This window comes from Coregonus clupeaformis, chromosome 18, assembly GCF_020615455.1.
Source record: "Coregonus clupeaformis isolate EN_2021a chromosome 18, ASM2061545v1, whole genome shotgun sequence".
Classification (NCBI taxonomy): Eukaryota; Metazoa; Chordata; class Actinopteri; order Salmoniformes; family Salmonidae; genus Coregonus; species Coregonus clupeaformis.
The window spans coordinates 53,823,048-53,942,782 of record NC_059209.1 but is presented as its reverse complement, the minus strand read 5'-3'; the positions used below and the strand labels follow the sequence as shown (position 1 = coordinate 53,942,782).

Below are 119,735 nucleotides of genomic sequence, written 5' to 3'. Positions count from 1 at the left end.
TCTAAAGAGAAAATGTGCCAAATGTGCCAATAGCTGTTCTCATAAGAAAATGATAGGCTGCTACATGAAACGAGGGTCATGGCTAGAAGGAATCCAGCTTTTGTCAAATTAACGTCAAAAGTTGAAATGTTTTGCATTTAAACCTTTTCCTAACCTTAACGTAATTATCATAACCTGCTACGTTAATTCTCCTAACCTGCTATGAAAATTCAAATCTGAAGTTAATTTGACAAAAGCTGGATCCCTTCTAGCCATGACTCTACATGAGGTCTGCTCACTCTAGCAGAGCATGGTTGCGCCTCAAACTGAGAAATTATAAAAAGTATGTGGACACCTCTTCAAATTAGTGGATTCAGCTATTTCAGCCACACCCGTTGCTGACAAACACTGGCAGTAGAATGGCCTTACTGAAGAGCTCAGTCACTTTCAACGTGGCACCGTCATAGGATGCCACCTTTCCAAAAAGTCAGTTAGTCAAATTTCTGCCCTGCTAGACCTGCCCCGGTCAACTGTAAGTGCTGTTATTGTGAAGTGGAAACATCTAGGAGTTACAACGGCTCAGCCGTGAAGTGGTAGGCCACACAAGCTCACAGAAAGGGACCACCGAGTGCTGGAAAAAAAATATTGTCTGTCCTCGGTTGCAACACTCACTACCAAGTTTCAAACTGTCCCTGGAAGCAACGTCAGCACAATAACTGTTTGTCGGGAGCTTCATGGAATGGGTTACCATGGCCGAGCAGCCGCACACAAGCCTAAGATCGCCATGCGCAATGCCAAGCATTGGCTGGAGTGGTGTAAAGGAGGAATAATGGTCTGGGGCTGTTTTTCATGGTTCAGGCTAGGCCCCTTAATTCCAGTGAAGGGAAATCTTAACGCTACAGCATACAATGGCAATCTAGACGATTCTGTGCTTCCAACTTTGTGGCAACAGTTTGGGCAAGGCCCTTTCCTGTTTCAGCATGACAATGCCCCCGTGCACAAAGGTAAGGTCCATACAGAAATGGTTTGTCGAGATCGGTGTGGAAGAACTTGACTGGCCTGCATAGAGCCCTGACCTCAACCCCATCGAACACCTTTAGCATGAATTGGAACGCCGACTGCGAGCCAGGCCTAATCGCCCAATATCAGTGCCTGACCTCACTAATGCTCTTGTGGCTGAATGGAAGCAAGTCCCCGCAGCAATGTTCCAACATCTAGTGGAAAGCCTTCCCAGAAGAGGGGAGGCTGTTATTGCAGCAAAGGGGGGACCAACACCATATTAATGCCCATGATTTTGGAATGAGATGTTCGATGGTGTCCACATACCTTTGGTCATGTAGTGTATTTAAAAAAAAAGATTACTAGTATTTTTTAAATGTTGTATTATGCCCAGCTCATGAGGCCCCTTGATGATGTGAGGCCTGAGGCAATTGCCCCGTCTGCCTAATGGTAAGTCTGCCACTGGTCACCGTAAAGAAACGCAACATTCAACATTTTCAAAGATTTTACTGAGTTACAGTTCATATAAGGAAATCAGTTAATTGAAATAAATAAATTAGGCCCTAATCTATGGATTTCACATGACTGGGAATACAGATATTGTCCTCCTCCTTGCTCGGGCAGGCTTCAGCGTTCGTCGTCCCCGGAGTACTAGCTGCTGCCGATCGATGTTTCGGTGTTTGTCTTGTTTGGTCTTTATTGTTTACACCTGTTTCCCATTATGTTGTATTGTATTCCCTATATTTACCCCTGTCTCTCATTGGTTATTGTGTGTGATTGTTCTTTGTCATTCCGGCAGTTGCTTTGGTGTTCGGGTTATTGTGTTTTCCTCCCTGTTTGGAGGTTTGTTGTTTTTGTATATTATTTTACTGTGTTCAGTAAAAGTACGTTGCCAGCCGCTCTGTGTCCTGCGTTTGACTTCGCTGACCGCATACACGTCGCGTGACAGAATCACACACCTAGACATGGAGTCAGCAGGAGCGGCGGTGCCAGCTGGATCAATGGAGGAGCGCGTAGCACAACAAGCGACCATGATCCAGGCTCTCGGCACCACCATGGAACGGGTGGTGAACACCATGGAGCGATGGGAAAGAGGAGGTTTGCCCACACCTCCTCCTCCGATACCACCACCATCAGCTATACCCATCGCTTCACCTCCGGGGTCCAGTGGGATTCGGCTCTCGCTCCCGAGGGCTTATGATGGCACAGCGGCCAGGTGTCAGGGTTTCCTGCTCCAAGTGGAACTCTACCTGGCAACCATCCACCCGGTGCCCTCGGGATACGAGAGCGTGTCTGTCCGGCAAGGCGCTGGAGTGGGCCAACGCCGAGTGGGGGGGAATAGACGCCGCTACAGTCAACTATGCAGAGTTCACCCGCCGCTTCAGGGCGGTGTTCGATAATCCCCCAGAGGGGAAGGCGGCGGGTGAGCGTCTGTTCCACCTCAGACAGGGGAAGAGGAGCGCGCAGGAGTTCGCACTGGACTTTCCGGACTCTGGCTGCCGACGCGGGGTGGAATGAGAGGGCCTTCATCGACCACTACAGGTGTAGCCTGAGGGAGGACGTGCGTCGGGAATTGGCCTGCAGGGACACCAACCTAAGCTTCGATCAGCTGGTGGACATGTCGATTCGCCTAGATACCCTGTTGGCTACCCGCGGACGTCCGGAGTCGGGGCCGTCCATTCCATCCCCCAGCACTTCCGAGCCGAACCCTATGGAGCTCGGGGGTGCTGGTGCTAGGGAGACCAGGAGAGAGACCAGGAGAGAGGCCGTCCCCTGCACCAACTGTGGCCGCAGAGGACACACTGCAGGTCGGTGCTGGGGAGGGTCTCCTAGGAATCGAGGCAGCAGGCAGCGCACTGATGAGTCATTCCAGGTGAGTAAGCACCCAACTCACCCAGAGCTCTCTGTTGCGCATATGTGTATTAAAGTTGTGTTTCCTAGGTTTCTCCTCACTCCCAGCATAAGGCGCTAGTAGATTCAGGCGCAGCTGGGAATTTTATCGATCACCGGTTCACGTATAAGTTAGGGATTCCTATTGTACCAGTTGATGTGCCCTTCCCCATCCATGCCCTAGATAGCCACCCTTTGGGGTCGGGATTGATTAGGGAGGTCACAGCGCCACTTAAGATGAAGACGCAGGAGGGCCATGAGGAGATTATACGGTTATATTTGATTGATTCTCCTGCGTTGCCCGTGGTGTTGGGGCTTCCCTGGTTAACATCTCATGACCCCAACATTTCATGGCAACAGAGGGCTCTCAAGGGATGGTCTGATCAGTGTGTGGGGCGGTGTGTAGGTGTTTCCGTAGGGGAAACGACGGTGGAAAGCCCGAACCAAGTTCCCACCATGCACATTCCTCCTGAGTATGCCGATTTGGCACTCGCCTTCTGTAAAAAGAAGGCGACTCAATTACCACCTCATCGACAGGGGGATTGTGCGATAGACCTCCAGGTAGGCGCTGCGCTTCCTCGTAGTCATGTGTATCCTCTGTCTCAGGAGGAGACGGCGGCTATGGAGACATACGTCACCGAATCTCTGAGACAGGGATACATACGCTCGTCCACTTCCCCTGCGTCCTCAAGTTTATTTTTTGTGAAGAAGAAGGATGGGGGTTTACGTCCGTGTATTGATTACCGTGGTCTCAATCAGATTACAATCAAATACAGCTATCCTCTCACTCTGATTGCTAGTATGACGGAGTCATTACACGGGGCGCGATTCTTCACAAAATTGGATCTCAGGAGCGCGTACAACCTGGTGCGCATTAGGGAGGGAGATGAGTGGAAGACAGCATTCAGTACCACCTCGGGTCACTATGAGTACCTCGTCATGCCATACGGTTTAATGAATGCTCCTTCAGTCTTCCAATCGTTTGTGGACGAGATTTTCCGGGATTTGCATGGACAGGGTGTAGTGGTGTATATTGATGACATTCTAATATACTCCGCTACCCGAGCTGAGCATGTGTCCCTGGTGCGTCGGGTGCTTGGTAGACTGTTGGAGCATGACCTGTATGGGAAGGCAGAGAAATGTCTGTTCTTCCAGGAGTCCATCTCCTTCCTGGGACATCGGTTGTCCGCGTCAGGGGTGGAGATGGAGATTGACCGCGTTTCAGCCGTGCGTAATTGGCAGACTCCCACCACGGTGAAGGAGGTGCAGCGTTTCTTGGGTTTTGCCAATTACTACCGGAGGTTTATCCGGGGCTTTGGACAGGTAGCAGCTCCCATCACCTCCCTGCTAAAGGGGGGCCCGGTGCGTCTGCAGTGGTCGGCTGAGGCGGACAGGGCGTTTAGACATCTGAAGGACCTGTTCACCTCGGCTCCGGTGCTGGCACATCCGGATCCCTCTTTGGCGTTCCAAGTTGAGGTAGATGCGTCCGAGGCGGGGATCGGTGCTATCCTGTCTCAGCGCTCGGGTACGCCACCAGAACTCCGCCCCTGTGCTTTCTATTCTAAGAAGCTCAGTCCGGCGGAGCGCAATTATGACGTGGGGGACAGGGAGCTGCTAGCGGTGGTTCAAGCCCTGAAGGTGTGGAGGCATTGGCTTGAGGGGGCTAACCCCCCTTTCCTCATTCTGACTGACCATCGTAACCTGGAGTACATCCGGGCAGTGAGGAGACTGAACCCTCGCCAGGCTAGGTGGGCCATGTTTCTTACCCGATTTGAATTTAAGCTCACCTATAGACCAGGGTCACAAAACGCTAAGGCAGACGCCCTGTCCCGACGATATGACACAGAGGAGAGGTCCATTGAGCCCACTCCCATACTTCCGGAGTCTTGTCTGGTGGCACCGGTGGTGTGGGAGGTCGATGCGGACATCGAGCGGGCGTAACGTGCTGACCCTACTCCCCCACAGTGTCCAGAGGGACGGAAGGACGTGCCGCTCGAGGTTCGTGATCGACTGATATATTGGGCTCACACGTCACCCTCCTCTGGTCATCCTGGTATTGGTCGGACAGTGCACTGCCTTAGTGAGAAGTACTGGTGGCCCACTTTAGCTAGGGACGTGAGGGTTTACGTTTCCTCTTGCTCAGTGTGCGCCCAGTGTAAGGCGCCTAGACACCTGCCCAGAGGGAAGTTACAACCCCTACCCGTTCCACAACGGCCGTGGTCTCACCTATCGGTAGATTTTGTCACGGACCTTCCCCCCTCCCAGGGGAACACTACGATCTTGGTCGTTGTGGATCGGTTTTCAAAGGCCTGCCGTCTCATTCCTATGCCAGGTCTCCCTACAGCCCTACAAACTGCCGACGCCCTGTTTACTCACGTCTTCCGGCACTACGGGGTGCCTGAGGATATAGTGTCTGATCGGGGTCCCCAGTTCACCTCTAGAGTCTGGAGGGCGTTTATGGAACGTCTGGGGGTCTCGATTAGCCTTACCTCAGGTTTTCACCCTGAGAGTAATGGGCAGGTGGAGAGAGTAAATCAGGATGTGGGTAGGTTTCTGAGGTCCTATTGCCAGGACCGGCAGGAGGAGTGGTCGGGGTATATCCCCTGGGCAGAGATAGCCCAAAACTCACTCCGCCACTCCTCCACTAATCTTACGCCTTTTCAGTGTGTGCTGGGTTATCAGCCGGTCCTGGCACCCTGGCATCAGAGCCAGATCGAAGCCCCTGCAGTGGATGAGTGGTTTCGGCGCTCGGAGGAAACATGGAACGCTGCGCATGTCCATCTGCAGCGGGCTATCAGGCGGCAAAAGGCGAGCACCGATCGCCACCGCAGTGAGGCTCCGGTGTATGCACCGGGAGATCGGGTCTGGCTCTCGACCCGAAGCCTGCCCCTTCGCCTGCCCTGCCGGAAGCTGGGTCGGCGGTTTGTGGGGCCATTTAAAGTCCTGAGGAGATTGAACAAGGTATGTTATAGGTTACAACTGCCCATTAATTACCACATTAACCCCTCGTTCCATGTGTCTCTCCTCAGGCCGGTGGTAGCTGGTCCACTCCAGGAGAATGAGGTACGGGAGGCCCCTCCGCCCCCACTAGACATCGAGGGGGCTCCGGCGTACTCAGTCCGTTCCATCTTGGATTCGAGGCGTCGGATGGGGGGTCTGCAGGATCTCGTGGAGTGGGAGGGTACGGTCCAGAGGAACGGTGCTGGGTCCCTAGGAGGGACATCCTAGATCCCTCCCTATTGAGGGATTTCCACCGGAGTCATCCGACTCGCCCTGCTCTGCGTCCTCCTGGCCGTCCCCGAGGCCGGGGTCGGCGCACGGCTTGTGCCGCGCGTCAAGGGGGGGGGTACTGTCACGGATTCAGCCGAGGCTGCTCCTCCTCCTTGCTCGGGCAGGCTTCGGCGTTCGTCATCCCCGGAGTACTAGCTGCTGCCGATCGATGTTTCGGTGTTTGTCTTGTTTGGTCTTTATTGTTTACACCTGTTTCCCATTATGTTGTATTGTATTTCCCTATATTTACCCCTGTCTCTCAATGGTTATTGTGTGTGATTGTTCTTTGTCATTCCGGCAGTTGCTTTGGTGTTCGGGTTATTGTGTTTTCCTCCCTGTCTGGAGGTTTGTTGTTTTTGTATATTATTTTACTGTGTTCAGTAAAAGTGCGTTGCCAGCCGCTCTGTGTCCTGCGTTTGACTTCGCTGACCGCATACACGTCGCGTGACAGATATGCATCAGTTGGTCACAGACACCTTTAAAAAAGGTAGGGGCGTGGATCAGAAAACTTGTCAGTATCTGGTATGCAGCACGACATCTCCTTCGCATAGAGTTGATCAGGCTGTTGATTGTGGCCTGTGGAATGTTGTCCCACCCCTCTTCAATGGCTGTGCTAAGTTGTTGGATATTGGCGGGAACTGGAACACACTGTTGTACACGTCGATCCAGAGCATCCCAAGCGTGCTCAATGGGTGACATGTCTGGTGAGTATGCAGGCCATGGAAGAACTGGGACATTTTCAGCTTCCAGGAATTGTGTACAGATCCTTGCGACATGGGGCCTTGCATTATCATGCTGAAACATGAAGTGATTGCTGCGGATTAATGGCACGACAATGGGCCTCAGGATCTCGTCACGGTATCTCTGTGCATTCAAATTTCCATTGATAAAATGCAATTGTGTTCGTTGTCCATAGCTTATGCCTGCCCATACCATAACCTCACCATGGGGCACTCTGTTCATCACAACATTGACATCAGCAAACCGTTCACCCACACAACGCCATACACACTGTTTGCCATCTGCCCGGTACAGTTGAAACCAGGATTAATCCGTGAAGAGCACACTTCTCCAGCGTGCCAGTGGCCATCGAAGGTGAGCATTTTGCCCACTAAAGTCGGTTACGACGCCAAACTGCAGTCAGGTCAAGACCCTGGTGAGGACGACAAGCATGCAGATTAGCTTCCCTGAGACGGTTTCTGACAGTTTGTGCAGAAATTATTTGGTTGTGCAGACCTACAGTTTCATCAGCTGTCCGGGTGGCTGGTCTCAGACGATTCTGCAGGTGAAGAAGCCCGATGTGGAGGTCCTGGGCTGGCGTGGTTACACGTGGTCTGCGGTTGTGAGGCCGGTTGGACATACTGCCAAATTCTCTAAAATGATGTTGGAGGTGGCTTATGGTAAAGAAATTACATTCAATTCTCTGGCAACAACTCTGGTGGACATTCCTGCAGTCAGCATGCCAATTGCATGCTCCCTCAAAACCTGAGACATCCGTGGCATTGTGTTGTGTGACAAAACTGCACATTTTAGAGTGGCCTTTTATTGTCCCCAGCACAAGATACACCCGTGTAATGATCTTGCTGTTTAATCAGCTTATTGATATGCCACACCTGTCAGGTGGATGGATTATCTTGGCAAATGAGAAATGCTCACTAACAGGGATATAAAAAAATTTGTGAACAACATTTGAGAGAAATAAGCTTTTTGTGCGTCTGGAAAATTTATAGGATGTATGTTGAGTCAGGGTGTGGAACTCTATGTGATGTATATCTATGTTTAGGATCTAGGTTGTGTTTCTATGTTTGGCCGGGTGTATATCCCAATCAGAGACAGCTGTCACTCGTTGTCTCTGATTGGGGATCATACTTAAGTAGCCTGTTTGCCTACCTTAGTTGTGGGATCTTGTTCTGTGTTAGGCTTGTACGTGTATAGCCTGAGGACTTCACGTTACGTTGTTTCTTGTTTTGTTTATTGAGTAAATAAACATGTTCGCATACCACGCTGCACCTTGGTCTGACCCATCTCTCAACGATCGTGACAGATCTTTTATTTCAGCTCATGAAACATTGGACCAACACTTTACATGTTGCGTTTATATTGTCTGGTTTAGTTCTCACCTAAATGTGTTATCACTGCGCTTCAACCATTTAAAAGCACAGCAAAGTTGAAATGGGAATGCAATGTTGGATATTTTGTTTATTTATACAACTTAATGTGTTATCAAACTTTAAATAAAAGTTTGATTTGATTTAATCCTATTCTTACATTTTTGGTTGAGATGGAGATATGAACCAAAGCTTGAAACTCTAGGCCTATATGTATGTCTATTTTTAGTTGAATCTTGTGTTGAATTGAAACAATAGCTGTTGATGACTTTGCATATGCTATATAGGCCCAAATAGTATCATGGATGATACAGTTGAAGTCGGAAGTTTACATACACTTAGGTTGGAGTCATTAAAACTTGTTTTTCAACCACTCCACACATTTCTTGTTAACAAACTATAGTTTTGGCAAGTCGGTTAGGACATCTACTTTGTGCATGACACAAGTAATTTTTCCAAAAATTGTTTACAGAAAGATTATTTCACTTATAATTAAATTTCAAGGCCTACCTTCAAACTCAGTGCCTCTTTGCATGACATCATGGGAAAATGAAAAATCAGCCAAGACCTCAGACAAAAAATTGTAGACCTCCACAAGTCTGGTTCATCCTTGGGAGCAATTTCCAAACGCCTGAAGATACCACGTTCATCTGTACAAACAATAGTACACAAGTATAAACACCATGGGACCACGCAGCTGTCATACCGCCCAGGAAGGAAACGCGTTCTGTCTCCTAGAGATGAACATACTTTGGTGCGAAAAGTGCAAATCAATCCCAGAACAACAGCAAAGGACCTTGTGAAGATGCTGGAGGAAACAGGTACAAAAGTATCTATATCCACAGTAAAAACTAGTCCTATATCGACATAACTTGAAAGGCCGCCCAGCAAGGAAGAAGCCACTGCTCCAAAACCGCCATAAAAAAGTCAGACTACGGTTTGCAACTGCACATGGGGACAAAGATCATACTTTTTGGAGAAATGTCCTCTGGTCTGATGAAACAAAAATAGAACTGTTTGGCCATAATGACCATCGTTTTGTTTGGAGGAAAAAAGGGGGAGACTTGCAAGCCGAAGAACACCATCCCTACCGTGAAGCACAGGGGTGGCAGCATCATGCTGTGGGGGTGCTTTGCTGCAGGAGGGACTGGTGCACTTCACAAAATAGATGGCATCATGAGGAAGGAAACTATGTGGATATATTGAATCAACATCTCAAGACATTAGTCAGGAAGTTAAAGCTTGGTCGCAAATGGGTCTTCCAAATTGACAATGACCCTAAGCATACTTCCAAAGTTCTGGCAAAATGGCTTAAGGACAACAAAGTCAAGGTATTGGAGTGGTCATCACAAAGCCCTGACCTCAATCCTATAGAAAATATGTGGGCAGAACTGAAAAAGTGTGTGCGAGCAAGGAGGCCTACAAACCTGACTCAGTTACACCATCTCTGTCAGGAGGAATGGGCCAGAATTCACCCAACTTATTGTGGGAAGCTTGTTGAAGGCTACCCGAAACATTTGACCCAAGTTAAACAATTTAAAGGCAATGCTACCAAATACTAATTGAGTGTATGTAAACTTCTGACCCACTGGGAATGTGATGAAAGAAATAAAAGCTGAAATAAATCATTTTCTCTACTATTATTCTGACATTTCACATTCTTAAAATAAAGTGGTGATCCTAACTGACCTAAGACAGGGAATTTTTATTAAGATTAAATGTCAGGAATTGTGAAAATCTGAATTTAAATGTATTTGGCTAAGGTGTATGTAAACTTCCGACTTCAACTCTATATGATTCATAAAGTGTAGTTACATTTCATTTGCTCTGTTACCTACTCTTTTAAATGACTTCGATAGCAACAGTTAATCTATTGAATTTTGAAGTGGAGGATTCTCAATAATCATTCTCACGATAGCACATTTGTAGAAGTCAGTGACAAATATCAAAGCTAAGCAGGGATGGGCTTGGTTAAAACCATGAATGGAAGACTAACGGGTAGCTGTTGATTGATCACTTCTCCAGTAGGAGGTGCTGCCCAGCCTTTAGTTTTTTTTCTTCTGAAAGTGGATAAAACATTGAAGATCTTACGTTCTTTCAAAGGTACAAATTAAACATATTTTATACAAGGTTTGTCTATGTTGAAAATTGGTTACCAAGTTGACATAATCCTGGGGTTGAAATTTGATGACTTTTTGCAAACCAAATGTATTTCAAACAGATTCCATATCACAATACGTTGACAAATTAAGTTGAAACAACATTGATTCAACCAGTTTGTGCCCAGTGGGAAGGCTTGTATGGAATGGGGTGTTCATCTGGGTAAACATATAGTCCAAAAAAGAAAAAGGTGATTGTATCTCCCATAAAGACTGCAACAACAAGTCTTTACAATACATGGTGCTCTTATTTTGCTTCGAAAAAACGGGTTGTTACGGTCTTTATGGAGGATACCACCATGTAAGGCCTTTGCACTGCTTGCAGCCAATACGATGTGCAAGTGATGTCGTCCTACGGCATATATCATACTTCCGGGTCCTGTCCCCTAATCTTTTGAATGGGCTTGTCGATTATATCATCAAATTCGTGAAAACGCGGTCATTTAAGATATACAGTATCAGTCAAAAGTTTGGACACACCTACTCATTCAAGGGTTTTTCTTTATTTTTACTATTTTCTACTTTGTAGAATAATAGTGAAGACATCAAAACTATGAAATAACACATATGGAATCATGTAGTAACCAAAAAAGTGTTAAACAAATCAAAACATATTTTATATTTGAGATTCTTCAAAGTAGCCACCCTTTGCCTTGATGACAGCTTTGCACACTCTTGGCATCTCTCAACCAGCTTCTCAACCTGTCACGCCCTGACCTTGAGAGGCCTGTTGTCTTTAGTTGGTTTGGTCAGGGCGTGAGATTCTATGCTAGAAATTCTGTTTTTGTTCTAGGTTTTGTATTTCTATGTCTTGGGAGGAGATATTTGCGGGTAAAGGACCCTGGGCGAAGGAGGAATCCCAGGCAGGAGAGGAGAAATGGCGACCCAAAAGGACTCGGCTGAGGAGGAAGCCCGAGAGGCAGCCCCAAGAAAAAAAAATTGGGGGGCTAAATGGGTGGTCGGGGAGCGAGAGAGAAGAGCCCTGACCACTGCACCCGGTGGGTTTCCAGTTTGAGTCCCTACGGCCATGGGAACAGGAATGGGAACAGTTTTATACTGAGGAGTCGGAGGATGACGATGACGATGAGTTTCTGTTCCCTAACTCGTGGGGGCTCCCGGAGGAGTCCTCACTGGAGGAGGATTGGACGCGGAGAGTAAAGGACTGGTACAGTCGTAGACCTCCAGCGCCGAGTCCCAGTCCGGAACTCCTCGTGCCTGCTTCTCGCACCAAACCAGTGGTGCGTGCTCCCAGTCCGGTAAGATCCATGCCTGCTCCTCGCACCAAGCCAGTGGTGCATGTCCCCAGTCCGGCTCAGCCCGTTCCTGCTCCTCGCACCAGACCTGTGGTGCGTGTCCCCAGTCCGGTATGGCCCGTCTCTGCTCCTCGCACCAAACCAGTGGTGCGTGTCCCCAGTCCGGTACGCCCCGTACCTGCTCCCCGCACCAAGCCAGTGGTGCGTGTTCCCAATCCAGTACGGCCCGTCCCTGCTCCTCGCACCAAACCAGTGGTGGGTGTCCCCAGTCCGGCTCGGCCCATTCCTGCTCCTCGCACCAGACCTGTGGTGCGTGTCCCCAGTCCGGTACGGCCCGTCCCTGCTCCTCGCACCAAACCAGTGGTGCGTGTCGCCAGCCCGGTACGCCCCGTACCTGCTCCCCGCACCAAGCCAGTGGTGCGTGTTCCCAGTCCAGTACGGCCGGTGCCTGTTCCTCGCACCAGACCTGTGGTGCGTGTCCCCAGTCCGGCCCGGCCTGCTCCACCGGTGCGTGATCCGGCTCCGGTCGGTTGCTCTACTCCGGAGCCAGAGCAGTCCGCTCCACCGGGGTCCAGTCCAGCTCCGGTTAGCGGCTCCACTCCGGAGTCAGATTAGTCCGCTCCACCGGGGTCTAGTTCAGCTCCGGTCAGCGGCTCCACTCCGGAGCCAGAGCAGTCCCTCCACCGGTGCCCAGTCCAGCTCCGGTCAGCGGATCCATTCCGGAGAAAGAGTAGTCCGCTCCACCGGTTTCCAGTCCAGCTCCGGTCAGCGGTTCCGCTCCGGAGCCAGAGCAGGCCGCTCCACCGGGGTCCAGTTCAGCTCCGGTCAGCGACTCCACTTCAGACCCAGATACTGTCACGCCCTGACCTTGAGAGGCCTGTTGTCTTTAGTTGGTTTGGTCAGGGTGTGAGATTCTATGCTAGAAATTCTAGGTTTTTGTTCTAGGTTTTGTATTTCTATGTTTGGCCGGGTGTGATTCCCAATCAGAGACAGCTGTCGCTCGTTGTCTCTGATTGGGGATCATACTTAAGTAGCCTGTTTGCCTACCTTAGTTGTGGGATCTTGTTCCGTGTTAGGCTTGTATGTGTTTAGCCTGAGGACTTCACGTTACGTTGTTTCTTGTTTTGTTTAATGTTTATTTGATTTAATAAACATGTTCGCATACCACGCTGCACCTTGGTCTGACCCGTCTCTCAACGGTCGTGACACAACCTGCTCTCAACCTGCTCCACTACAGCCCCGTCAATGAGAATGCGGGCGTGCTCGGTCCTCTTCTTTTTCCTGTAGTCCACAATCATCTCCTTTGTCTTGATGATATTGCTGCACTGTCAGAACTAGAAGCACAAGCATTTCGCTACACTCGCAATAACATCTGCTAACCATGTGTATGTGACCAATACATTTGATTTGATGAGGAATGTTTTCCCAACAGTCTTAAGGGAGTTCCCACATATGCTGAGCACTTGTTGGCTGCTTTTCCTTCACTCTGCGGTCCAACTCATCCCAAATCATCTCAATTGGGTTGAGGTCGGGTAATTGTGGAGGCCAGGTCATCTGATGCAGCAATCCATCACTCTCCTTCTTGGTCAAATAGCCCTTACACAGCCTGGAGGTGTGTTTTGGGTCATTGTCCTGTTGAAAAACAAATGATAGTCCCACTAAGCGCAAACCAGATGGGATGGCGTATCGCTGCAGAATGCTGTGGTAGCCATGCTGGTTAAGTGTGCCTTGAATTCTAAATAAATCACAGACAGTGTCACCAGCAAAGCACCCCCACACCATCACACCTCCTCCTCCATGCTTCATGGTGGGAACCACACATGCGGAGATCATCCGTTCACCTACTCTGCGTCTCACAAAGACACGGCGGTTGGAACAAAAAATCTCAAATTTTGACTCATCAGACCAAAGGACAGATTTCCACCAGTCTAATGTCCATTGCTCGTGTTTCTTGGCCCAAGCAAGTCTCTTCTTCTTATTGGTGTCCTTTAGTTGTGGTTTCTTTGCAGCAATTCAACCATGAAGGCCTGCTTCACGTAGTCTCCTCTGAACAGTTGATGTTGAGATGTGTCTGTTACTTGAACTCTGTGAAGCATTTATTTGGGCTGCAATCTGAGGTGCAGTTAACTCTAATAAACTTATCCTCTGCAGCAGAGGTAACTGTGGGTCTTCCTTTCCTGTGGCGGTCCTCATGAGAGCCAGTTTCATCATAGCGCTTGATGGTTTTTGCGACTGCACTTGAAGAAACTTTCAAAGTTCTTGAAATTTCCGGATTGACTGACCTTCAAGTCTTAAAGTAATGATGGACTGTCGTTTCTCTTTGCTTATGGACTTCGTCTTTTACCAAATAGGGCTATCTTCTGTATACCACCCCTACCTTGTCACAACACAACTGATTCGCTCAAATGCATGAAGAAGGAAATAAATTTTAAAAATTTACTTTTAACAAGGCACACCTGTTAATTAACACCTGTTAATTCCAGATGACTACCTCATGAAGCTGGTTGAGAGAATGCCAAGAGTGTGCAAAGCTGTCATCAAGGCAAAGGGTGGCTACTTTGAAGAATCTCAAATCTCAAATATAATATACTTTTTTGGTTACTACATGATTCCATATGTGTTATTTAATAGTTTTGATGTCTTCACTATTATACTACAATGTAGAAAATAGTAAAAATAAAGAAAAACCCTTGAATGTGTAGGTATGTCCAAACTTTTGACTGGTACTGTATATATACAATTATATTAGTGTTTGTGGATTAATTTACTTCTGCCTGATGCCTTTTATGACGTTTTTGCCCATTGAAAACCATTCAAAAAGCCTACAAAAGTCAAAAAACAACAAGGCTACTTCCTGAGAAAATGACACGTCACTTTCATACGTATACCCAGCTAACAAGGAACATAACTGAGACATTTGTAACATTCCCCTTAAGTCTTCCAGAGGTACTGAATGTCATAGCACGTTTGGGACATTATAGGCACATTCATAACGTTTCTAATAAGTATTATAGAGGTTATAAATATCAGGTCGCTATACAGACATCATGGGAACATTAAAAACATTCCTTGGTAGTCCATGAAAGGTTCTGAATATCATGTTATTTTTTAGATATCCTAGGAACATTTCATAATGTTACATTTAGAGCTATGGTTTGTCTTCATATAACGTTACAATTGGAATGATAGAAATACATTTTGGAACATCGTCTGTAAGTTTTACAATAACGTTATCATGACTTATGTGGGGACTAAAATAACTTTGTGGTCACGTCCTCTAACGTAATTTTGTTAGCTGGGTAGTGATCTAAGGCCTACGTAAGTAGTGTCATAATAATGAAACATTACGGTACAATATCTACTTGGAAAATACCCTATCGTATTCAGAGTGTTCAAGCTATGCAACGACATTGCCTTAATTGCCACCTGATGTAAGACAATGACGCAATCAATGACTGTTCAGCAGATTCTCGACACTCAAAACCTCAGCTTTTGAAGAATAGTGTCATCAAACAGAATTCCCCTTGTTTGTAAAGAAAACATTATTACATTTCCACATCAACAAAAACATGAAACATCCTCCCCACATCCGGCTGATTTGCACCATCACTTTGGTTCATACCCATACTGTATACATGCTTTTATGTATGTGCAAAAACTCCACGCGTATGGCGTAGATATTTTTTTTACACTTGTAATGTGTGATTTGTAGGTGCATAGACCCCCTCACTGAGTAGCCTATGTTTTGAGAAACTATTTCCTGTTTACGTTGACTGAATATGGTGTTGTTTCCTAGGCTAGTGCTGTTGGCTTAATATGGTGTTTTGTAAAAAGGCCTAGCAGCCTCACAATTACAATACAGGTGCCTTTGGCCTTAGTTAACTACACAAAACACTTGCATCGCATTGCATTGGTATTGCAGTCATGGCAATGCATTAATTAGGAATAATTATTTTGTTGACATGACTTGGTGTCATAATTGTATCCTTATTCATCACGTATTACACAACCGCCTCGTGACACCATGAGTGACAAACGTGTGTGTGCACTGTGTGTGTGTGTACTGTAAGTGTGTGTGTATGTGTGAGTGAGTGAGTGTACTGTAAGTGTGTGTGTACTGTAAATATGTGGTGTCCTCATTAAACCCTGGTGACTCCATACTAATCTAACACAGATGGAGTTGTAAACAAGGCAACAGAGTGTTAGTCCAGAGCTAAATAATTTCCTCTCCCAAAAGTGGAATAAAAGTTGAACAACTTCAGCCATATTCTCCTCAACAGCACATAAGGACTAATAACATTGTATTTATTTCTATAAAAGCATACAATGACACATTTTGAAGTCTTTGACTTGTCGCAGCCCTCTGATATGGAGTTGCAATGAAGAAGATATGACATTAGAATGACTGTTCAAATTCCATGGAATGATTGCCATTCTGGTGACTGAGTGATGGACAAACTTTCTGTATGAGGACAGGATGGGTAGTCAGTCAGGGGATTGTGGGATGTTGGAGAACCACAATGGAGTCACTGTGGGTCAGCCCTGCTGGTAGCGGATTCACCACTAACTGGATTTCCATTGGTACTGAACCCACCCGGTCACCCACAGTCTTTACCCTGGCCTGGTCAGGAGCCATGGGGAGGCCAATTCCAAACAGCTACACACATGCACACACACACACACACACACACACACACACACACACACACACACACACACACAGACAGACAGACAGACATGTACACACACACATACTGTCATAGCTTTGCCCATGCAGAGTATAAACTCAGGTTGCAAAGAATTACATCAATAATAACATCAGATTTGCAGCCAAGGTCAACTGAAGTCTGTACAAGGCAAATATTTACTTTATTAGAATATGATATATTTTTCTTAATCAGCCCTTCAATGTTGATCCAAAGTCAGCTTCAGGTTCAGTTTTGTTTGTGTGTGTGTGTGTGTTGTGCACAGGCCTGAATGCCTTTGATTGAGTCTCACTTTCACAGAAAATTGTAATATGTAAAAATTGTAAAGTAATTCAGTAATTTTCAACCTAGGTGATTCAACATACCATGGGGCAATAAATCACGTAATGGATATTGATTACCTCATTGACGCTGACCTCATAGCCTACTCCAACTATTATAGACTACACTATATCCGTTATCATGTTTCTTACATGCTCTGATCCGGAGCCAACCCAGATACTCCCTGTGGGACAGTCCCGAACCCGCCCAAACAGCATCATCATCCGGCAAACCCGCCTCACTGCCTCCCTGAGGTCGATCATTTCCAAACATCCTCCCTCTTCCGCGAAAATAGCCGATAAAAACCAAGAGATGCACACAAGTGATCACACTTCATCGTAAATATCCGCTCTGGACCCCCGATGACAATTGTTTCTAGAGGGATATTCAGAACTAGCAACATACCATACACAAGGACAAGGTAAGGATATTCATATTAATATGTAACCACACATTGTTTTCCAGATTTTAATTGTTGTTTACTGGCATTGCTAAAAGTCATAGTGATTGCATTAGGCTACAACATTTGCTGATTGTTTTCTGTGAAGCATGCAGGGTCAAATTTGGAATGCCAAAGGATTTCAGTAATATTCTAATAAAATGTGAAATACATTTCAGTAAACAATGTGACATTTTAAATACTTTTTGCATATCTAATTTTCCCAAGCATTTGTGCATAGTTCTATAAGCTGAATGAATGCATGTAGGCTATTATATGATTAGGCTATATTATTATGAGCGCAATCTCACATACAGACAGTAGGCTGTGGTTTTGTACGCTTGTGGGTGCTTATATATTCTCTAGATGGGATTACATAGCTTATTCTAGACTTTATTGTTTCCCTTAAATTATTTACCAGGAATATGGACCAATTCAATCCCTTCTAGATATGGTTTAGGCTATAACATATGTCCTATGGGGCAGTGGTGTAGTGGGGGGGTATACGGAGGTATGCACAATATCAATTAATAAGGCTGATGGAACAGATCAGAATGGTTATCTTAAAATGTTGATCAACTATTATTTATTCACATGTTAAGCGCAGCAAGGTGCACACGGTGGTGGTAGGCCTACGCGCAAATGTTCCAAAATGCAATTGGCAGGAAAACACCGTTCTAAAATGCGCACCGCATATGCGAGTGTTTTACTGTGGTCAACCTATCTTGCAAACGAAAATCTGGATATAATGCACATTATGGTATCACACGGAATATGCTTGACAGGGAGAGATGCTCCGATCTCTGAACCTCTGCTAAACCGACTTAGTTTCGCCATTCGCCAGTGAATTGTGTGATGATGATGTGATATCTTTATACCCAGTAACCTAACTAAATAAAAAAGGATGGCAAATTGTAGGCTATTGACTTTATTTTTTATTTTCGATTTGGTAGCAACAATTTACACGCGTCATAGGCATCCCAGGCGGTAGTTTGGTTACACCCTCTTCAGTGATTGAGATTCCACATAACTATGCGTTCGTAGTCACTCTGGCTATCTACTCCGATTTCAGAGCACTCTCGTCTGTGTGCCAGCACCCGTTGAATGGTGTCAGTAAACCTCGGCAAAAAAACGTTATGAAATTGTTGCCAGTAGCACAGTTACAGTCACCAACGCTCTAGATAACATGAAAACAGCCTACCTAACCTGCTCTTCTAGGGCGAGTAAAATGGTCAGAGTGAGGTGGTCTCTCATTTGTAACTGGAAGTAGCTAGCAATCTAGCCAACTTTAACCAGTTAGCTTGGGTGCTTGACTGCGGTTGTGAGGTCAGAACGATCCGAAACATTTCCTACTCCTTGGTCAGAGCGTCAGTGTGCGCTCTGAACGCTCCAAGATCGAAACGCTCTGAATTTATGAACGGACAATCTGACAACGCTATGAATTTACGAACACCAAGCGCAATCTGAGCGCCCTCCAAAGTGAATTTACGAACACACCGCATGATTGCGTTTGGATGTCATGAAATATGTCAGAAATACAGTCTTGCAGCAAATAGACATCTAAGTACTTTATAATGGCACAGATCTGATAAAAAATATATTCTGATTAATAAATCTATGATTTAATTTTTATAATGATCATAACCTATTGTATTTTATGATCATGTATAAGATTTGAATGGTGAGCTAATTCAAATAGAGTGCCAATACAAGTATTTACTGGGTTTGTTTAATCTCATATTCCATAATTTATATATCCCATATTGGAGACTTAATGAAAGTTTAACATATGTACCAATTTGAAAATACACATACATCGCATACTTAATAATACCATTTATTCCACATTGGAGTCTCAATTAAAGGACCGTTTCAAATATGGAGTCAGCAAACTCAATGTATTTATGTAATACAAATGCTCAATCGATTAAATCAAATCAAATCAAATTGTATTTGCCACAAGCGCCGAATACAACAGGTGTAGACATTACAGTGAAATGCTTACTTACGAGCCCTTAACCAACAATGCAGTTTTTAAGAAAAAAAGAAAGAAAAAAAAGTGTTAAGTAAAAAATAGATAAGTAGATAAGTAAAAAAAATAAAAATAAAAAAAATATTAAAGAGCAGCAGAAAAATAAGATAACAGTAGGGAGGCTATATACAGGGGGTACCGGTACAGAGTCAATGTGCGGGGGCACCAGTTAGTCGAGGTAATTGAGGTAATATGTACATGTGGGTAGAGTTAAAGTGACTATGTATAAATAATAAACAGAGTAGCAGCAAAAGAGGGGGATGGGGTGAGGTGGGGTGGGGGGGCAGTGCAAATAGTCCGGGTAGCCATGATTAGCTGTTCAGGAGTCTTATAGCTTGGGGGTAGAAGCTGTGAAGAAGCCTTTTGGACCTAGACTTGGCGCTCCGGTACCGCTTGCCGTGTGGGAGCAGAGAGAACAGTCTATGACTAGGGTGGCTGGAGTCTTTGATAATTTTTAGGGACAATCAAATGTATTTTATAAAGCCCTTTTTACATCAGCAGTTATCACAAAGTGCTTATACAGATACCCAGTTTAAAAGCCCAAAGAACAAGCAATGCAGATGTAGAAGCACATTGGCTAGGAAAAACTCCCCAGTAAAGCAGGAACCTAGGAAGAAACCTAGAGAGGAATGAGGATCAGGGGGGTGGCCAGTCCTCTTCTGGCTGTGCCGGGTGGAGATTATAAGAGTACATGTCCGTTAAGGCCAGATCGTTCTTCACGATGTTCAAACATTCATAGATGACCAGCAGGGTCAAATAATAATCACAGTGGTTATAGAGGGTGCAACAGGTCAGCACCTCAGGAGTACATGTCACTTTTTGCTTTTTATAGCCAAGCATTCAGAGGTCGAGAGAGCGCGAGGGTCAAAACAGCAGGTCCGGCACAAGGTAGCACATCTGGTCAGGGTCAGGGTTCCAACTACTCCACTATCTATTTTATGGATTAGAACCATTTTCACTGTACCATTTTTAAAATGCAACCCTCCAAACCTATTTACATCACATAATGGCATTTATCCTACACTACCGGTCAAAAGTTTTAGAACACCTACTCATTCAAGGGTTTTTCTTTATTTTTACTATTTTCTACATTGTAGAATAATAGTGAAGACATAAACTATGAAATAACACATATGGAATCATGTAGTAACCAAAGAAGTGTTAAACATATATTATATTATATTTGAGATTCTTCAAATAGCCACCCTTTGCCTTGATGACAGTTTTGCACACTCTTGACATTCTCTCAACCAGCTTCATGAGGTGGTCACCTGGAATGCATTTAAATTAACAGGTGTGCCTTCTAAAAAGTTAATTTGAGGAATTTCTTTCCTTCTTAATGCGTTTGAGCCAATCAGTTGTGTTGTGATGAGGTAGGGTGGGTATACAGAAGATAGCCCTATTTGGTAAAAGACCAAGTCCATATTATGGCAAGAACAGCTCAAATAAGCAAAGAAAAACGACAGTCCATCATTAATTTAAGACATAAAGGTCAGTCAATACGGAACATTTCAAGAACTTTGAACGTTTCTTCAAGTGCAGTCGCAAAAACCATCAAGCACTATGATGAAACTGGCTCTCATGAGGACTGCCACAGGAATGGAAGACCCAGAGTCACCTCTGCTGCAGAGGATAACTTCATTAGAGTTACCAGCCTCAGAATTTGTTTTTCAACAGGACAATGACCCAACACACCTCCAGGCTGTGTAAGGGCTATTTTACCAAGGAGAGTGATGGAGTGCTGCATCAGATGACCTGGCCTCCATAATCCCCCCACCTCAACCAAATTGAGATGGTTTGGGATGAGTCGGACCGCAGAGTGAAGGAAAAGCAGCCAACAAGTGCTCAGCATATGTGGGAACTCCTTCAAGACTGTTGGAAAAGGATATATTTTTATTTGTTTAACACTTTTTTGGTTACTACATGATTCCATATGTGTTATTTCATAGTTTTGATGTCTTCAATATTATTCTACAATGTAGAAAATAGTACAAATAAAGAAAACCCTTGAATGAGTAGGTGTTCTAAAACTTTTGACCGGTAGTGTATATTGGAGACTCAATTAAAGGACCGTTTCAAATATGTAGTGAGCAAACTCAATGGATTAAGGGCGTAAATGGAAAGTGTATATTTACACTCTTGGTTGCTATTGTGTAGGCTAGTTATACTCCGTTACTTGCAGAGTATGTAGCTCTCATGCATTTCATGTCTGTGCCATTTTCTTCTCACCTGATGGTGGATGTCTCCACACCTTGGCACATGTGCACTCTTAGAAAAAAAATGGTGCTATCTAGAACCTAAAAAGTTTATTCGGCTTTCCCCATAGGATAACCCTTTGAAGAACCCCTTTTGGTTCCAGATAGAACCCTTTTGGTTCCAGGTATAACCCTTTTGGATTTCATGTAAAACCCTTTCCACAGAGGGTTCTACATGGAACCCAAAAGGGTTCTTATACAGGCGAAAGAAATGCACACCTATTTAGGCGAGGTGCTGGCTAACGGAGTAGAACACTTGAAAAAGAAAAGGAGAGCCGCACACTCTAGGAGCTCAGATGCAATAATTTAATAACCTAATAACCAACGTTTCGACAGACAAGCTGTCTTCAAAAGGGTTCTACCTGGAACCAAAAAGGGTTCTCCTATGGGGATAGCTGAATAATCCTTTTGGAACCCTCTCTCTCCCCTTCTATCCCAAATCTTTCACACCCACAATCATCTCTCTCTTTGGCCATCCCTCCACGTCACTCTCCATTTATCTCTCTTCATCCCTCTCTCCACCTGATACTCTTCTATTCTTTCACTACTGTAATCTCCCTCTCCATCCCTCCACCTGTCTCCATTCTTCTCTCTTTATCTCCCGTTCCACCTGATACTCCCCTCACATTCTGTTTCATACCGTCATCTCTCTCCCACCTCTCTCTCTCCATTAATCTCATTACCCCTCCCTTCACCTGATACTCCCATTGCACTGTATCACTTCGTCATCCGTCAGTTCACTCAGTAATCCACAGCTCTAGAATGAGATCATTCTAAAACGTCTTGTTGAAATAGTTCACATTCAAAACTACAATAACAAGTGAAACAGTTGTGAATCAGTGTTCTTTCAGATAACAGAACAGAGATTACACTGAGAAAATATTTATTGGAATGTGGTTCCCTGGAGGTAGCTGGGAACCGGCTGACCATTAAGGGGCAGCATAGCAGTCCAAACTCAGCAATGTTGCTTAGTAACATTACATTTACATTTTAGTCATTTAGCAGACGCTCTTATCCAGAGCGACTTACAGTTAGTGATTACATTTTATTTTTATTTTTATACTGGCCCCCCGTGGGAATCGAACCCACAACCCTGGCGTTGCAAACGCCATGCTCTATCAACTGAGCTACATCCCTGCCGGCCATTCCCTCCCCTACCCTGGACGACGCTGGGCCAATTGTGCGCCGCCCATGAGTCTCCCGGTCGCGGCCGGCTGCGACAGAGCCTGGATTCGAACCAGGATCTCTAGTGGCACAGTTAGCACTGCGATGCAGTGCCTTAGACCACTGCGCCACTCAGGAGTCCAGTAACAAGTTGATCCCGGACCATTGCTTACGGATCAGTGCATTTAGTGCTGACCTGTCTGATTCACAGGTCAAGAGCCGGTATAGCAGGCATAGCTCCAGCCAAGTAGCTTACCATCCCGAAGTAACACAAAGTGTCATGACAGTGTTAGGTCAGTTGTCATAAGCAGACATCAGCTCTCATGACATGTGTTATATCATTATTATGACACAGTTACTAACATAGTATAGCCCTTATGACAGAGGGTTCAAGTGTTGGGAATAACATATCCAGTGTCTCTTCCCCAAAAAGTAATGCGGCGACATGGAAAATAAGTATATTTTAGAGTTCTGGAACCAAACCTAAGAAGAGAAGGAATGGAAGATAATTAGCTAGAACCAAACCAGAGTTCCGTGTCATGCTTTATCACACTGGTTCAATGTGATGCTAGTCAGATTACGCCTATAGCTGCCTGGTTTCTCTCAGTGAAGAATAAACACTTATAACTGTGTTAAACGCATGCCATCATGGCATGTGTGCATGCACAGTCACATACACCCACCCATACACAACTCCCTCTCTCTACAACTGTTTACTTCATTTCAATTACATTTATGAAGCTTTATTGGTATGAAAAGTGAAGGAACTTACATTGCCACATCATATTTTACCAACAGCAACATCAGTACCAATGTTTGACAGAACACTTTAAAGATGTTTCCTGTTTCTTTGTCCTCGCTCTAGCAGTTGTAGGTCAGGGGGGTGGGGTGGGGGTGGGGTAATGATGACAAGTGCCTGGATTAGGAACTGCGCAGCTTCCTGTGTGAGGTAGGGTCGTACTCTATGGATGTTGTAGCGCATGAACCTGCAGGAGCGAGTCACTGCTTTGATGTTTGCAGAGAATGACAGGGTGTTGTCCAGGGTCACGCCAAAGTTCTTTGCACTCATGGGTCTGTAGGGAATGTATAGTCATACAACACAATCAAAAGAAACCACTAACTAACTGGGTGGGACATACCATTGCCTTCTAATCCCTGCTAGGAAATGAGGTAGCCCTTTCCTGCAGTCAATGACCAAAAACGCACTCTTTGGCCTCATGGGTGGAATGTTATTCATATTTTTCATAATTTCATAATTAATAAAGATGTTCTTTTTTTTTTATATATATGGAAATGTGGTGTTTCTATGTCAAACATTTTGTTATATTTCATTCTGTGATGTATATCAAGTGTAATATTGGGATGCAAACTCAAAAGGGAATACATTTCAACTCTATATCTGACATGGCACAGGTGTCTTCTTTTTTTAAAGCCCATAACCATGTGTGTGAGGTTGTTTCAAAGTAGATTTGTTTAAGACTACCAAGAATCACACTGTGTGACCCTGATTTAGCCCACTGCAGTAAAAGGTTAAACTCCAATCGACAAAAAAAACAAAAAAACATGCTGACTTTTAAGAGATGTTCTTGTTATCTTGTAAACTCCTACCAACATAATAGGGGTGTGCAACTGTGTGTGTTTGTGTGTGAGAGAAAGTGTGTGTGGGTTTTAGTGTGGGTTTAAACACATGCATGTGTGTCTGTTGGGTCTTGTAAGAGCTGGTTTAGTAGGATCATTGCCAGGCCACAAACCAGTCCTACACAGACACACTGCATTGAGGGATTGTCAGACAATGTTTGTGTATGTGTGTGTTTGTATGTGTGATAGACACACGTTAATGATGGAAGACAGGCACTAGGCGTGTGTGTGACAGATAAAATATGAAAGTGAGTGACGTCAGGCACACAGGCTCAATGTTGGCAGGAACATATGGCCTGGTCTGATAGGCCAGAGGGAGGGACAGCAGGGGACCAGAGCAACTCATGCTCTGCCAAAGAGGCTCAGCCAGGGGTAGAAAACACAGCCTGAATTAAACCAGGGGTTTTCCTTCCTCCAGATGACAAACAACTGGCTTAAAAGGGGTATGTACTCTGCTCTGTTTGTGTGTGTGTGTGTGTGTGTGTGTAAGTCCCACAAATCTTGCAGAGTCATCCCAGTGAAAGACTCAAGGAGTCTGTGTTCTAGGAAAATCTACTCTTTGTGCCTGGTGAGTTGATTAGCTTCACGTTCCTGAGCAGTGCGTGTGTGTGCAGTTTGACCTCATTATAACAAAACACCAGCCCAGTCAGCCACAGGGGATGAGTCAGAAAACCACCAGCCAGCTGAGGTGTGTGCATGTGTGTGTGTGTGTGTGTGTGTGTGTGTGTGTGTGTGTGTGTGTGTGTGTGTGTGTGTGTGTGTCGGTAGGTCAGGTTTATATCTTGGTCTTGGTCCCATGCAATGACCACAGTGCTGGAGTCTTCCTCAGTCTCTTTCCATCTTTCCATCTTTCTTTAACTTTAAGTTGTTCTCTTTTGTCTTTCCCTCTGTCTTCCCCTTCTCCCTATCTCTCTCCAAGGGTGAGTCCTGGTTAGTCACAGTTTACAGAGAGGCATTGGGGCCTAAAAGGGTTCTGCAGTGCATCTCTAGTCTGATGTGTGTTTACAGAGAGAGAGAATTAGATTAATTTACATTTATTCCAATGTTTATTTTATGGCAACGACTGTGATATGTGGTTGTCTTACCTTCCCTAGTAAGTCGCTCTGTTAAATGACCAAAATGTAAATGTAAACATAAAATTCCATTAGCAGATGCTCTTATCCATAGCATCCTTCAGTACTGCCAAATAGCACGATCATCACACCTTCACCATCGCCACACATTTAAAAATACAAAGGTTCTTTAATGTCAGATTCAACTAAGTGTGTAGTCTGGTTAAAAAATTTAGCAAACCCTGTAGTAGTGCAAACAAACTTTTTGGAAAGCCAATTTAGTGGAGTCAAACGCTGTAAAGTTGTCCCCCCCCCCCCCTCTTCTCATCGCTCTATTTTGTCATTAGTCATTCTACCCGTCCTATATCTGCACACCTCTTTAGAAACTGCTTCCAGACTGGCTTGGAATGTTGGGAGAGGGCTTTAGCAACGTTTTGTGAGCTCACACACTCATACACAGTTTACACACACACACACACACACACACACACACACACACACACACACACACATGAGCTCGTGAGACTTCTCCTCGGTGGCAAACTGTGCTTAGTTGTTTGTCACTGTTCTCTGTCCCTTAGGACTAACCTTAACCCCTAACCCTAATTGTAACCCTAACCCTAATTGTAACCCTAAGCTTAAAATAGCCTTTGTCCTCGTGGGGAAATGTTCCTTGTTTTACTATCCTTGTGGGGATTTTCAGTACCCACGAGGATAGTAATACAAGCCCCCACACAGTGACTTATCCAAAGCGACTTACAGTCATATGTGCATGCATTTTACGTATGGGTGGCCCCAGGAATCAAACCCACAACCCTGGCGGTGCAAGCGCCATTCTCTACGAATTGAGCTACAGATGACCGCACACACGCACGCACGCACGCATAGCTATAACTTCCTTCCTGTATGTCAGTAGACCTCCAATTCCCGAAACGTTCCACCTGTCCCACCATTTCCCTTTCCATCTGTCTTACTCAAAGGAAGGGTCAGGGTGAGGGTTAGAGGAAGGGGTAGTATTGAAGAGTTCATCCATTCGCTACACACATCAGAGTAGCACACTCATGACATTGGATCTATTGTTTTTTGTTTTTTTTCTCATAAGTTGTGACTGCATCCAAAGGATGTTGAGTGCTTGATATGTATGTTCCCAATGACTTGACTTGTCCTGAATCAACCAAAACAGTCTTTCTTCACATGGCTTAGTAGAACCTTAAATCATTTGTATTTATTTTCCAGCAGAAAAGATCCAGACACAACCATGGCCAGAGTATTGGGACTGCTGCTCTTCCTGTCAGCTCTCTGCTGCTCTCTAGCGGACAAAGTAGGTACCACATCCACTGCACTAACAACAGCTCCAGGTAGAAGTTGCACTTAGGTGCAGATCTAGGATCAGCTTAACCTATAGGACCAGCTTAACCTATAGGACCAGCTTAACCTCGCAAAATGCATGAGGTGAAAAATGCTAAACTGAGTCTAGAGTTCATCACTACTGTTGCCATGCAGACAGTTAACTTAATCACTACTGTTGCAATGCAGACAGTTAACTTCATCCACTACTGTTGCCATGCAGACAGTTAACTTCATCACTACTGTTGTAATGCAGACAGTTAACTTCATCACTACTGTTGCCATGCAGACAGTTAACTTCATCACTACTGTTGCCATGCAGACAGTTAACTTCATCCACTGCTGTTGCCATGCAGACAGTGTGTGTTTGTTGGTACTGTGGAGCTTTGAGCTCATTTCTCTTACCTCTCCCATGGCAGGTTGACCTTCGTCACACCAAGAAAGGGACAAGCTACTATAAAGGTGAGCTTGGACTGCCCTCTCTGCCCCCGCACCCTCTTACCCCCCACTTCTGGCCCTCCCTTCACACCACAGGAGGCTGCTGAATGGAGGAAGGCTCATAATAATGGATGGAATGGAGTGAATGGAATGATATGTGTTGGATACCTTTCCATTTCTTTTCCGTTCCAGCCATTACTTTGAGTCCGTCCTCCCCAATTAAGGTGCCACCGGCCACCTGTGCTTCACACTAATCATGTGTTAGCTACAATGAATCATTTGTTTGTGTATCACCTACGCCTTCTCTTTTCATGTGTATACATTATGTATCTGTCTCTCATTTTGTAGTAAATTACATTACTATGTGTCTGTGTCTCTCTGTGTTTTTGTCTTTGTCTCTGTCCCTGTGTGTGTTTCTGTGTGTATGTGTCTCTGTGTATGTGTGTGTGTGTGTGTGTCTGTCTGTGTGTGTGTGTGTGTGTGTGTGCGTAGCACGGTGTGTGGATGGCCAGTCGGCTGTGGTGCGTGGTCTTGGGGACACGTGGATGAGATGGAGGCGACAGCGTGCGGAGTACTGCAGCTGTGCATCACCAGGACGAGTGCGCTGTCACTATGTGCCAGTCATAAGTGAGTGGAAGCACACACAGACACACATATACATATACTGTATATAGATACAGATATACATATACTGTATATAGATACAGACACACATATACATATACTGTATATAGATACAGACACACATATACATATACTGTATATAGATACAGACACACATATACATATACTGTATATAGATACAGACACACATATACATATACTGTATATAGATACAGACACACATATACATATACTGTATATAGATACAGACACACATATACATATACTGTATATAGATACAGACACACATATACATATACTGTATATAGATACAGACACACATATACATATACTGTATATAGATACAGACACACATATACATATACTGTATATAGATACAGACACACATATACATATACTGTATATAGATACAGACACACACACACGCTCACACCCCCCTCTAGGCTGGCAGAGTGACAACACTGTTCAGCTTGTTTTTGTGTCTATGTATCTTGTTCTCTTTTCCAGTCTTCCTTTTCCTCTGTTTTGTCTTTGTCTGATCAACAGAACCCCCCCCTTCCCTCTGTCTGCCTGCCCCCATCTCTCCACTCTGTATTTACAGCATCTCTCTCTTCTGTTCCCTTACTTTCCTCCACTATGGCCTAGTAAATATTGTTGTTAGAGAAAAATAAAAAACAACAAAACTCTCCATCCCTCTAGCCTGCTATCAGTCAAGGTGCTACAACGGGGGGACCTGTAAGGAGGCGGTCTACTCGTCTGACTACCTGTGCCAGTGTCCACCAGGCTTCACTGGGGCTCAGTGTGAGATCAGTAAGTAGAGCACAATCAGAGACCACACTACACTGTCAAATACTTCTCCTCTCGGCTCATATACTACTGAAAAACAAGGACAAGGAATTGCTATTGAGGCCTATCTATTAGCATCTAGTAGTAATGTTGGTTACTACTATCATTAGGCCAGTAGACACATAGAGAATGGTAGAACGCAATCCTGCTACAATGACTAATAAAGATTATGGAGTTGTGGTCTGTGGTCTGCGGGCCAGCCGGAAAATAAAAATTGTTTACACCCCAGAAACCAAAATCTGGAACACCATGGAACTCAGTGGTTAGCTGACATCAATCTGTTTGTTTCATTCCGTTGGGAGGCCATTGTACACACCCCACCTGCTCAACATTCAACATGTAAATTCAAAACACGTTGACGGTCTAATGAGTGAGTTTACAGCCAAAAGAGTGATCCCAGAGTCATATTATATGATGTCATCTATCAGTGTCATAATTCATCATTGGTCATTTGTTGAAACCACAACGGCCAAACTCTCTCCACATGTGACTCTGAGTGAGCCTAAAAAGAGTGGTATATCCTCTCTACATGAGTTTACTCAGTACTTACGCATGTGTCGTTGCATGGATACCATAAGATCAGAGAGCCAAAACACAGAAGAGATGTGTGAGTGAGTCCTTAGTCATGTAACCAGGATGCATGACGATAGGAGGAAGCCATAGAGAAAGGGCGACAGCTAGACAGACACACAGAGAGACTCTATCAGATCAACATGGTTGTTATGATAATGTATTTCCCCATAGATACCATGTCTGTGTCCCAAATGGCACCCTATTCCCTACATAGTGCTCTACTTTTCACCAGAGACCTATATGCCCTAGTCAAAAGTAGTGCGCTATGAAGGGAATAGGGTGCCATTTGGGACATAACTTATGTGTTGGATTGGATAGACTAATTTCTCTCCCTCTCCACAGACACCAATGAGAAGTGTGTGGTGGGCCAGGGTAAAGGATACCGTGGTATGTGGAGTATCAGTCGGACCGGCTCAGAGTGTATCAACTGGAACTCTACAGCCCTCAGAGGGAAGACGTTCACAGCTAAGAGACCAGAGGCTAACAGCCTGGGGCTGGGCAACCACAACTTCTGCCGGTACACACACACATACACACAAACACACAAATGCACACACATACACACACACACACGCATACATCAATCGAGCACTCAAGAAAAATATTCCCCCCCCCCCCCTGTTCTCTCTCTCAGGAATCCAGGCAATGATACTAAGCCATGGTGTCATGTCTACAAGGGAACCCAGATAGCCTGGGAGTTCTGTACTCTCTCCAGCTGCCCTGCAGGTAATGACATGACAACAGAATAGTATACCAATATTTGGTTATGTAGCGGACATGAGTCAAGTCATGGTCATCTGATGAGGTAGTCCAGCCCTGTGAACTTCAAAACCAGTGTCTGCCCTCGGCCCAAGAGGGAATTTCCTCTTGGTCTAAGATGTTTGTTTCTCCCATGGGAGACCCGGGTTCATATCCTGCATGTTACCTTGGCGCCGAACGTGGGGTGGTCTCTCATGGGGGAGGAGGTCAAAGGGCAGTGAATGTAGAGGACATGAGTTGGTCATGGTCACGTGATGAGGGAGCCCCGCCTGCAAACTTCAAAACCGGTGTCTGCCCTCGGCAATTTCTTCTTGGTCTAACCGTCTAAAACGTTGGTTGCTCTTGTATGGTTCATATCCCGCATGCTACAGTTACATTGTTGCCTTGCCAAACTATGACAAGTAGGCTACTTTACTGACTGTGTGGTCCACAGCGTAAATTAAATCTGAGTTCACCTGTGCCTCACCCTGTGTGTTTTTCCAGACCAGAGCCCAGCAGAGTGTGTTCAGGGCTCAGGGCAGACGTACAGGGGGACGACGGCCATCACTAAGAGGGGCTCCAGCTGTCTCCCCTGGGACTCACCCCTCATCACCAACAAGTTCTACAACGCATGGAGGTCTGAGGCCAGAGAGCTGGGGCTGGGAAGTCACAACTTCTGCAGGTAGGATCATAAACACACAGAGAAACTCTCTCTCACACATGCATGCTGGACACATACACTCATGTACGTACACACACACACACACACACACACACACACACACACACACACACATTTGTACGCACGCACCCACAACTTACACATTCTCCTCTCTCTTTCTTTCAGGAACCCAGACGGTGATCTCGGCCCCTGGTGTCACATCTACAGGAACATGCAGCTGACCTGGGAGCTCTGTGACATCACCAAATGCCGTGAGTATCTCTGTTACCCTGTTACCATGACTACTGTCCAATATGTCAACAGTATGCATCATCGTCCTCTCATGTGCCGGTCAAATGACCACTGTCTTTCTGCGAAGAAATGTCATCATCATCATCATCATCATCATTATCATCATCATCACCATCATCACCTACAGTAGCTTACTGTAATGCATGTGATGACTAAGAAGACAAGGAGTCAAATGTCTGTCGGGATTGCAATGAGTGAAATTGAGTGCATTTGCAACTGAGTATTTGATATCGAATGTCATACTGAGCAGTATCTGTTGTTTGTTCTTTAGCGAGGAAACCTACTACCATCACTACTCTAGGCCCCAGGGCTCCCACCACTACCAACAACAGAGGTAGGAGGACAGCCACAAAACAACACATTACATTTACCTGTACACTTGTCTCCTTCCTCCACACCTCCCCCTCTCCTTCTCTTCCTCCTCCACACCAAACCCTCTCCTTCTCTTCCTCCTCCACACAAAACCCTCTCCTTCTCTTCCTCCTCCACACCAAACCCTCTCCTTCTCTTCCTCCTCCACACCAAACCCTCTCCTTCTCTTCCTCCTTAACACCTCCCCCTCTCCTTCTCTTCCTCCTTAACACCTCCCCCTCTCCTTCTCTTCGTCCTCCACACCAAACCCTCTCCTTCTCTTCCTCCTCCACACCAAACCCTCTCCTTCTCGTCCTCCTCCACACCAAACCCCCTCCTTCCCATGAATGTTGAGGTTTTTAAATCTAAAAACAGAAAACAATATATCGACTACCCCCCCATAGGTACCTGTGGACAGCGTGCTGACAGCAATCAGAGTCGCCCCTCCTTACGTATCCTGGGGGGGGCCCAGCAGAGTGACATCACAGAGCAGCCATGGCAGGCAGCCATCAACGTGTTCCGGCCCATTCACAATGCACACTTCTACCTGTGTGGAGGGGTCCTCATAGACTCCTGTTGGGTCCTCTCTGCTGCACACTGCTTCGACGAGGGGTGGGTTTAATACACAAATGCGCACACACGCACACACACACACACACAAACACACACACACACACACACACACACACACACACACACACACACACACAAGTGTGACTCACTGATCTGTTGTCTCTGCTAGGTTTAAACCAGAGCGTCTGCAAGTGGTTCTGGGCCGGACGTTTCGTAAGAACCCCTCCAGCAGTGACCAGATCTTTGAGGTGGAGAAGTACTGGACCCACGAAAAATTCAACGAGGAAACCTTTGACAACGACATTGGTGAGCCATTTTTACATTACATTTTAGTCATTTAGCAGACACTCTTATCCAGACCGACTTACAGTTAGTGAGTGCATACATTTTCATACTGGTACCCCGTGGGAATTGAACCTACAACCCTGGAGTTGCACGTACCAACTGTACCAACTGAGCTACATGGGACAACACAATGTTAAGCACTGACTCGCAAGAGGCTTGACATGATTATGTAGCATATGTGAAGAGCCATAAAGAACCATTGTAACCAAAGTAAACCACAATCCCTCATTCTCTCTTTGCTCTCCTCCTCCTCCTCCTCCTCCTCCTCCTCCCTTCCCTCCCCCTCTCCTCAGTCTTGCTGAAGCTGAAGAGTGATATTGGCCTGTGTGCTGTGGACTCCCCGGAGGTCATGCCCGCCTGTCTGCCTGACCCAGGCCTGGTACTGCCCGACTGGACTGAGTGTGAGATCTCTGGCTACGGCAAAGAGAAGGAGTGTAAGACAGACATCACCCTTTCTTTGAAATGTTACTCTCTTTTTTAAACTCTGCTCATGAAGCTTAGCTAAGTGTTGTTTCTGTGGTTTATTTTCTGATGCCCAGTAGAGGGCAGTAGCCTGAGGCACACTCAGGTTTTTGTGAAAGGGTGGAGAAGAATGTTGAAATACACTACATTACCAAAAGTATGTGGACACCTGCTCATCGAACATCTCATTCCAAAATCATGGGCATTATTATGGAGTTGGTCCCCCCCTTTGCTGCTATAACAGCCTCCACTCTTCTGGGAAGGCTTTTTAAAATGTGTATTATTATAATATTTGTTTGTATTTTACACCCTTTCTATCCACAATTTCGTGATATCCAATTATGATCTTGTCTCATCGCTGCAACTCCCCAACGGGCTCGGGGGAGGCAAAGGTCGAGTCATGCATCCTTCGAAACATGACCCGCCAAACCGCGCTTCTTAACACCCGCCCGCTTAACCCGGAAGCCAGCTGCACCCATGTGTTGGAGGAAACACTGTTCAACTGACGACCGAAGTCAGCCTGCAGGCGCCCGGCCCGCCACAAGAGCGTGATGAGCCAAGTAAAGCCCCCCCGGCCAAACCCTCCCCTAACCCGGACGACGCTGTGCCAATTGTGCGCCGCCTTTTGGGACTCCTGGTCATGGCCGGTTGTGACACAGCCTGGGATCAAACCCGGGTCTGTAGTGATGCAGTGCCTTAGACCGCTGCGCCACTTGGGAGGCCCCTTTCTGGGAAGGCTTTTCACTAGATGTTGGAACATTGCTGCGGGGACTTGCTTCCATTCAGCCACAAGAGCATTAGTGAGGTCGGGCACTGATGTTGGATGATTAGGCCTGGCTCGCAGTCGGCGTTCCAATTCATCCCAAAAGTGTTTGAAGGGGTTGTAATGCTGAAACAGGAAAGGGCCTTGCCCAAACTGTTGCCACAAAGTTGGAAGCACAGAATCGTCTCGATTGCCATTGTATGCTGTAGCATTAAGATTTCCCTTCACTGGAATTAAGGGGCCTAGACCGAACCATGAAAAACAGCCCCAGACCATTATTCCTCCTCTACAAAACTTTACAGTTGGCACTATGCATTGGGGCAGGTAGCGTTCTCCTGGCATCCGCCAAACCCAGATTAGTCAGTCGGACTGCCAGATGGTGACGCGTGATTCATCACGCCAGAGAACGCGTTTCCACTGCTCCAGAGTCCAATGGCGGCGAGCCTTACACCACTCCAGCCGACGCTTGGCATTGTGCATGGTGATCTTGGGCTTGTGTGCAGCTGCTCGGCCATAGAGACCAATTTCATGAAGTTCCTGACTAACAGTTCTTGTGCTGACGTTGCTTCCAGAGCAGAGCATGTGAGCGAAGTTGAGCGGTTGGAAATCCCGCTCATCTCTCATGGAGCGGTGCGCAACGGCGATCCATGTCCTTTCCATGTCCTTTCCAACTGCTCCGCTCCGCTCTCACAGAAAAGAAACTCCAAATTCGCTCCATTCATTAAAATCACAATTTAACCAACACCCATCTTATTTTTGTGACTACCTGGATCTACCATTTGGTTTTGAAGTATTGAAACCAAACCATATCGATTTGGTGAAAAGCTGAAAGTAAGAAGCACACATAATTTCAAATAGGCTACATGTCATATTAAACAGCAAATAAACACTCTAAAAAGGTCAGGAGCCAGACAGGGAGCCTAAGAAGGAACGAAAATTAATTATTTAGGTTCTATTATTTCAATTATTTCAAGGCTATAGCCTACAAAGAAATACATTGTGAAACATTTGCGAGTGTGACACACTAGACCGGTAGGGACATAAAACGCTCAGCATTTAAACAACATTTAGTTGTATTAAATAATTAGTCTATAAATTGCGCATATAGGCTGTGACTTACTTAGAATGAAATACAAATTAAACGAAAAATAACTTGTTTTTAGAAACACAAGTTTGGCCAGTCTGTGGCTTCAGGCTCATGCGATGGTGCCTGGAGAGCAGGCCAGCAGCGGAGAATATCCTCTCCACCCCTGCAGAGCCACTGGGGATGCTAAACACCCTTTTGGCCACTCTTGCCAGGCTGGGCAGAGATACAGAGTTGTTTTTTATTTTTCTGTAGGTAGGCCTAAATGTTTTTAGGCAAAATAACTCAATCAAAACGGAAAGCTCCTTGAACGTGGGAATATGCCAGGCCTATTGGGCCAAAATCAATTATGGCCTATTGTATAGATAATAGAACAAAAATGAACTCAATGTTTAAGAGATCTGATTTTTAGTTTATAAATACTTTGCTACAATGACACACTTAGTTATCTACCCACCTCGTTCCTTTCTTTTAGCATGGGGCACGTAGTAAGTACACCATCATGCTTTCGGGATATGTGTCTTTTCAGATTCCACAATGATTATTTAGTTGTGGACACTACATCACCGCACTCCCTCTCTTGGTCCTTAACTTTGTAAGTCACCTAAATTTAGCACCTGTGTGTTTTAGCAGTTTCTTTATGAAAATATTTAGCGAACTCCATGACAGTAGCTAAAGCAAAGGGCTATAGCAGCACACAAGTAGACTACAAATGCATGCTGGGCCGGGCATGCGAGAAGGCAGACACTCCAGCCTTTGGGAATTGTAGTGTCGAGTCAAATTGTTGCTAATAATGCTGTAACAAAGGAGTCCACTCATACTGAACTTTGATCATAAGGTTTATTCATATCACAAGATTTCAGCATAAGTTTACGGATGTCATGACCACCTGGAGAGCAATGGTTCCCAAATTGCAATGTCTGCTCTGGTCTTCTTTGTTCAAACCCAGTATATATAATCTTCCCCAAAACATGGGTTGCTCCCTTTACTGTCCAATCCCCTGTCTTGTATGGGGCGTCACCCTAAAAACGGCTCTCTTTGAACCTAAATAAACATCCCCTCAGGTTCCACTTGAAAACATTAACAAAGTCATAATCTTAATACACTACATATTCTCGCACCGTGCTCCAGTCAAATTGGGCACGCTCCGCTCCTCGCGCCGCTCCAGCGCCGCTCCGCTCACATACTCTGTTCCAGAGGCAATTTGGAACTTGGTAGTAAGTGTTGCAACCGAGGACAGACGGTTTTTACGCGCTACTCGCTTCAGCACTCAGCGTTCCCTTTCTGTTAGCTTGTTTGGCCTACCACATTGCGGCTCAGCCGTTGTTGCTCCTAGACGTTTCCACTTCACAATAACAGCACTTACAGTTGACCGGGGCAGCTCTAGCAGGGCAGAAATTTGACTAACTGATTTGTTGGAAAGGTGACATCCTATGACGGTGCCACATTGAAAGTCACTGAGCTCTTCAGTAAGGCCATTCTACTGCCAATGTTTGTCTATGCAGATTGCATGGCTGTGTGCTAGATTTTACACACCTGTCAGCAACGGGTGTGGCTGAAATAGCCGAATCCAGTAATTTGAAGAGGTATCCACATACTTTTGTATATATAGTGTACCTAAAGCTCCCGAGTGGCGCAGTGGTCTAAGGCACTGCATCGCAGTGCTAGCTGTGCCACTAGAGATCCTGGTTCAAATCAAGGCTCTGTTGTAGCCGGCCGCGACCGAGAGACCCATGGGGCGGCGCACAATTGGCCCAGCGTCGTCCAGGGTAGGGGAGGGAATGGCCGGCAGGGGATGTAGCTCAGTTGGTAGAGCATGGCGTTTGCAACGCCAGGGTTGTGGGTTCGATAAAATAATGTATGCGCTAACTGTAATTCGCTCTGGATAAGAGTGTCTGCTAAATGACTAAAATGTAAATGTAAAGCAGTGTTTCTTAATCCTGGTCCTGGGGACCCAAAGGGGTGCATAACCCTTGTTATCTTTTTTTATTTAGTCTAGAGATAAATGTTATATAGGCTATAGGTGTTAGCGAGGGCATGGAGGAATGCAGGCCGACAACATGTGTCCAGAGCTTAACACCCTCCCCCTTCCCCTCTCTCCATAGTTGATGCGATGTACTCTGAGCGGGTGAAGAGGGGTCACGTGAGGCTGTGGCCTCATGACCGCTGTGTCCCTAATATCTTATCTGGGCGTCTGGTCACCTCTAACATGCTGTGTGCCGGGGACACCCGGGGTCTGGACGACGCCTGCAAGGTGAAGAGGGCTCTTCTTCTTTCACCTTCCTAAGACCCAAACACTCTCTGGCTGCGTCCCAAATAGCACCATATTCCCTATATAGTGCACTACTTTTGACCATAGCCCTATGGACCCTGGTCAAAAGTAGTGCACTATATATGTAGGGAATAGGGTGCCATTTGCCATGCAGTGTGCAGCCCTAAGCCCCAAACACTCTCTGCAAGACTAAGCACTTAAATAACTAATTAGCTGGTATGATTGGAACAAGTATGTATCATGTTGGATGTTAGTGCTACTGATAATAGTTATAAAATGTACTGTAGGCCTCCTGATGAACCATGACTGAACCACAACTGACACATGTCCCTCATCTCCTCCTCCTCCTCTCCTATGCAGGGGGACTCTGGCGGTCCCCTCGTCTGTCCCAAGGATGGCAGGATGACTCTGATGGGGCTGATCAGCTGGGGAGATGGCTGTGGGAAGAAAGACACGCCCGGGGTGTACACACGTGTTACACAATACACTGACTGGATCAGCAGCAAGAAACAGGAAACTAGGCAGTAAACAAACACACAAACATACACACAAACAGTACATACACCTGGAGAGAACTTGTGAGAGAATTCATCTGACTCTGTCATCAGAGAATTCATCAGACTCCTGTCCATCAATCACCATGAATGCCTTAACCGAGGAATGGACAAACACTCAATGCACAAGAGGAACCTCCAGTACTCCAATACATTCTGTGTACGTATTGTTTAACTCTTGGGCTGAGAGGGAGAATGCAGTAAGGTCAGAAGAAACTCAGAACACTACACCTCGAAAGTGAAAATACTTTTACTCAGTCCAGCTCAGTGCCTTCCAGCTGATTCCTGTTCTACCCAAAGCTACATGTAAAGTATATATTTAGATATATGGCTCTGGTTCCACCACTCCATACGCAGCTCACAGAATGTACTTTGCACACAAGGTTCCATAGGAATGTATATAGCCACTCTCATGAACATTTTCCAGTTCATTTAGAGTTAATTTTACATGGGCGGCTTGCTGTCTGAATGTTGCAATGTTACCCTCCTACCCCACTATAGCACTAACCACAAAACAATCTGCTGGATCAGAGTCAATCGAAGACAGCGGCTACATTCCAAACTGAAAACCCAAACCCATTCCTCTGCATTTGTTGACTCCATCAGCACCTAACAGTTCTGAATGGGCGTAAGAAATATGGGAGGAAAAGCCTACCTTTCAGATGCTTGAAGGGCACGAATTAAGGGGTTGAGTTGTCAGATTGGAATATAGCCAGAGCCTGAACACAGCCACCATTATCTGTCTCCATTCCATAAGCGTTGGGTTGAGCCCAGCGATCAGCACGTCCAGTCTTTTAATGTTGGTTTTATGCTGAAAAGGACTGGGAGGTGTTTGTATCTAACGAAAGCTCTTTCACTGCAAAGCTTTTGGACTCCACCTCCCTCAGATAGTACAATATTTGTTCATGTTTGAGTGAGTGTTCATATTATTTAGTATCTCAAAAAGATACACCCTCTCAAGGACAGTAATGTTTAATATTTTTATTTTACGTGTGTATTAAGTTAATATTTATGTCTATTCCTGTTACCGTTTTTTTCTACTGTAATAGTTTATGCAGTTTTTTTAGTAGTTCAGTGTGTCGAGTTCTGAAAAAGTTGTTTTATAATAAATTTTTGGGGCTATCATAACCTTTTTCTGAGAAAGACATACATCCATCTTTTTAAATAAAGAACATTTAAATAAAGTTTATGGTTACCTCTTCAATTTCTCTTGTTGTTACGGGGCTAATTCATTGACTAGAGTAGACCTACACTTCAACAAGGGTTCTTCTAAGATCTTCAAAGTTCTTCGAAGAACCTTATGGTTCTTGGCACTGAAAATTGCACCCAAAAGGTTATTCCAAGAACCCCATAGGAGGTGGGGTTCATCGAGGAACCTCCTTAGTTGGTGGGGTTTCTTGCAGGAACCTAACTGCCCAACTGAAACATTTGGATTTGAATTTGAAAGGACAGGTGCAGGCACTTAACTGAAAACTGTAAAGATCTCCTCAATTTAAGGTAAGGTTTGTCCCTTGTATGATCTAAATTGATATTGTTTTCTGATGACACTATCCATCTTTTCATATTTGTGCAAATCTTTCTAAAACAGAAAATGGACACAATTCAATGGATATCAATCAACAAAGAGGTAAGAATATGTACTGTAGGCTATAACAATATGTTGAAGGCTAGCTGTATTGGGTGCAGATGACTGAACTGCTCACTTTTGTGTCTGTCTGCAGGTATACAGACAAGGAGGCATACAAAGGTATGTCAGTTGGTATTGGTATGTTATGCAGATCACATTTACCATCCTCCTCCCTTACCACTACAATGAATATCCCACAGGCCTCTACATTATGGACAAGGTATGTGTATGAAAACCATTATTATAAGTTTTTTTCATTCACATTTACCACAAAAACCAATGTATGAATACTGTTGTGTGCATGTTTTGTTAATCATCTGTATAACTACTATTTTTTGGATTCACAAACTTCACCCTCCCTACATCTCTGATGAATATAACAGGAAACCTGTTCGATCACCATGCACTGCAAAATCATTCTGGCTATGGATACGCAGAACATCAACACATTAACATCAACACGCCAGAGGATATATCCATTGGACTTGGGGCTCTGCTGGGAGTTTACCTCATATTTAGATTTTTTTTATTCTGCTTTGCCACTAAAATCATAATGAACACTGACAACTACAATATTGTGTTATTGTTGTTATTGTTAACGTATTATTATTATTAATAATAATAATAATAATAATAATAGTAGGGGAGGGGGAAGTAGTTCAAATATTTACCCCAAAAGGTTCTTCAAAAGGTTCTTCGAAGATCCATTAAAAGGGGTTCTTTGAAGAACCCTTTTAAAGAGTTATTCGAAGAACTTATAGGGGTTCCCCCACAGTTTCAATTTGAAGAACCCCTAAAGGATACTCCAGGAACCTTTACTTTTTAGAGTGTAAGGCCTCCGCCTAGACACACAAAAGCACATACATCACTTTCATTCATGTATCATCATGCCGGCACACATCAGATAACATGTTTGTAATACTAAGGCTAAAGGTGTATTGTAGCGCTGTTCATATAATCCATGCATCCACACAAAAAAATTGCAGTCGGGAAAGGCTTACATTCAGTTGGTCAGCACGTCCTCGCGCATATCGTTGTTAAATCTTAGGCCTATTGTTCCACAGGGATGCTGGCCCATGTTGACTCCAATGCTTCCCACAGTTGTGTCAAGTTGACTGGATGTCCTTTGGGTGGTGGACCATTCTTGATACACACGTGAAACTGTTGAGTGTGAAAAATCCAGCAGTGTTGCAGTTCTTGACACACTCAAACCAGTGCGCCTGGCACCTACTACAATATCCTGTTCAAAGGCACTTAAACATTTTGTCTTGTCCATTCACCCTCTGAATGGCACACATATACATTCCATGTCTGAGTTCCCTCAAGGCTTAAAAATCCTTCTTTAACCTGTCTCCTCCCCTTCATCTACACTGAATGAAGTGGATTTAACAAGTGACATCAATAAGGAATCATAGCTTTCACCTGGTCAATCTATGTCATGGAAAGAGCAGGTGTTCCTAATGTTTTGTACACTCAGTGTATTTAAACTATTTATAAGAAATAATCAGACATGCTTTTATATTTGCAAATAATTTAATCTTTGTTTTTTTAATATTTGCAAATAATTTAATCTTTTAAAGAGTTCTACGAAGAACTTATAGGGGTTCCCCCACAGTTTCAATTTGAAGAACCCCTAAAGGATACTCCAGGAACCTTTACTTTTTAGAGTGTAAGGCCTCCGCCTAGACACACAAAAGCACATACATCACTTTCATTCATGTATCATCATGCCGGCACACATCAGATAACATGTTTGTAATACTAAGGCTAAAGGTGTATTGTAGCGCTGTTCATATAATCCATGCATCCACACAAAAAAATTGCAGTCGGGAAAGGCTTACATTCAGTTGGTCAGCACGTCCTCGCGCATATCGTTGTTAAATCTTAGGCCTATTGTTCCACAGGGATGCTGGCCCATGTTGACTCCAATGCTTCCCACAGTTGTGTCAAGTTGACTGGATGTCCTTTGGGTGGTGGACCATTCTTGATACACACGGGCTAGTATATAAGGCCCCAAGGGGCCAACACAACCATGTCAGTCCCATCAGCTTGGCGTAGGCTTCTCTTCTTGACCAACCAAAACCCCAACAAACTCTTAAGACATGGTGAGTGTGTTCGCGTACCTCTTATTGGGCAACAGTTTTTATGATCTAGGATTGTCTACGGTACACTGATAACTGAAAGCATCATTGATAGGATACCAAAGCAAACTGTATAATGGCACAGAAAATGGATTCTGAATTACATTTTAGAGGCTTCTAGAACAGTTTCCCAAATGGTGGTTCAGGACCCATTGGTGGAAGCTGGCTCCTCCTGAGCTAAAGACCCAAGACCGTCTCGTAGCTTAAATCTCTGGTTTTGTTGAATTGGTGCATCAAAAGGAAATACTCAAAGGATGTTTGGGGACAACTGCTCTAGAGATATTACAGAATCTTAGCCAATCTGAGGCTACAACAGAACAGGCCAAGTGTTTTTTTTATACAACTCACCTTTCTATGAAAGCCTTATGCTGAGAAAGTGTGACTTGGATTCGTACAATTTATTCAGACGAAAGCTATAAGCACCCAGGCATAGAAATCTGAAGCAAAGCTAAGCATCACTGCCATGTGACTAATTGAAAGGCGGTTAACAATTTTGCAGAATGAGACAGAGCATCCTTAGAGGTCAATGACAATACATAGTCAATTCCTAGAGGGGATACTTTGTGCCCTTCCGGCACAATTGATGTTAATGACAGAGGAATCATTCTCAAAATATTGTTGGATTACCTTAGGAGTTCCTCTACCTCTTGCCACTGTGGAGGTCCAAGCCCTTTTGGCTCAGAATGACCAAGAGTGGCCTTTCATGGCCTAAACAGGCTGTTACAGTAAAATGTTGGTTGCGTTGGCTGTGTTGACCGTGAGTTAAACGGCATGTCCTGTTTATCGTTGACCCCCAGGCACCCAAGAAGGCCAAGAGGAAGCAGCAGCAGGGAGAGGGTGGATCCTCCAATGTGTTCTCCATGTTTGAGCAGAGCCAGATCCAGGAGTACAAGGAGGCTTTCACAATCATTGACCAGAACAGAGATGGCATAATCAGTAAGGACGATCTTAAGGACGTGCTGGCCACTATGGGTCAACTAAACACGAGTAATGAGGAGCTGGAAGCCATGGTCAAGGAGGCAAGCGGCCCCATCAACTTCACTGTCTTCCTCACCATGTTCGGCGAGAAGCTGAAGGGTGCTGATCCCGAGGACGTTATCGTGAGCGCTTTCAAGGTCCTGGACCCAGAGGCTACTGGCTTCATCAAGAAGGAATTCCTTGAGGAGCTCCTGACCACCCAGTGCGACAGGTTCACCGCTCAGGAGATGACTAACCTGTGGGCTGCCTTCCCCCCAGATGTGGCTGGCAACGTAGACTACAAGAACATCTGCTATGTCATCACACACGGAGAGGATAAGGACGATGAGTAAATCCACCTTTCTCAATCTCTCTACCTCTCTCCGTCCATCCCCCTCATTAACCCCCTTTTCCAACTCCGTGGCTTACGTGGTCTTGCTCCCCTCGCTCTTCTCTCCAGCTCTACCCTGCTAACTATGAAAGACTTGTCTCCTTTATTGAGATACTCCTTTGTCTAAGTTGAGAGGATTCAAGGCTTTGGGGTGTGTCCTGTGTGTGAGTATCAACAGGGGACAGTGGGATTCATTTTCAATAAATACATTTTGCACCATTGAAACTATTCCTCTCTATCCCTCTCCCTGCCTCCGATTCCTTCTCCTCTTCCCCATCCCTCACTTCTATCTCTCCCTGTCAAGTTGAACAGTTCATGCATCATACCTACATCATGTATGCATATACAGTTAAGTGTCTACAGACCAACGCTTTTACTCTTGGTGCTGTGGTGTATGCTCAATTGTTTATTTGAAACAAGTAGGCGATTGTTTTGTCTCAACTTGATGTGATGTAATCAATGGACTTGCCCCTATTCATGTACTCGAAAGAAGGAGCTTAAAAGGGACGAGTGCTGTACTACGGTTGAAAAAGAACAAAGCATGATTTAGCAGTGGATCCTAACTGCATTGTATGAGAGAGAGACGGCAAACATTGTGAGGAAGGAGGAAGGAGGAAGGAGACAAGGGGCGGCTAGCGGGGTCCAGGGGCATGCCCCCACAGTTTTTACATTTTTATTCTGAGGACTCTTGGGAGGCTTAGGACTACAACCAGGGTGGAATAAAATCACACGTCAGGTGTATTCAGGATGCTTTGAACATTGAATGAACATTCAAAACTTGACGACTTGGTTTGAAGTACTAAAAGTACAAAATAACATACTTGAGGCATTTCAATATAGCCTTTTCTCATTTTTATGATGTACAACACTGTCCAGGACATACTGTAGCTTAAAACATGTAGTTGCTCCGGCAGAACTGTGAAGAGGTGGAATAATAGAAGACGTATGGAGAATTACAGTAGTGTTCTTGCTGACACAAGCACATTTATTACCCTATATTGTTTCCCATTGTAAGGAATGAGAATTGTTCCACTGACCTACATTAGCTATTGTGAAAGACCAAATAAGCTCCACAGATGTGAACGAGCCTGCATTTGGGCTTATTTTAATTACTGTTCATTGAGATAAGTTAAATACACCACCAAAAGTTGGTTTTGTTTAATTCAGGTCTGTCACACCCGGGCTCTGGGGACTCTTATATGTTGAGCCAGGGTGTGGATTTTCTATGTGTTATTTTCTATGTTTTGTTCTAGTTCGTGTATTTCTATGTTGGCCAGGGTGGTTCCCAATCAGAGGCAGCTGTAGCTTGTTGTCTCTGATTGGGGACCATACTTAGGCAGCCTGTTTGGCACTGTTTATTGTGGGATCTTGTTCCGGAAGGTTTGTGTTCAACCCAGGACTTCACGTATCGTTTGGTTTGTTGTTTTTGTTCGTGTGTGTTAAGTACGTTAATTTAAAAGAATGTACGCATATCACGCTGCGCCTTGGTCCGCTTCATCTAACGACGATCGTGACAGAAGATCCCACCACCAGAGGACCAAGCAGCGTGCCCAGGAGGAGAAGTTGGCGATGTCCCAGGTGGGCGAATGGTGGTCTTGGGAGGACATATTCGCGGGCAGAGGGCCATGGGCAAAAGTGAATGCCCAGGCAGGAGAGGAGAAACGGCGCCAACCGTGCCGACGACGGACACGCGAGAGGCAACCCCAAGAAATGTTTTTGGGGGGGGCACACGGCGTGGACGACGGGGCTGCTGGAGGCAGCTACAGGACGAATTGGCGGATTAGGAGAGGAGGCCATCAGGTTTGGGGGGCTGGAAGGGTGGTTGGCGGAGCCTAGAGGTAGAGCAGAGCCAACTCCCCGTACTCAGGCTAGGCAGCGTGAGACTGGGCAGGTTCCATGTTATGCGGAGCCACGTACTGTGCCGCGAGTGTTCCGGCACAGTCCTGTACGTCCTGTGCTAGCACCACGCACGTGTCGTGCTAAGGTGGGCATGCAGCCAGGACGGAGTGTGCCGGCTCAACGCTCGTGGCCTCCAGTACCCTTCCTCGGTCCCGGATATCCTGCGCCAGTGCCACGTGCTGTAGTGCCAGTACGAGTGCACAGCCCTGTACGTCCTGTGCTGATGCCTCACACAGATTGTGTGGAAATAGGCATTCAGCCAGGACGGGTTGTGTCAGCTCTCCGCTCCAGACCTCCAGTCCGTCTCCACAGTCCAGCCCGGCCTGTTCCTGTCCCTCGCACCAAGCCTGTGGTGCGCGTCGCCAGCCCGGTCCGGCCCGTTCCTGCTCCCCGCACCAAGCCAGTGGTGCGCGTCGCCAGCCCGGTCCGGCCTGTTCCTGTCCCTCGCACCAAGCCTGTGGTGCGCGTCACCAGCCCGGTCCGGCCTATTCCTGCTTCCCGCACCAACCTGTGGTGCGCGTCGCCAGCCCGGTCCGGCCTGTTCCTGCTCCCCGCACCAAGCCTGTGGTGCGCGTCGTCAGCCCGGTCCGGCCTGTTCCTGCTCCCCACACCAAGCCTGTGGTGCGCGTCGCCAGCCCGGTCCGGCCTGTTCCTGTCCCTCGCACCAAGCCTGTGGTGCGCGTCACCAGCCCGGTTCGGCCTGTTCCTGCTCCCCGCACCAAGACAGTGGTGCGTGTCGTCAGCCCGGTCCGGCCCGTTCCTGCTCCCCGCACCAAGCCAGTGGTGCGCGTCGCCAGCCCGGTCCGGCCCGTTCCTGCTCCCCGCACCAAGCCAGTGGTGCGCGTGGTCAGCCCGGTCCGGCCCGTTCCTGCTCCCCGCACCAAGCCAGTGGTGCGCGTCGCCAGCCCGGTCCGGCCCGTTCCTGCTCCCCGCACCAAGCCAGTGGTGCGCGTCGTCAGCCCGGTCCGGCCCGTTCCTGCTCCCCGCACCAAGCCAGTGGTGCGCGTCGCCAGCCTGGTCCGGCCCGTTCCTGCTCCCCGCACCAAGCCAGTGGTGCGCGTCGTCAGTCCGGCACGGTCCGTGCCTGTTCCACCGGTGCCTGGTCCGGCACCGGTCAGCTGCTCCACACCGGAGCCAGAGCAATCCGCTCCACCGGTGTCCAGTCCAGCTCCGGCCAGCGGGACCAGACCAGGGGCGCTACGGGGGGGTAGAGAGAGAGTGGTGGTCACGCCCGGAGCATGGACAGCGCCATTGAGGGCTTCAACCATTTTAATGTAGTCAACTGGGTCGGACTTCCAACTTCATTGTTTGATCTCTCCTGGTGACCCTGTTGGAGTCATGTCCAACCGGGTCATCAGGAGGGATCAGCAAATTGTGAAGAAGAAAATGGACTACTTCAAAATGGAGATAGCCTCAATGGCACTGACCATGCTGTCACAGACGCTATAATGGCACAGATACAAAGATGAGTCCTCTATCTTTCTCTATGGGGTTGCCTGACCCAGAATAAAAAGGCCTTATCTCAATTGGAGTGCTCAACTCCTGCGTCCTCTCTCCTCTGTCCTCTCTGGCCTCCTTTTGAAATAGGTCAAAAGTAATCAAGGAGAGGCGGCGAGGAGAGGGAAAGTGGACGTAAATGCGCCTGTATGAAATGAGACTCTTCTTCTCCAATTGAGCATCATCAGGCAAATGACGTTTACAGGGTGGAATCCCAAAATAAATGTATAAAGTGATACAAACAAATGTAGCTAGTTGTGCAATACATTTTATAGATAAAAGGATAAGTAGCATGTTGTTTTTAAATGTTTGCATGCCTTTGAGAAAACAATAGCGGATTCAAATGGGGGTGTGGCAGATTCCAAAACTCTTCCGCAAAGAACTCAGGTAGGATACACTTGTGTTTCCTCGCCTAAAGGAGGCTATCGAGGAGGGGAGGACTGTCTTCCGTTTGCCTACTAACATAGATTTGGATATAATGATGAGATACCTATGTCTCCACCCTAACAATGGGATTTGTTGTCCACAGAGCGGAACGGCGGGCTATCAAGCTGCCGCCTATTCCTCTCTTTGGATTGGTGGATAAATCTCGATATTTTAACCCTTTTAGGAATATTCGATGAGGGGTGTTGACATCAACCGCTTGTATTCAATGGATAGAGATGCTATGCTAATAGCTACATGTCATGAATATGCATAGCCATCTCGAGACAACTGCGATAAAGTGTTTTTTCTCAAAGTTACCGGGATGTCACGTGTCCTACTTATATCAGTACACTTGTAACAACCTAAGCATTATGAAACTTCTATTCTATCAAATAAACCTCACGTAGCAATTTGTTGACCAAATTTGACACTCTTTCATTCACCTCCATACAAAAACTCCTCGCTTGGTGAGCGAAAGAAACGAAACAACGCAACCTACTGGAGAAGACAGATTTTTGGCCCAGTTGTCCCTCACACTTCGCCTCTTCCTCTCTGCTACTAATGAATTGACAGTGACATTCTCCTCTACCACTCATCTGTTTCTGGGTCACGGAGGAGAGAGGACGGAGGACTGACTTTTTTTCAAATGAGAAAAGGCCAGTGCCACGTCCATATGCTGTCTCGTCACGTGTCCAAGTTTTATCTTTCATATAAGCTGATGTTGGACTCCGAACCCTCCAAACGGCGTGCTACACTTCCAGTCTTTTTTACTCCTCGACATTAGGTCGTAACTCAGCCTCTGAATGTCATAGAGACGAAACAAAGATATCCACATGTGCATCGCGTCTTGTTTTGGAATGCTCAGCTTGTTTCTAGCCTAACGCATCGCAGAGTAAAGCGTCGTTAGGCCTATAGATCACTTATTATAATTGGGATCCATTTTTCCCCTTCGAATTTAACTGACAAGGGGTTTGCTTTTTGACCTTTTTCTACGTCGTATCCCACATACCCCCTCAATTCGATCACTGCTTTATTGTCGTGTCCATATCGAATCTAATCTAATTTTATTTGTCACATGCGCCGAATATAAACAGGTGTAGACTTTACCTTGAGATGCTTACTTGCAAGCCCTTTCCCAACAATGCAGATTTAAAAAGTAAGAAAATTGTGCACAATTTAAAAAAAATGAAATAGTAACACAATAAAATAACAATAATGAGGCTATAAACAAGGAGTACCGGTACCGAGTCAATGTGCAGGGGTGCGAGGTAGTTGAGATAATATGTATATGTAGGTAGGGGTAAAAGTGACTAGGCAATCATGATATATAATAAACAGAGTAGCAGCAGCATATGTGAAGGGTGTTAAAGACATTTTACATTTTATTCATTTAGCAGAAGCTCTTATCCAGAGCGACTTACAGTTAGTGAGTGCATACATTTTCATACTAAGAGTGTCTATTTGTGAGTAGGTGTGTGTGTGTGTCTTCAATATGCATGTGTGTTTTGTGTGTGTGTATGTGTGTGTTGGAGTGTCAGTGTAGTATGTGTGAGTGTATGGGTAGAGTCCAGTGAATGTGCATAGAGCCAGTACAAGATTCAGGGCAAAAAAAAGGGGGTCAATGCAAATAGTCAGAATAGCCATTTGATTAACTGATCAGCAGTCTTATGGCTTGAGGTTTTTCAGGAGCCTTTTGGTCCTAGACTTGGCGCTCTGGTACCGCTTGCCGTGCGGTAGCAGAGAGAACAGTCTATGACTTGGGTGGCTGGAGTCTTTGACAATTTTTAGGGCCTTCCTCTGACACCACCTGGTATAGAGGTCCTGGTTGGCAGGGAGCTCGGCCCCAGTGATGTACTGGGCCATACGCACTACCCTCTGTAGAGCCTTACGGTCGGATGCCAAGCAGTTGCCAGACCAAGTGGTGATGCAGCCAGTCAAGATGTTCTCAATGGTGCAGCTGTATACGTTTTTGAGGATCTGAGGGCCTATGGCAAATCTTTTCAGCCTCCTGAGGGGGAATAGGCATTGTCGTGCCCTCTTCACGACTGTGTTGGTGTGTTTGGACCATGATAGGTACTTAGTGATGTGGACACCAAGGAACTTGAAGCTCTCGACCTGCTCCACTACAGCCCCGTTGATGTGAATGTGTGCTCGGCCCTCTGTTTCCTGTAGTCCACGATCAGCGTCCTCCCAGGCAGAGATACTCTATACAGTGCATTCTGAAAGTATTCAGACCCCCTCACTTTTCCCACATTTTGTTACGTTACAGCCTTATACTAAAATGTATTAAATTACATGTTTTCCCCTCACCAATCTACACACAATACCCCATAATGACAAAGCAAAAACACATTTAAAATGTTTTGCACATTTATTAAAAATAAATAACAGGAATACCTTATTTACATGTATTCAGACCCTTTGCTATGAGACTCAAAATTGAGCTCAGGTGCATCCTGTTTCCATTGATCATCCTTGAGATGTTCCTACAACTTGATTGGAGTCCACCTGTGGTAAATTCAATTGATTGGACATGATTTGTAAAGGCACACACCTGTCTATATAAGGTCCCACAGCTGACAGTGCATGTCAGAGCAAAAACCAAACCATGAGGTCGAAGGAATTGTCCGTAGAGCTCCGAGACAGAATTGTATCGAGGCACAGATCTGGGGAAGGGTACCAAAAAATGTCTGCAGCATTGAAGGTCCCCAAGAACACAGTGGCCTCCATCATTTTTAAATGGAAGAAGTTTGGAACCACCAAGACTCTTCCTAGAACTGGCTGCCTGGCCAAACTGAGCAATCGGTGGAGAAGGGCCTTGGTCAGGGAGGTGACCAAGAACCCGATGGTCACTCTGACAGAGCTCCAGAGTTCCTCTGTGGAGATGGGATAACCTTCCAGAAGGACAACCATCTCTGCAGCCCTCCACCAATCAGGCCTTTATGGTAGAGTGGCCAGACGGAAGCCACTCCTCAGTAAAAGACACATGACAGCCCACTTGGAGTTTGCCAAAAGGCACCTAAAGGACTCTGACCATGAGAAACAAGATTCTCTGGTCTGATGAAACCAAGATTGAACTCTTTTGTCTAAATGCCAAGCGTCACATTTGGACGCTTCGCATTCTAATACATTTGCACACATTTCTAAAAACCTGTTTTTGCTTTGTCATTATGAGGTATTGTGTGTCGATTGATGAGGGAAAAAAACGATTTAATACATTTTACAATAAGGCTGTATCGTAACAAAATGTGGAAAAAGTCAAGGGGTCTGAATACTTTCCGAATGCACTGTATAATGATGAGATGTTCTTGTCTCTGCCCTAACAATGGGAGTCGTTGTCGCAAAGGCGGAAAGGCAGGTGGGAGGTGAGATCAGGTGGGAACATTCTAGCCAGTGAGAGGGCAGATACGTGTGTAAACAAAAGACAGACACAACTCTGATATAAAATTGTTTTTCTCAAAGTTGCCAAGACGCCACCTGTGTCCACTTATATCAGTGCATTCGTAACAACCTAAACTTCTATTAGATCAAATAAGCCTCACATTTTTTGTTGACCAAATCCGACACTGTCATAGATCTCCATACAAAAAATCCCCACTTGGTCTGCTTATTGCTGTATTCTCGCGTAGACAGATTTGGAGCCTCTCACTTCGCCTCTTCCTCTCTGTCCCAGGTAGAGTGCTTCCCTACAGTGAGAGCAAAGGCCAGGGCAGGGTGCGTCCCACTATTCCAATAAGCTTCCTCTTCTTGTCTCCTTTATTTCCTGTCCTTACAGATTCTGAAGAGACATCCACCATGTTGCTTTCACCTACAGTATATCATGTCTTCTTAGTTTTCAGTTCAGTCACAGTGCAGATAAAGGAGAGAAGATGAGGAGAGGAGGTAACTTTAGACTATTGAGGAGCAGCCCAACCTGTCTGGTCTCAGAAGTAAAGTGCGCTCTTCCTTATACCATATAGGGCCATAAAACTTTACTGATTCAACATTATGCTGGGGAAGAATTTAATATTAACATTTATTATGGTTTTTAGCGACAGACAGGCAACAGGAAGGCTGTGAAACCAGGTGGCACACAGAAGTCAGAGTGACCAAGTAGTATGCAAATTCTCAGAGGGAGAAAGAGGCACATCAGGACCGCTGTAGCACTGCGGTCAACCTATCTTGCAAACGAAAATCCTGTCAAGCATATTCCACATGATAGCATAGATAGGTTACCTAAAGTCACAAAAACGATGTGCACGCTTCAATGGGGCAGAAGTCCGTGTGTTGTTGTGAATTTGGGTGGCCAAAAAGCTATCAATAATGACAAGAAACTGCCATGTGTGGAATGTTAAGTGGCTCGTTTCAGCTACTTTCATCTTGTTCTTGATATCATGTTTTGAGGTATTTTGACTGATTTCATGTCAATGCTATGGCAAGAATTCGCTATCCAGCTAACCAACAACTAACTGTAATGATGTATTTGAGAGACAACAAGTGCTCATTGTGCAAATGTATTTATGTTTTCAATAAACATTTGGAGAGGAAATAAAGTTTACATGTTGTCAACAATCTAATTGCATGCGCGCATGCAAATTCTACAGCGTGGATGGTTTGACCCATGTAGCTGCTGGCCATTGCCATTTCCTAGCAGCAGTATATTATACTGGCTGCACCCATCGCGGAATTTTTTTTGTGCAAAATAAGAGTCCCCTGCAAAGACATGCTAAACTCACAGCATTGCAACCACCTTTGAAAAAAATAATGTATAATTGTATGTATTTTTTATATTGTATTATTTATACCAGCATTTATTTTGAAAGTTTACACAAATACTGGTATGTTGAAAGCTATTGTGTAGGCTATATTTAAACAAACAAAAAGGTGTAATGGGTTCGCACTCAAAAATATGTTGCATAAAGCTTACTTCATTATTTACTTTTTGAAATTATTTTCACTGCATCAGGGATCGTGTACACAGACATTTCGGCTTTACAGCTTTCTTCAGTGTGTAGGTACAATTTTCTTTTAATTCAAAACAGCATTTGCAAAGAACAATCGATGAGCAGCAGGTGCTTCTAATCAGGATTGCCACTCATCTGCCAATCAGGTCTACCGGTATACACATTAGTCACAAAGAAATACAGAATTAAAGGATATGGGAGTGGGCACAAAGGGCAACTCACAAATCAACCGCCCCAGGTGTCCGCTCACCTGAATACATCATATCAATTCATGAGATAGCCTACCACCGTGGGTTTTACGCACCAGCCAAGCTTCTGGGAGAGCGCGATGGTTCTCTTTTCATTAGGCTATATTTAAAGAAATACACTTTTAATAAAATATACATTTCAATTTTTCAATTTTTATTTTATATAGCCCTTCTTACATCAGCTAATATCTCGAAGTGCTGTACAGAAACCCAGCCTAAAACCCCAAACAGCTAGTAATGCAGGTGTAGAAGCACGGTGGCTAGGAAAAACTCCCTAGAAAGGCCAAAACCTAGGAAGAAACCTAGAGAGGAACCAGGCTATGAGGGGTGGCCAGTCCTCTTCTGGCTGTGCCGGGTGGAGATTATAACAGAACCATGCCAAGATGTTCAAAAATGTTCATAAGTGACAAGCATGGTCAAATAATAATCAGGAATAAATCTCAGTTGGCTTTTCATAGCCGATCATTAAGAGTTGAAAACAGCAGGTCTGGGACAGGTAGGGGTTCCATAACCGCAGGCAGAACAGTTGAAACTGGAATAGCAGCAAGGCCAGGCGGACTGGGGACAGCAAGGAGTCACCACGGCCGGTAGTCCCGACGTATGGTCCTAGGGCTCAGGTCTCTCAGTTGGCTTTTCATAGCCGATCATTAAGAGTTGAAAACAGCAGGTCTGGGACAGGTAGGGGTTTCGTAACCGCAGGCAGAACAGTTGAAACTGGAATAGCAGCAAGGCCAGGCGGACTGGGGACAGCAAGGTGTCAGCATGCCCGGTAGTCCTGACGTATGGTCCTAGGGCTCAGGTTCTCAGAGAGAAAGAGAGAACGAGAGAATTAGAGAGAGCATACTTAAATTCACACAGGACACTGGATAAGACAGGAGAAGTACTCCAGGTATAACCAACTAACCCCAGCCCCCCGACACATAAACTACTGCAGCATAAATACTGGAGGCTGAGACAGGAGCGGTCCGGAGACACTGTGGCCCCATCCGAAGAAACCCCCGGACAGGGCCAAACAGGAAGGATATAACCCCACCCACTCTGCCAAAGCACAGCTCCCGCACCACCAGAGGGATATCCTCAACCACCAACTTACAATCCTGAGACAAGGCAGAGTATAGCCCACAGAGGTCTCCACCACAGCACAAACCAAGGGGGGGCGCCAACCCAGACAGGAAGATCACGTCAGTAACTCAACCCACTCAAGTGACGCACCCCCTCCTAGGGACGGCATGAAAGAGCACCAGCAAGCCAGTGACTCAGCCCCTGTAACAGGGTTAGAGGCAGAGAACCCCAGTGGAGAGAGGGGAACCGGCCTGGCAGAGACAGCAAGGGCTGTTCGTTGCTCCAGAGCCTTTCCGTTCACCTTCACACTCCTGGGCCAGACTACACTCAATCATATGACCTACTGAAGAGATAAGTCTTCAGTAAAGACTTAAAGGTTGAGACCGAGTCTGCGTCTCTCACATGGGTAGGCAAACTGTTCCATAAAAATGGAGATCTATAGGAGAAAGCCCTGCCTCCCGCTGTTTGCTTAGAAATTCTAGGGACAATTAGGAGGCCTGCGTCTTGTGACCGTAGCGTACGTATTGGTATGTACGGCAGGACCAACTCGGAAAGATAGGTAGGAGCAAGCCCATGTAACGCTTTATAGGTTAACAGTAAAACCTTGAAATCAGCCCTTGCCTTAACAGGAAGCCAGTGTAGGGAAGCTAGCACTGGAGTAATATGATCAAATTTCTTGGTTCTAGTCAGGATTCTAGCAGCCGTATTTAGCACTAACTGAAGTTTATTTAGTGCTTTATCCGGGTAGCCGGAAAGTAGAGCATTGCAGTAGTCTAACCTAGAAGTAACAAATGCATGGATTAATTTTTCTGCATCATTTTTGGACAGAAAATTGATTTTTGCATCTGATTTTTGCAATGTTACGTAGATGGAAAAAAGCTGTCCTTGAAACAGTCTTGATATGTTCGTCAAAAGAGAGATCAGGGTCAAGAGTAACGCCGAGGTCCTTCACAGTTTTATTTGAGACGACTTTACAACCATCAAGATGAATTGTCAGATTTAACAGAAGATCTCTTTGTTTCTTGGGACCTAGAACAAGCATCTCTGTTTTGTCCGAGTTTAAAAGTAGAAAGTTTTCAGCCATCCACTTCCTTATGTCTGAAACACAGGCTTCTAGCGAGGGCAATTTTGGGGCTTCACCATGTTTCATTGAAATGTACAGCTGTGTGTCATCCGCATAGCAGTGAAAGTTAACATTATGTTTTCGAATAACATCCCCAAGAGGTAAAATATATAGTGAAAACAATAGTGGTCCTAAAACGGAACCTTGAGGAACACCGAAATGTACAGTTGATTTGTCGGAGGACAGACCATTCACATTCATAGAATCTGCAAAACTTAAATGGGTCTCTTGTGCTGGGCAACGGGTTTAATGCAGAGTACTGGTGACTCCTTACTCAACCCACTCCATTCACTGCAATGCAATGCACAGTATATGGGATACTGATTGGCTTGTAGAGAATTTTTCTACCTGTCTCAGCTAAAGTGGGGTGAGAAATACTCAGTAGGGTCTCTACTAACTAAATATGTGTCGTTTTGGAGGGGGACTGTGTCTACATACCCAGCAACACTTCCTTCTGACTGCAATTTTGAGAGTATAAACTGTGATCGTGGAGGAGATCATTGGCTATGACATTTGCAGGTAGCACTTCCTTCACAAAAGAGTCTATAATGTCACACATATTGCTGTTTTGAAGCCTCTGTTGAAGCAATGGTTGTGTAGTCTGTCCTGTTTTCACTGCATCCAACTGTGAAATGACTGCCAAATTTCTGATTTGGTCTCATACTGTTTGCTGTAAGTAACCTTCTTTGACATCAGATGTTTTCTTCAGAAATGTTAAAATAGGAAAGGCTTTACCCTCAAGATGATTGGGGAAATAGTTACATGTTGAAATAACATCAATATCTGACTGTACTTGCTCACTGATTGAGATTCTGTGAAGGCCCTCATTACATAATTCATACAAATGTATAACTCCTGCGGTGTCCTCAATGTTTGTAGATTCTATAGAGATAATCTCTATAGAGATTATATTTGAATCTTTTAAGATTAAGATTAACTGTGCCAAGTAGAGTCCCTTTTTGGTTTTTATCCCTGAACGACAGATTACTGAGATCAATCTGTAGGCCAACCTTTCATTGCCAACTGCTGGAAGATCAATAAAGTGAGATGGGGATACAGGGTTTCGCATTACAGTGGTGACTTTTGACCTTACACGAGAAACATAAAGTACAAGAATATCTGGAGTGCTGGTCCAAATTGTTTGTCTACTGAGTTCTGCTGCACAGTTGCTACATGTGTGTGGTGCTTCTCCCTTTGTAATCATTTGCTTGAAAAGAATGTCAAGCATGCCTTTTCTGTTTGGAAGTGGAATTGATTTGATCACCATTAGGTTCATCTAGGTTGTTAACAGGCATGCCAGTCCATCATTGTTTACATTGTGTCTTTGTTTATATTTTATTTCACACTGTAAGCAAACAAAGCAAGGCAAAAAAAGTGTTAAAGTGTTTTGTCTTTACAACTGATATTCAACACAACAGTACAATAATGTATTGTTTTAGAATTATTATAACATGCAGGACTAAATGCATATGTCTATAACACAGTGCCCCTCCAAAACTAACCATATTTGGTTAGTAGAGAATACTGAATATTTCCCACCCCACTTTAGCTGAGACAGGTAGAAAAGTTCTCTACAAGCCAATATGTATCCCATGTACAGTCTATTACAGTGTATTGCATTAGGCACTATAGAGGGGGCGGAGTGAAAATCCAGCAGCAGGCCGTGCGACACAGTTCCCCTCCAAAACAAACCATATTTCATTAGTAGAGACCCCACTGAATATTTTCCACCCCACTTTAGCTTAGACAGTTAGAAATGTTTTTTCTCTACAGCCCAATATTCTCAATATACCAGTGTCAACATTGTATTTGTTCATTATTGGTCTTAAAAAATATATTTTAAAACCATATTTTGTATTTGTTTTCATAAATTACTTATTGCATTTTCTTATTGGCACAATAAAAGTGGCAACTGATTCAAATTCAATATCGTTTTGAAATGCGCCCTTTTATTTTGAAGGTTTCCTCATTACCATTCCAAAGTGACGTCGTCGTGTGTGCTGTTCGCCTTACCTGTTCACACACAGTTCTGTATCCCTTGTCTCTCTCTTACTCTATTGTCTATTTGAATTTGAGGCCAGCAACAAAATAATTTCCTCATGTTTTGAGAAGAGAGACACACCGAGACGCTCCTGAATCATGACAATGGTAACGTACAGTTTGAATTGTTTACCTTCTCAAAATAATCAGTAATGGAGCATAGAAACTTGTATTCGTATAGACTTCTCACTTCGTGTTGATAAAAGGAAGTCACACCAAGCCAATTTGCGTATAACAGGGTTCCCCAAACTCGGTCCTAGGGACCCCAAGGGGTGCACATTTAGTTTTTTTGCCCTCATCATCAAGCTTTGATAATTTGAATCAGCTGTGCAGTGTGAGGGAAAAACGAAAAAAGTTTGGGAAATGCTCATCTATAAAAACATTGTAACGTTACACCTTCTGATCTTGTTCGCAAACTATTGGAAATACAGCAGAAGGCCTGCTACCTTCATTACGGTATGAAGACTGTGATTATTGTTATAATGATGCGTCATACCGTTATAAAGGCAGCGTGGACTTTCAACTTTTCGTACAGTGGCTTTATTGTTGATAACATAAGTGTTCCCAGTTATTACGTTCCCAATATCAACACCAACACAGTGGAATGCCTATAGGATTATGTTAGGGAATGTTTCATTTAAAATAATTAAAGGTTTCCTGTATCTCAGTTGGTAGAGCATGGCGCTTGCAACGCCAGGGTTGTGGGTTCGTTTCCCACTGGGGGCCAGTATGAAAATGTATGTACTCACTAACTGTAAGTGGCTCTGGATAAGAGCGTCTGCTAAATGACAAAAATGTAAAAAAAAAAATCCACAGCAACATGTCCATGTGCATCAATTGTTGTTATTCCCTATGTGTTAATTATGTATTTGTTATTAAATCATGATAGTGCAGTGATTGAAAGGGAACAGTTGAAGCATGGCTTGGTATGTGTCGTTTCCTTTGTCTTCACCAGGCTACTTGCCACACATTTAAAAGCATAGGATTGGTGTGCATGGGCTAGAGAGTTGCCATGGAGAGCCACAACCACCTGACCTGTGCCATAAAGTGGTCATAGTAGCGATGCACACATACTGGGAAGATATGGCCTAGGATAAAAGTCCATGATAGCTTATGGTTATGCTTGTACAATAGTAATGCGCCATGATGTAAAATAGACAAGAAAATCTCAAGAAAATAGTTACCCAATACATGTATGGCTGTACCATTGCACATTAACCAGGTGTTGGCAGGCCCAGACACCACTGTCCTTGTTTGCATCAGATAAGGTTCACAGTCACAAGGTCATTTCCCTTTTCCTCCTGTGGCTTATGGTATCCCAGGGTCCATAACAATGTCATTCTGTTTGGTGACTACTCACCCTGGCTTAGAGGTATGAAAACAGATGTGGTCTAAAGTGGATCTCATTATTGAACACATTGCCTGCTCCCTCCCTTTGTAGTACACAACTTTTGACCAGGGCCCACTATATAGGAAACAGGGTGCCATTTTATTTGCGACACAACACCCTCTGTTCTGTAGATTTCACTGTAGATGATATTAAAATGTGCAACCTTGATACCTAAAGAAACATTGGCAGCATCTTTATGGGATTGAAACCTACAGTACATACCTCTCCTAATGCATACAGTAAAGATCACAAGATATGAGGTCTTGTCTGTATTGTTGTCTTGTTAAAGTTAGTTTGACTTTGGACCACATATGACATTTGGAAACATCTGACAAAGTTTTAATATGGGGTGAGCTATTATCCTTTTAAAGAAGTTGTCTGTCCTCTAGTATTAGACTGTGGGTGTTTCAGACTGCGTGAAAAGCAAGAGGTTGCTATTTGAAAGAGCTTACACAGATACTGTTGGTTGGATAAGGAACATGCATTCTGAAATGACATATTTAGACTGCTACCTGGGACACAAACAATAACAAAGTAAGGATTCCTCAGTTTACTTGCTGTGCTTTTCTATATTTGGCCATCATCATGTTTCAGTGACTCTTGGTCTAATAACCAACTGTACTTCTAAGGTAGAAAAAACAGACATTATTAAATGAACTCATTCAACACTAAACGTGACATGCTAATGATTTAAGACAATGTGGCAGGACATAAATATGTTAAAGATGGAGCCTAGGACTGTAACAATTGGGGAAATTATATTCAAGGTTGTGTCGACCTGAGGCATACATATCAGTCATGACACAGACCTTCAGCTTGCTAACCATAATGCCAGAGAATCCCTGAAGTCTATCAAATGTTCATTGATTGATTACTTGACATTGATTAATTGATTGATTGACGATGACACTGTTTAAGTAATAGGATACAGTAGAACATAAAATACCATGTTATGGGGGCTGGCTTTGTTCATTAACAATGTTCATGCACAGGAAATCTAAATATTAAACAGATGAATCAACTCAAACTGTGCTTCTCTTGCAGTCTCCCCCTCTCTCCCTTCTCTATTCTCCCAGTCTCATTCTCCCCTGTCCCTCCCCCTCTCTCTATTTCTGTGATCATTTACATCAATCCTTCCTCTCCTCTCTGACCAGCCCTGCTGAGAATCAGCCTTGTGGGAAAACACAGCCAAGTTCACTTCCTGATTTTAGTCACCTGTTTTTATCTGTTTCATCAGGGGACAGTGTGCCAAACAATTCAGCCTCCACAATACAGCCTCCAAAACAAAAACATTTTTGTTTGTATTATCTTTTACCAGATCTAACGTGTTATATTCTCCTACATTAATTTCACATTTCCACAAACTTCAAAGTGTTTCCTTTCAAACGGTATCAAGAATATGCATATCCTTGCTTCAGGTCCTGAGCTACAGGCAGTTAGATTTGGGTATGTCATTTTAGGTGAAAATTGAAAAAAAGGGTCAGATCCTTAAGAGGTTCACCTCCCCTCCCAGAGACACACATTGTTGTGGCTTCACTAGATAATTTGTTAAATTGTGTAAATAGTTTATTTCAGCATGCAAGGCTAGTGTATAAGAAATACATATTTTAGAGTTTTGGACATTTCAATTATCAATATTCCCCTGTCGTAGTTTGTGATAGTTTAAGTCTTTATCAAAGTTGTTTTCTTTTCATTTATTGTAACCTGAGGTCTTGGCTTTGGATTAAAGCGCTATTGTCTGGCTTAGTGACCTTCGGTACATAAAGCAGTCATTGACACAGCCTGTGTAATAGGTCTGATAGCGAGGCTGACAGGAGAGGCTTAACTACATGTAAATGTCTGGGATGGCCTAGACATACAGTATAACTGAGGGCGCCCTTTATTGTATGATGTCACACAAACGGTTTGAGAAGGTAAGTGTTTAGATTGTATCCTGTGTGTGTGAGAGATTTCACAGTCATTCTGTTTTATTTTTCAGAGTTTCTTTGGAAAATTTAAGTAAGTAGCCTACAGTGTAGATATCAAAGTTATGTTCTTCATTCTTATCTGCCTTCCTCTGACCAGAACTACATTTATAAGCCACTGCCATGATACAGCACGTAAGTAAGTAACAATTATCTTTCCTCTTTTTCATTACAGACCCAGTGGGCCTCCAGCTCCACCCCAAAGGATAGGTGAGCCTTCAGGAAATCCCCCTTGTTCTGCTCTTGGGAATATAGGGTTCCTCTTTATGGAAGTTACAGTGTGGTGCTTATTCTGCTCTCTCTCTCTCATGGCTCTACCTCTCTTCTCCCCCATTTCTCTCTCTCTTATTCCATCCCCCTCTCTACTTTCTCTCGGTCTCTATTTCTTTGTTTCAGAGAACAATGCGGGGTATGGTGGGTGGCCAGAAGATGAGTTTGTAAGTAGGAGAACACACACACGTTTGTTTTGCTATCCTTGTGGGGATCAAACAATTGATTCCCATGCAGAATTCTATTTTCCCTAACCCTTAACCCCAAACCCCTGACTCCTAAACCTAATTCTAACTGTAATTGGAACCCTAAACCTAACCCTAAAAAAGCCATTTTCCATGGTGACTGGTGAAATGTCACACAGACTGAGACACCAATGGATATTTTGTTGTGAGAGGTCCTGTGTAGTCATCTTGGTGTGTTTGTGTGTGGATGACAGGATGAGGAGGATGGGGACACATATGAGGCGCCCCCCTGTGAGAGACCCGCCTTGAAGGTTCCTTCCAGACATGTGGAGGAGAACGTCTATTTGGGTAACACCACCACTGTAGAATATCATTCTCATTTCAGATTCGCTAATCTCTGACTTTCATGTAAATCATGCATTCATGCCAATGGGAGATTTGCTTGAAAACTTAAGTTTGGTGCGCGGATCTCCAAGTTAGGATTTGTCCCTTTATGTATTGTATTGAGGTGTGTATTTATGTGAACTTTTTCAGAGGGACTATAGCTCTTTGCTTTGTAGGACGTAGCTCTCTGATTGGCTGTTTTTGGGTTCCACAGAGAGGACGTCAGAGCGGTCCAATCCTGTTCTCCCCAAAAGGCAGGCAGCTCCACCCCCAAGGCCAGCCAAGATGGCGCCCATGGGCAAAGCATTGGTAAACTATCAGAGTAGCACTGCCCCATACCTGTGTGCCTGTCTGTCTCTGTGTGTGTGCATTATTTTAGTATCTTTCCCATCTATAGAAACAGCAGCCTCACCAGCAGACTCACCCTAAGGAGTTCTACATTGACCCCAACACCAAGAAACGTGAGACTCCCCGCCTTATCCTCCCCCTGCTCTATCCTCCTCCTGCTCTATCCTCCCCCCTCTCTATCTCCTGCTCTATCCTCCCCCCTCTCTATCTCCTGCTCTATCCTCCCCCTCTCTATCCTCTGCTCTCTATCCTCTGCTCTTAGTCCAGGACATACAGTTGATCCTATATGATTGTGTAATTTGAATATGAACACGAATTGTGCCCTATACATAGATGTGAATGTTGATTCATAAAAAGGTGTAACAGTTAATAATTCTTGACACATTTATTGTACAGGAGAATTCACTCTCTCTCCCTCTCTAGCGCCTGAAGTAGATAGGAAGGAGAAGCCAGGGAAGAGGTCTACTCCTAAGAAGTCTGCCCCTCCTCCTTCCCCTACTCCCGCCTCTCCCTCACCACCTGCAGAGGAAGGTAAACTCTAGTCATAATTCTAGTTCCTGCCTGACTAGATGCGCAGGCGTTGCATTGCATCTACCAATGGTTGCATGCCACGTCATCGACTGTGCAGTCGGTTATCAGATGGCTATAACATATGATGTGGAGCTGATATGTTAAATACCTATCCAGGTGTTGTAATATCTGGCATGCGTCTGCAATGTATTCGGCTGGAACTCAACCATAATAATTCCCTGGAACTGATATCAGTGTGCTATTACATCAAGTCACCACTTGAGGGATGTGTGATACTGTAACTGTTACTGCATCAGCCTCTGTTTTCTCTGTTGTTCTCTGCAGATGTCTACCTGGATCCTAATGAAGGACAGGTGAGTCCAACACATCATTAACAAACAGACCCTCACCCCTAACCCCCAGCCACAAAGCTTAAGCCTTTGCTTCTGCTGTACCCTTTTAACAAAGTCGCAATGTACACAGTATATTCAGTGGTTTCTACTTCAGCCAGAGAGAGGTGATTTAATGTGTGTTGTCTCTCTGTTTCAGGGAGACAGTGATGACCTGTATCTAGAGCCCACAGCAGGTCAGTTACTCCCGTAGGGCCACCCAGTGCATTTATACTGAGGCTTTGACTAGTATGTGTATTGCAGGATTGTAATGTGATTGTATTCGAGACAGTTGGGTGTCCACCCAAAAATGCTGCACGTCATGAGCGCAAATCAGAAATCAAGCGTCGCTTTGAATGACACACTCCTGTCTCGATCAATGGGAGAAGATCTGAAATAGACAATATGGCGGCGTACACATTGTTAGATTACCTCATGGAGCATGTATTTAATTTAATAAGAGCATTTTCTAAATTAAAACGTTTCACCAGCAACTAGCGATGGGAGTGGAGAAGACACCGGTAACTTCCAAGTTAGAGAATTAAGGAAGTATCGCCGTGTAAAGGTTAGTTGAAAAATTGCTGCCGGTGCTTAACACTACCTAAGCTGTAACATATATGGAAACATCCACATATCACATTACAATCCTGTAGCTACTAGATTGGTTGGTTGATTGTTTATAACTTCAGAGACTATCTTTTATATGAGATAAAGAGACAGGACATTCATTCCAAATTATACAAGTCAATGGCTTATTTTGAGAAAAAAAGAAATACTACTGTCTCTCCTCTCTCTCTAGCTTTCCCCCCTGCTCCTCGCGGGCCCATGAGGATGCCCCTCCCACCCAAGACAGCAGCTGCCCCTCCCCCCATGCCCATGTGAGTACACCTGTCAAGACATGAGATTACACATTCTCAAACTCATCATGGTTTAACACAAGTGTATATCTTATCCAGGGGTGAAAGTAGATTTCATTTCTTACCGGTACGGGACACCCAAGTGCACGCATGCAATTTTTTTTTTTATACTACAAAAATTACAGGGTAGCCTACTCTGCTGACACTGACAAACAGATCAATAAAAACTATGTTGTCTGATCCATATAATCGGCCTATGAAAAGGGGAGACACAAATACAATATGACATCCATCTAACCTGGAGGAGGAAATTATTGTCCAAAAACAAACAAAAGAGACACTGACCCAATGATAAAGACAGTGAATATGCACACTCACCGGGGATATGGCTGATGTTCTCCGCTGGTGCCAATAAGATAGGCTACTGTTCGCTCAATTTTGATAGCTAAAAGACAGATTGGAGTCTTTTAATTGTCATCTCTATACAGCAATAGTCATTGCTTTCCGCAGTTGTATTTTTAAATATTGCGATATGCCTGGATGGGTCTCTGCTTTTCACTGACAGTCACAACTCAATAATCATCTATTTGGTATTTGCAGCACCCACTTCCCAAATTGCGGGCCCTTCTGACTGTAGACTATGCGATTTAAAACAATCTACAGCACAAAAAAAAAAAAAAAAGAAGCTAATGATCCTCTGTGGCCAAACCATGCTTTCTGGTGTAGTAGCCTATTTTGAATGATATTATTTATTTCTGTATAGACAGGACTAAGCTATTTAGGCTATATCATTTTGGCAATTTTAATTCAATTTACTTTAGGGAAAGCTTCCCATAGACTTATGGACATGCCACCCATGCCTTTTAATGTACCATAAACACAACCAGTCATGATGTTTTCATCTGATTGTCAAACAGTCACTTAACAAAGGCCCTCCTGTAGGCTCCCCGCGCACATTCGTTCCACTCACAAAATAATTTAAGCATCCAAACCGCAACAGTGTACATCTCCGCCTTGTCCGCGAGCATCTCGGCCACTTATCTCTACCTTGGCTAAATGTAAGTGTTCTCAAACCACAATGCAATTTGGAGCATATACCACCCAGTTTCCAGTCAATTCGCTAATTTTTCATGCGGCTGACATGCAGTAATGTTAAATAATGGTGTAATAGCCTATAGTTTTTTGGGCATGTCGTATTAATTGTGATAGGCTCATGTTTTTCCGGTACGGCGTACCCCCAGTATTTATTTTGCTGGGATGCCGTACCGGACCATACCGCCTTACTTTCACCCCTGTGTATATCCTCACTTCCATTCTGTTTATAGTTATGTAATTGCAAGAATTGGATTGGACTGGGTTGAACTGGCCTTTAAACCATCCCAGATACCAGTGGCTTTGTATGTCCTGAGAGAAGCCAATATTGTACACTGCTCAAAAAAATAAAGGGAACACTTAAAAACAACACAATGTAACTCCAAGTCAATCACACTTCTGTGAAATCAAACTGTCCACTTAGGAAGCAACACTGATTGACAATAAATTTCACATGCTGTTGTGCAAATGGAATAGACAACAGGTGGAAATTATAGGCAATTAGCAAGACACCCCCAATAAAGGACTGGTTTTGCAGGTGGTGACTACAGACCACTTCTCAGTTCCTATGCTTCCTGGCTGATGTTTTGGTCACTTTTGAATGCTGGCGGTGCTTTCACTCTAGTGGTAGCATGAGACGGAGTCTAGAACCCACACAAGTAGCTCAGGTAGTGCAGCTCATCCAGAATGGCACATCAATGCGAGCTGTGGCAAGAAGGTTTGCTGTATCTGTCAGCGTAGTGTCCAGAGCATGGAGGCGCTACCAGGAGACAGGCCAGTACATCAGGAGACGTGGAGGAGGCCGTAGGAGGGTAACAACCCAGCAGCAGGACTGCTACATCCGCCTTTGTGCAATGAGGAGCAGGAGGAGCACTGCCAGAGCCCTGCAAAATGACCTGTGCATGTGTCTGCTCAAACGGTCAGAAACAGACTCCATGAGGGTGGTATGAGGGCTCGACGTCCACAGGTGGGGGTTGTGCTTACAGCCCAACACCGTGCAGGACGTTTGGCATTTGCCAGAGAACACCAAGATTGGCAAATTCGCCACTGGTGCCCTGTGCTCTTCACAGATGAAAGCAGGTTCACACTGAGCACATGTGACAGACGTGACAGAGTCTGGAGACGCCGTGGAGAACGTTCTGCTGCCTGCAACATCCTCCAGCATGACCGGTTTGGCGGTGGGTCAGTCATGGTGTGGGGTGGCATTTCTTTGGGGGCCGCACAGCACTCCATGTGCTCGCCAGAGGTAGCCTGACTGCCATTAGGTACCGAGATGAGATCCTCAGACCCCTTGTGAGACCATATGCTGGTGCGGTTGGCCCTGGGTTCCTCCTAATGCAAGACAATGCTAGACCTCATGTGGCTGGAGTGTGTCAGCAGTTCCTGCAAGAGGAAGGCATTGATGCTATGGACTGGCCTGCCCGTTCCCCAGACCTGAATCCAATTGAGCACATCTGGGACATCATGTCTCGCTCCATCCACCAACGCCACGTTGCACCACAGACTGTCCAGGAGTTGGCGGATGCTTTAGTCCAGGTCTGGGAGGAGATCCCTCAGGAGACCATCCGCCACCTCATCAGGAGCATGCCCAGGCGTTGTAGGGAGGTCATACAGGCACGTGGAGGCCACACACACTACTGAGCCTCATTTTGACTTGTTTTAAGGACATTACATCAAAGTTGGATCAGCCTGTAGTGTGGTTTTCCACTTTAATTTTGAGGGTGACTCCAAATCCAGACCTCCATGGGTTGATACATTTTATTTCCATTGATAATTTTTGTGTGATTTTGTTGTCAGCACATTCAACTATGTAAAGAAAAAAGTATTTAATAAGATTATTTCATTCATTCAGATCTAGGATGTGTTATTTTTTTGAGCAGTGTATTTGAGTGCTGTTGTTTGAAATGCGAAATCAGTTCAGTCCCACCCTTTGTCTGTCTCTCTGTAGAAAACCTCCAGTGCCCAGAGCCGGGTCGGTAAGTTTCTCCATGGTTCACACATTATTTAACACACCACTGGCCGGTTTCTAACACAGCATTGGCCTGTTTCACACTTTCTCCACTGAACATGTTTTTTAGTGCAGGAGTATAGGCCTAATCTGTTTTAATTAGTTTAACTTTTTGCTGCATTCCAGAGTTCTCTATTGGTCAGTGAGGCAAAGACAGGTAAGTGACACACTACCTTCCATCTGCATTGAAAAGAGAGAGATCATGATGATAATGTCTGCATCCCAAATGGCCTATTACCTACATGCACTACTTTTGACCAGAGCCCTACATAGGGAACCGGGTGGGTGCCATTTGGAATGCATGCATTAAAGATGCACTCTGGAACTTTAGCATAATTTAAGCCAGTAGTTTTGAGTGGCGCTCACGAGCCAAAAGTGGTCCCCGTCTTTTGTGTACTATGTCATCAAATTGTGTACTACGTCATCCATAAATTTTTTGCAATTCATATGATATGTTACGAATCCAATTCGTACTATATGTTACCAATTTGTTGTGCTTAAGATCCTGGAGTGCATCTTTAAGTGAAAATGTAGAAACTGCTCCATTGCTGTGTTTCTGTGACCCTCGCACCCCCAGCTCCTCCCCCTGATATCAGGCGCTCCATGTTCCCTGGCAAGCTGCCCCCACCCACCCTGGGCATCAAACCCCCCCTCCCCGCATCACTAAAGGTACCCAAACCAAGGTGAGGCTTGGGAGCACAGCCGTGCTCACAGCACCATGCATGTACACACTGGATGAGACCATGCTACACGCAACATACATTTTATGTGTTAAACATGTATAGCAGGTTCATGCTTTATGAACATTCAACCTTGTACAAGCAGCAACAATCAAAACACACATAAATACCACTTAGTATTGCCTGATAATGATTTCCATTCTGTTTATAGTTATCCATGCAGTGTTAACTTTGTGGTCTATAAAGATTATCTTTGATAAGTGTGTGTATCTATGATAACGTAAGTCTTTGGATTATAAAGGCCTACTGTTCTTGCGTATTAATATTGTAGCCACGGGACTATATTGCTCATATTGAAGTAAGCATGTTGGACTTTGTGTGTTTGTTGCAGCCCTCCTCCCCCTCCCACTATAGACACTACTGCAGCAGGTAAGAGCCTGCTGGGAACAGGACCAGTTTTGGTTCACGGCTGAAAGATAGAAATGGAAAGAAAGGAAGGATGCCTGGAACTCTGAAATTAAGATTAAGATCACTTTATTGGTCAATTGCACATTTGAAATTTGACTTCAGCTTTTAACCCAACCGCTCTGAAAGACACATACATACAGGTTTTGGAGAGGTGTGGGAGGCTGCCACACTGGGCGCCCAAGGAGCTGTTGTTGTGGGGTGGGGGGTTAGGTGCTTTGCTCAAGGGCGCAATGGCATCTATGATTTGATACCAGCAACCCTCCGGTTGCCAGCTCACTTCCCGCCAGATGTTCGTACCCGGGATTCGAACTGGCAACCCTCTGGTTGTTGGCTCACCTCTTACCGCTAGGCTCCAACTATGGTTTGCCTATCAGAGTTGTGGACATCCTTCATTCCTTTACGTTAGTTTTTAGTTGGAGGTGCATATTGTTAGTTTTTCTATACTTATGTAAACTGGAAGCCATGTTGATTATAACGTGAATTACAACATGTTTTAACCCCTGGGTCATCTAGGGTCACTGTGGTTTTTGTCAGTAGTGCTATCCAGTATACTAGTGACCTTGCTTTATTATGAATAGACTGTAGAGCACTCAACACATTGGTCAACACTCATTTTTCTCTGTCAAAGTTTCTCCCTCTGGTATGAAGACGACCATACAGGCAGGAAAGGAGGTATGCATCTTTCCATCTCATACTGTACCTCTCATATAGCCATGTGTAATAGTGTTAAAGTGCTACAAATGTTGCTGCAATTTTTAGTTAAATAGTGATATACCTGATGTATGGGCTGCCCTTGGATAAAGTATCGTGACAGATAGGGCAGGGTGTCATAGAGAACTGTGGTGTGTTACAGGAGAAAGAGTGGTTCGCTGGAAACTGCGATAGAAAGACTGCCGAGGACCTCTTACTGCGGATCAACAAGGTGGGATACACTAACAAAAACTGGAGATGAGCATGGACACATACACACACACAGTTCTTGGGGTTGGGTTAAATGTGGAAGACACATTGAGTTGTACAACTGACTAGGTATCCCCCTTTCCTTTCCTTTCTTGAAGTTCCATATAATAACAATGCATGTAGATGTAGAATCCCCAGCTCTGAAGCACACCATGTGAATCAATATGATTAGTTATACACTGAACAAAAATATAAACGCAACATGTAAAGTGTTGGTCCCATGTTTCATGAGCTTAAATAAAAGATCCAAGAAATGTTCCATACGCACAAAAAGCTTATTTCTCTCAAATGTTGTGCACAAATGTTTACATCCCTGTTAGTGAGCATTTCTCCTTTGCCAAGATAATCCATCCACCTGACAGGTGTGGCATATCAAGAAGCTGATTACACAGCATGATCATTACACAGGTGCACCTTGTGCTGGGGACAATAAAAGGCTACTCTAAAATGTGCAGTTTAGTCACAACACAATGCCACAGATGTCTCAAGTTTTGAGGGAGCATGCAATTGGCATGCTGACTGCAGGAATGTCCACCAGAGCTGTTTCCAGATAATTTAATGTTCATTTCTCTACCATGTCGTTGTAGAGAATTTGGCAGTACGTCCAACCGGCCACACAACCACAGACCACGTGTATGGTGTCACGTGGGCGAGCGGTTTGCTGATGTCGGCATTGTGAACAGAGTGCCCCATGGTGGCGGTGGGGTTATGGTATTGGCAGGCATAAGCTATGGACAACGAACACAATTGCATTTTATCGATGGCAATTTGAATGCACAGCGATACCGTGATGAGCCCATTGTCGTGCCATTCATCCGCCGCCATTACCTCATGTTTCAGCATGATAATGCACGGCCCCATGTCGCAAGGATCTGTACACAATTCCTGCAAGCTGAAAATGTCCCAGTTCTTCCATGGCCTGCATACTCACCAGACATGTCTCCCATTGAGCATGTTTGGGATGCTCTGGATCAACGTGTGTGACAGTGTGTTCCAGTTCCTGCCAATATCCAGCAATTTTGCACAACCATTGAAGAGGAATGGGACAACATTCCACAGGCCACAATCATCAGCCTGATCAACTCTATGCGAAGGAGATGTCGCGCTGCATGAGGCAAATGGTGGTCACACCAGATACTGACTGGTTTTCTGATCCACGCCCCTACCGGCAGCAAGGTATCTGTGACCAACAGATGCATATCTGTATTCCCAGTCATGTGAAATCCATAGATTAGGGCCTATTTAATTTATTTCAATTGACTAATTTCCTTATATGAACTGTAACTCAATACAACTTTTGAAATTGCTTCATGTTGCGTTTTACATTTTTGTTCAGTCTAGTTAGTCAGGCAGTATTCAACAGTGAATCATTAGTACATTGATCTATTAGCCTGTCAAATACATCCACCTGTTCCTCTTTTGTTCTCTCCTCTCTCTGTGCTGCTCAGTAGCTGCTGCTGTTTTCTGATTATGTGTTATAATGCTGCTGACTATGAGTGTTTCTCTGTCTCTGGTCCTTTGTCTTCTAACACAGCCGACCTGTTTCATTTCACGCTGAAATGGACAAGCAATGATGTGAGAGTAATCTCAGTCATAACTCCCCTTTATTTGACTGCAGACACACGTTGGCAGGGAGGTTATATCAGACACAGGTTTGCAACGAAGCTACAGTGCAGTGCAGAGGGTAATAGGGTATTCTTGCAGTATTTGTGTGTGTGTGTAGCCTCTGGGTTTAGCTGACACATACACACACCATCAGTGAGTCTGGTCTGAGTCATCTGTGCTGAGTCGTGGGTTTTGATACTGATATCCACTGTATCTCTCCTCCGCTCCCCTGCCTATTCCTCTCCCTCTCACCCTCCCTCTCCCTCTTGTAGGACGGGGCATTCCTGATACGTCACAGTTCAGCCCAGAACGCCCGTCAGCCCTACACACTGGCTGTCCTATACAGACAGAAGGTCTATAACATCCCCATCCGCTTTCTGGAGGAGACTCACGGCTACGCCCTCGGAAAGGAGGGCAAAAAGAATGAGGAGGTGAAGAGGCGGGGGGGGAGAGAGAGAGGGAGAGAGAGAGGACTAAACGAGGGGTAAAATAATGAATTGGTGGATGAGGATGAGAGAGGTGAGGGAGGAGGAGAAGAGAGAGAGAGATAAGGAGAGGGGAAAAGACTGAGGCCGCAGGAGGAAAGGAGGATTTGAAAAAAGAATGAAGAGGCCAGGTGAGCGAGGAGGGAAGAGGTCAGGTGAGCGAGGAGGGGATAGAGGGAGGATGTGGGAGGAACAGAGGATGTGTACAAAAGAGACTAAGGAATGCAACTTAGTAGTATATTGTAACCTCTGCAATAACTACTGTAGTAACTCTCTGTCCCTCGCTACTCCCTCCCTCCCTCCCTCTCAGTTTTTCTGTAGTCTCCAGGAGATCATCTCTCACCACAAGAATAACCAGCTGCTGCTGATCGATAGCAAGAGTCAAGCGAAGCACACCACGTATCTCACTCACCCAGCTTGTCCATAAACTACATTACCCATAACCCACACAATGAATCTACACCAGCCCGTCCATAAAGTACATTAAATGCTACCATTAATAACTAAATACATTTGATGACTATTGAAGGTAGTACATTTATTTCCAAGTTATGTTCCTCACCCACATGTCCATTACAACCCCTCTTTTTTTGTTTTGTGATGAAAATGGCTAGAAGTGTATTACCGTAGATCTGTGTACTGTATGTGTTTGAGTGTTTTAAAGTATGCTGTAATTATGCCTGTATGACCTTATCATTTATTTTTGGGGGGTAAAAAATCTGATTAATTTGGTAACACCTGAATAGAGTAGTGAGTAGTCTATGAAAATGTATATTCAATACTTCATCCTTGCTCCAACTCCATTTTATACAGTTTTGTTTCAGTGATGGTGGATTCACTTTTGGGTCTACACCTGTGTAAGTGTTGGTCATCTGTATGTTTCTATTTATATAATAATATAGACTGTAATGTTCTGACAGCCGGTCTGTGTTTTTTCATTCTGTTGTATTTGGAACACCACAGCATGAATAGCATTCTATTTCCCTCAAAGTTTAAGTTGTTTAGATCTCCAAAATTGCAAGGTTTCACCCTATTTCAAACTACCGAAATTGGACAATAATAGGCGTCTTGTAGTTGCATAACACAACCACTCACCAGTGAGCAGTTCGGAAATGTGGATTTGTTGCAGAAAATAAAAAACCTTGATGATAATGAAAGGATAGGTGAAGGATGAAGATGTAGATGCTGACTAGTTGAGGTGTGGTGGTAGCTATGTACACATACAAAGCATACTCTTACCTTGACTCATACAATATTTCAGTTCCTAACATATTTTCTCACTACTAGGCTCTTTTTAGCGGGTGGGGTTAAGGCATATTCCCGAATTCTCAGCACTGGAGTTTTAGAAATCGGAAGGGGAGGGGGCGCCTGTCACGTGCCTTTATTTCGAAGTTAGAAAAAATTAAGGGGGAAGGGGCTGCGGACGGGTACATTGAGGACATCCGATATTTCCCTCCTCTGCATTGGTATTTGTGGGAGAATCCTCTTGGCCGGCTGTAGGGCTTATAAATAGCAAATTTATTATTTTGTAGCATGCCGTAAGAAACATTTGAGCGCCATTCATTTTTGTTTTCTCTCAGAGCTTTCAAGTCTAATTGTTGTGGACTATTTTACTTAGCGGAAGCGTAGAGTTTTGATTCAGGAGTGTTGTTTGGGTGCTAGGCTACTGAAGGAGAGCAGCACTGAATTCGGGTGATATCAACGTAAGCCGGCGAGACGCCTATCATTGCACATTATATTTTACTTTTGGGAGCTTTTTGGGCACTTTTAATACAAGACAACATTAATTCCTCCTCGTGTCCCCTTCCCCTTTCCTTTTCTCTGGACACTTGAAACACAGAAAGCCTCAAGAATGGCTCAGATACTTCCGATACGATTTCAGGAACATCTGCAGGTAAGAAGAGGCTAACAGTCGAAAAACATAAGATGCATTTTCGCGCAGTTCTTCAGAAATAGACATACCGCATTTAAATGGAATCTGACAGTTCTGCATGGAGAGTGCTCAATATAGACATAGGCCTAGCTAGCTTGTGCGGGGCAGATGATGACTTGTAAAAATTCAACAGTCAGATCGTATTGGTAGCCTATAGTCTGCTTTCTGCGGACCCGAAGCCGGTGACTGGACTACACAATTAACTCTTGTTGGAATTGAGTGATTTACGATAAAGGCATGCAGTTATTTAAACTATGGCTCAACTGTGTTTGGATGTGGCTAGATTAGATGGTGTCATATTTTTTAATTAGTAGGCCATGTTGTAGAACCCCTCAATTATCCATCGGTTTCTTGGGGCCAAAGAGAAAGTTTGTGACGTGCCCACATCCCATCCCTCCCGTGGCTCGTTGCTGTGGCAACATCAGGACTGTGAAATGGCCTTTCACTAAAGACCTCTTTCTCTCTGGACACTGGTCTACTACCCACTCGTTCTAATGCAGCCAACAGGGCCCACCAACATTCACCAGTTCCATTTTAAAATGTGGAGCCCCTTTACACGAGGTGTTGGCAAAACAGCACAAACAGATCTGGGAACAGGCTAGAGATCTGAACCTTTATAGCACAGGTGGCAAGCCCTACTCTGGTCGTTCCCCCTCCATTGCTACAAATGCATATATTGAAAGGCAACACAACATTATTTGAGCAAGATTTGACCAGACATATCGATTAATTGATAGTGTATCCCTTTATTTTTTATTCCATGTATGATTTTTTGCAGACCTGCTCTGCTTGGTAGGCCTCTGTGATCAGGAATGGCTCCAGCTGAGAGGAAAAATGCCAGGAATGTGCAAACTGAGGACTTTGGGCCTCAAGTTCTTTTGCTTTTTTTTTATCCTATCTTGGTATTTACAGCCTCTATGCATTAAACAGTATAGTCTGGGTGGGTTTAGGTCTGGGTTGACATACACTGCCCTGTAGACACAGATGTGACTGGCTTTGTTGTTTTAGCTCTGTGTAGAACTACTGCTACACCACTGGACTCTGTGTACAACTACTACTAGACTGCTGGACTAATCCCAATTGTATAAGTTTAGCCATAAACAGAGCACCCCCAATATACATACACACACACACACACACACACAGTAAAATAGCATTGCCAGTGTCGCATTGTGTGGTCTTAAACATGTCATTAACACTAAGCTGTGTTTAGCGTAATACTCCTTTTTCCCAGGCTTGACTGACTGACCCTAATCTAGGCTGTGTGTGGTGTGAGAGAAAGTTTGTGTGGAGACTTATTTAATTGAGTAAATGGATCAGTGATCTGTGCCCTTTGGTATTTCATTTACAGTGCAGTACATTGTGTGTATTAGCAGATTAATGATTTCTTTTGGGGTTCTGTCTGGGACAAATTAGGTTCTGCATTATGTAGGCCAGATGTTGCTGAAAGCACCCACCCTTCGCTTTAGCACAGTGGGCTAATGGAGTCATGAGTATCACAGAAGTCCCGAGTTCAATACCCTGACATTTAGCCTCAGCCTGAGACTGCCCTAGTGAGAGGGAGAGACCTGTGAGGTATGTAGCCAGTCATAAACAGATTGGCCATAGGGGCACTTAGAGCAAATGCCAGATGGGCTGGTCCATCTTTAGCCCAGTGGGCCTGTTTTTTTTTGTTCATAAATAATTACCATTATTTGGCAAAAAATAGGCCGGTGTGTTAGAAATGCCTGGGTTGATTTCTGGTTCCAGTCTGTCTCTGTTGCCTGTCCATCAGCTGTTTGCCTGTCAGCTCCCTGCTTTGGGATATTACTCTCCAGTACTAACAGATGAGCAGCTCCCTGCTCTGGGCTGTTGCTGTTGTCTCCACTAATAGACAGATGAGGTAAGCAGGCCCATTTAACCCAGAAAATCACATCAGGGCAGGAACGGGAAGTGAGATCATGATCATCAGGCACAGCAGAGCACCTCTGACAGCACAACTGTTGGCTGCAACAGTTCTGTCTGCACCGGAACTAATGGCTGGTGTCCAGCCAGTCAGTCAGTCATATTACTGCTTACTACCCTGCACAACACATTGGTATGGACAAAGCCTAAGTAATGAAACTCTAAAAATAACACACACACACCACAGTCTCTCTCAGCTGAAACAATTATGGTCCCGTGTAGCTCAGTTGGTAGAGCATGGCGTTTGCAACGCCAGGGTTGTGGGTTCGATTCCCACGGGGGGCCAGTATGAAAAAAAAAAAATATATATATGTATGCACTCACTAACTGTAAGTCGCTCTGGATAAGAGCGTCTGCTAAATGACTAAAATGTAAAATGTAACTGGAAGGAGCTGTCCTAAAACTATAGTCTATTGTTAGCCTTTTTTTTTTTAGCAACATTGGTGATACTGAAGATGGCAGGCTAACATGCCATTAAACTGACAGCTCAGGGATTTTTGAAAGACAATCCCTACTTTTTTCTCAAATATTTTTCTCAATATGAAAAACATAAAAAAAAAATATTTTGTAAGATCAAAGTATCAGCTATCACACCATGTAAAGGAACAACCTAACTTTAATTTCTTCATAAAATGCAATGAACTGAATTTAAGCCTATGTCAACTCTGTCAGACACCATTAAAGGCATTTAATTTTTCTCGTTTATTTTCCAAGTGTTTAAAGGCCTTGATTGTTTAATTCTAACATTAGAATATTAAAATATGGCATATAAATCTCCAAACTTATTTTATTATTATTTTATAGCGCTATATAATGCTCCAGGGCTAATTTTGTTTGCTTTTTGGCATGTTTTTCTAGATTCAGCATAAGGCTGAACGATTTTGGAAAATAATCTAATTGCGATTTTTTGCCCCCAATATTGCGATTGCGATTTAATATGCGATTTAATTTATTTATCCTTTTTCCCCTACAAAACATAATGAATGATTTAAATATGACCAACACAATAGTATATACATTTAGTGTGAAATGTTCTTTCCCATAGGCTGGGTCTATTTGTTAGAATTAAATTCAAACATGTATGACTTGAAATAAATGACATTTTTATTGAACTGCTCATTACAGAAACATCTGTGGCTTTGCCACTGTGCATTTAAATAATTTAAACAAAGGCATGAACTTTGTAAACACTGTGTGCAAAAGGTACAGTCTTAAGAAAAAAATAATTTTAAATTGTATGTATCTTACTGCTCCCAAGTCAGTAACATTTCACACAACTGAAACAAGGAATTTGCTTTGAAAATATTTTGTAAAATCAAAGTAAATAAAGTTATAAATAAAAAATGAGAAATGCACTTTTAATTTAGACAAACAATTTTTTATAAACGATTTGAATATTATAATATAAAATAGATGAGCCTCACTTATCTCAAGTACACAACAATAACACACCACACAGACTAAAGTTCACTACGAGTATGGCACTGCCAGCCATACTTATCCAACAGTTCTGTTCTCAGTGGCTCACAGGTTTTTTGCTAAGAAAACCAGAATATTGACTTTTTCTGGCTTCAAGGATGAGCGAGTGCAAGTCACAATATTCCCTCCTGTGCTAAAAAAGACGCTCTGAGGGAGCGCTTGTAGCAGGTACACAAAGATACTTGCGTGCCATGGTGCACAACTGTGGGTAGCTGATCTTGTGCACCCTCCACCAAGCCAATGGATCATCTTCTCCATCAATGGTAGGAGTCATCAGGTAATTGTTTATCTCTGCCTCTGCGACATCTTCAAGATTTACAGGCAAAGAAGGAGAGGCTGAACTGGTCTTGAAAAAACTGCCAAGAGACCTCTTCGTCTTTTCCCCCAAGGACTGTGCACTTTGAGGCATCTGAACAGTTTCAGTACGAGACCTCTTCTCCTATTAGATGAAAACAACAGCCATTAGTTTTCCAGTTAGATTTTACAGAAAATTTTTGTTTTTGTGAAATACATAATTATTTACCCAATGATATGTACGTTGTGCCAAGTCTACTATCTCTGTCTTCAGACGAGTCTTGATAGCAGGGATGTTGTCTGTACTGATGTACTGTATTTTGAACCTAGGGTCCAGGAAACAGGCAACATCCAAAAGCTCCTGGATGTTTGGGTCTCCATATTTGTTATTGAGGTATGCTAGGACTTTGGTTTTTATTGATTTAGTCAGGTCAGTGTCCTCAGCATCTTCAGCCAGGACTGATGTGGCAAAAAGGTGGAGAACTGGCTTGAGGTAGGAGATGCTTACATACTCCTCTCCAGAAAGAGCATCAGTAAACTCCAGTAGAGGATGCAGTGCCTTGTGAATCGACTCCAACACGTCAATATCCTGCCAGGTTGGGATAAGGGAGCGTGCATATCGATCTCCAGACAATACCTGAGAAATGGCTTTGGCCTGTTCAAGCACTCTGGCAATCATCATTTCTTTAGAACCCCATCTTGTTGGGCACTCCGTTATGAGGTTGTGCTCAGGGAGTTTGAGCTCTCTCTGTGCCTCCGTCAGGGCTGCTTTCTTCTTCCAACTGTGGGAAAAGTGCCCCACCAGCTTCCTGCACAGTGCTGTTGCCCTTGACACTCTGTCATCTTTGAGTGCATTTTCTAAAAGAAATAAAAAGTAGTGTATTACACACAATTTGAGTTTTGATACAAGGCTCTCACTATTACACACTCAAATTAGCTGTAATTCTGAAATACACACATCCACAACACATCCTCTCTCTCTCTCTCAATTCAAAGGGTCTTTATTTGCATGTCAATTCTCTCTCTCTTTCTCTCTCTCTCTCTCTCATAAACACTAAAAAAACATGTAAAAAACAAAAACAAGAAAAGAAAAAAAATGCAGGTGGGCATTCCACCACAGACAGACATATGATATAAGCAAGTAAAATGAATTTACATATTAGAAAAGGAGTGGAAGTATGAATTTATTTAATCCCATCCGATTTATATAATATCATTTATATATATTTGTATATTCAGCTTTACTAATCGACGCATCTCTCTCTCTCGCACTCGCGCACACACACACACACACACACACACACACACACACACACACACACACACACACACACACACACACACACACACACACACACACACACACGATAACTTACCAATGGCAAGATGTAATCTGTGGCCAAAACATTGGAGCCTCGTCCATTCATTAAGCCGCGCAGCAAGCACCATATTCGACGCGTTGTCCGTCGTGATGCAGACGTGATTCTCCTCGTGGAGATCCCAGCTGACAAGCCCTTCTCTCAGGCCGGCTGCAATATTTTCCCCTGTGTGATCGTCTGGGAAGTAGGTAGTTTGTAGGCAGCGAGCTCGGAGGTTGAAATCTTCATCAATAAAATGGACTGTAAGACTCTGGTACGGCTCAGCTGTGCGGCTTGACCACATATCAGTAGTGCTAGCAAAAAACTCCACCGTTTTAAGTTCCGCGGCGACTTTCTCTTTGCACTTTTTGTACAGCTCCGGTATGGCAGTCTGACTGAAGTATGTGCGGGAGGGTATACTGTAACGTTTATCAAGCGTATGTATTAATGCCATGAACCCAGGCTTGGTCACCGTGCTGAGAGGCATCATATCTTTGGCTATGAACTCGGTTATTGTCCGAGTGATTTCTCCGTGCCGTTTTGAATTACGTTCATACGGAGTGACACTTTCGAACATTTCTGTCAGTGATCCCTGTCTTGAGGTATTTGGCTTGTCTCGCGCACTGATGCTCGGCATTTTGGTCATACAACTGTCATGCATTGATTTGTGGTATTTTTTTAAGTGCTGAAACAGGTTTGTAGTGTTACCCCGTGAAGTAGCAATCGGAGCACGGCATGCTCTGCACAACACCTGATGCTGCTCAGCATCTTCTTTTTTAAAACCAAAATAGTTCCACACCACCGACGTGCTGTTCCTCTTCGATATTAAAGTATCAGCTGTGTCAGTTTCTGACTGTTCCGTCGAGCAAGAGGCCATTGCGCTGGACAGCATGAAAAGTCGCGTCACGTGACCACCTCAAATCGCGCACGTTGCGATTAGAAAATCGCGTTCAGTCAAATCGCGATATTATCGCGAATGCAATTAATCGTTCAGCCCTAATTCAGCACATAAAACAACATTTTATAAAGCAAACATTATCCCTTAGATCTAGCACAGCAAACACGTTGTTTAAGTGTATGTTGCAGAACAGTGATAAAACATTTCCCCAAAAAAATATTGACCGAAAAATTAACAAAACTCAAAAGATGCATATTTTTGCTTCTGAAAATAAAACTTTAACACAAACATTTGTAAAATATAGAATATTATTCATTTGAAAATCCTCCCCCAAAATATAACAATTCTATCAGCTCTTTCAGCACCCTGACGGAGTTGACATTAGACAAAAATCTGACGGAGTTCACGTTTTACGAAGTTGACCCAAAAAACATTTTTCTTAATTCCAGTGGTATACAAAGTAGAAATGTTGTATTTCCTCAGCTGCTTTATGACTCTAAAACTAAATAAAATAAACATATTTGAACCAAAATTCATATCCTATCATGGAGTTGACAGTTTATGGTTGTCCCCATGGTGATTTCAATATTGTTTGTGTAAATCTATCGAAGGTAGGTAACTTTACAGACCATGAGTGGTCTTGTTGCACTACATGTTATGAGGACATGAAGAAGGGGTCCTTATGATGTAGCACACCCTGCTCATTCCTGATTACATAATGATGTTTGTTTCCAACATTAGGGCTGTTTTCCAAAATAAGTTAAACACTTAGTGTTTTGTTTCCTTGCCACGATACTAATGAGTATCAAGATACTGGTATCATCCCGGCCCTACTAGATCAGATCATTTTTCAGTTCATATTCATTATTGCCGTTTTTAGAAAATGTTAAACCAGAGGAATGCAGAGAACACATCTGAGCTGTGTTACTAGCTAACACAATACACGCAGGACTAGAGTACATACACATTTAGGCAGGCCTGCTGCCTAAGAGGCATCATTTAGACAGGCATCCTAATTCTGATCTTTTTTTCCACTAATTGGTCTTTTGACCAATCAGATCTTTTCACATCAGGTCATTTTCAGAGCTGATCTGATTGGTCAAAAGACCAATTAGTAAAAAAAAAAATCAGAATTGGGCTGCCTGTTTAAATGCAGCCAGAGAGGAAATGGGCTAAACAAACACAATGATGGATCACACTCATAACCATGGTCAGCATCGAATGTGAAATTGTAACACAAATGTCAATGGAGGAGTGGTGTGTGTGTGTGCATGCACTGGGCTGTGGAAACTGTGTCAATGTGTGCACACAAACTGGGTTCTGAAGACACTGGGTTGTGGTTGCGAGTGATTTAGTCTGGAATGTTCTATAAAGGAGGGCCGGGGGATGCTTCCGGTGACTCAGCCACCCCTCCCCAGGCCTTTCACAAGCACTGTATTACAGGAACTCCTCTCTCTCCAGACATGGTATGTCCTCCCTCCCCTATTGCCTTAGCTTACTCACCTTCCCCCCATCTTACTCCATCTTTCTCCCTCTTCCTCATTCTGGGCTAAGTTACAAATTACACCCAATTCCCTCTAGTGCACTACTTTTAGGGAATAGGGTACCATAGGACTCCCGTCCTATGCCTGCCCAGCTGGCAGCTACTCCCCTGGTCCCTCTTCCCCTAACATTACCTCCTTCCTTTACTTCTTCTCCTTCACCCCCCTCTATCCTCCGAGATTTCTGGCAGCCAGTGGAGATATCTCTTCTTTAGCCTCTCCTGTCTCATGTTATTGGCTGATTGGTGCTCCACCCGGCCTAACCCTTGACCACCTCACAGTGCTGGCATAGGCCTAGAGGAGACCTATAGACACTGGAGTCAGTTCAGTGTTTTCCACTATAATGGTTAAGGTTAGGATATGGGGAGGGCAAACTGATCCTAGAACACACTAGAGATCAGGGCACATTCTAGACCTACCCCGGGAAGCCCCCTCTGAATCTCTGAATTCACTAGCAGAGGCCTGACCTGAATCAGCCAGTGTTTATGGTTACACTGCACATTTATTTTAGTCTGCTGTTTACATTGTATTTACTTAGAAATAACATAATTGCATGGTAATTAAATAATAATGACATGGTAATTACGGTTTGGCATCTCTGAGATTCTCTCAAGCACTACTATGTAGAGTTTGGTATTTGGGAGTGTTGGATTATTCAAATGAAATAAGCAGCAGAAAGTACTGTTACTGTATGTTATGGTATAATGCCTCAGTAAAAGCTAAATGAATAGCAGCTGTCACAGCAAATAAAGCTTTCCAGAGTCAGCCTAATATCCTGTTGTCTGCCTGCCCTATGCTATGCCCACGCTGTTTCCCAGGCCTGACTGTTCTGGGTGCCACAACCACCTAACCTTCTCCTTGTAAAACAACCTTTAAGAATATCATCCTGGAAAATTGGACCAGAACGGGAGTTATTTTAATAGAGTGAGCGTTTAGAGAATTGTTTTCCCCAACCTAAGGCAAATGTTAGCAACTGGCAACTTTAGTTTTTTTCCTATCCTTTTTTATATATTTTTCATCGGGGTACGACTCCAGAAAATATCTTACTGCCTGTAGGTGTTCTCATCAGTTGTAGACTCATATCTTTTTCATTGTGCCACTGACTGCACTGTCCAATTCCAAATGACCCCTAGTTTGTACTGTAGCCCATACCCCTAAGCACTGGTGTAGTCCTAAAGGATTGGTTAGATATGAGCAATAATGGTACACATTTCAACTAGCCCAAAAGTGGTGAAATACCCATGTTGCTAATTTCTATCCAATCCATTGAGATGTACTACACGTGTCTAGGGTCAGGGTTTATGGCTTGACTACAGCAGTTGCCTCTGAAATACTAAACCGAGATCTAACAGCTGTGTGTGTTTCAGCTGCAGAACCTGGGGGTGAACCCGGCCAACATCGGGTTCAGCTACCTGACCATGGAGTCTGACAAGTTCATCTGCATCCGGGAGAAGGTGGGTGAACAAAACCAGGTGGTGATCATAGACATGGCCGACCCCAATAACCCAAGCAGACGACCCATTTCCGCTGACAGCGCCATCATGAACCCTACCAGCAAGGTCATCGCCCTGAAAGGTAGGCTACCACCACGACCCCACAACCTTGTGGGTGCGTCCCAAATGGCACCCTATTCTCTATGTAGCGCACTACTTTTTGGCTAGGGCCCATGGCACCCTATGTAGAGAATAGGGTGCCATTTGGGACTCACACTGACCCCGCTCCCTGACCTGCCCTCACTGTGCTCCTTATTCCACTGGTGTTATACAACCAACAAAAACGCTCTGTTGCAATGCACTTATTACTACATAGTTACTTGTTAATCCAATGCTGTTACCAGAGTAATTGCGTCATTACTACACGGGTATATGAGCAACCTATTTCAACATCACGTTGGTTCTGAAAAGTTCCCTAAAGGCAATGGTGTGTTATTTAGCAGTATAGCACACAGGATTTCTGTTTATGTAACTCCAACTTTAACATAGCTGTCAAACGCAGTGTTGTGTGTATCTGTGTTATAATGCACTATTTCCTCCCATGCTATAAATACACTCAGACATATTGGCTAAATGTACTAAATTGGTAATGTAAATCGATTTTCCGCCACTGCTTCTACTCCTTTGTCAAAACACAGGCGCATTTAGCCTTCTGTCTGTATCGGTTTGCCTTACTTCTAATGCAATCTCTTCAGGCTTTGCATATCTCTTTTTACCTCTCTCTTTCCCCCTCGCTTTTTCTTTGACTGACTCTTACCTTTCTTTCCCTTGCTTTCTGTCATCTATCAAGAGGGTGAGTGTTCCCCTCTCTCTCTCTCTCGCTCTCTCCTCTTTTTCTCTCTCTCTCCTTTTTCTCTCTCTTTTTCTATCTCTGAGATGTCTGCCTATCTCTCATCCTCTTTTTCTCTCACTGACTCTTGGCTTTCTTTCTTTCCCTTGCTTGCTTTCTTGTCACCTTTTCTCAGACGGTGAGTTCCTGCCTGTCGCTCTCTGTCTGTGGTGTTATCTCTGTCTTCGTGTCTGTGGTCTGTCTCTCCTGTCTGTGGTCATCATGTCTCTCATAAAAGCTTCCCCTCCTTAACCCACTTTTTTTCTCACCCATCTACACACAATACCCCATAACGACAAAGTGAAAACATGTTTTTAGAAATGATTGCACATTTTATTGAAAATGAAATACAGAAATATCTAATTTACTTAAGTATTCACACCCCTGAGTCAATACATGTTAGAATCACCTTTGGCAGCGATTACAGCTGTGATTCTTTCTGGATAAGTCTCTAAGAGCTTTGTTGCACACTATTCTTTAAAAAATTCTTCATGCTCTGTCAAGTTGGATGTTGATCATTGCTAGACAGCCATTTTCAAGTCTTACCGTAGATTTTCAAGCTGATTTTAAGTGAAAACTGTAACTACATTTTACATTTTAGTCATTTAGCAGACGCTCTTATCCAGAGCGACTTAGTTAGTGAGTGCATACATTTTCTTTTTTTATACTGGTCCCCCATGGGAAACGAACCCACAACCCTGGCGTTGCAAACGCCATGCTCTACCAACTGAGCCACTCGGGAACATTCAATGTCGTCTTGGTAAGCAACCCAGTGTATATTTGGCCTTGTTTTAGGTTATTGTCCTGCTGAAAGGTGAATTTGTCTCCCAGTGTCTGTTGGAAAGCAGACTGAACCAGGTTTTCCTCAAGGATTTTGCCTGTGCTTATTTTTATTCAGTTTATTTGTATCCCCAAAAAATCCCTAGTCCTTGCCATTGACAAGCATACCCATAACATGATGCAGCAACCACCATGCTTGAAAATATGAAGAGTGCTACTCCTAACCATTTTACGGGCTCCTAACCTACTGTGCTATTTTGTTAGTTTTTTTCGCGTTGTTTGTAACTTATTTTGTACATAATGTTGCTGCTACCGTCTCTTATCACCGAAAAGAGCCAGGACAGAGCTCGATGTTGTCATGTGAATTTCTATCTCTAATTCAACCTAAGCTTGAATCATTACCAGAGGTTGTAAGGCTCTGGTTTTAATCATCAATGATTCAAGGTCCACAACCCACAAGTCTTATCTGTATTTTTATTCATGGAGAGAGCTCTCCCGCCAATGACACAAACAGACGATTTTATACCTCCTGGACTTGACTCCTCCCACCTTTAGGTGACTTTTCTAAACAGTTTCCGCCTTCCCCCTTGAATGGTTAGTACCGCCCCCTCTGTTAGTGGGTTGACACTACATGATAATTCTAACATTTATACTGTGTTTGGGGTGAAATCATTTAGTCATTATTCTTAAAATCCAAATTAATCTAACAGATGTCTAATATTAAAGAGTTCTCATCTATATTATTCGTAGCCATCTATTTACCACCACAAACCGATGCTGGCACTAAGACCGCACTCAACGAGCTGTATAAGGCCATAAGAAAACAAGAAAATGCTCATCCAGAAGCGGCGCTCCTAGTGGCCGGGGACTTTAAATCAAGCAAACTTAAATCTGTTTTACCTAATTTCTACCAGCATGTCACATGTGCAACAAGAGGGGAAAAAACCTCTATACCACCTTTACTCCACACAGAGACGCATACAAAGCTCTCCCTCAACCCTCCATTTGGCAAATCTGACCATAATTCTATCCTCCTGATTCCTGCTTACAAGCAAAAACTAAAGCAGGAAGTACCAGTGACTCTCTCAATATGGAAGTGGTCAGATGACGCAGATGCTACGCTACAGGACTGTTTTGCTAGCACAGACTGGAATATGTTCCGGGATTCATCCAATGGCATTGAGGAGTATACCACCTCAGTCACCGGCTTCATCAATAAGTGCATCGCTGACGTTGTCCCCACGGTGACCGTACGTACATATCCCAACCAGAAGCCATGGATTACAGGCAACATCTGCATTGAGCTAAAGGCTAGAGCTGCCGCTTTCAAGGAGCGGGACACTAATCCGGACGCTTATAAGAAATCCCGCTACGCCCTCAGACGAACCATCAAACAGGCAAAGCGTCAATACAGGATTAAGATTGAATCCTACTACACCGGCTCTGACGCTAGTCAGATGTTGCAGGGCTTGAAAACTATTACGGACTACAAAGGTAAACCCATCCACGAGCTGCCCAGTGATGCGAGCCTACCAGACGAGCTAAATGCCTTTTTATGCTCGCTTCGAGGCAAGCAACACTGAAGCATGCATGAGAGCACCAGCTGTTCCGGACGACTGTGTGATCACGCTCTCGGTAGCCGATGTGAGCAAGACCTTTAAACAGGTCAATATTCACAAAGCTGCAGGGCCAGACGGATTACCAGGACGTGTAATCAAAGCATGCGCGGACCAAATGGCAAGTGTCTTCACTGACATTTTCAACCTCTCCCTGACCGAGTCCGTAATACTTGCATGTTTCATGCAGACCACCATAGTCCCTGTGCCCAAGGAAGCGAAGGTAAACTGCCTAAATGATTACCGCCCTGTAGCACTCACGTCGGTAGCCATGAAGTGCTTTGAAAAGCTGGTCATGGCTCACATCAACACCATCATCCTGGAAACCCTAGACCCACTCCAATTTGCATACCGCCCCAACAGATCCACAGATGACGCAATCTCAACGCACTCCACACTGCCCTTTCCCACCTGGACAAAAGGAACATCTATGTGAGAATGCTGTTCATTGACTACAGCTCAGCGTAGTCACCATAGTGCCCACAAAGCTCATCACTAAGCTAAGGACCCTGGGACTAAACATCTCCCTCTGCAACTGGATCCTGGACTCCCTGACGGGCCGCCCCCCAGGTGGTAAGGGTAGGCAACAACACATCTGCCACGCTGATCCTCATCACTGGGGCCCCTCAGGGGTGCGTGCTTAGTCCCCTCCTGTACTCCCACCATCATTAAGTTTGCTGACGACACAACCGTGGTAGGCCTGATCACCGACAACGATGAGACAGCCTATAGGGAGGAGGTCCGAGACCTGGCCACACTGCCAGGACAACAACGTCTCCCTCAATGTGAGCAAGACAAAGGAGCTGATTGTGGATTAAAGGAAAAGGCGGGCCTAACAGGCCCCCATTCACATCGACAGAGCTGTAGTGGAGTGGGTCAAGAGTTTCAAGTTCCTTGGTGTCCACATCACCAACAAACTAGCATGGTCCAAACACACCAAGACAGTCGTGAAGAGGGCACGACAACACCTTTTCCCTCTCAGGAGACTGAAAAGATTTGGCATAAGCCATAAGACTGCTGAACAATTAATCAAATGGCCACCCGGACTATTTACATTGACGCCCCCCCCCCTGCTGCTGCTACTCGCTGTTTATTATCTGTGCATAGTCACTTTACCCCTACCTACATGAACAAATTACCTCGACTAACCTGTACCCCCACACATTGACTCGGTACTGGTACCCCCTGTATATAGCCTCGTTATTGTTATTTTATTGTGCTACGTTTTATTATTTTTTACTTTCGTTTATTTAGTAAATATTTTTTAAACTCTTTCTTGAACTGCATTGTTGGTTAAGGGCTTGTAAGTAAGCATTTCACGGTAAGGTCTACACCTGTTGTATTCGGCGCATGTGACAAATAAAATGTGATATGATGTGTTGGATTTGCCCCAAACATAACACTTTGTGTTCCGGACATAAAGTTAATTTCTTTGCCACATATTTTTGCAGTTTTACTTTAGTGCCTTAAACTGTTTTAAAGTCACCATTGGCCTCATGGTGAAATCATGGTTTCATTCCTCTCCGGCAACTGAGTTAGGAAGGAGGGCTGTATCTTTGTAGTGACTGGGTGTATTGATACACCATCCAAAGTGTAGGCTAATTAATAACTTCCCCATGCTCAAAGCGATATTCAATGTGCGCTTAAAAAAAAAAAAATCCATCTACCAATAGGTGCCCTTTTTTGCGAGGCATTAAGAAAACCTCCTTGGTCTTTCTGGTTGAATCTGTGTTTGAAATTCACTGCTCAGCTGAGGAACCTTACAGATAGTTGTATATGTGGGTTACAGAGATGAGGTAGTCATTCAAAAATCATGTTAAACACTGTTATTGCACACAGAGTGAGTCCATGCAACTTATTATGTGACTTGTTAAGCACATTTTGACTCCTGAACTTATTTAGGCTTGGCATAACAAAGGGGTTGAATACTTATTGACTCAAAACATTTCAGCGTTTCATTTTTAATTCATTTGTAAACATTTATAAAAACATAATTCCAACTTTGACATTATGGGTATTGTGTGTAGGCCAGTGATACAAAATCTCAATTTAATCCATTTTAAATTCGGGCTGTTACAACAATGTGGAAAAAGTCAAGGGGTGTGAATACTACTGAAGGCACTGTATTCTGATTCCTTCTGACAAGTAACCAAATCAATGAGATCGTTTGGAGGACAGCGGAACATTCCCCCCACAAACACCCACACATGCTTTTATGAGGACCGTACGTGTTAGCATGACCTGGTGTATGCTGGTAGACTGTGTGTGGTATGCATCATCAGATTTCATACACACTAGAAGTTGTGTGTGTGTGTGAGGTATTCCTCTCCATCTCTAGATCTCTCTCTCTACAGCTTACCAGGTATGTCCTACCTCTTCACCTACGTGTGGGGTCTCTGGTAAACCGGTTCTATTCCTTGCTCACTGTCTAAACCTGAAACTATAGGACATGCTGTCAGTACTGGTCTAGTTTCATCTTCAAATGCTGTCCCTTGGGCTTAGTTCCATTTACACTGGTTGTGATATGGGAGGTTAGTAAACGATGGAGTTTTATTTCCTCACTCATTACTCTCAGCATGCCAGAGACTAGAACAGTTCAGTAGTAGCCAACACTGATTCTAGTAGCTCTCGCTCTCACTTTCCTCTAAATAGCCTGCCTGTTCCAGTGTTTCCCCTATATTGATTTAGCAGTGGCCGCGCCGCTGCTAAAATGTTGCTGCCACTCCAAAAAATATGATATATATTTTTTTATACTTCTACGGGAAAACACTGAGTTCTATGTCTCTGTTAGATTACTTGGGCCTGGAGTTTGTGACAAATGTATGTCTTATTTATTTACCTTTATTTCACCATCCATGTAAGTAAGAGATTCAGCACACATTCTCCTTTACAGCAACAACCTGGAGCACAGTTGTTCTGGAGGATCTGTCTGCTAGACACTATCTATTAGGTCATGTGTTATCTACCTATCGCCCCCTCTCTTTATCCACACACCCGTCACGCTCTCTCACTGTACAGGGAAATGGCACACTTTTGGACCATCATGGAAATCCAGTTTGCTGGGAACTTAAAGGGATAGTTCACACGCATTACAATGTACAAATCTCATGGATACCTAGAAAGAAGTCCATGGTCCTGGATAGTCAGCAAGCTACCCAAAGATGGAGTTCACTAGCTACAGTTTAGCATTAGCTTCATTCAGTGTCTCACTGTATCTCCCATAGATATAGAACAAAATTATGAATTGTTGTATTGGTCTCCCCTCCCTTTGTCCTCAGCTGCTAAGTGCCTGCAGATCTTCAACATTGAGATGAAGAGTAAGATGAAGGCCCACACCATGACAGAGGAAGTCATGTTCTGGAAGTGGATCTCTGTCAACACTGTCGCCTTGGTGACTGAAGCGGCCGTCTACCATTGGAGCATGGAGGGGGACTCTCAGCCAATGAAAGTGTTTGATCGGCACGCCAGTCTGGCCGGTTGCCAGATCATAAACTACAGAACAGACGAACAGCAGAAGTGGCTTCTGCTTATTGGGATTTCGGCACAGGTATACACAGACGCGTGCACACGCGCACGTCTTATGATCAGCATTCTATTCTATATGCATACACACCCATAGTTCACAGCACTCACATCAGTGTGTACACACATCAGACATATGTTATAAGTTAGTGTTTGTGTTCTAAAAGCACTGTACTTTGGTCCTTTTTCTAGCATGTTCAGACAGTGATGACATCCCCTCTTCTCTCTCCTCTATCCTGCAGCAAAACCGTGTGGTGGGGGCCATGCAGCTGTACTCTGTTGACAGGAAGGTGTCCCAGCCCATCGAGGGCCACGCTGCAGCCTTCGGAGAGTTTAAGGTGGAGGGCAACACCAAAGCCTCCACTCTCTTCTGCTTCGCTGTGCGCAGCCAGGCTGGGGGCAAGGTGAGAAGAGGACACTGGGGGGTATACAGGCATGGTGAACGTAGTTACAGTTCCATAACAAACCAGGACTCCTCCTATATGCATGTGAAATATTAACGCCAATCACTGTTAAGACTTGTGTGGACTTGTTGTTTTGTGGTTACTGTTGTTTTGTGGTTACTGTTGTTTTGTGGTTACTTTATGTTACTATGTGGTCAAAATGCATACGGTCATGTGTGGTCAGTGTGTTACTGTGGTCATGTGTGGTTAGTATGCGGTCAGTATGTTGACATGTGTGGTCGTGTTGTGTTCCAGCTGCATATCATAGAGGTGGGTCAGCCGGCTACAGGGAACCAGCCGTTTACCAAGAAGGCGGTTGATGTGTTCTTCCCTCCCGAGGCTCAGACAGACTTCCCTGTCGCCATGCAGGTAAGGACCTTAGGGTGCCTCTCACAATGCCTGAATGAAATGAATGAGTTATGCAGTATATTAGTAGGGTCAGACTGACTCTGCTGGCTGGGAGGTTTTCTTTCTGCATATTTAACCAATACAACTGAAGCTGTTTGTGTTCGGGTTGTGTTTTCCCTTATCTTGGAAATATTCAGTTATCAGCAACCTGCACACACATCTCTCTGTTCAGGCTTCTTTAACCATTAAAACACTTATCTGCCATTCAACAATGTTGATAGGAATTTGTCTTGGTGTTGTACACTGCTAAGAAAACCCATAGTTGTCTTTGGCCCATACAGAGGGTGTAATCTCTGTACCCCCTGATTCTCTGACCTCAGATTGGCACCAAGCACGGTGTGATCTACCTGATCACTAAGTACGGCTACATCCACCTGTATGATCTGGAGTCAGGAGTGTGTATCTACATGAACCGCATCAGCGCTGAGACCATCTTCGTCACCGCCCCCCACGAACCCACCTCCGGCATCATCGGGGTTAACAAGAAGGGACAGGTATGAACTCCTCTTAATCCCATTAGATTTACCGTATGATATGTCTGTATACTACAGGAACACTAGGGTTATTTTGTTTTTAATGGATACATGTGAAAGCATATACACATAACAAGCTATTCAGAGTTAATCATCCATTGATTGATTGATTTGGGCTGTGTCCCAAATTGCACCCTATTCTCTATGTAGTGCTATACTTTGGATAGGGCTCTGTTCAGTAGTAGACGACAATCAATTCATTTGATGCATCCCCCCTCAGGTGTTGTCAGTGTGTGTGGAGGAGGAGAACATAGTGAACTATGCCACCAACGTGCTGCAGAACCCAGACCTGGGCCTGAGGATGGCCGTGCGTTCTAACCTGGCCGGGGCAGATGAGCTGTTTGCCAGGAAGTTCAACACGCTGTTCGCTCAGGGCTCCTACTCCGAGGCTGCCAAGGTGGCTGCCTCCACGCCCAAGGTAGGTCAGACCCAAGGGCCAGGGGATAGGAGATGATCGGTTGGGTTGGGTTTGGAGGAGGGTTGCAAAATTACGGTAACTATCTCAAAATTCCAGTTGGAGGATTCCCAGAATTAGGAGGGAAAAAGCAGGAAATCCAGAAACCCCCAACCAGGATTTCTGGAAGATCTGGGAATTTTGGGAAAGTTACTGGAATTTTGCAAACCTAGGAGGAAGACAGTCTTTGAATAGATCCTCCTTAGCTTTGTTATACACTTAGCAACAATAACACTATCTTATCCTATACTCGCCCTCCCTCGTCCAGGGTATCCTGCGGACAGTGGAGACCATCCGTAAGTTCCAGAGTGTGCCGGCCCAGCCGGGCCAGGCCTCTCCCCTGCTGCAGTACTTTGGCATCCTGCTGGACCAGGGCCAGCTCAACAAGTTTGAGTCTATGGAGCTGTGCAGGCCCGTGCTACAGCAGGGACGCAAGCAGCTGCTGGAGAAGTGGCTGAAAGAGGACAAGGTAGGACTGACTGGGGATGGAGCTGTGGACTGGGCAGCCTTGTCACATTTACATTGACATGTTAGTCATTTAGCCTCAATAAAGTAGCTATCAGCAAAGTCAGAGCTGGGGGGGGGGGGAATACAGTGCTCACACAAACATCAAGACTATGTAAACAGGAGTCCCTTAACAGGGTCCATAGAGACTTTCAATCTATTCCCTTTGTATATTTACCCTGAAATTGCATTATAGCTACAGTTTATTTTGTGTGTGTGTGTGTGTGTGTGTGTGTGTAGCTGGAGTGTTCTGAGGAGCTTGGTGACCTGGTTAAGGCAGTAGATCCTACTCTAGCCCTCAGTGTCTACCTCAGGGCCAACATACCCAGCAAGGTGATCCAGTGCTTCGCTGAGACCGGACAGTTCCAGAAGATAGTGCTCTACGCCAAGAAGGTACAGTTCACTTCCAGAGTGGATGGACATCTCTTTGGATGTGTTGCAAATTGCACCCTATTCCCTATATAGTGCCCTGGTCAAAAGTAACGCACTATGAAGGGAATATGGTGCCATTTGGGAGGCACAACTCTCGTAGTATCTTATAGCATTTTCCTCTATGAATACGACGAGACAGCCTATAGGGAGGAGGTCAGAGATCTGATCGTGTGGTGCCAGGACAACAACCTCTCCCTCAACGTGATCAAGACAAAGGAGATGGTTGTGGACTACAGGAAAAAGAAGAGGACCGAGCACGCCCCCATTCTCATCGATGGGGCTGTAGTGGAGCAGGTTGAGAGCTTCAAGTTCCTTGGTGTCCACATCACCAACAAACTAACATGGTCCAAGCACACCAAGACAGTCGTGAAGAGGGCACGACAACCTATTCCCCCTAAGGAGACTGAAAAGATTTGGCATGGGTCCTCAGATCCTCAAAAGGTTCTACAGCTGCACCACCGAGAGCATCCTGACTGGTTGCATCACCGCCTGGTATGGCAACTGCTCAGCCTCCAACCGCAAGGCACTACAGAGGGTGGTGCGTATGGCCCAGTACATCACTGGGGCCAAGCTTCCTGCCATCCAGGACCTCTATACCAGGCGGTGTCAGAGGAAGGCCCTAATAATTGCCACCCTAGTTATAGACTGTTCTCTCTGCTACTGCACAGCAAGTGGTACCGGAGCGCCAAGTCTAGGTCCAAGAGGCTTCTAAACAGCTTCTACCCCCAAGCCATAAGACCCCTGAACATCTAATCAAATGGCTACCCAGAATTTTATATTGTCTTTTTTGTGTTTTTTTTTTTTTTGGGGGTATTCTTTCTTAAAACTACGTTGTTGGTTAAGGGCTTGTAAGTAAGCATTTCACTGTAAGGTCTACACCTGTTGTATTCGTCGCATGTGACAAATACAATTTAATTTGATAGTTTGCATGGGATCCTGCTTTTATTAGGACGTTTGATTGATCAGAAGTACCTCGTTTTAAAATGTCAACTTGCTCGTTTGTCTCATCAGATGACGGTGTTGTGATGTGGCCTCCCATATCTATCAATCTAATCTCCGCCCCCCTCTCTCTATCTCTCCCTGGTATAGGTGGGCTACTCTCCAGACTGGGTGTTTCTGTTGAGGAATGTGATGCGGGTCAGTCCAGACCAGGGTCTACAGTTCTCTCAGATGCTGGTTGCAGATGAGGAGCCCCTGGCCAACATCAACCAGGTAACACACACGCACAAGCACACACGCACAGGCACACACAGACACGCGCAAGCCCGCACACACTGCCCAGTGTGGGAGCCTCCCGGTTTGTTATTCCATGTGGGAGAGCAATGCCAGGAATTCTCTGACTTAGGGAGCCTTCTTCCTTTTAAGGGCATATCAACTTTCCCTTCCTCCTGTCTGAACTGGCTCTGGGTACAAGTTGCCCACAAGCACAGATTTAGGTTGCCTATTCCCAACATAGTGCACTACTTTCAACCAAAGCCCTAAGGGCCCTGGTCAACATTAGTGCACTATATAGGGAATAAGATGCCATTTGGGACACACCCCTATAATCAAGTTTAGAGGTAATTTCATGCTACCTGATGATTCCCACATTCTGAATGGAATTCTTTAAAATTAATATTATACTGTCTTCCTGTGGGTTCCTTATTCGCTGCTCATTTCTCCCTGCTCCTTCGAGAGCGAATCATCCTCTAACCCTTAGCTCTTAGGTACTAAAGTATAGCAGATCTGAAAGGTTTGGAGAGTTCAAGATGAATGCCGTAGCATATCAGAAAGTGGAGCAATTACCATATTACTTATCATACCTAAAGGATTGTTTTTGATCTACACAGTGTCTATGGAGCTAGAGGTTGTATTAGGATTGAACATTGAGTGCAATCTGATCCAGTAGTGCATTCCCTGATGAAGCAGGAGTATGTCCCTGTGACTCTTGATTACCTCTTTCTCTCCTGTGATTGGTTGCTGATGTCCACCCTCTCTCTTGATTGGTGTAGATAGTGGATGTGTTCATGGAGGGCAGTCTGATCCAGCAGTGTACCTCGTTCCTATTGGACGCTCTGAAGAACAACCAGCCAGCCGAGGGACACCTACAGACACGCCTACTGGAAATGAACCTCCTCCATGCTCCCCAGGTACACACACACACACACACACCTTTCATAATGTCCGTTGTGTTTCTATTGGTCCGTTGTGTTGTGTTATAACTTGTGTGTGTATCCAGGTGGCCGACGCAATCCTGGGAAACCAGATGTTTACTCACTATGACCGAGCCCACATCGCCCAGCTGTGTGAGAAGGCTGGGCTACTACAGAGGGCTCTAGAACACTACACTGACCTGTTCGACATCAAAAGGGCTCTCGTACACACACACCTTCTCAACCCTGAGGTACGTACCAGTAGGTGTGTTTAAATGTACCCTCTGTTTGGGGTGTGTTGTATTAACCCTCTCCTCTCTCCCTGCAGTGGCTGGTGAACTTCTTTGGCGCCCTGTCAGTAGAGGACTCAGTAGAGTGTCTTCGGGCCATGTTATCAGCCAACATCAGACAGAACCTTCAGCTGTGTGTCCAGGTGGCATCTAAATACCACCAGCAGCTGGGAACAAACACCCTGGTGGATCTCTTCGAGTCCTTCAAGAGCTTCGAGGGTACGTCTGGATCTGGCCTCTTATGTTTGAAAACGTGTCAGCTTGTGGCCTGTGTGTAATACAATACAATGTAATATTATTCATCTACAATGTATGTTCTTAACTCTGGGTAGCATGGGCCTGGGAGGCTCACAGGGATATTGGTGTCCACAGTACTCCACCAATTATAAATTGTTAAACTCAATACTATTCCCCTTTATTACATTTTTACATGAATGCACTGTGATTTTAAGCTGGCAAAGTTTTCTATCTGCCTCATGGCAAAATGTGTAGAATTTCAGGATATTAGCTTTATAATAATATAATATAATATGCCATTTAGCAGACGCTTTTATCCAAAGCGACTTAGTCATGTGCGCATACATTTTTACGTATGGATGGTCCTGGGGATCGAACCCACTACCCTGGCGTTACAAGCGCCATGCTCTACCAATTTAGCCACAGAGGACCACTCATAGCTGCAACAACAACAAATATCTCTGCCCCATGACAAAATGTGTAGAATTGCAGGAAATTTGCAACATTTCTCTCTGATGCCAAGAGGCGGTCCTTTTAAAATGCTCTTTCCCTGGGCCCGAGACCTGGTTCATCCAGCCATGTACTTCAGAAGCCAAAGTAAAACTCCTTGTAGGCTATTTTTATTACACTTGAGTCTGATTATGAGGGGGTCCCTGATGAATTTGCTAACACAAAAGGGGCCTACCATGGGTTTGAATCTCCTACCTTTGCTGTCCCCTCTTTATTGTCCTATCGTGTCGGTTTACTTGGGCGGCATTCACAGGGAAACTAGGAAACTTATTCAAATGTGAAATTGTGTTCTTCCTCTTCCTCTCCCAGGTGTGTTCTACTTCCTGGGTTCCATAGTGAACTTCAGCCAGGACCCTGACGTCCATTTTAAATACATCCAGGCGGCCTGTAAGACCGGACAGATCAAGGAGGTGGAACGCATCTGTAGAGAGAGCAATTGTTACGACCCGGACAGGGTCAAGAACTTCCTCAAGGTACCAGGGCTACCCTAGCAGTGTTGGTTGGGTGAACATTTAGCACAGTCGTTAGTCTGGCAGACTACAATCTCTCTCTCTCTCTCTCTCTCTCTCTCTCTCTCTCTCTCTCTCTCTCTCTCTCTCTCTCTCTCTCTCTCTCTCTCTCTCTCTCTCTCTCTCTCTCTCTCTCTCTCTCTCTCTCTCTCTCTCTCTCTCTCTCTCTCTCTCTCTCTCTCTCTCTCTCTCTCTCTCTCTCTCTCTCTCTCTCTCTCTCTCTCTCTCTCTCTCTCTCTCTCTCTCTCTCTCTCTCTCTCTCTCTCTCTCTCTCTCTCTCTCTCTCTCTCTCTCTCTCTCTCTCTCTCTCTCTCTCTCTCTCTCTCTCTCTCTCTCCCCTCTCCTCTCTCTCTCTCTCTCTCTCTCTCTCTCTCTCTCTCTCTCTCTCTCTCTCTCTCTCTCTCTCTCTCTCTCTCTCTCTCTCTCTCTCTCTCTCTCTCTCTCTCTCTCTCTCTCTCTCTCTCTCTCTCTCTCTCTCTCTCTCTCTCTCTCTCTCTCTCTCTCTCTCTCTCTCTCTCTCTCTCTCTCTCTCTTCCCCCATCAGGAGGCTAAACTGACAGACCAGCTGCCTCTGAGTCATAGTGTGTGACCGCTTTGACTTTGTCCATGACCTGGTTCTCTACCTCTACCGCAACACTCTGCAAAAGTACATTGAGATCTACGTTCAGAAGGTAAGAGTCATCAGCCTGGCAGTAGGCACAGTGAGGAGGAACACAGCACTGCAGCCAGGGAAGGAAGATGAAACGTGTCAAGATACCTTATTGTTGGTTTTACCAATAGCATTAGCTATCCTATAAATGTTTTCTGCTGTCATTGCGTCGCATTGATGTGTGTAGGTGAACCCTAGCCGGCTGCCAGTGGTGATAGGAGGTCTGTTGGATGTAGACTGTGCTGAAGACGTCATTAAGAACCTGATCATGGTGGTGAGAGGACAGTTCTCCACAGACGAGCTAGTGGCAGAGGTGGAGAAGAGGAACAGGTACAGACACACAACTTTACACACATGGTCTCCAACCCTGTCTGCTCCTGTACGTCCTCAACATTTTGTCTGATAACTTTCAGGCCTGTCTTTTCCCCCGTGTGAAGGAATGCTTAAACGTTTTCTGACCAAATGTTCCCCCAAAGTATTGTTTGTGACTTACGTTTTCAAGAGGGTTTCTCAGAAGTAGATTTTGCGTGTGTGTCCCAGACTGAAGCTGTTGTTGCCATGGCTGGAGTCTCGTATCCACGAGGGCTGTGAGGAGCCGGCTACCCACAATGCCTTGGCTAAGATATACATAGACAGTAACAACAACCCGGAGCACTTCCTGAAGGAGAACACCTTCTACGACAGCACTGTAGTGGGGAAGTATTGTGAGAAGAGGGACCCCCACCTCGCCTGTGTCGCTTACGAGAGGGGCCAGTGTGACCTGGACCTTATCAAGGTCTGAACGCACGCACACACACACACACATACACACAGATTACTATGATGCACTGATTGATGTGGTTTCATTGTGCTCTGTTGTAGGTGTGCAATGAGAACTCCCTGTTCAAGAGTGAGGCTCGCTACCTGGTCCGACGGAAAGACCCAGAACTATGGGCTAATGTTCTAGAGGAGAACAACCCTTATAAACGCCAACTAATAGACCAGGTCAGTAGAATGCCCTCTGATAACCCTGTGTTGGTTTACTGTGTTTTACCTGCTTCCCTGTGTTCACACCTGTGGCTCCCTGTGTTCGGACCTGTGGCTCCCTGTGTTCGGACCTGTGGCTCCCTGTGTTCGGACCTGTGGCTCCCTGTGTTATGACCTGTGGTTCCGTGTATTTCCCAGGTGGTGCAGACAGCTCTGTCAGAGACCCAGGACCCAGAGGAGGTGTCGGTGACTGTCAAGGCCTTTATGACAGCTGACCTGCCCAATGAGCTCATCGAACTACTGGAGAAGATCGTACTGGACAACTCAGTCTTCAGCGAGCACCGGTCAGTCACTGCGCGCGCGCACACACACTACTTGGCCCCACCTTTAAGCTTTGAGGTTAAAAAGACTACTAATACCTGTAGTTAAAAGACTACTAATACCTGTAGTTGAAGTCTTATCTAGCCTCTGTATCTTCTCTGTTACTACCCCAGAAACCTCCAGAACCTGTTGATCCTGACGGCCATCAAGGCAGACCGGACGCGTGTGATGGAGTACATCAACCGCCTGGACAACTACGACGCCCCAGACATCGCTAACATCGCCATCAGCAACGAGCTCTTCGAGGAGGCCTTCGCCATCTTTAAAAAGTTTGACGTCAACACCTCTGCCATTCAGGTAAACAAGAGTCTGAAGATGATGCAAATATTTAGCTAATCATTGTATCCGCTTTATTTCAATGCACCAATAATACTCTTCTTTACTTTACTTTTCTTTGTGCTCCTTACAAATATTTTATTATGGTACCCTCTTTTTATTTAATACCAATAATACTTTTCTTTGTGCTATTTACTCATTCACACAGCATAACCATACCGTCCACCTGTGTCTCTAGGTCCTGATCGAGCATATCAGTAACCTGGACAGAGCCTATGAGTTTGCAGAGCGTTGTAATGAGGCTGCGGTATGGAGTCAGCTGGCCAGAGCCCAGCTCCAGAGAGACCTGGTTAAAGAGGCCATCGACTCCTACATCAAAGCTGACGACCCATCAGCCTACATGGAGGTGGTCAGCGCTGCCAGCAAAAACGGTAGGACAACACATCGCCATAACTAAGCTACACGGAGATGGAGGAACATGAAAAAGAAAGGAAACAGAGACATTAGTCGGGATAAGTCCAAAAAGAGTTGTCACCAAAATTGTCTAATAAAATGAAGCCTTCTATGCGCTGTGTATAATGTATGACAGGGTTCCCCAATGTGTTTGTGTATATGTGTGTGTGTGTATGTATGTATGTATGTATGTATGTGTATGTATATATATATATATATATATATATATATATATATATATATAAACACACACACACACACACAGTGGGGAGAACAAGTATTTGATACACTGCCGATTTTGCAGGTTTTCCTACTTACAAAGCATGTAGAGGTCTGTAATTTTTATCATAGGTACACTTCAACTGTGAGAGACGGAATCTAAAACAAAAATCCAGAAAATCACATTGTATGATTTTTAAGTAATTAATTTGCATTTTATTGCATGACATAAGTATTTGATCACCTACCAACCAGTAAGAATTCCGCCTCTCACAGACCTGTTAGTTTTTCTTTAAGAAGCCCTCCTGTTCTCCACTCATTACCTGTATTAACTGCACCTGTTTGAACTCGTTACCTGTATAAAAGATACCTGTCCACACACTCAATCAAACAGACTCCAAACAGACTCCAAACAGACTCCAACCTCTCCACAATGGCCAAGACCAAGGACATCAGGGATAAAATTGTAGACGTGGACAAGGCTGGGATGGGCTACAGGACAATAGGCAAGCAGCTTGGTGAGAAGGCAACAACTGTTGGCGCAATTATTAGAAAATGGAAGAAGTTCAAGATGACGGTCAATTACCCTCGGTCTGGGGCTCCATGCAAGATCTCACCTCGTGGGGCATCAATGATCATGAGGAAGTTGAGGGATCAGCCCAGAACTACACGGCAGGACCTGGTCAATGACCTGAAGAGAGCTGGGACCACAGTCCCAAAGAAAACCATTAGTAACACACTACGCCGTCATGGATTAAAATCCTGCAGCGCACGCAAGGTCCCCCTGCTCAAGCCAGCGCATGTCCAGGCCCGTCTGAAGTTTGCCAATGACCATCTGGATGATCCAGAGGAGGAATGGGAGAAGGTCATGTGGTCTGATGAGACAAAAATAGAGCTTTTTGGTCTAAACTCCACTCGCCGTGTTTGGAGGAAGAAGAAGGATGAGTACAACCCCAAGAACACCATCCGAACCGTGAAGCATGGAGGTGGAAACATCATTCTTTGGGGATGCTTTTCTGCAAAGGGGACAGGACGACTGCACCGTATTGAGGGGAGGATGGAAGGGGCCATGTATCGCAAGATCTTGGCCAACAACCTCCTTCCCTCAGTAAGAGCATTGAAGATGGGTCGTGGCTGGGTCTTCCAGCATGACAACGACCCGAAACACACAGCCAGGCAACTAAGAAGTGGCTCCGTAAGAAGCATCTCAAGGTCCTGGAGTGGCCTAGCCAGTCTCCAGACCTGAACCCAATAGAAAATCTTTGGAGGGAGCTGAAAGTCCGTATTGCCCAGCGACAGCCCCGACACCTGAAGGATCTGGAGAAGGTCTGTATGGAGGAGTGGGCCAAAATCCCTGCTGCAGTGTGTGCAAACCTGGTCAAGACCTACAGGAAATGTATGATCTCTGTAATTGCAAACAAAGGTTTCTGTACCAAATATTAAGTTCTGCTTTTCTGATGTATCAAATACTTATGTCATGCAATAAAATGCAAATTAATTACTTAAAAATCATACAATGTGATTTTCTGGATTTCTGTTTTAGATTCCGTCTCTCACAGTTGAAGTGTACCTATAATAAAAATTATAGACCTCTAAATGCTTTGTAAGTAGGAAAACCTGCAAAATCGGCAGTGTATCAAATACTTGTTCTCCCCACTGTATGTGTGTATATACAGTGGGGAGAACAAGTATTTGATACACTGCCGATTTTGCAGGTTTTCCTACTTACAAAGCATGTAGAGGTCTGTAATTTTTATCATAGGTACACTTCAACTGTGAGAGACGGAATCTAAAACAGAAATCCAGAAAATCACATTGGCGATTTTTGTCTCATCAGACCACATGACCTTCTCCCATTCCTCCTCTGGATCATCCAGATGGTCATTGGCAAACTTCAGACGGGTCTGGACATGCGCTGGTTTGAGCAGGGGGACCTTGCGTGCGCTGCAGGATTTTAATCCATTACGGAGTAGTGTGTTACTAATGGTTTTCTTTGAGACTGTGGTCCCAGCTCTCTTCAGGTCATTGACCAGGTCCTGCCGTGTAGTTCTGGGCTGATCCCTCATCTTCCTCATGATCATTGATGCCCCACGAGGTGAGATCTTGCATGGAGCCCCAGACCGAGGGTGATTGACCGTCATCTTGAACTTCTTCCATTTTCTAATAATTGCGCCAACAGTTGTTGCCTTCTCACCAAGCTGCTTGCCTATTGTCCTGTAGCCCATCCCAGCCTTGTCCACGTCTACAATTTTATCCCTGATGTCCTTGGTCTTGGCCATTGTGGAGAGGTTGGAGTCTGTTTGGAGTCTGTTTGGAGTCTGTTTGATTGAGTGTGTGGACAGGTGTCTTTTATACAGGTAACGAGTTCAAACAGGTGCAGTTAATACAGGTAATGAGTGGAGAACAGGAGGGCTTCTTAAAGAAAAACTAACAGGTCTGTGAGAGCTGGAATTCTTACTGGTTGGTAGGTGATCAAATACTTATGTCATGCAATAAAATGCAAATTAATTACTTAAAAATCATACAATGTGATTTTCTGGATTTTTGTTTTAGATTCCGTCTCTCACAGTTGAAGTGTACCTATGATAAAAATTACAGACCTCTACATGCTTTGTAAGTAGGAAAACCTGCAAAATCGGCAGTGTATCAAATACTTGTTCTCCCCACTGTATATGTGTACACTATATATACAAAAGTATGTGGACACCCCTTCAAATGAATGGATTTGGCTATTTCAGCCACACCCGTTGCTGACAGGTGTATAAAATCGAGCACACAGCCATGCAATCTCCATAGACACACTTTGGCAGAAGAATGGCCTTACTAAAGAGCCCAGTGACTTTCAACCTTGCACCGTCATAGGATGCCACCTTTCCAACAAGTCAGAAATATTAACGCTACAGCATACAATGACATTCTAGACGATTCTGTGCTTCCAACTTTGTGGCAACAGTTGGGGGAAGGCCCTTTCCTGTTTCAGCATGACAATGCCCCCATGCACAAAGTGAAGTCCATACAGAAATGGTTTGTCGAGATCGGTGTAGAAGAACTTGACTGGCCTGCAGAGTCCTGACCTCAACCCCATTGAACACCTTTGGGATGAATTGGAAATCCCACTGTGAGCCAGGCATAATCGCCCAACATCAGTGCCCAACCTCACTAATGCTCTTTTGGCTGAATGGAAGCAAGTCCCCGCAGCAAGGTTCTAACATCTAGTGGAAAGCCTTCCCAGAAAAGTGGAGGCTGTTATAGCAGCAAAGGGGAGACCAACTCTATATTAATGCCCTTGATTTTGAAATGAAATGTTCGACGAGCAGGTGTCCACATACTTCTGGTCATGTAGTGTTTGATGTTTGTATATAATGTATGATGTGTGTGTATTGTAGATAACTGGGAGGATCTGGTGAAGTTCCTTCAGATGGCCCGTAAAAAGGCCCGGGAGTCGTACGTAGAGACGGAGCTCATCTTTGCTCTGGCTAAAACTGTCAGACTGGCCGAACTAGAGGAGTTTGTTAGCGGACCTAACAATGCCCATATACAACAGGTAAAGGTGTCAAATATGTACAAAATGCATATACAGTGCCTTCGGAAAGTTTTCAGACCCCTTGACTTTTTCCACATTTTGTTACGTTACAGCCTTATTCTAAAATTGATAAAATTGTTTTTTTCCCCTCATCAATCTACACACAATACCCCATTATGACAAAGCAAAACAGGCTTTTGGAAATTTTTGGTAATTTATTAAAAATTAAAAACTGAAATATTACATTTACATAATTATTCAGACCCTTTACTCAGTACTTTGTTGAAGCACCTTTGGCAGCGATTACAGCATCGAGTCTTCTTGGGTATGACGCTACAAGCTTGGCACACCTGTATTTGGGGAGTTTCTCCCATTATTTTCTGCAGATTCTCTCAAGCTGTGTCAGGTTAGATGGGGAGCGTTGCTGCACAGCTATTTTCAGGTCTCTCCAGAGATGTTCGATCGGGTTCAAGTCCGGGCTCTGGCTGGGCCACTCAAGGACATTCAGAGACTTGTCCCGAAGCCACTCCTGCGTTGTTTTGGCTGTGTGCTTAGGGTTGTTGTCCTGTTGGAAGGTGAACCTTTGCCCCAATCTGAGGTCCTGAGCACTCTGGAGCAGGTTTTCATCAAGGATCTCTCTGTACTTTGCTCCGTTCATCTTTGCCTCAATCCTGACTAGTCTTCCAGTCCCTGCAGCTGAAAAACATCCCTACAGCATGATGCTGCCTCCACCATGCTTCACCGTAGGGATGGTGCCAGGTTTCCTCCAGATGTGACACTTGGCATTCAGGCCAAAGAGTTCAATCTTGGTTTAATCAGACCAGAGAATGTTGTTTCTCATGGTCTGAGAGTCCTTTTAGGTGCCTTTTAGCGAACTCCAAGTGGGCTGTCATGTGCTTTTTACTGAGGAGTGGCTTCCGTCTGGCCACTCTACCATAAAGGCTTGATTGGTGGAGGGCTGCAGAGATGGTTGTCCTTCTGGAAGGTTCTCCCATCTCCACAGAGGAACTCTGGAGCTCTGTCAGAGTGACCATCGGGTTCTTGGTGACCTCCTTGACCAAGGTCCTTCTCCCCCAGTTGCTCAGTTTGGCCGGGCGGCCAGCTCTAGGAAGAGTCTTAATGGTTCCAAACTTCTTCCATTTAAGATTAAGAGTGATGGAGGCCACTGTGTTCTTGGGGACCTTCAATGCTGCAGAAATGATGTGGTACCCCTCCCCAGATCTGTGCCTTGACACAATCATGTCTCGGAGCTCTACGGACAATTCCTTCGACCTCATGGCTTGGTTTTTGCTCTGACATGCACTGTCAACTGTGGGACCTTTATATAGACAGGTGTGTGCCTTTTCAAATCATGTCCAATCAATTGAATTTACCACAGGTGGACTCCAATCAAGTTGTAGAAACATCTCAAGGATGATCAATGGAAACAGGATGCACCTGAGCTCAATTTCGAGTCTCATAGCAAAGGGTCTGAATACTTGTGTACAGTGCCTTGCAAAAGTATTCATCCCCCTTGCCGTTTTTCCTATTTTGTTGTATTACAACCTGTAATTTAAATGAAATTTTATTTGGATTTCATGTAATGGACATACACAAAATAGTCAAAATTGGTGAAGTGAAAAGAAAAAATAACTTATTTCAAAAAATTCTATAAAATAAATAACGGAAAAGTGCATACAGTGGGGAAAAAAAGTATTTAGTCAGCCACCAATTGTGCAAGTTCTCCCACTTAAAAAGATGAGAGAGGCCTGTAATTTTCATCATAGGTACACGTCAACTATGACAGACAAATTGAGAAAAAAAATTCCAGAAAATCACATTGTAGGTTTTTTTATGAATGTATTTGCAAATTATGGTGGAAAATAAGTATTTGGTCACCTACAAACAAGCAAGATTTCTGGCTCTCACAGACCTGTAACTTCTTCTTTAAGAGGCTCCTCTGTCCTCCACTCGTTACCTGTATTAATGGCACCTGTTTGAACTTGTTATCAGTATAAAAGACACCTGTCCACAATCTCAAACAGTCACACTCCAAACTCCACTATGGCCAAGACCAAAGAGCTGTCAAAGGACACCAGAAACAAAATTGTAGACCTGCACCAGGCTGGGAAGACTGAATCTGCAATAGGTAAGCAGCTTGGTTTGAAGAAATCAACTGTGGGAGCAATTATTAGGAAATGGAAGACATACAAGACCACTGATAATCTCCCTCGATCTGGGGCTCCACGCAAGATCTCACCCCGTGGGGTCAAAATGATCACAAGAACGGTGAGCAAAAATCCCAGAACCACACGGGGGACCTAGTGAATGACCTGCAGAGAGCTGGGACCAAAGTAACAAAGCCTACCATCAGTAACACACTACGCCGCCAGGGACTCAAATCCTGCAGTGCCAGACGTGTCCCCCTGCTTAAGCCAGTACATGTCCAGGCCCGTCTGAAGTTTGCTAGAGTGCATTTGGATGATCCAGAAGACGATTGGGAGAATGTCAGATGAAACCAAAATATAACTTTTTGGTAAAAACTCAACTCGTCGTGTTTGGAGGACAAAGAATGCTGAGTTGCATCCAAAGAACACCATACCTACTGTGAAGCATGGGGTTGGAAACATCATGCTTTGGGGCTGTTTTTCTGCAAAGGGACCAGGACGACTGATCCGTGTAAAGGAAAGAATGAATGGGGCCATGTATTGTGAGATTTTGAGTGAAAACCTCCTTCCATCAGCAAGGGCATTGAAGATGAAACGTGGCTGGGTCTTTCAGCATGACAATGATCCCAAACACACCGCCCGGGCAACGAAGGAGTGGCTTCGTAAGAAGCATTTCAAGGTCCTGGAGTGGCCTTGCCAGTCTCCAGATCTCAACCCCGTAGAAAATCTTTGGAGGGAGTTGAAAGTCTGTGTTGCTCAGCGACAGCCCCAAAACATCACTGCTCTAGAGGAGATCTGTATGGAGGAATGGGCCAAAATACCAGCAACAGTGTGTGAAAACCTTGTGAAGACTTACAGAAAACGTTTGACCTGTGTCATTGCCAACAAAGGGTATACAACAAAGTATTGAGAAAGTTTTGTTATTGACCAAATACTTATTTTCCACCATAATTTGCAAATAAATTCATTAAAAATCCTACAATGTGATTTTCTGGAATTTTTTTTCTCATTTTGTCTGTCATAGTTGACGTGTACCTATGATGAAAATTACAGGTCTCTCTCATCTTTTTATGTGTGAGAACTTGCACAATTGGTGGCTGACTAAATACTTTTTTTCCCCACTGTATGTATTCATCCCCTTTGCTATGAAGCAACTAAATAAAATCTGGTGTAACCAATTATCTTCAGAAGTCACATAATTAGTTAGATTGCACACAGGTGGACTTTATTTAAGAGTCACGTGATCTGTCACATGCTGTCAGTATATATACACCTGTTCTGAAAAGCCCCAGGGTCTGCAACACCACTAATCAAGGGGCACCACCAAGCAAGCGGCATCATGAAGACCAAGGAGCTCTCCAAACAGGTCAGGGACAAAGTTGTTGAGAAGTACAGATCAGGATTGGGTTATAAAAAAATATCCGAAACTTTGAACATCCCACAGAGCACCATTTAAATCCATTATTAAAAAATTTAAAGAATATGGCACCACGACAAACCTGCCAAGAGAGAGCCGCCCACCAAATCTTTAATCAGAGAGGCAACAAAGAGACCAAATATAACCCTGAAGGAGCTGCAAAGCTCCACAGCAGAGATTGGAGTATCTGTCCATAGGACCACTTTAAGCTGTACACTCCACAGTGCTGGGCTTTACGGAAGAGTGGCCAGAAAAAAGCTGTTGCTTCAAGAAAAAAATAAGCAAACATATTTGGTGTTCGCCAAAAGGCATGTGGGAGACTCCCCAAACATATGGAAGAAGGTACTCTGGTCAGATGAGACTCAAATTGAGCTTTTTGGCCATCAAGGAAAATGTTTGGCGAAAACCCAACACCTCTCATCACCCCGAGAACACCATCCCCACAGTGAAGCATGGTGGTGGCAGCATCATGCTGTGGGGATGTTTTTCATCGGCAGGGACTGGGAAACTGGTCAGAATTGAAGGAATGATGGATGGCGCTAAATACAGGGAAATTCTTGAGGGAAACCTGTTTCAGTCTTCCAGAGATTTGAGACTGGGACGGAGGTTCACCTTCCAGCAGGACAATGACCCTAACAATACTGCTAAAGCAACACTCGAGTGGTTTAAGGGGAACATTTAAATGTCTTGGAATGGCCTAGTCAAAGCCCAGACCTCAATCCAATTGAGAATCTGTGGTATGACTTAAAGATTGCTGTACACCAGCGGAACCTATCCAACGAAGGAGCTGGAGCAGTTTTGCCTTGAATAATGGGCAAAACTCCCATTGGCTAGATGTGCCAAGCTTATAGAGACATACCCCAAGAGACTTGCAACTGTAATTGCTGCAAAAGGTGGCTCTACAAAGTATTGACTTTGGGGGGGGGTGAATAGTTATGCACGCTCAAGTTGTCTGTTCTTTTGTCTTATTTCTTGTTTGAAACTATTCAAAGTCATGCATGTTGTGTAAATCAAATTATACAAACCCCCAAAAAATCCATTTTACAAAATAGGATAAATGCCAAGGGGGGTGAATAGTTTCGCAAGCCACTGTAAATACAGTATTTCTGTTTTTTATTTGTAATACTTTTGTAAAAATGTCTAAACCTGTTTTTGCTTTGTCATTATGGGGTATTGTGTGTAGTAGATTGCTGAGGATTTTTATTTAATACATTTTAGAATATGGCTGTAACGTAACAAAATGTGGAAAAAGTCTTGGTCTGAATACTTTCCGAAGGCACTGTATATTTAAATTTTTTTACATTTTAGTTATTTAGCAGACGCTCTTATCTAGAGCGACTTAGTTAGTGAGTGCATACATTTTCATACTGTATATCAGGGTTCTTCAATTCCGGTCCTGGAGGGCCGAGACACCTCTGTTTTTCATCCTCTCCTTCTAATCAGGGGCTAATTCAGACCTGGGACACCAGGTGAGTGCAATTAACTACCAGGTAGAAATAAAAAACAGAAGTGTTTCGGCCCTCCAGGACCGGAATTGAAGAACCCTGCTGTATATCAACATGCAACGTTTGGTCACTGAGACCCTTCGTCTCAACTTTCAACTCCTCTTTCTCCCTCTTCACTCATTCCTCCCTTTCTTTCTCCCCATGTCCTTCTCCTCATCCAGGTGGGAGATAGGTGTTATGAGGAGGGGATGTATGATGCTGCCAAGCTGCTGTATAATAATGTGTCCAACTTTGCCCGCCTGGCGTCCACGCTGGTACACCTAGGAGAGTACCAGGCTGCTGTGGACAGTGCCAGGAAAGCCAACAGCACACGCACCTGGAAGGAGGTACACCTTAACATTTCTACACACATTTGGCTGTATGTGTAAGTGATAGATGGAAGCTCCATTTGTTGGGCTGTGTATCGTGACTGAGCTCTCTCTCCAGGTGTGTTTTGCGTGTGTGGATGGGGAGGAATTTCGGTTGGCTCAGATCTGTGGTCTTCACATTGTCATCCACGCTGATGAACTGGAGGAGCTCATTAGTGACTATCAGGTAAATACCCTGTATCATTCACCTGATGATGCGTCCATAGTTTACTGTCAGGTAAATACCCTGTATCATTCACCTGATGATGCCCTCCATAGTTTACTGTCAGGTAAATACCCTGTATCATTCACCTGATGATGCGTCCATAGTTTACTGTCAGGTAAATACCCTGTATCATTCACCTGATGATGCGTCCATAGTTTACTGTCAGGTAAATACCCTGTATCATTCACCTGATGATGCCCTCCATAGTTTACTGTCAGGTAAAGGGAATGTTTTCAGATATTTTAGGTGTCTGTACAGTATCTATGTGTTGTGGTTAACTCATGTTTGTGTCTGTGTATCAGAACCGGGGCTACTATGAGGAGCTGATAGCCCTGTTGGAGGCAGCGTTGGGTTTGGAGCGCGCTCACATGGGCATGTTCACAGAGCTGGCCATCCTCTACTCCAAATTCAAACCCCAGAAGATGAGAGAACACCTTGAACTCTTCTGGTCCCGTGTCAACATCCCTAAGGTGTGATGCATGTGTATGTGTGTGTCTGAAAATATTTATTGTAAGTAAATATTTCTCTCTCCCATATCGGTCATGTCTGTGACCTCACTTTCTGTGGTTGTCCAATCAGGTGCTGCGAGCAGCGGAGCAGTCTCACTTGTGGGCGGAGCTAGTGTTTCTGTATGATAAATACGAGGAGTATGACAACGCTGTCCTCACGATGATGTCACATCCTACTGACGCATGGAAGGAGGTGCAGTTCAAGGACGTCATTGCCAAGGTAACATGACCTCCTGAGACCTCGCTCACAAAACAGTTAAGAACCTCGCTAAAGGTATACTAACCACAACTGTAGCCAATCGCTCTCATTTTCTAATTATTTCACCTCTCTCCACAAGGAACTTCATTGTGTTGTATGATTATTTCTAGGTGGCCAATGTGGAGCTGTACTACAAATCCCTTTCCTTTTACCTGGACTACAAACCTCTGCTGACGAACGACCTTCTGACCATACTGTCACCACGGTTAGACCACAGCCGCGCGGTCACATACTTCACCAAGGTAATCAATCAACATTTTTATATTTTTATTTTACCTTTATTTAACTAGGCAAGTCAGTTAAGAACAAATTCTTATTTACAATGACGGCCTACACCGGCCAAACCCGGACGACGCTGGGCCAATTGTGCGCCGCCCTATGGGACTCCCAATCACGGCCGGTTGTGATACAGCCTGGAATCGAACCAGGGTGTCTGTAGTGACGTCTCAAGCACTGAGATGCAGTGCCTTAGACCGCTGCGTCAGTCATTAAACCAGGAATTGAATGTAAATTAAGAATTAAAAATCTTGATCACACAATAAAACACTGCAAAGTTAGCAGCAACACAAGACCAAATAATGTGACGTGTTTTTCCAGATGAACCAGTTGAAGTTGGTAAAGCCTTACCTGAGGTCAGTTCAGAGTCACAACAACAAGGGAGTCAACGAGGCCCTTAATAACCTACTGACAGACGAGGAGGACTACCAGGTGAGTGAGTAGTGTGTGTGTTGTTGCCTGACTTTTCTGTCAGTGTTCTCCATAGACTCTGAGCCTGACTTGTCTGCCTGTGTTGTCTATAGGGTCTGAGGGCGTCTATCGATGCGTATGATAATTTTGACACCTTTGGTCTGGCCCAGAGACTGGAGAAGCATGAGCTGATTGAGTTCAGACGCATAGCAGCATACCTCTACAAAGGTAACAACCGTTGGAGACAGAGTGTGGAACTCTGCAAGAAGGACAAATTATACAAGGTAAATATTTTATTTTAGATACTAGCTGTTCCTGCCAAACCAGCGCCTGGATGCAGACGCAATGCTGTGCACAGGGTTTTCATCTTTCTGGGCAGATTTTTTGTTGTTGTTGGACCCTTTCACATTTCAATCTACTCTGACTATAGCCTGGTGGGGGCACTGTTTCGCTTTGTAGGAGGGAAATACTAGTGAATATATTTGGCCAACTGCAACCTGTTGAAATAAGTGTCTTTCTTCAGTTTTCTCCTCAGTAGCTTTTCAGCTTTGTAATGGTATGTAACCCTGGTGCAACATCTATGAGAATCAAAATGTTCTCTCATCAATCAATCATTCAATCAATAAATCCATCCGTCCATACCTTCCCCTGTCAGCCTGTCTCCGGATGGGATACTGTATGCTGCAGAGACCCTGCTGCAGTCTCAAATCAATCAATCTATTAATCAATCAACCAATCAATCAACCAATCAATCATTCAATAAAGTCCCCTCTTCCTGTGTGTTTGTCAGGATGCGATGCTGTATGCTTCCGAGTCAAAGGATGCAGAGTTGGCTGAGACCCTGCTGCAGTGGTTCCTGGAGGAGGGCAGGAAGGAATGTTTCGCTGCCTGTCTGTTTGCCTCCTATGACCTGCTGCACCCTGACGTGGTGCTGGAGCTGGCCTGGAGACACAACATCATGGACTTTGCCATGCCATACTTCATCCAGGTCATGAGGGAGTACCTCACCAAGGTCAGTCCTGCTGCAAACACAGCGAGCACAATCTATGTCTTAAATGACACCCTATTCCCTATATAGTACACTGCTTTGAACAGAACCCTATGAGCTCTGGTCAAAAGTAGTGCACTATATAGAGAATAGGGTGCCATTTGGGACGTACATCACATTTTTATTTCAGTGGGTGAAAATGTTGTATAATATTAGATAAATAATGGATCTCTTCTTGCTAACTTGACTGTTTAATTTTTTTCCCAGATTATTGATTTCTCTTCCTGTAAGAGACAGACAGTTGTCCTTGATGTTCTCTCTGTAGGTATTGAAAAAGCAGACAGGGTTTAGAGATGAAGCAATACTTTTGGCAATACAAATGAAGAGGAAAGTTTACTTAAAGATGTGATAACGCTGCTAGAGAAAGCTTTCACTCTGTTTCTTTTCAAAGGCTAAATGATTCTGTACAAATATACAACTTGATTATTTTGTGTTTCTTCACTAAGTTAAAAACATGAGCCGCTCCTTAAGTGGGGAACCCTAGCATTCCTCTAGAGTTAAAGTAATCTCTAATGACACCACTTCCTGTAACCTTTGACCCCAAGCCATGTGAGGTCACCACTGTGGGTTCTCTTCCAGGTTGATGAGGTTGCAGAGAAGGTGACGGTCTCTGGCTCTTTATTTCTCTCCTTTTTATTCTTGTCTGTTTTCTGTTGTAACATAGACCCTAGGTTTCTGATGTAGGAACCTAGCATGGACTTGTACTGTAGACTGAGAATGCTTAATGGAGGGAGTGCTGGCCAGCCCTGGTCCTAGAGAATGTCACAGGGGGTGCAGGGTTATGTTCCAGGCCAGCACCAACACAGCTGATTCAGCAAATTGTGTTTCTAGATTGAAGGCTGAATCAGGCGTGTAAGTGCAGGGCTGAAACAAAAGCCTGCACACACTGAGAACCTCTAGGCATCAAGCACATAGAAACCATGTGTTTGATACCATTCCATGTATACCACTCCAGCCATTACCACGAGCCGTCCTCCCCAATTAAGGTGCCACCAACCTCCTGTGCTCTAGGACCAGGGTTGGCCACCCCCGGGTCTCTCCTCTAACTGCTAATCCCTGACTGCTTGCTCCTGGTTAACAGTAACACATGATAGAAGTCCTAGTTAACAGTAACACATGATAGAACAGTGTGATAGAACAGTAACACATGATAGAAGGTGCCAGAGGTGGGACCAAGTCACTATTATTTGAGTCACAAGTAGAACAGGTCAAGACTCGAGTCAAGTCCAAGTCATGCATTCTAAAAGCGAGTCGAGTCACAAGTTGTCAAGTCTCAAGTCAAGTAAAAAATATATATACAGTGGGCTCAAATTACTGGCACCCCTGACTGGCAATGCACAAACAATACTTTAAAAAATATAAACAATATAATTATAGAGAGAAACTCAAAATACCAGCATGTGAGAAATACTGTACTTTATTAATGTTTCAATGGAACCAACCAAAATCATACAATTATTTAATAGAAAATAAATGTCACCAAAACCAAGGTTTCATAATTATTGTCACTCCTCATTTAGTACTTAGTGCAACCACCTCTGGCAAGGATAACAGCATGGAGTCTTTTCCTGTAATGTTTGACAAGTTTTTAAGGAACACATTTGGAGGGATTTTGGACCATTCCTCTATGCAGATCCTTTCAAGATCCTTCACATTCTTGGGTTTGCGCTTATCAACTGCCCTCTTCAACTCAGCCCACAGATTTGATTGGATTGATGTCCGGCGACTGAGATGGCCATGGCAGAACATTGATTTTGTTGTCACAGAACAATTTCTGTGTGGATCATGAGGTATGTTTTGGGTCATTGTCTTGTTGGAAAGTCCACCTACGGCCAAGTCCCAGCCTTCTGGCAGAGAACCAGATTGTCAGCCAAAATTGCCTGATACTTGGTAGAATTCATTATGCCATCAATCTTAGCCAGTGCCCCTGGACCTCTGGAATTAAAACAGCCCCAAATCATCACTGACCCACCACCATATTTCACCGTGGGCATGAGGTGCCTCTCCTTGTATGCATCTCTGTTTCGACGCCAAACATGCCGATGATGTATCTGACCAAAACGTTCAATTCTGGTCTCATCTGACCAGAGCATCTTCTTCTAGTCATAATTTAAATGACGTTTGGCAAACTCCAAGCGCTTGCGTCTGTGTCTTGGGGTCAGAAAGGGCTTTCTTCTGGCAACCCATCCAAAGAGCCTGTGGTTGTGGAGGTGGCATCTGATGGTGCTTTTTGAAACCTGGTGACCCCAAGACGCCACCAAGGCCTGCAATTCTTTCACAGTGATTCTTGGGGATTTTGTTGCTTCTTTCACCATCCTCCTCCCTATCCTGGGGGGCAAAATGCATTTGCGTCCTCTACCCGTGAGGTTTTCAACTGTTCCATATCTTTAAAAAATATATATAATTGCCCTAAGAGGTATATTCAATCGTTTGTGGATCTTCTTGTAGCCATTACCAGATTTATGAAGGTCTACGACCATCTGTCTCTTTTGAACTGCCAGTTCTTTTGTTTTCTTCATGGTGTTGGATGACAAAGGGATATTGTATGCGTGTTACTTCATTTCTATACCCTAGTGAAACAGGAAGTGATGTAATGGCTTAATATAGTTCCTTAAGACTTAGATAAACTGAAATAAGTGGAATTGAATTCCTAGTTTAATTTTGGTAGATGTTATTTACAATAATCTTTAAGGGTGCCATTAATTGTGAAATCTTGATTTGGAGGACATTGATTTTTAATTAAATCAATAAATGATTTTGGTGGGTTCCATTGGAACATTAATATAGTACAGTATTTCTCACATGTTGGTATTTTCAGATTATCTCTATAATGATATTGTTTATATTTTTTAAAGTATTGTTTGTGCATTGCCAGACAGGGGTGCCAGTAATTTTGGAGCCCGCTGTATACATGCAATGACTTGTTCAACTACAAATCTTTTGTCTAATTTATTGAGGAACCAGACAGCCCTTTTCATTATTTTGTCTACAACACATTTTGATTAGCCTATGTAATTGTAAATTAGGGACCTTGTAGCAGTCGTAAGGGCATTAAATCAGCCGAAGGCAGGTTGACATGCTCAGTGTAGATTTATTTACAGGTCTTGGCGATCCAATCGTGAAAGTGCCATATCATACAAAATATACAAGTAGATTTACCAAATATACACAGGCAATAGCCCAAAAGAAATAGCCTCAGGACAGGTTAAGCCTGATACAATCTGAACGGACACAGGTACAGGGCAAGACTGTACAGCCTCCCCTTAAGAAACCAAAGCTCAAACAGGTAGGCCTGCATAAATAATATAAGCACTTGGCCCCCAGGACCATACAATTACCCAGTTGGCAATTACAACCAATCAACTGGTTCTACAATGTAAAAGGCAATTTCCACATCCATTGGTACATTCCGTTTAATCAGACTTAATGATTATTAATGATATTTCAACACCATGCATACATGGAACAATAATTATCTTATTCAACGTTCTGACTCCAAAGCATGGAGCGCAGGCTACGTAGCCTATTTCTATGGGCACTGAGGCGTGCACGCTCCTATTACGCACAACCAGAATGACAGAGACTAATGGTGCTTTCAAGACAACTGGAAACTCTGAGGTCAAATCATGACGTCAGTGATCTCCAGGTCGGAAAGTCGGAGCTCTAGAAAGAGGCCCGAATTCCCGATTTTGGAATTCCGAGATGGATGACCGTTCAGTCGGAGCTCGTTTTTTTCGATTTCCCAGTTGTCTTGAATGCACTGAAGTCGGAGATTTCAGAGTTCCCAATTGTTTTGAACGCGGCAATAGGAAACAGACACACAGAACTCGGGAAATATGAACAAAGGAAACCATACATTTGAATTAAATAAACAGAACTTGTACCTCATGAGTCTTGTGAACGTTCATGTGTACAATAAACATCACGCCACTCAGAGAGTAAGAAATGGTTGGCTAAATGAAAATGTATCGTAGGCCTATCAAACATGAAACAGAAATGTCTATGTGTTGCAATAAACTGTACGGGGATGGAATGATGAAACGCTAGCAATTCTTGTAGTATTAGATGGAATCTAGATTTACCACATAGGGCCTATGCATTTAAATGTGTGAAAGCAACAGCAAATATTTCAACGAGGAAAAAAAGCACTCCACTGGCGAAAGTTTGGAGAGCGGAAGTGAAGACCGCACCTATGGTGTGTCTTCGCAACTAATAATTCTGTTTAAGAACAAATTCCAAATGCAAGCTTCATAAGTAAATGATCAATTTCAAGCAATTGGTACATACCAAAAGACCAGTAGGCATATGCTAGTAATTGTTGCCCCATTGCTGGTGAGCTTGCAAAGTAAACAGTTCAGATTCTTGATCACCAAACTATTTTTGGAGCTGCATATTTATTTAATATGGCAATCCTCTCTCCCCACAGTTTGATGTTTGCGCTGCACCCGATCCTATAGCTGTACAGCAAATCAGCAATCTGCTTACTAGCTCCAAACAGAGTGCCGAGTGTGCGTTTCAGTGGCCAATCTGTTGCAGGTTTTTTTGCAAGGGCGATGTCTCTGGCTTTGTGTAAAATAATCCACGTAGACTCTGTTCCACAAAATGAGTGACAGACATTACAAAACCTGGCCAGATAAATTCAAGTCAAAGTCGAGTCTTGAGTCAAGTCTCAAGTTATTTTTTATTTTCTATCAAGTCGAGTCTCAGGTCATCAACTTTGTGACTCGAGTCAGACTCGAGTCCAAGTCATGTGACTCCAGTCCACAACTCTGGAAGGTGCTGTGCTATAATCCTCCACATCAGTAATCAGTTAGCCTGAGTGTCAATCTGTTTGTTCTATCATGCCAACTCCTTGTCACATATTGGCCCGACAATGACAACAATGGAGTTGGCAAGAGCACTAATGGATCTGGGACCAGGCTAGTAGTCAGCAGCTCCAGGACTGCAGTGTCTGCTGGTTTCCTCTGTACTCACCTGGTTAGATGGGCAGCAGATGAAGAGCAGCAGACACAGTGGCCCTAATGGCAAATGCCCAGTGTTCTTTTATTTTCAACCTAGACTTTGGAATGGTCAACAGTGCCCTGCCAGAGGATCTCAGGCTGTGTCCTGGCTCGTAGGGAGATAACTTATCTGAGATATAGGATGTGGCTAAACCAAGCCTAGCCTTAAACATGATTAATACAATTTGAAAATCTATTCTAAAAGTGACTGAAAGCCAGTGTAGAGAAGCTAAAATAGGTGTGATATGGTTACATTTCCTGGTGTCTGCTAAAAGCCGAGCTGCAGCATTTTGAACTAACTCTAGACGATGGAGTGATTTCTGACTAAGACATATACAAAGAGTATTACATTATGTAAATTAAACATTTCTGTTTGAATCCTTGCTTGATTTATGTTTTATTTAGCCTTTATTTGACACTGTGCTGCTCACACTTCTGAAGCATTGCCTGGGAAGATCGCTACACATTTACTTTAGCAAAATGACCACAAGCTAGCTTTGGATAAGATGGCAGTTAAATGTACAACTTGCACTTACAGTTAAAAAAAGATGCATGCTCTTAACCAAGCAGAATACCTTGGACAAACATCTCTAGGTGTTTGCTAGGCAAGGAGGAGTGCCCTGTAGTAGAAGCATGCTAAGTTATAATTTAGGTTTGTCTGTTTTGCTCCTGGACTGAGATGTGTTTGCGTTTTCTAAGATTGGATAAAAGTGGACTGTCAGCATCTTGGCATGGACCGAGCTTCTCCTCAACAGAAGACACAATGAAATGCTAATAAGAACTAAACTTACAGGAGTCCTGCTGCTTTTAGAGTAGTTTAAAGACGCTTCCTCACCTGTAAGGAAAGCTGTAGTGAAGTTTCTCACCAATTCCTCATGGCATTTTCTCTAAGGCATCCTCACTGTAGAGATTGATACTAGTCTATAAAGTGTAGTGTTATCTTCATGACAAAAGTAATATTTTTCATAATTTCTGTCTGTAGAACATTAAGATGTTTTTTAATGTATTTTTTTGACATTTTTATTCTAGTGAGCCCACCCATTAGATGACTGACTGGCTCCTCTCTCTGACCCCTGTCTTACCCTCTGTTCTCAGGTGGACAAATTGGAGGAGTCAGAAAGCCAAAGGAAGACTGAGGAAAAAGTCACAGAACCCACCCCCATAGTGTTTGGTAGGTTCGGTAGTGCACTCTATGATGCTTTTAAAATCCCAAACTAGCTCCAGTCCTTCTGCGCTGGTTTCTTCTAGCCTGTTAAAGGCTTGGTTGAGCTTTAGAGGAATCAGTTGGGGTGGGGAATGAGTAAGGGAATCTGAATGTAACGCTAGAAAGCTAGCTGTTTATTATTGATGAAATGTAGACAATCCTGTATAACCGTGTGTGTGCATGTATGTGTGTACATGCAGGTCAGCAGCTGATGTTGACAGCAGGTTCTGCTCCAGTGGCTCCCCAGCCAGGATATCCAGGAGGCTATGGATACGCTGCACCAGGCTACCCCACCCAGCCCCCCTACGGCTACAACATGTAGACCACCTCTACCCCACCTAGCCCCCTTATGGCTTCACCATGGGTCCATGCGTCTCAAATGGCACCCATTCCCTGTTTTGTGCACTACTTTTGACCAGGGCCCGTAGGGTTCCGGTGAGAAGTAGTGCACTATATAGGCTATAGGGTGTCATTTGGGTTGCAGATCATGTAGAGCATAAGTTCCCAATAACCCCACATCCCACCTGGAGCGCCTAACACCCCTCTTACCCAACCTCAGCCCCAACCTGAATCACACTTACCCTACACTGGGATCAAATACATTATACAGATGCAGCTTGCTTATGGATTAAAAATGTATTCCCTGCCTTGAAACCCCTGATACACAATCTCACTACTCTGAGACACATAGTCCACCTCTGGAAACTCCAAACCCCAACCAACCCCCCTCCCGCCCACCACCACCACAAGCAACTCTCTCAACCGAAAAGACTTCCACTTTGCTCCCTCCTCCTCTCACTCCCACCTCCTCTTGCTCCCCCTCCGTCTCCAATGGACTAGAGCAAGGCTAACTGACCCCACTACTTAGGCTGACCAGCCCCCCCATTCACCACCGCACAGCATGGCGACAGCTCTTAGCTCCTAGAGAAAATAACGAACAGATAAAAGCTAACGTACAGTACACCACTCTGTCCAGGTATATTATATTACTGTTCCATAGACTGTATCAACCATAGAGCAGCTTTTAAAAAAAAGAGATGATAATAGAGTGCTGGTAGTGAAGAGACTTTGTTACTGAGGAGAGAGAGGGAGTGGGTGAGGGGGGCGCAGCCCCGAATGCCCCCTCCCTACCCTCCCTTAAGCATGGCTAAGCCTTGTACAGGATGTGTCAACTTTGAGTCATTGTTCACGTTTGTTTCACGACTGTCTCATACGTTTGTTTCACGACTGTCTCGTACGTTTGTTTCACGACTGTCTCGTACGTTTGTTTCACGACTGTCTCGTACGTTTGTTTCATGACGGTCTCATATGTTTGCTTCAAGACTTTCTGTTCAATCGTTTTTGTTTGCCCATCTGAACAGGTACTATGTGTTGAAGATGCAACACTATACAGTACTATGGACAAGGAATACTAGTTATTGGGTGTACTTACTGTGTGTAGTTTATCAAGCATGTAGGGATCTGTTGACAACACTAAGACTGGGAAGGTTTGCATTGTTTCTCCTCTCCCCTGCGGTTTTGCTAGCTGATAATAACCAGGTCAACATGGACGTTTGGGTCTCTCCACTTTACACTGATGTATGGTACATGATCCCACAGCTCTGTAGTTGATGATGATGTGAAACATAACTGCTATATGCTGATGTCTGTGCATGTGCTGCCAAACATATAATACTGTAACAATGCAACCAGGAGCACAATTGTCATGTTACACATACAACAAGTATTACCTATGTTGTGTTCAAAGCTAAACAAATGTATTTTGAAGCCTTTACTGTCCCACCACTGACATCAACTAACAGAATGGTGAAGAAACTCTAATATTACACAGATGAGAATAAAAACATACTAGGGGAATATAACTCCTATATATCCCCGTGCCAGTGGTCCAGAGTTATCATTTAATGTACTGAAAAAACTGTATAATTTAAGATATGTTCCAATATTATGGAATACCATACAGTATGTATTGTCTATAGTGTATTGTTGTAGTTAGTCTTAAGCATAAATGTGATACTTTAAAAAAAGAAAATGACAATATACAAAAAGAGCGGAATACAAACATTAAACTCTTCAGCACGATTGCTTGCAGCAGCCATCATTCTGGGGTTTGGTTTCTTCTTGTTCAAGTAGCACATGTCTGATGAGAATGTTCTGGAAAACTACCGCCAGGGTTTATGGGTAAATCTGGCCTCATGCATCTGGAGCTGTGCCACGACATTGTACAAATGTTGGATTGGGGTTTCGTAGAAAACACTGAAATCTGAGCTGGGTACACATATTACCCTGTCTGTACAAGTCATGCTTTCTGAAGGATAATAAAGTTTACACTCACATTATCTGGTTGTGATCATTTCACAATGCTCCTAGTAGTAACCCCAGAAGGAACCTGGAAGTCTGTGGTAATACTATCAACTCTGGGTTTTACTAAGAACCTTTGGTCGTAAGGCCTACATAACACTGGTACAGACAGTCACAATGGTTCATCTCAGCTTATGACACTGTCCCGGCTGTTCATGAAGTGTTATGTCATTGATATGTTATGTGGCCGGTATGATGAAGAGTTCAAGTAAAGTGTATGGAGTAAGTTGACAATGCAATCTGACTTACTGACTTGGGGAGCATAGGTCATTCACAAACTTCCACGATCAGGTTTGGTGTTGAGCGGTTTTCTCCAATTCAAGGATGTTCTTGCTTCTTTTAGTTCTGATAATGCAATCGATACTATACAATCTACCGTATATCTCCAGAACATACCTGTTTCTGTTCTATCCAACTGGTCTTTGTCTTGCCTGACGCTGCAGAAATCCTCTGGCAGCCTAGCTACTCCTATGACATGACAAGTCAGGGGAGTTTGTAAAAGCACGTAGAGGTCTGTAACCAGGCCAGACTACTCAATGGAAAGCCTTCACTCTCTACTAGCACTGTTCCGGGACCAGTCCTGAGGGTCTGTCTGATGAAGGTCTCTGACTGATACATCAGGCTGTTTTTAACTTTGGATTTACAATAAATAGTGGAGAAAGGGTGGAGAGAGTGTTGTGATTTGTGCCTCAACTTCTGATGCCACAGTCCTGAGGATCACCAGTTGAAGCTGAGGAGCAAAACTGTCCCAGGATCAGTGGAGTTGAAATGTACTGCTGCACTTCATCCTCATCCTGGGAACCCCTACAGATGGAGAACGGCCTTTTTGTACACCTGCCCTTATAGGCCTTTTTGTACACCTGTTGTAGTAGGCCTTCTGTACAGGCTACATCACTTATATTCAAAGCAGCATCTATTCAACTTGATAATCAGAATAGATAGCTGAAGAAAAGTTGGTTAGGTAACAAAATAAATGATGTAAGCATAGGTCTTATTTGTAAATGAGGTTAGGAACGGAAGAAAATGGTTGGTGGTTTACAACTTTATTTTGATATGATTTTTCTATTCATAGCAAGACAAAGACATCTGTATTAATATTGTTTTGGTTGCAGTCTTCTCATGGATGTAGCATATAAGGGGGATGGATGTTACTGAGGCACACCACTTGATTGATGGTGTTTTGGGTCTGAAGCGCCTTTGTACAGCCTTGACCACGGCTCTCTCTCGCTCTGATGGGAGCAGGGTGGAGGAAGGTGCTGTTTCAACATTACGCTCTCTACAGGGGTTGATACTTTAATTTACATCGCTGTGTGTTTGTTTGCTTAACTGGTAAATTGATGCTTTGCTAATGTAACGCTCCACCTTATTGCGAGTTTGGCGCGTGCAAGGATGTGACGCGCCTTGACTCAAGAGAGCGAGAGAGAGGGAGAGAGAGACAGCCCCGCCCTTCTTGTGTGGAACGAAACTGCCCGGTCTCCCTCGGCTCCAGGGATAGATAGGCTTTCTCCGCGCACCTGCGAGCTGTGTAGTAGCTTACTGTCCACATACAGCAGAGGTCTGACATAGTGTCCATGGTATGCACTGAACGTTATATTAACTAGAAACTAGTTTAAGGACTTTCGTAGACTTAGTTTATAGTTAGATAGATATTTGTTTAATTCTTTCTTGACAATGGAAGAAATTGTCAGCCCCTTTCACAGACCCCGGTGTCTGGCGGCGGCGGCACCTGGAGGAAAAGCGAAATTAACTCACCCAGGGAAGGCGATTCTAGCAGGTAAGTTTTGCCATCCTTTGTTCAGACACCACCTATTGCCAATAGAGATGACTTAACATTTTTGTGATACACACTAAAGTGCCTTTACTGTATAGAGCATCGTCGTGGAGAGAAAGCATTAGCCTGTTGAATTAAGTAACATTGTTTCTGATCATGTCACGTTCAGTTGACAGCCAGGGGTGGTTGTAAATGATGTGCTGATGGTGTTTCATTGGTAGCCGTGCACGAAGCGAGAACCCCCATGTGAATAAGTTAGAACTGTCAACTGTCATGTGTTGTATTGTGTTCAACAGTTCATTCACAACAAAAGCTGGATATGCTTGTCTTCGATGTTATTATTGTCAGTTTCACATGCGCTGTATGTTTGCATTTCAATAAAGAGGCGATTGCCTTAGCTGCCTGTATAGTGCATGACAAAATAGTGGAACTCTTTTTAGACTAGTAGCTACATGGATCTGTTGAATTGTAGGCTTTATTATTATTATTATTAGTTTTCACTTAATATTATTTAGATTCTAATGAATACGATTTCGAATATACTTTCAAATGGATTATTATAAAATTATCTTGTGATCTTTTCTGTAACTGACAATCGTAACACTCTAGCCTTCTAATACTGTATTGCAGAACAACTGCCTGTTTATGAGAGGACACCACAAAGCCAACACCCCTCAGTTTTCTCCCTTAGCGGCAGACAGTAGTTACTCAGATAGAAGGACTGGGGAATGCTCAAATGTTTACCTCCTCCTGCATATGTTAGGATATACAGATCCTTCATTCATGTTACTGTGCAATTTACCTGAGATGACAGAGAGCATCTGTTGCATCTCCATCTGGTTCAGATGAATTAACAGGTAGACTCTTAGCAGGCCAAAGCATGTATTCCCCACTCTGCAGCCCTGTTGTTTTTAGGCAGCAGACACAGTCATCTTTCTGGGGTGTATCCTTCTCTGAAATGACATGTTTCTCTTCTAGACTGCCTCCTCTCCACACAGTGCAATTAAAACGAATAACCCTGAAATTGGACTGGAATGACTTTGAAGTAAAACCACCCAAAACCACCACCTCTGTCTCTGAAGAAAGACTATAACAAACATTGGATGAGGATCAAATATAGAAACCCAAACACTGTGGACTGAACAGGAGAATGTCTCTAAAATGAGTTTTGAGTAGCTCAGACATCTACCTATTAGTAGTAGTAGCCTTCATCTCTGAAATCTCCATTCCTGTGAGGGATACTGGTAGAGCGAGGTCAGGTCTTACTACATTCTCAAGCACTGAATGAAGGAATCTGTTTTCTACTTGTGTCCTTATCCTGCCTGGCTGGCAGGGTCTCTCTCTGTAGCCCCAAACTGCCACGGTCAGATCAGTGCACTGACATTATTATATTACTCTGATCTAGTCTAGTGATCACTGCTAGTGCCCTTTAACCACATCAGACTGGATATATTTAAATGTAGACACTGCTGAAGGAGAGAGATGCTGTCC

General features: G+C 44.4%; 6 protein-coding genes across 11 annotated transcripts in view; 5 read left to right on the top strand and 1 right to left on the bottom strand.

Annotated features, from left to right (window-relative positions):
- Nucleotides 1-16,969: 16,969 nt before the first annotated feature.
- On the top strand, nt 16,970-38,386 carry LOC121573292 (tissue-type plasminogen activator-like). 5 transcript variants are annotated; one of them, XM_041885162.1, is made up of 15 exons: nt 16,970-17,106; nt 26,505-26,586; nt 27,032-27,074; nt 27,543-27,677; nt 28,374-28,484; nt 29,436-29,610; nt 29,728-29,819; nt 30,336-30,513; nt 30,679-30,764; nt 31,076-31,138; nt 31,560-31,767; nt 31,898-32,034; nt 32,367-32,507; nt 36,488-36,636; nt 37,015-38,386. In XM_041885162.1, the coding sequence occupies exons 1-15, from the start codon at nt 17,048-17,050 to the stop codon at nt 37,180-37,182; spliced, it is 1,827 nt and encodes a 608-aa protein (XP_041741096.1). In that variant the 5' UTR covers nt 16,970-17,047; the 3' UTR covers nt 37,183-38,386. The 5 variants fall into 5 exon arrangements, with proteins under 5 accessions (XP_041741096.1, XP_041741086.1, XP_041741113.1 ...); XM_041885152.2 differs by having other exon boundaries at nt 26,502-26,586; XM_041885179.1 differs by lacking the exon at nt 16,970-17,106 and adding an exon at nt 24,561-24,656.
- A 3,392-nt stretch (nt 38,387-41,778) lies between these two features.
- Nucleotides 41,779-42,286, top strand: LOC121583627 (myosin regulatory light chain 2, skeletal muscle isoform-like). The gene has a single exon (XM_041899781.1). The coding sequence runs from the start codon at nt 41,837-41,839 to the stop codon at nt 42,284-42,286; it is 450 nt and encodes a 149-aa protein (XP_041755715.1). The 5' UTR covers nt 41,779-41,836.
- Nucleotides 42,287-55,515: 13,229 nt separating this feature from the next.
- On the top strand, nt 55,516-70,076 carry LOC121573356 (SH2 domain-containing protein 6). 2 transcript variants are annotated; one of them, XM_041885272.2, is made up of 19 exons: nt 55,516-55,670; nt 58,931-58,950; nt 59,092-59,126; nt 59,313-59,353; nt 59,626-59,719; nt 59,970-60,064; nt 60,153-60,216; nt 60,527-60,634; nt 60,959-60,987; nt 61,163-61,199; nt 61,802-61,880; nt 64,900-64,927; nt 65,086-65,116; nt 65,537-65,642; nt 66,031-66,068; nt 66,736-66,779; nt 66,961-67,029; nt 68,945-69,103; nt 69,468-70,076. In XM_041885272.2, the coding sequence occupies exons 1-19, from the start codon at nt 55,662-55,664 to the stop codon at nt 69,582-69,584; spliced, it is 1,203 nt and encodes a 400-aa protein (XP_041741206.1). In that variant the 5' UTR covers nt 55,516-55,661; the 3' UTR covers nt 69,585-70,076. The 2 variants fall into 2 exon arrangements, with proteins under 2 accessions (XP_041741206.1, XP_041741199.1); XM_041885265.2 differs by having other exon boundaries at nt 60,500-60,634.
- Nucleotides 70,077-70,591: 515 nt separating this feature from the next.
- LOC121573316 (clathrin heavy chain 1) lies at nt 70,592-116,451 on the top strand. Its single transcript, XM_041885231.2, is given in 35 exon segments — nt 70,592-71,051; nt 79,972-80,179; nt 80,888-80,890; nt 81,063-81,065; nt 86,601-86,869; nt 87,087-87,248; nt 87,543-87,656; nt 88,016-88,189; nt 88,449-88,646; nt 88,951-89,151; nt 89,427-89,579; nt 90,708-90,830; nt 91,610-91,747; nt 91,837-92,001; nt 92,079-92,259; nt 93,097-93,260; nt 93,841-93,870; nt 93,872-93,967; nt 94,133-94,275; nt 94,486-94,720; nt 94,807-94,929; nt 95,110-95,255; nt 95,406-95,589; nt 95,807-95,999; nt 99,627-99,784; nt 104,994-105,158; nt 105,259-105,366; nt 105,708-105,875; nt 105,985-106,134; nt 106,284-106,415; nt 106,771-106,881; nt 106,974-107,144; nt 107,651-107,872; nt 114,004-114,079; nt 114,313-116,451. Coding segments are annotated over 35 exon segments (5,031 nt in total). The 5' UTR covers nt 70,592-71,009; the 3' UTR covers nt 114,435-116,451.
- Nucleotides 74,422-76,512, bottom strand: LOC123493090 (E3 SUMO-protein ligase ZBED1-like). Its single transcript, XM_045226953.1, has 3 exons — nt 76,184-76,512; nt 75,037-75,665; nt 74,422-74,952 (listed from the first exon to the last, which is right to left on the bottom strand). Exons 1-3 carry the CDS (start codon nt 76,467-76,469, stop codon nt 74,647-74,649), a joined length of 1,221 nt encoding a protein of 406 aa, XP_045082888.1. The 5' UTR covers nt 76,470-76,512; the 3' UTR covers nt 74,422-74,646.
- Nucleotides 116,452-117,959: 1,508 nt separating the features above from the next.
- The window catches only part of LOC121573368 (tricarboxylate transport protein B, mitochondrial), a 23,472-nt gene continuing 21,696 nt past the window's right edge, over nt 117,960-119,735 (top strand). The window contains exon 1 of the mRNA XM_041885286.2: nt 117,960-118,247. Coding sequence (XP_041741220.1) covers nt 118,145-118,247 — 103 coding nt within the window. The 5' untranslated portion in view covers nt 117,960-118,144. The remainder of the gene's footprint in view (nt 118,248-119,735) is intronic.

What these genes read in the sequence shown, in the direction of transcription:
- LOC121573292 (XM_041885152.2), top strand. Translation starts at nt 17,048, where the DNA reads ATGACAATTGTTTCTAGAGGGATATTCAGAACTAGCAACATACCATAC. An exon ending in GCTGCTCTCTAGCGGACAAA is followed by an intron (nt 26,587 to 27,031) that starts GTAGGTACCACA and finishes CTCCCATGGCAG; the next exon opens with GTTGACCTTCGTCACACCAA. An exon ending in CTACGGCAAAGAGAAGGAGT is followed by an intron (nt 32,508 to 36,487) that starts GTAAGACAGACA and finishes CTCTCTCCATAG; the next exon opens with TTGATGCGATGTACTCTGAG.
- LOC121583627 (XM_041899781.1), top strand. Translation starts at nt 41,837, where the DNA reads ATGTTTGAGCAGAGCCAGATCCAGGAGTACAAGGAGGCTTTCACAATC.
- LOC121573356 (XM_041885265.2), top strand. An exon ending in TGACCCCAACACCAAGAAAC is followed by an intron (nt 60,217 to 60,499) that starts GTGAGACTCCCC and finishes TTTATTGTACAG; the next exon opens with GAGAATTCACTCTCTCTCCC. An exon ending in TGGATCCTAATGAAGGACAG is followed by an intron (nt 60,988 to 61,162) that starts GTGAGTCCAACA and finishes TCTCTGTTTCAG; the next exon opens with GGAGACAGTGATGACCTGTA.
- LOC123493090 (XM_045226953.1), bottom strand. Translation starts at nt 76,469, where the DNA reads ATGTGGTCAAGCCGCACAGCTGAGCCGTACCAGAGTCTTACAGTCCAT. An exon ending in CAGATTACATCTTGCCATTG is followed by an intron (nt 75,666 to 76,183) that starts GTAAGTTATCGT and finishes TATTTCTTTTAG; the next exon opens with AAAATGCACTCAAAGATGAC. An exon ending in CACAACGTACATATCATTGG is followed by an intron (nt 74,953 to 75,036) that starts GTAAATAATTAT and finishes TTCATCTAATAG; the next exon opens with GAGAAGAGGTCTCGTACTGA.